At 33.2% G+C, this 117,057-nt stretch overlaps 8 protein-coding genes, 1 long non-coding RNA gene and 1 pseudogene across 13 annotated transcripts in view; 4 read left to right on the top strand and 6 right to left on the bottom strand.

Moving 5' to 3' along the window:
- Positions 1–12,192: 12,192 nt before the first annotated feature.
- Positions 12,193–15,150, bottom strand: LOC131627675 (S-adenosyl-L-methionine:benzoic acid/salicylic acid carboxyl methyltransferase 3-like). The gene is made up of 4 exons (XM_058898515.1): positions 15,061–15,150; positions 13,689–14,093; positions 13,332–13,586; positions 12,193–12,528 (listed from the first exon to the last, which is right to left on the bottom strand). Exons 1-4 carry the CDS (start codon positions 15,133–15,135, stop codon positions 12,193–12,195), a joined length of 1,071 nt encoding a protein of 356 aa, XP_058754498.1. The 5' UTR covers positions 15,136–15,150.
- A 35,286-nt stretch (positions 15,151–50,436) lies between these two features.
- On the bottom strand, positions 50,437–52,866 carry LOC131627645 (S-adenosyl-L-methionine:benzoic acid/salicylic acid carboxyl methyltransferase 3-like). The gene is made up of 4 exons (XM_058898484.1): positions 52,687–52,866; positions 51,330–51,734; positions 50,939–51,190; positions 50,437–50,843 (listed from the first exon to the last, which is right to left on the bottom strand). Exons 1-4 carry the CDS (start codon positions 52,750–52,752, stop codon positions 50,511–50,513), a joined length of 1,056 nt encoding a protein of 351 aa, XP_058754467.1. The 5' UTR covers positions 52,753–52,866; the 3' UTR covers positions 50,437–50,510.
- A 4,782-nt stretch (positions 52,867–57,648) lies between these two features.
- LOC131627646 (salicylate carboxymethyltransferase-like) lies at positions 57,649–59,718 on the bottom strand (annotated as a pseudogene).
- Positions 59,719–64,778: 5,060 nt separating this feature from the next.
- On the bottom strand, positions 64,779–66,908 carry LOC131627644 (mitochondrial intermembrane space import and assembly protein 40 homolog). The gene is made up of 4 exons (XM_058898483.1): positions 66,663–66,908; positions 66,508–66,539; positions 66,283–66,408; positions 64,779–65,214 (listed from the first exon to the last, which is right to left on the bottom strand). The coding sequence occupies exons 1-4, from the start codon at positions 66,760–66,762 to the stop codon at positions 65,026–65,028; spliced, it is 447 nt and encodes a 148-aa protein (XP_058754466.1). The 5' UTR covers positions 66,763–66,908; the 3' UTR covers positions 64,779–65,025.
- A 7,835-nt stretch (positions 66,909–74,743) lies between these two features.
- Positions 74,744–80,966, bottom strand: LOC131627690 (uncharacterized). 5 transcript variants are annotated; one of them, XR_009291547.1, is made up of 6 exons: positions 80,180–80,965; positions 79,034–80,077; positions 78,897–78,933; positions 75,471–78,180; positions 75,300–75,356; positions 74,748–75,059 (listed from the first exon to the last, which is right to left on the bottom strand). It is a non-coding gene; the product is annotated as an uncharacterized LOC131627690 (long non-coding RNA). The 5 variants fall into 5 exon arrangements; XR_009291548.1 differs by having other exon boundaries at positions 74,744–75,059; positions 75,471–77,867; positions 78,014–80,077; positions 80,180–80,966; XR_009291549.1 differs by having other exon boundaries at positions 74,745–75,059; positions 75,471–76,257; positions 76,837–80,077.
- A 3,342-nt stretch (positions 80,967–84,308) lies between these two features.
- On the top strand, positions 84,309–86,288 carry LOC131627688 (protein NODULATION SIGNALING PATHWAY 1-like). Its single transcript, XM_058898526.1, has one exon. It carries the CDS (start codon positions 84,472–84,474, stop codon positions 86,134–86,136), a length of 1,665 nt encoding a protein of 554 aa, XP_058754509.1. The 5' UTR covers positions 84,309–84,471; the 3' UTR covers positions 86,137–86,288.
- A 98-nt stretch (positions 86,289–86,386) lies between these two features.
- LOC131627689 (E3 ubiquitin-protein ligase SPL2-like) lies at positions 86,387–89,304 on the bottom strand. The gene is made up of 6 exons (XM_058898528.1): positions 88,859–89,304; positions 88,638–88,739; positions 87,981–88,148; positions 87,731–87,852; positions 87,221–87,340; positions 86,387–86,965 (listed from the first exon to the last, which is right to left on the bottom strand). The coding sequence occupies exons 1-6, from the start codon at positions 89,222–89,224 to the stop codon at positions 86,680–86,682; spliced, it is 1,164 nt and encodes a 387-aa protein (XP_058754511.1). The 5' UTR covers positions 89,225–89,304; the 3' UTR covers positions 86,387–86,679.
- An 8,419-nt stretch (positions 89,305–97,723) lies between these two features.
- LOC131627674 (uncharacterized) lies at positions 97,724–103,872 on the top strand. The gene is made up of 2 exons (XM_058898514.1): positions 97,724–98,360; positions 103,256–103,872. Exons 1-2 carry the CDS (start codon positions 97,724–97,726, stop codon positions 103,870–103,872), a joined length of 1,254 nt encoding a protein of 417 aa, XP_058754497.1.
- Positions 103,873–104,382: 510 nt separating this feature from the next.
- Positions 104,383–105,383, top strand: LOC131627673 (uncharacterized). Its single transcript, XM_058898513.1, has 2 exons — positions 104,383–104,487; positions 104,697–105,383. The coding sequence occupies exons 1-2, from the start codon at positions 104,383–104,385 to the stop codon at positions 105,381–105,383; spliced, it is 792 nt and encodes a 263-aa protein (XP_058754496.1).
- A 9,570-nt stretch (positions 105,384–114,953) lies between these two features.
- Positions 114,954–117,057, top strand: part of LOC131627672 (uncharacterized) — a 2,575-nt gene continuing 471 nt past the window's right edge. Inside the window, exon 1 of the mRNA XM_058898511.1 lies at positions 114,954–115,949. Within this exon, the coding sequence (XP_058754494.1) occupies positions 114,954–115,949 (996 nt within the window). The remainder of the gene's footprint in view (positions 115,950–117,057) is intronic.

Below are 117,057 nucleotides of genomic sequence, written 5' to 3'. Positions count from 1 at the left end.
GGCATACACTCTGTTCAATTTAGGCAAAGGATCAGTTGCAAGAAGATTAGAGCGTACTGTACCATAAAGGACATCATCTAGGCAAATTAAGAATTGATGGACTTTCTCTTCTTCTCGTTGTTTCTCCAATCTGCCTTTTACATCACATGTCAAACCTACACATCTAAATAGAGGGTCTTGCTGATAGTTTGAAAGCTCATCCCACAAGCTTCCCAATTTTCCATAGTATGCTACAATGGTCATCCCGGTCTGGAGACAGTATGCCAAATCCATCTTTATTTGTTGAATTCTTGGGCCAATTGAGAGAGAGAACCGTACCTTAATGTCCTCCCACAATTGTTTCAAGTTCTCTTGATATGAAATGGTAGATCGCAGATTTGGTTTAACCGTGTTCAGCACCCATGACACCAACATAGACTGCATTGTCCACCAATCTCCCAAGTTGGAAGAATCTTCTTTGGGCTATTCAATGGTTCCTTCGACGAACCCCCATTTACGTCGTGCACGGAGAGATGTACGTATGGCTCGAGACCATTCGTCATAATTCTCCCCTTTCAATTGAACCTGAGTAATCAGGCTTCCTGGATTATCATTAGAGTTCAGATCATAGGGAGGGGGAGTCTTTTTTTCTGATTTCTCTGTCATGGTTAAGGTCTTCACATGTCCTTACTAGATTCGTGGAAGCTCTGATACCATAACAAATTTCTATAAGTGAGAATCAGATAATCATTTTCTTAGGCTATTTCCCAATTTATACATATTACAGGTTAATCATAGAACCTAAAATATTGCTGCCTAATTAAGTACGTTAAATACATTTACACCTGCAAGATTTTCTCAGCTAATTATGTGCATAGAAATAGAAATAAAATATTTATCATGCTAGCTGCCTTGTTTGACCAAAACCCCAGAATATTGGGTCATTTAATTGCCAAATCATATGTATTAATAACCCATACCAATTAAATTTTAATATTGCTGTTTATTTTGTGTAAGCAAGATTTCATTAAAATGGAGAACTAAATGTTCTCATAATCCGATTACACAGAAACGGGGTTAACACGCCAACAAAAGAAATTACAGACCAATTAAAATTACGAAAGGAATAACAAAGGATCTTTGTTAAATTCGTAAAAGCTACAAATGGGATGAGTAATTTCTCCTATAAACGACCACTTCCAAATCAAAGATTGAATGTTCCAAACCGTATTATACACATTCCACACTTCATTGCGAAAGAAAATCCCATTCCTACTTAACCAAATAATCCATACAAGCTAACCATACTACACCTAATTTACCCACTTTAACTTTCTTTTTTTTATATAAAAAGAATACCAATCCATGAAACACGATTTACACTCTTCTTCCGAAACCCCCCAAGGCTTTCCGATCCATATAGAAATATCCTTCCACACCGCCTCCACCATATTTCACTTCATAAAAGAGTGATACCGATTTTCCGGATCAATACCACAAAAAAAATACACTTTAAATTATCCGGAGACAAAGCTATACCTCTAACCAAAAGTAATTCCATCAAAGGAAGTCTATTCACAAAAACTCTCCACCCAAAAGCTTTGATTTTAAAAGGAACTTCCAACGTCAAAATTAAAGACAAAGCCTCATTGTTCTTCTCAAAAGGCCCGAACGGAATACATTTACCGGCGTAATGTCTATAACAAGAAGCCACAGAATAAATGCCATCCCCCGATAACTTCTAACTAATAACATCCTTCCCTGATAAACTTGGACCGAACCCACAAATAAAATTCCGGAAAGAATCAAGTTTCGATCTGAAAGAAAGAATAGTAATTTGAGAATCCAAAATACCACAATTTCCCCACTTCCAAATACCGTTATGCCATCCTCCCATTCCCGCCACCGACACTTTTTTCAATAAAGAGTAAGAAAATAAATCCGGATATTCATTTTTCAAACTCTTATCATTCCTCCACTTCGCCTCCCAAAAAGGTGTGGTGGACCCGTTACCCACTTTAAAAAAACAATGAGTAAACATGGGATCTTCCCCCCCCCCCCCCCCCATTACTACCTATAGTAAGCAAATCTTTCCACCAAATATAAGAAGAAGAAAGAGAAGAAGGGTTTTGAGATAGAGGGTGAAAAAGGCATACCTCCACAAAAGCTTTCCATGGAGACGTCACCATACCGGGCCTTCAACAAGTTATACCAAAGAGAGTCATATCCCTTTACTCCACCTCCATTTGTTAAGAAGAGCCAAATTAAAATTCGAAATGTTTTTTATGGAAAGTCCTCCATTCTCTATCGGTAGACAAACATTCTTCCAACTTACCCAATGTATTCGCCTTTTGTTATCCTCCACCACCCCTCCCCAAAGAAAATTACTTTGCATTTTGGTAATCTCCTTAACCATCCTTGGAGGCATCTTATAAAAAGACATAGTGAATATAGCAAGCGATCCAAGAATAGATTTCAAGAGAGTTATTCTTCCACCCAAACTAAGAAAATGGTTCTTCCAACCCGCAAGGCGCTTTTTCATCTTAGATAAAAGAGGGATCCAAGAAGCATATTTCCTAGGATTACAATCGATGTTAATCCCAAGGAAAATAAACGAACTATCCTCCACTTGGAAAGAGAGAACAAAAGCGGTGGCCTCTAAAAAGTTACTCGTCAAATTTATCCCGATCAACTTACTTTTATGGTAATTGATTCCAAGCCCCGATACCATCTCAAAAGCCTTCAAAACCACTTTAATGGTCCTAACTTGGTTCCAACTCCCTTCCCCCATTATTAAAGTATCATCCGCGAATCGAAGTATATCCACTACTCTACTCTCCTTAATTCCCACTCCTCTAATAACTCCGTTATCTATCGACTTACGAACAAGACCCACAAGACCTTCGCAACTAAAACAAAATAAAGGGGGATAAAGTATCACCTTGTCTTAATACTTTCTCAACACAAAACTCCTTCGTTGGGCACCTGTTAACCATCACGGACATATTACTATGAAAAACCAACCTTTCCATCCACTTCCGCCACTTATCCCCAAACCACATCCTCTTTAACATATATCTAAGAAAGTTCCAATAAACTTTATCATACGCCTTATAGAAGTCCACCTTGAATAAAAGACATCCGTTCCCTTCTTTCTTCGCAAAATCCACCACCTCATTAGCCACCAACACCCCATCAAGAAGATGTCTATTCGGGACAAAATCACTTTGACACGAAGAGACAATAGAGTGAAGAACCTTTTTCAATCTACCCGCCAAGATCTTTGAGATTACCTTGTACATACAACCCACCATACAAAAAGGCCTATAGTCATCCAAAGTGATAGAACTAGGAGACTTAGGAACCAACGACAAAAATGAAGGAGTTATCGCCTTAGAGATAAAGCCACCAGAATGAAAATAATTAAGAAAATTTAAGAAATCCTCCTTGATGAAACTCCAACGCTTCTTTATAAACATAAAGGAAAAAACATCCGGACCCGGACTCTTAGAACTACCACATCCGTCTATAGCTTCTTTAATTTCCTCCACTTGAAAAGGCCTTTCAAGAAAAGCAACATCATTAGAACTTATACTATTAAAGGGAATTCCGCCCAAGAGAATTCTATCTGTGTCTTCTTCTAAAAATTTATTAGAAAAGTGCTTCCTAACCTCCTCCCTCACTTCCCCTACCTTCTCCACCATCCCCCCTTGTGTAGCAATATGACCTAAGTGGTTGTGTCTTCTTCTCTCTTTTACCACCTTATGAAAGAAACTACTATTTGAGTCTCCATCATTTATCCATTTAAGCCTTGATTTTTGAACAAGCATATTCTCCTTTATCCTCAAATTCAACCAAAACCTCTTGTTAGCTTCTTTCCTACCTTTGAGAGACTCACCAAGAATTTCCTTCGTCGAATCTTCCAACCTAGAATCCCCATCATTGATGTCTCTCACACTATCCTCCACTTCCAATTCAATTCTACCAAAAACTGTTTTATTCCACCACTTTAATCTCTCTTTAATTCGGTTAAGCTTTTCTTTAAGAACATAGTCTCCTCTACCTTCCACCACCGACTCCTTCCATTCTTTTTCAAAAAAAGGTAAGAATGAACTAAAGTTAAACCATTTGTTGTTGAATTTAAATGGTTTAGGACCCCAATTTAGATTATCCACCACTAACCACACCGGACAATGATCTGAAATGTCTCATTCCCCAACTAGTTGTCAAACCACTCCCCATCTATTAACAATAATATTCGACACAATGAAACGACCGATCCTACTCATTGACCTTCCATCTACGCTATACTAAGTAAATTTTTTCCTTTACACGGCACATCCACCAATCCACTATTAGCTATGAATTTTGGAAAAAGCTCCGACCCCGTCTCCATCTCTCTATCCGACCTCCCTTTCATTTCATGAGTACTTTTAGTCGCATTAAAGTCACCACCAATAATCCATTCCCCATCCAAATAAGAGTTTTTCAACATAAGCAATGTGTCCCATAATTCCTTCTTCTTATCTAGAAAGCAAGATGAATAAATGTTCACAACATAATAAATATTCTCCTTCCAACCCACCTTTATTCCTAAGAATCCCTCTCCTTTAAAACTATGAAGAACTTCCACCCTATCTTTCCGCCAAAGAGTTATAATTCCTCCCGACCTCCCAATCGAATTAGAAAAGGAGAACCCCACATCCGTGTTACTCCATAAACCACAAGCAATAACATCCTCCATTTTAGTTATTTTCGTTTCTTGAATCAAAACAATATCCGCATCTACCTTCTTAATTATAGAACTAATCCTTCTTCTCTTAAGGGCATTCCCCCCTCCCTAATATTATAAGTTCCTATAATCATTTAGATGATGAAGAAAGCTCCTTCCTTGGAAATACACCCGCTTGCTCTTCGTTCTCCGCTACCCCCATATTCTTAATGAAATTAATCCGGTCCATCAAATAGCTCATACCCAATTCTTCAAAAGCCGACCACATTTTGCCCTCCACATTTTTGTTTACAAAGTCCCACTGTTTCGCATTGTTTGAACCTATCAAATCATTCTCCGAGAGGTTTTCATAACAAACTATCTCCCTGCTATGTTCATTAAACCCCGACACCATAGTGGAAACCTCCAACGTTTCCGAAATAAAACCGCCCCTGGTCTTCTTAGAAAAACCACCGCTTGCCTTCTATGTCATTAGCATCAGCCTCGACCAATCTATCGCAGTCCCTAATTTTTACTACCGCTGAATCATGAAAACAACAGGGCCTGCTGAAGGAACCGCAAACCTACCTGCCCCAGAAAATTCCCTCATACCGTCTAACTTAATCCTATCATGAATCGCACCAGCAACTTCATACACACTCGAGAAGGCTTCTATGCTATCCACCGATTCTTCCACTAATCCTTCACACTCTTCAGACCATAATCCACCAGAACTAATATTATTCTATTTCAGTCAAATTTAATCACCCATATATATATTATTCAGAGTTTTAACGGATTAATCATAGTTCTTTAGATGAAAGATTTAATATTCATCTAATTAAGCTTTAAAACAAGGAGATGTTATTTTTCTTATAAATTTATTATTTTCGATACGTATATTATTTTGAGTAAAACTTATAGTATAAAGAAAGGTTTTTCAATATTATGCTGAAAAAAATATACTCATGAAGAAAAATTACTTGCAAAAAGCACATATTTAAATTATATTACAATAGTGTGTATCTTAGATTCAAAGTTAGTGTGTGAAATTGAGTAAAAAAAAATAGTTGGTGTGCGGAATACATTATTTTAATTATTTGGCACGAGAAAACCGATCGAAATGATCTATTCGTTTTATAATTACAACAGCTCTGATGCAATACATATTAATTATGCAATATTGTATTTTGAACATATAGCAGATGGCTCATAATTTATTTTATGTATGTATATTTATTCTTGTAATTCAATTCATGAGGTGGATTTCAAAAAAACTGTATAATTTAGTTAGTTCGAGCTTTTTGAAATATTATATGCTTGTTAGATTTTAGTTTAATGTCAAGTGGAGATCTTGAATGTATGGTCGTGTTTTTATCATAAATCTTGAATGATATTGTTTTACTTATTTTTTTGATTTAGTATTTGAATGGTAAGAGTTTATCTCCTCTTTTTTTTTTATTCCCTTTAAGAAGGATATTTGGGGCAAGCGGTATGGATTCGTCCGATTCTTTGATTTCGAATATGATAGAAGATTGACTATCACATTGGATAATATTTTTTTTGGAGGATAGTAAAATTCGTGTCAACGTTCAGAGGTTTTTGAGACGTGAACATGTTACATAGGGAAAGGCGAAGAAGGTTGATTTGAGGAAGAAGCTAGGAGGTTTTTGTGTGGATGCTGGTAAGGAAGGGACGATAGTGAAAGACAAGGAATTCACTCTTAAATCCATTATCATCAGGGGTAGGGAAAAGTCGTTTGCTCAAGTCGTGAAGAGTTATAAGGAGGAAGGTGCAGAGTCGTTGTGTGGAAATGGTTTTGTTAAGAATGTTAAAGAACTTGTCTTCAACGACGTACATTTGGAAGATGTTAATAAACTTCATAAAACTATGGTGGGGTGGTGGAGAAGGTGGGGATGGTGTATGATATTCAAGACGCTTTACATGCGGATGGTTTATTTCTCATCTTAGTGTATTATATTAGATTAATTGAAAAATTCACAACATATCTAAAAGTTCATTTAGATGGAAGGTATCAAATTATTTACATGAAATAAATTATACATCAAAGGAGGATAAACGTATAGTAATGTGTTGACTTAATGTGAATAAATATTTTAATATTCATGTCTTATGTGTTTCTAATATCTAATTTAGAATTTATGATCTCAAAAGTACCAGTCATACAATTAATTTTATACGTCCAAGAATGGATCTTCAAGTCTATTTTTTAAAGAATATATGTTAAATTAACTCATTCAACTTATTCATTGATTAGGGATAAGAAACTATAAGTTGTGACATATGGTTTAGCGCATCAGATATCATTTGTTCTAACTATCCAACTGACCTAATGGATTAGGGAGTATAGTGTAAAATATTGAGTTATACACTAAGGAATTGGGTATAATGGCTAAGTTAAACATGTGTAATTGCTGAATAATCAATATAGAGAAATTAGACAACATTTTCCAAACACACACAATGACAAAGTATAAAAAGTGCAATGCAGAAACTTTAAAAAACACAATTGTCCATCCAGTTTGGTATCAGCAATACCTACTCTGGGGACTAACAAGTCAGCGATAAGTCCACTGTAATAATATCACTTCAAAGCTAAACAACCTCTAGTTTACAATTTCTCACTTAATCACTACTCATACTAACTTCTACCTAAGACTCACCTAAGTATGAGGCCCGCCTAAAATTCCCCTCAATAAAATTACAAATATTAGAAGACACACTTCTAAAACACAGTCACTCAATACTTACAAGCTTATGAGTGAACACAAAACTTCCAACTCAATGAAAACACCAAACTCTTCTATCAATGTGATATGAGAGTGGTTCACAATAGACAAGTTTATTGACCAGAAATTGATAATTCTATAGAATGTACTCCTCTAGGAATCGTGTTTTCTTACACATCTAATTGTGTATAGGATTCAACTGCATTGCCATCCAATTCATTCAATATTCAATATGCAAAGCCAAGCAACTACTTATACAATTTTCTACACATGAAACACAGAATAGAGAAAAAAAAACTGTTCTATACTTATCAAAACTAAAATTAGAGATCATTATTTTCCAAACGAATTTGCTTATAACAATGGCTTATTTTTTATGATGACAAACACAAATATTTTGATGGATTTTTTTTTAAAAATTTTAAAGACAAAAAAAATCAAGGGCATCTTCTAAATATATGCCAAAGTATGTGAGTTTTTATCTTTAAACATGCAATCTCTTTAAAAATATCTTCCCCTAACTCAATTTTTTTTTTCTTTCAAATATTATTTCCTCCCTTATTCCAATAATTTTCTCATATTTTTGTCATCAAACTAATAAAAAATAATAAAGAGAATAAATTAGTTGCAAAATTTGAAAGAAATAAAAATAACTAAAAACACAAACATAAACTTGTTTAGCAAAACTATTCTAAGGTGTTATGGATTTAGTTTTGGTTTGTGACTACATATCCTAACAATTGAGAATTATATATACATACCATCCTTTAAATTATACATGGCACCCTCCATAAGTATGCTTTTACTATTATACGTCTAAAGTCACTAATTTTCAAAAAACATATGTGTCTTTTGGAAATTTTGAAAAATACCGAATTTTTAAAAATTTTCATGAATTTTTATTGGAAATTTTAAAAAAATTACCGAATTTTCCAGTTTTTTTTGAAAAAAAAAAAATTGTACAACCATAAATTTGAAATTTCCGATAGTATAAATTTTTTTTTTGCATACATACCAAAAATTTTCCGGAAAATTTATTTTTTATCTCCACTAACTTGTTCAAGAGTAATTTTGGAATAACAAAATATGGGGGTGGCATGTAGATTCCTCCTAGCAATTGAGTATTGGCTTGTAGTTGTTAATTTCTTGATTGGAGTTGTTGATTAGTTGAGTCCATGAAGGTTTATGCTCTTGTAAAAAGGATTCAAACTCAAAGAGTTACTTAAAGAGCAAACTAATTCCTAATCACAAAAATTGCTGCCTCTTCATCACGTTTTCTTCTATGAATTCAATGATCCCACACAACGTTGTGTCACTTTACCACATGGGTGGTAAATTATAAGCATTTTCTTTTTGTCCTTTCTATGAAACAAGTATATATTACAATAGTGTGCCTTAGATTCAAAGTTAGTGTGTGAAATTGAGTAAAGAATAGTTTGGCACGAGATAATTGATCGTAATGATCTTATAGTTTTAGAATGAGAAATGTTATTGTTACACTTATATTTGTACAATTACACCATAATTTATACAAAAACTATATACTCATCATTTTTTAATTATTTTTTTCTCACTTTAAAATGTCGGCAGCACTTAATGAAATATATATGTATACGGTGTAAGCAACAAAGTGTAACAAAAGGGTGTACATATAGCATTGCGCTTTTAGAATTATAAACAGCTCCGATGCAATATATATATATATATATATATATATATATATATATATATATATATATATATATATATATATATATATATATATATATATATATATATATATATATATATATATATATATATATATATATATATATATATATATATATATATATATATATGATGTTCTTGTAATTCAACTCATGAGGTGGAAATTTTAGTTTAGTTCAAGTTCTTTTGAAGTATTATATGCTTGTGTGGTCTTAGTTAGTGGTTGCTTCACTTAAGAGATTAGCATCTAGAGTAGTTTAAAGTAATGTGATCTTGTTTAGTATAAAGTTTGAGTTGGATCTTTACTCGGGCTTTAGGGTTGACTCCTTGAAGTTGGTGGTCTCTTATCTTCATGTGAGATATTAGATCGAACTCTAATATGATAGAAAGATAGTTTCTTGGTTCGACAATTTGATAGGATCTTAGCATGCATTCGACGCCTGTTCACATGTTATAGTCGTAAGCCTGTGTTAGATCCATGATTTTGTCGTTGGTATTAATTTTGTTAGAGTAAGATGTTGAAACATCTTGACCAAATGTCACAGGTTCTACTGTCATGAGTTTTGACAGATGTTCTGCCAGATGTTGACATGCTATACCAGAACATGATGACATTGCAGACTGATTTTTAATCCTTGAAGAATTGATTGAAAATATGAGATTCTTGAAGATTCAAACACTCAGGCGCATCCAATCAAGGAGTTCTTAGGGACATCGCATATTTGATTACGTTTTATAAAAAAGGATTTTTGAGACTTTTTTAGGAAACTTAGATTTGACTTGATTTGTTCCTATTTTCTATGAAGATCTTGAAGTTGATTGAAAATGAAAAGACTGGATTTGTTTCAAAGTCCAAGCCCATACTGTAAGAGTATATAAATAAGGACTTGCTAAACCTAGTATAGAAAGCATTCACAAATAGAAATAGTGACTGCAAAAACGGGTTTAGTGTTTTAGGAGTCCTTTAAGATTTTAGTGTTTTTGTTTGTATGTCACTCATGTATCTTCTGATACATTGAGGTAGACTAATTGTTCTCGCTCTTGAAGCTTTTAAGAAAAAGAGCTGAGTATTGCTCTTAATCAAAACTTTTAAGCAAGATCAAGTATTGTTTATGGGAAAATATAATCTTTCTTTTTGGTTCTTCTAGGCACTGGGATTGTGACTAGTTTTTATACAATTGTTAGAATTGTAATTATTTTTATCACTAAGGTGATAGTAGAAAGTGAGTTCGGGTTCTCATATTTAGGAGGTTCCTAGGTACAAATTGCATAGAAGTAGTGATTAGGTGATAAGTTGTAAACTGAGACTGTTTAGGCTTTGAACTAATACTATTATAATGGATTTCCTTCCTGACTTGGTAGCCCCAAGAGTTGGTTACGTTGCACCGAACTGGCTTAACATTTGATTGTGTTGTTTATCTTTCTACAATTTATTTTCTGCACAATTTATTTTCTATCAGCAGGTGATGTTATAACATCTGTCTTGACATCTGTTTTGTAAGTGCCAGAATTTCATCCTGCAATGCTGTAGTCAAAGTATGTTCAAGTATGTAGTAATTGAAATGCTAGGATTATTAGCATGTCGAATTGAGCCTGTTTGTTAAGTCCATTTGTTTAAGTTAGATTTTTCCCTAAGTTAGCTTGTGTAATGGGTCTATGTGTAAAAGCACATTAGTTTAGTGTGTTAGTTAGATTATAAATAGTATACTAGTCTCTCATCATTGCACACTATAAATCCTAATTAGGGTGAGAGAGGTTATTTGTTATTCTGTAATATTTATAATCTTGTTTCAAAGAGAAAGTAAAGAATAACAGTTTATAACTAATTTCATTATGTTCTTCTTGCTTCCCTCTTTCTTAACCTTGTGGGTTTCTTGTCAATAAAAGAAATCTATTATACTTTGTTCTTGGCATCGTTTTCATAACAAATTTGTGCGGTGAGCATGGAGAAGATGTCGTCATCAAAGTATGAGCTTGAAAAGTTCATCGGAATGAACGATTTTGGCCTGTGGCGCATGAAGATGAAAGTCATACTGGTTCAGTAGGGTTGTTTAAAAGCATTGAAGGAAGTCACAGCCATGAACGTTGCGTTAACGGAGAAAGAGAAAACTAAAAATGGTAGAGAAAGCTCATTGCACCATCTTATTGAGCCTTGGTGATAAGTTTCTTCGACAGGTCTCCAAAACTTTATTTATTAAACGAATAAAAGTGTTTAAAAGTGGGAAAGATTAAGGGTTAGACGGGGACTTTTGGAGGTAATTCAATTTGTGAGGTTAATACACGAAGAAGACAATTGGGTTTGGAGCCTAGGAAAAATGGGATTTTATCAATTAAATCAACTTTAGTTTTGCTATCCAATTTTTTGTCTCCAACAACTAGATTATCACTCCTAGAAATGTTTATTTTCAAACAAATTTGGAAGAACCCATCTCCTTCAAATATTAGTGTGTTTCATGGAAGTTGTTGTTGGATCGAATATCCTCCCAAGTTAGCCTGGATATATAGTAGAGATGTTTTTTCCGCAACTCAGTCAGTGATGTGCCCTTTTTGTAAAGCCACGATGGAAAGGATGATGTACTTATTTTTGCATTGTAGTTATGTGACATAGATGGAAAGGATGATGTACTTATTGTTTGCTATATGGGTGAATTTGGGTTGTTATAATGTAAGAGAGTTTGACGTAGTCTTATTTCGATCTTATACTCTGATCTGGTAATTATTGAAGGCAAGGAACAAATAAATTTTAATCAATAAGGTGGACACATTTATGCAATATGTAATATATATATATATATATATATATATATATATATATATAATGGAAAAGGAAAAACACAAACAATTTATTATCATTTTGGAAATCAACACAAACAATTTATTACTAATTTTGGAAAGCAACACAACCATATTATTCCTATAATTATTATTCTTTGTTTGCATCAACAAACTTCATGTCACAAACAAGCACATCAAACTTCATCCTTATAATGATTTCCTAAATAACAAACTTCATGTCACAAATAAGCACACCAAACTTCATCCTTATAATGATTTCCTAGTCAATGATATAGTAAAATAAGTTGACTTTATTATTTCCTTGGTCATTCGATCTGCCAAGATTTCTTGATAGCGGTTAAAAGCATCTTCAATGATAGTTTCGCCAAAATGACTAACTAGTAAAGGTTCAAACACAGCTCTCATGGCCTGTGCAAATTTATATCCACTTTGATTAATAGAAACATTTAAATCTACTTCTGACACCTCCAAGTGATTCATGTTAAACGATCCTTCGTTGAGAACTACAAATTTCACTTCACTCGGACATGGATAATAATTAGGAATGTTGAAATTATTCACTTTATCTTCTTCTATAATCCCCTATTAGTCATACAAAAAAAATCAATGTTATATTCATATTTCAAAACTTATTTTGACAACATATTGTATCTACAGCTATATATATATATATATATATCTGTGTGTGTGTGTGTGTGTGTGTGTGTGTGTGTGTGTGTGTGTGTGTGTGTGTGTGTGTGTGTGTGTGTGTGTGTGTGTGTGTGTGTGTGTGTGTGTGTGTGTGTGTGTGTGTGTGTGTGTGTGTGTGTGTGTGTGTGTGTGTGTGTGTGTGTGTGTGTGTGTGTGTGTGTGTGTGTGTGTGTGTGTGTGTGTGTGTGTGTGTGTGTGTGTGTGTGTGTGTGTGTGTGTGTGTGTGTGTGTGTGTGTGTGTGTGTGTGTGTGTGTGTGTGTGTGTGTGTGTGTGTGTGTGTGTGTGTGTGTGTGTGTGTGTGTGTGTGTGTGTGTGTGTGTGTGTGTGTGTGTGTGTGTGTGTGTGTGTGTGTGTGTGTGTGTGTGTGTGTGTGTGTGTGTGTGTGTGTGTGTGTGTGTGTGTGTGTGTGTGTGTGTGTGTGTGTGTGTGTGTGTGTGTGTGTGTGTGTGTGTGTGTGTGTGTGTGTGTGTGTGTGTGTGTGTGTGTGTGTGTGTGTGTGTGTGTGTGTGTGTGTGTGTGTGTGTGTGTGTGTGTGTGTGTGTGTGTGTGTGTGTGTGTGTGTGTGTGTGTGTGTGTGTGTGTGTGTGTGTGTGTGTGTGTGTGTGTGTGTGTGTGTGTGTGTGTGTGTGTGTGTGTGTGTGTGTGTGTGTGTGTGTGTGTGTGTGTTTCCCTCATTTATGAAATAGGTTTATACCTCTAAGACCATGTCATTAAGTGCAGTGGCTAAAAGCTCTGGAATGTAACAACATTCCTTACTACTTGGATCATCACCTCTTCTTCCCAAAAACGTTAGAATCATGCAACCCCCTTCAACTATTTCCTCTGCACGACACTTGATGAAAATGGAAAAATCTTTTTGAAATTGCTCATAGTAAGCTTTGATGACATTTGAAGGACTCGTGTTTTGGATGTAAATAGCACCTTTATTATTGTTTAAGCCCTCGGGAACCTAGTTATTCTCCATAAGAAACAGAAATCAGTTATATATTTTCATACTTGATTTGATTAATTGCTTAAACAATCACATAGAAAATGAGGTAATAGTATTAACCTTTGATAACCAGTGAAGGCTAAAAGAGGAATGGACAAAATGCAGATTTTGATCAGGAAAAACTCTACCATAGAAAGAACCAGGTACTCCAAAGAAATAGCAATTGTCGATTTCAGTTTTGATTTCATCAGATAGTTTCTCTTTGAAGCTGTCAAGTGACTTAAAGACACTGTTGAAGTCATTTCCTGCAAGATCATTCAAATATACTATGTATTTGGGAGATAAATGATTTAGCTCTTTACAAATTTTTTCTACAATCTCGATAGTTTCTGACACCACTGATAAAGTGTTTGGTCCAGAAGAACAACCCATATCTGCAATTGTGAGGCTACTAGGAAATGTATTGGAATATAGACTAGTTATGACTTTCTCTCTTATGAGCTTTGTAGAAGAAATCACATTTCCCTATAAAACATAAAATAGAAAGTATTTATTATAAGTGTATATTATATGGGTTGACATATTCATTTGTCGTCATCATAGTACCACTTTTGATATCATGTTAAAAATTATACATATAATGTGAGAAATCGGAGTTTGGATCCTCGGTAGGATATGTCGGACCATATTTATAGCTAAATACTAGTCTCTAGATTTACTACTCCACTATCTATTATCTTCTATTATAATATATTAAATCATAAGTGCACATCCTTTCGGTTGACACCTCAATTTCATATGTGCCGTATCACTAATACTTTTATGTGGCACTTCCAAAAATTCAAATTCATTTTTAAAAGGTCAAAACACATACTATTCTTTTGTTGACGACGTGAATTCGAACTTTTGCCCAAAACAAAAATATATTATCCTAATAACTATTTTATAATTTTGAAATATATTACATACATAAACCTTGTATAACCTTTTATAATTTTTAAATTATAAAAAAGAGAGAAAAGAAATTTTGATATATTTTTTAATATAATGTCTCTAAAATAATTTTAGTTCATTTTTATTTTTAAAATTTAAAATATACAGTATTTTTTTATCATACTACTTACAACAAAGAATATTACCATAGAAAGCAAATTACTGATTTAACGCTTGATTTTGAAATCACAATACAAAACACTTAAATATCATATAATATATTCAGCTCATTACTATAATTTTTCTTATTTTAAAAAATATTTTAAAGGAGATAGATTCTATATTCATTTCAAATAAAATAATTTAACAATCCAACTTTTATTCCAACTAAGTAAATTCTCTCAAACTTTAAAAATAAAAAAGACGTGTGAATTCAAACACTATTTTATTTTATTTTTAAATCATAACAATGATATAAGTTGAAACAAATGTCTTTAGTGTCAAACTAGTTGTTACACAAAAATCAAAGACTATAGTGTTATTTACACAATCTATATACCTGCACCAATGAATTATTTGCATAGCTTTCTTCTCCATGGCCTCCTATCATGTGCACTCTCTGCTCTACGTCCATTCTTATTTCTTTTAGTTTTATGTTTCACTTTCTCTATCTTTTGCTTCTGTGTTTGATAAAAGGCTATACAACAACCCATATTTATATATAAAAGAAGACATATCGGACATACTGCTGGTTGTTAACCCATACCAATTAAATTTTATTACCTAGGATTCATGACAATGATACATCAATATACTTGGATTTAATATTGCTGTTATTATTCTATTCCAGTCAAATTTAATCACCCGTATATGTTATTCAGAATTTTATCGGATTAATCATGGTTCTTATATTATTCAGAGATATTGAGATTAAATATTCATCTAAAGCTTTAAAACAAGGACATATTATTTTTCTTATAAACTTATTATTTTCGATACATACATATATATATATATATATATATATATATATATATATATATATATATATATATATATATTATTTTGATTAAAATTTATAGTACAAAGGAAGGTTTTTCAATATTATGCTGAAAAAAATATACTCATGATAAAAAGTATATATATATATATATATATATATTCATGAAGAAATATTACTTGCAAAAAGCACATATTTAATTGCATCTGAATCCGTGACATTTGGGTTTTTCTTTTTAACACATTTATTTTGGGTGTTATTCAATCTATCTTCTAAAACAATAGATGAATTTTGAAATCATAATTTTGATAGCATATTTTATTTTAAGACTTGTATTTATAAGAGGGTGGATTGATTTATTTTTCATATTTATTCTTGTTCTGGATTAGAGTTAGGCTAAATCCATGATCTACAACCCATATATATCAGGCTTCTTCCTCGTCCTCTACGGTCATCATAGGACAAGGGTGAAAGTAAATGACCGAACACAAGGCACAAACCATAGGAACGATCAACGGTCATAATTTAGGTCTTCTTCGAGTATTTAAATAAGAAGTACTAATATCTATCATATAAGAAAAGTTGAGTATATGAAAAAATCTTTCATAACCCTTTCTCTTACTTTTACACGTCACCCATTTTGGGGCAAATGTGGTCGATACACTCAAATCGTAACTATTGAATTTGGTTGCTGAAAGCAAACTAAATACTTTCTTCAACATAAATTTTTATGCTACTGCAAAACATTTTTCCCAATCTATTTGACTGACACAATTACGATTCTTCCAAAGCTCCCTATCTCCTTCTAGACACTCCAAAAGCAAATATCACTTATATATTGTACCATCCCTTTCTGCTTCCACCTACTCCATCTCACCATCACAACACTCTCTTTTTCTCCCTCGAACCCCATTTTTTCACATACCTATTTGGTGGTCTGTAAGAATCCCAAAATCTTTCTCTTCCATAATACTCCTTTAGCTTCCGTTTTTCACCATATCAGCATGGCAAGAACTTTGAGGTTTATTAATTTGGATCTTATGAGTTATGAATATAAGCATAGATGTGAGCAGTGGCGGAGCCAGAAATTTTAGACAGCCTGGGCAAAAACTTTACACCATTGATTATTTATCTGTTTTAATTTTCACACCTTATTTTTAATAATTTTGTCCCTAATTTTGCCCCTGGTTTTGTCTAAAAATCGACTGTTAAATTGGGGGGAGTACAAAGAAAATAGGGGTTGAGCCCGGGCGCCTGCCCGGGCTGGCTGGGCCTTGGCTCCGCCCCTGGATGTGAGTTTGCATTGTCATTATTTGTTTCATTTTACATATTCAATGTTGTTTTGTTCTTTTGGTTTTGAAAGTCCGTATCTCACTAGGTTTGTGTTTTTGTAGGGTTTTCAATGTTGCTGTGATTTTTGTTGTATGGCCACTGCAACGATATGTCTATCTTAAAGTTTTGGTTTTTCTGAATATTTGGATCTCAACAGATTTGTGTTTTTCTCAAGTTTTCTATGTCGTTATAATTTTTGTTGTACAGTCATGGCGAATTGTATCCATCTTAAAGTTGTGGTTTCTCTGATGGTTCTGATTTCACTGGTATTGTATTTTCTAATGGGTTATTTCGTGTTTCGTTGGGTTTTGCAAAATAAGACGGTTCCTGTTCTCTGAGACTACTATTTATGGTATAGATTTGGTTCGTATGTTTGTTGTTTAACGGTGTTTAATGGTGTATGCATATAATGAAATTTGTGGTAGAGATCTGTGTTCATGTTTGTGAATAATTTGTTTTAGTATTGTGGAATCTCCGGGTTTAAATAGGTTGCCTACAAAGTGTTCGATGAAAGCTTCAAACCAATCAAATTCTTAGTTTTTTTGTTTTAGATCTGCAGTTGTTTGCTCATGTTTTGCTGTTTTGTATTTATGTAGGATACTCAAGTTGCTTTCGTCGTAGTACTTCACGCCTGTTTTTCAATTTGTTATTTTATTCGTCGTTTTCTTCTTTTGTCCTTCGTCCTAACATATTATTGCAAGCTACTATATGTATTTCACCCTTACTCATTTTGCACTGCATAATTTGTATCGAATATTTTAGGGAACTTTTTAGGGTGCATTATGGGGTGGAATTCAAGTAGCTGTTAAAACTCATTCAAGTAGTTGTTAAAACTCTTGATGTGAACAAGAGATGTTTCTGAAACAAATTCAAGTAGTTGTTAAAACTCATTCAAGTAGCTTTTAAAACTCATTCAACAACTGTTCATTGGAGGAATTTCCTGGGATACTAATGAAGACCGACTCAGACAGTATATTCAGAGCTTTGGTGATGTGGTTGAGGCGGTGATTATGAAGGATTGTACCACGGGGCATGCTTGTGGTTTTGGGATTGTTGATTTTTCTAATTCTACTGTTGTTGAACGAGTTGTTGTTGAAATACATGTTATAATGGTAGAACTGTTAGTTTTCTTATATGATAGTTAGTAAAACCATATTGATACAATAATTTTGTTTTTGTCGGTCTTTATGGTAGATTAGTTTTGTCGGTCTTTATGGAATGGTCAGAGATGAATGGTTGGAGTGGGATTTTGCTACTTGGATTGGTGCAAACAAGTATTCCAATAATCATTTGACAGCAATATAATTTTTTCAATGATGGCATAATGTTGTATTGATGATTAATGTTCATGGTATTGATGGATGATTTTGGCTTTGTAAGGTGATTTAGATGTGATCATGATGTTTATTGCCTCTATGATGTATGCAAAATGAAGTGGTATATTTTGTTGTGGGTATGAAGCTCCTCTTATATGCATTTGAATAAGCAGAGATATGAAGTGATGGATTAACAAAAAACACGACTCCTTGTCCTAGTGCACCCTTCAAGTATTGTAACACTTGATGAACTCATTCAAATGAGGGTGTTGAGGTTTATCCATGTATTTACTGAGCTTGTTTATGGAAAAGGAAATATCAGGTCTAGAAATTGTCAGATATGATAATATACCAATTATCCTTCTATATTGAGAAATATCTTCAAGCATTAAGGACCTTATAATTGGCATGAAACATTAAGGAGATTGCCACATTTAACAAATACTGACGTTTCCTCTATACCACTGAATTTTGTTCAGGTCTTTTAGGGCAACCATAATGATGAATAATGCCTTGGTCTTGAAGAAATTGAGTCATGGCCAATTCCTTTGCATTGTCAGATCTCAAAGCTTTTATCTCTTTACCAAATTGAGTATTTACTAGTGTAAAAATTTGTTGAATCTTCATAGGAGCATCAGATATAACTGTCCTAGCTTATGATGCCATAGCTTGGCATTATTATTTGAAGAAACTGAATTGTAAACATGTGAAAAAATATTTATTAGCTTAACATCATCAACATTAAGGATGTAAAAACCTGAATTGAGGTCGCTTTTGTCAATCGTCTTCGATTGCTTGGTATCCTGGATGGAAAAATGGTGAGAGTCAATGATCAATTTTAAATGAGTGTTATGAGTAACATTTCTACTGAAATGAGGTTTAAATGAAAGGACACCTTGGAGAACTAAGAAATAATGTAGAGCAATGTTACATATAGCTTTAACAGGTATATGATTTCCATCACGAAGAGTAACATACTTGTTAAGTAAAGGTTTTTGGAACTCAAAAGAAGAGATATCATAACATATGTGAGAGGTGGTACCTGAATATACTATCTATAGTTTTGGACAAAGTCATTTATGAGTGTCAATAGTGGAAAAGCTCATACTTATGACTAAATTCACAAATGAGTTTTCTTTAGGAGGTCTAGCTTTGGTCATTTGTGCTTACAAGAAGTTGATTATCTACTAGTAATTCTGCGAAGTCATCTGTGGCATATCTCCAAAGGGTTCAGTGAATGCAATGGTATTTCATTTACATTGTGACTTTGATTTGTTGCTTTGAAACTCTGAGATTTCTTGTATCCTGGAGGATATCCATGCAGTTTGAAGCATTTCTCCTTAAGGTGACCAACAACACCACAATGAGCACAAGTTGGCATATCTTTATTGAATGTTTTGGTGTTGTTAGTTGTAATAGCAAATACAATAGGAGTTTCAATAGGATTCAAAGTAACCGTAGCCTCTCGTTGTTTCTTATCTTGAGTAAACTATATATAAGGTAGAGGCTCCATGGGGAGAATTTTTTCATGAACCTAATTGAAAGACTCATTGAGTTCCATTAAGAATGTGAGAATGTGTTCATTTTGAAGATAATCCACGATAGGTTGCACTCCACCATTATTGCACGTGTGAACATGACAATATTCTCCCAATTCTTCCCATATAAACTTGAATTGTATGTAGTAATAACTGACATTGGATGATCCTTGTGTGCAGCTGCGAAGATTCTTCTTCAAATGAAAATTTTGGGGGGTATTTTTCTACTGAAAACGATCTTGAAGCTCTTTCCAAATCTCTAAAACCTTTGCAGTATAGATGATACTAGAAGAGATCTCTTTGGAAACTGAATTGAGAAACCAAGAAGAAATGGTGTTGTTGTTGCGCATCCACGAACGATATTGAGGAGAGTGATATTCTAGTTTTGGAAGTGTGTCATCCACAAAACAATCTTGTTCTTTCCATCAAGATCCATTAACATGGCACGTCGGCAAGAATTAAAACGGTCACTCGTTAATAGTTGTGAACCAATAACAACCCCTGGGTGATCAGATGAGTGGAGATAGTAGAGATCATCGTGATTTTCCATTGAAGAATGAAGCAAAAAGGTGAGCACGAGATGAAGAAGACGAGATGAAAAAGAAAAGTGAATAAAAGTGCTAAAGCAAGAGAAAATCAGGAAAAAATATTTCTGATACCGTATTGTAATATGAGATACTCATAATGAGAAAGAGGAACTAAGAATTATCTCATTGATTGAATGAATGTACAAGTTGCATACTTCTCACTTATATATGGAAAGTAAGTTTGAAAAGTAGTTACATGCCAAATAACTAACTAATAGTTAGTTAGTTATAACAACTAATAACTACCATAACAAGCTTTCTACATCAATCTCATAATATTGTCTAATATATAAACATAGCTATTGTCATTGGTTCCTCGTGTGGAATAGTTATCCTAACTCTTAGGGTGTGTTTGGTTGTAGAGAGAAAGTATGAAGAGAGAAATAAGTAAGATAAAGTATAAGAAGAGAGAAAGAGATAAGAAATAGAGTAGATTTGATGTGTTGTTTGGTAAAAAGAAAGAAGAGAGACATAGAAGAGAAAGAGAGTATGTTATTTTTGAAAAGACACAAATATCCCTTGATTTAAAAGTATACTACAACATTATTGAAATGTAATTTATTCTTCACCGTATTTACATTAATTTCATACACAGACAAATATTTAAACTCAACTCTAGAAAATTAGTTCATATATAAATTACTTTATTTAATTAGTTTCTTTATAAAAAAATTTAATTAATTAATATGAAACAAGTGGTATTATTTAAAGGGAAATGCTAACAAGTGCCCCAGGGACACTTTAAATTAAAAAAAAAAAAACAAAACTGGAAGAAAAAAAAAAGGTTACAAAACGTACAATTAAAGGTTAAAATAGGAAAAGGCTAAAAATTGAGACACTCTCTCCTCTTTCTTTGCAGCAGCATTGAGGAGAAGAAAAATGGTGTGGGTCTCACACCAATTTAATCACTCTTCTCTATTCTCTTCTCTATTTCTATGCAACACCAAGTAGGATAAGTACCCCCCATTTATCTTTTACTACTCTCTCGTCAGTCTTTCTCTCGGCTCTACTTCTTGCAATCCAAGCACACCCTTAAAGAATGGGGAGGCACAATAGTTGAAATTCCAATTGATTTGAAAGGTTGATCGAATCATTGATGGTATGTCCTTCAAATAGACAATGAATGTTGGTTGATTCATACTATTGGGACTATTTCTAGATCGCATGTGAACACTTCAAGAGTAGTTATATCCGTGTGATTGGAAATTTCTAGTGGTATTGGTCATAGTTTTCCACCAAGCGTTCCAAATTTTTTTGAACTAAAAAAGTTTTACCAAGATTCAACTGATAGCTCTTAACAATGATTTATTTTTTTCTTAAGGTGGTAGCATCGAAAAAATAAGGTTGTCTCTGAGTTGTGAATTCTTTAACTACTCTAAAGAGCGTTAAGTCTGAATGTGAAAAGTTAAACTATTATTAAAAGAAATACTTAAAAAAAAATAAAAGTAATAAATGATCAAATATGTTAAATAGCTTGTTTGATTGAATGTATGCTGTGGTTTGATTGAATGTATGTTATGGATAATCTACCTATTATTGTATTTATTGGGAAAACTATGCTAGTGGTCGTGAGATCGTGAAATACAAAAAACATTTCTCATTCAACTAATTATGTTGGTAATGCGCAATTATTCCCTCCATTTTGGGACATGTGACACTTCATGCTCGGTTTAAAGTCATTATTTTGAACCCTCCTAACCTTAATTGTTTAATTATGTAAAACATATCAATAATTAATCCCTCAAAAATGAGATATAATTGAAAAAATTATTCTTTCCAAAATAATAAATACTTTAAAATTTATTTTAATTTAAGTTACTTTAATTTTTTTTAAATGTAATAGTTTTTTTTTTTTTAAGCAAGATATATTAAAAACGGATAACTAAGGGTTCTCCAACCTGTTTACACGAGGAAACGGGAAAAATCCGACAAAAGGGAAAATTACAAACCAATTACGGCTACGACAAAAAATGCAATGGATCCATGCAAAACTCGTAGAAAGAATAATTGGGGTGCGTAATTTTCCCGCAAAAAGACCATCTCCACGCCAAATGCTTAACATTCCAAACGGTATTATTAACATTCCAAACTTCCTTCCAGAAACAAGCTCCATTCCTAACCAACCATATAGTCCAAGTGGTAGCAAGTCACACCACTCCCAACTTCCTATGTTTAACTTTTTTGCTATGAAAAAACAAGTGTCAATCCATAAAATTCGACAAACACTCAATCTCTACTCTATCCCCTTTACCAACCCAATTAGCTATCTCACTCCAAATATTTTTCACCACTAAACAACTAAAAAATAAATGGGAACTAGATTCCAACCAATCACCATAAAAAAAAACACTTTAAATCATCCAAGGGAGTGGAAATACCTCGGATCTTCAACAATTCTTTCACCGGTAGCCTATCAAGAAAAAGCCTCCAACCGAAAGCCTTGATTTTGAAAGGGACTTCCAATTTCCACAACAACCCAAAAGCTTCGTCATTCCTATTAGATGGACCGTAACGAATACGAAGATTGTTATAAAAATTGTAACAAGATGCAACCGTAAAAACCTTATCCTCGAAATAGTCCCACTCAACGGAATCCTTTCCCTCCTTCCAACCTATAAAACCCTCCGCTTGCCCAATAAATTCCGCAAGCTCCGCCTCCAAACAAAGCTCTCCCACCTCTAACACCGACAAACCGAAATCTCCCCATACCCACACTCCATCCTTCCATCCTCCCATGGCCGCCACCGACACAAACTTTAACCGAGATATATCGTATAAATCCGGGAACAAATCTTTCAAAGAAATATCCTTCAACCACCTAGCCTCCCAAAAAGGGGTTGAAAAGCCATAATGAACGGAGAACCTACAAGAATCAACAATAGGATCACGGAAAGAATAAGAAATAATTTTTAAAATATCTTTCCACCAAGTTGAGATTTTTGGCACTTTGTTGTTACTTCCTCCTCCTCCGAACATTTTGGAGGACACGTCTCCATACCGCGAGTGCAAAATATTAAACCACAAAGAGTCTTGACCTTGAATAATCCGCCATCTCCACTTGTTTAGAAGAGCCATATTAAACAAATTAATGTTTTTGACTCCAATGAATCCTTCTTCTTTCCTCTACCCCTCCCCATAAAAATTTGCTTTGAATACTAGTGATCTTCATAGCCACCTTTCTCGGGATCTTGTAAAAAGATAAAGTGAAAATAGCCAAAGAACTCAACACGGACTTTAGAAGAGTAATCCTACCACCTAAGTTTAAGAACCGATTCGACCACCCTTCCAAACGATTCTTTAACTTAGCCAAGAGAGGATTCCACGTAGCTTCCTTCCTCGTATTGAAATCAATTGGAATACCAAGAAAATAAAAGTTGCTATCTTCCAATTTGCAAGAGAAGAAATGAGAAACTGCCTCTAAAAAGTGAATATTAGAATTAATACCTATCAACTTGCTTTTATGGTAATTAATTCCAAGCCCCGACACAAGTTCAAAGGCCCGAAGCACCGCCCTTAAAGCCCACACATGATTCCAATTACTCTCCCCTACAATTAAGGTGTCGTCCGCGAATTGAAGCATATCCACCGAACAATATCCATTAATCGAAAAGCTTTGGAAATGCCCCACCTCAATAGATTTTCTCACAAGACCCGACAATCCTTCCGCCGCTATAACAAAGAGAAAAGGAGAAAGAGGATCTCCTTGTCTTAAACCTCTACTCACCACGAACTCCTTTGTTGGGCACCCATTCACTAACACCGACATATTACTATTAAAAACGAGCAATTCCATCCATTTCAACCATTTATCACCGAAACCCATGCACTTTAACATATATCTCAAAAAACTCCGACTAACCTTGTCATAAGCTTTTTCGAAGTCCACTTTGAATAAAATGCACTCCTTTCCATCCTTTCGCGCATAATCCACCACCTCGTTAGCCACCACAACCCCGTCCAACAAATGCCTACCGGGAACGAAGGCACTTTGACAAGTGGATATAATAGAATTCAACACCCCTTTTATTCTCCCCGCCAATAACTTCGCCGCCACTTTATAAATGTATCCAACAAGGCAAATTGGTCTATAATCGTCTAATTCGATAGGATTATTAAACTTCGGAATTAAAGTTAAAAAAGAGGAAGTGATTGCCTTTGAAATGGGTTTCTCATGAAAGAAATAATTAAAGAAATTGATAAAATCTTCTTTAATAAATCTCCAACATTTCTTGATAAAGAGAAAAGAGTACCCATCCGGTCCCGGACTCTTAGTGTCTCCGCACTCCCACACCACCATCTTAATTTCACTTTCAAGAAAAGGTTTCTCTATTTCCCTCGCCTCCTCACTACTAATAGACTTGAAAGAGATGCCATCTAATATGCTGCATTTTGCGAGGGGCTAATCCCCAAGCAAAATATCTGACGCAGTCTGCCCCCTTGCAGACTGCTAGCTGGTGCCTATTTATGTAGGTTGCAGAGTAGAATTTTGACTTTTCATTTAGCGAGGGGGTAGCCCCTGGCAAATTAGCGAAGTGTAAAGCCCCTCGGTAATGGATTTGCGACCCCCTGTTTTGCTAGGGGAGCTGTCCCCTCGCAAATTGTGCATTTGTGAGGGGTTTTTACCTTTAGTGAGGGGTTTAATCCCTGACAAATTGCAGTATTTCTTGTAGTGTCGGACTTGAAATGTAATAGTTTATATTATTATCAAATAATATTATGAAACCAATTTTTTATTTTAATCATCTGACATGGAAAATTAAGTTTAGGTGTTATACATTAAATAAATTTATTCGTGAATTTTTTAATTTGAATATTGTCCATCGCCATATTTTAATTAAATAGAAGAATATTTTATGTACTATATGGTCATTTAGATTCAACATCTCTCACATTTTTTTTCAAAAAGAAAAATGCATGTGTACACTAGACAATCAAACTTTTATTTTATTATGACAATTGAAGAGATTCACTTTCCTAGCTATTTGTGATTTTGATAATTTTTTTGAGAGATAGTATTTTGATGAGTTATGTTTTATATCCCTCATCTTTTTTATTTTACCTTTTTATTTAATAAATTGATTTTATTAAAAAAAATATATATTAAATTAATTTGACAACTAATTAAAATGAAATGGGACAAAAAACTCAGAAATTATTAAATAGAGAGACAGAAGGCTAAATTTTTAAATAGGAAACTAAAACACTACAAATTTAAAATAGAGGAGATAAATAATGCTCAAAAGTCTCACATTCTCATTAAAATAGTACATAATGCTTATATTTGGTTAGCAATGATTAAAGCGTAATACAATTATCTTTAAGAAATCGGTGATTAACTTTGACGAGTGTACGATAGAGTTAATCCTTAACGCGTGGAAGTGGTAATGCTCTTTTTGTAAATTAGTAGACTTATGCAACTTTTATGTTTCGAATATTCTACGTCTCTTTTATCTTAGGTTGTAGGAGCTTTTCATTTTATATTTTAGGTGGAGAATTCTTTATACTCTTTTTATTAGATATATTGCCTATTAAAAACTATTTTAATAGATTTTATTTTATATTTTCCATGAAATTTAAAATTTTGTTACACTTTTTTTAATTAAGCCTATGTATAATTTCAGAGCCGTCTCAAACTTTTGAGAGGCCCTGTGTAAGAAGCTGAAGTTATTTTCAATTAAATCGTGAAAATTTGTTAAGGGGCCCTATTTAATCGTAAATTAGCAGCGAAATATATAACTGGAGGCCCTTTTTGCCATAGCTTAAACATGAAAAAATGTGAGGCCCTGTGCTGTAGGTCGCCTTGCACACCCTCAAAGACGGCCCTGTATAATTTATTTGTTTATTATAATAAAGACAAAACTTAGGTACAATTCTTTAGGTGTAATTCTTACTATTTTCCAATAAAAATATGACAAATATATATTTTTTTGACCAAATGACAAATATACTTAATTATCATTTAGTGAGTGAAAATAGGAGAAATTTGCATACGTGTAAGAGGAAATTATACTATTGTCATATTTTCATTAGAAAATAGTAAGAACCACACCTAAACAATTGTACCTAAGTTTTATCCTTATAATAATCCGAGGAAGTAGATCCAAAAGCTTAGGATTAATGTTTCCTAATTTGTACTCTATTCGTTGCCTAAATATATTTAAAAATAATTTTTATAGTGTTAGAAATTTTGTGTAAAAAATATTTTTAAAAAAACTTTTTATAAAAGCTTCAAATGAAAATTTGGTGTGAATAGTTATTTTAAAATGTTATTTTAGGTATTTCATCTTTTTATTGAAAATTTTTTTTAGATATCAAAATTTCAAAAAACCACTTAATTTTAATTTTGAAGTTATTTCAAATAGATTTTCATAAAAATCATTTTTGATATATTACTTTTGAAAAAATTGTGATTTTAACTACGTTTTGGTCTTCAATAATGTTTGTTTATATTATAGAATGGCAAAAGTAATGTTCCAATTTAAAAAACACGAATATAAAAGACTTGTAACATTTTAAACGGTCTTATATAATCTATTTTAAAAAATACAAAAAAAAATTATTTTTTTAAAGTTGAAACAAACAGGTGCATATATATTTTTAATAAATTAAATAAGCAAAGTTTATCAAGAGATCCGGCTCTTATTTTTCAAAGCAAATTCGTTAAAACATATAAATTATAAATCATATTAAAAATTAAAAGTTGTGTCACTAACACCATGGGTGGTAAAATATAAGCATTTTCTTTTTGTCCTTTCTATGAAACAAGTAGATATTACAATAGTCTGTGCCTTAGATTCAAAGTTAGAGTGTGAAATTGAGTAAAAGAATAGTTGGTGTGCGGAATACATTATTTTAATTATTTGGCACGAGAAAAGTGGTCGAAATGATCTTATAGTTTTAGAATTACAACAGCTCTGATGCAATACATATTAATTATGCAATATTGTATTTTGAACATACAGCACATGGCTCATACTTTATTTTATGAATATTTATATTTATTCTTGTAATTCAATTCATGAGGTGAATTTCAAAAAAAGTGTATAATTTAGTTAGTTCGAGCTTTTTGAAATATTATATGCCTGTTAGATTTTAGTTTAATGTCAAGTGGAGATCTTGAATGTATGGTTGTGTTTTTATCAGAAATCTTGAATGTATTTGTTTTACTTATTTTTTTGATTTAGTATTTGAATGGTAAGAATTTATCTCCTCTTCTTTTTTTCAGCTTTTGTAATTGAGATTTCTTGAGCCGAGCGCATAAGGATTTGTCGATTTTTGCGTCAAGAAAAAAATTAGTTGAGGATTCTCCTTAGATACAAATTTCAATAACATGTTAGTTATAACAAAAATAAAATTTAAAGTAAAAATAAAATTAGTTGAGTATTTCTCAACAAATTTTCAACTAAAAATAAAATGGTAAACTCTATAATTTTTTACAACCCCTGACAACTGCGCCAAAAACTTGATCAATTAATTAGCAAGTGTCTTAATTTTTTAAGATAATAATATTGAGAAATCGCAAAGTATCGATCTCAAAAACTACATATTATTATAGGGTTCGAGATTTAATTATGTTAAACAAAAGTAATAGGGGGTTTTGAGTTTGTTTTTTATATAAAAGAGTAAATAAGAAAAGTTTTAATAAAGTAGACAATAATACGAATACGCATGCTATAAACTTAGGGTTTGAACCTAAATTTGTTAACAATTTTAAATTGACCTTGTAACAACTTATTTTATTTCTACATATTATCGATTCTTAAGGTTGTTTATTTCCAAGTCCTTAGTGAATAAACAACGCTCAAATTAATTCCTATGTCCATGATGAAATTAAACATTTGACTATCAATAACAGATCAATTTTATAAGGTATCTCTAGTCCTATGTCATATCGAATATAAATACTTCAATCACACGTTAAGTCCTTCCTAAAAGATAATCGTAAATCAATTCTAAATAAGTCGTAAATCAATTCTAAATAAGACCGAAAGAGAAGTTATTAAATTCGGAAAGAAATAAATCATCTAAGAAATACACAAGAAGTCTTTACAAAGATCAATTCAAAAAAACCAACTAATTGAACAACACTAACTCATCCCTAGCATTAGAAGGATTAACTAATAATAATAATAATAATAATAATAATAATAATAATAATAATAATAATAATAATAATAATAAAGACATAATAAAAGTGATAAACATTACACAATAATCATAAATAAAGAAGCTTCAATGCAGGAATCCGTTAAATTTGGTGCTTTCGGTTACTCCTATCATGTTTCTCTTACTCCAAGATGATATTTTTCCTTCCTAATGCAAGCTAGATAAAGAAAATTTGTTTTCCACCATTTAAACACATATTTTAAGTTTATAGGGAAATTATGGACATTCATACACATATGGATAATCCGTTAAATTTGGTGCTTTCGGTTACTCCTATCATGTTTGTCTTACTCCAAGATGATATTTTTCCTTCCTAATGCAAGCTAGATAAAGAAAATTTGTTTTCCACCATTTAAACACATATTTTAAGTTTATAGGGAAATTATGGACATTCATACACATATGGATAGGCATGACAACAAAACTCGTATCCGCAGGTATCCTCCCAAACTCGCTTTGAAGTTGACGGGAAAAAACTACTTTGATTGAATTTGGGTTTTTTCCGATTACAAAATATGGGAACGGGGCTAATAATGGGGACACTAATATCCACCCCAAATCCGCCTTGTTTATTTCATTATGTATATTATTATTTATTTTTGATAATTTAGAATATTAAATATGTGGTCAATGTTTTGATTTGTATTATTATTTAAAATATTTTAAATAAATTTATGAAATTTGTTTTATTTTATTATTTATAATATAATTTGATTTTGGAAAAAATAAATATTTTTATTTTAAAAGATCGATTTCATTAAATGGATGGTGGCGTATCCCGAATCTAATCCGAACTCGTTTGAGTTGTAACATCCCGATTTTTGTTAATATTTTTATTAATTATATTAGTAATTATATTATTTGGTGTTTTTAATAATTCTTTATTTATTTAGTTATTATGTGATATAATAATTATTTAAGTATTTAATTATGAGTGTGTGTTTGTGTTATTTGGCTTAATTGAGTAATTAGAGAGATATAACTAAATGAGCCTAAGTGATAGAAACATAATGGATGGATTGGTGGGTTAAGCCCAATTGACATAAGTGAGATAATAAGAGAAGGTTAGGGTTTTAGAGGTTACTATTTTCATTTGGGGGAAAAGATAGGAAGAAGAGAAAAGAGGCAAAAGGGAAGAGAACAATGGTGGAAGAGAAAAGCTAGAAGAAACCTCATTTTCGCAGCAAGTTTCAGCATTGAGTCACCTTAGCAAAACGAATGAATCTCTCAATCCAACCGTTGGATCGTCGCATGGTTTTGACACAACGTTCCTGACTCATAGAGGTAAATTCTGACCGGAGCGATCTTGATTTTGAGGGTTTTAAGTTCGTCTGGTAAGCTGATTTCCGAACTTGTTTTTAGGTGTGTCTCCAAATTATGTTTGAAGGATTTATTTTGGAGAAAAGCTTAGAGCTATGGTGAAAGAGTCCATATTTGCCAAGGTAAGGGTGGGATTCTTTCATGCTAAAGGGGTTGTATGATAGTATGTTATGCTGGGTTTAATTCTATACTTTGATATCCATGTTCTTCTATGTTGCAATTTTGGATATTTGATGATTTGTTGGAATGTGATGATATAAATGTGATAAGTTGTGTGCAATTGATAATCTATGTGTATTAGAATGTTGTGTTTGTTGTGGGTAAACCATTGATAGTGAAATAATGAGTTTTGGTGTAGAATTGGAAAATAATGGAATAGAAATATAATAGTTGAATTGAAATTAATATAGTTTGATTATTAATTGGATAATTAAATTATTAGTTGAATTAATTCCAATAAGCCTATGTGATTGGAATATACTTGGACTTGGACCAATTATTCGGTTTATCGGTAAATTACGGTATTTTGAGAAATTGACCGTAATTGTGTTTTGGTTGAATATTCAAGTTGAGAATAATATATTGTTATGTCAATGATGTTGTTTTGATAATTCACATTATTTCTACTTGATTTAGTTGATGATTAAAAGTCGATTTGATTTACTTGACATATTGGCATATTGAGATTATTTTGAGAAATTGATCGTAATTGTGTTTTGGTTGAATATTCAAGTTGAGAATAATATATTGTTATGCCAATGATGTTGTTTTGATAATTAACATTAGTTCTACTTGATTTAGTTGATGATTAAAAGTTGATTTGATTTACTTGACATATTGTCATATTGAGATTATTTTGAGAATCGACCAAAAATTGTGATTTCGGTTTGGATGTCTTTGTTGCGAGTAATGTTGTGATTGCCAATATGATTATTATTGTGCATTTTTATGTGATTAACCTTATGGTATGAATCCTAGCTAATTGTCGTTAGTTAAGTAGATTATGATGATAATTGTGATGACTGTGTTAATATGTGAAATTGAGTAATTGTGCCGATGTGCCGAAACATGATGATAATTGTAATGATCTTGATGATATGCAAATTGTATATTTGTGACGATTTTGTGAATACGTGATGTTGTATATATTTGTGAGGATGATTTTGTGGCTAAGTGAAGATGAAATGTTATAGTGACGTGAATTACCTCGTATAAATGGTAATTGATTGTGATATAGGCTTATGCCTTGTGACGATATGTGATTGTGATGAGTATGCTGTGTTGTCTTGTTTGTCGAGTCACATTTCATATGCATACTCTGTGACGGCCTGGATTGGCAAACTAGTGACGAAGGCTTATGCCTTGTGCCTCTGAATTGGGCAATTGGTGACGGGGGCTGAAGCTCCGATTGGTACCACATGCATATGCATAGTTTGAGTCGTATTCGAGTTTGTATACCGAGTTGCATTTGATTCATTGTTATGATGTGTGGATGCATAGTTTGTGAAGTTAAATTCATTTGATATTGATTGTTGATGTGTTGTAGATATGATGTACGTGAATGAAACATATATGATGAGACTGTGAATATATATGTATTAATGATATATGTGTATAAGTTGGAATATATGATCCATGTTGTTATCGTGATGCAAATTGCTTATATTGAGAAGTGGTGAATTGTGTATGATATTATCTTGCTATATCTATTATCATACTTTCCTTTATACTGTTTGATATCTCACCCCTTCTGCTGATGTTTCCCCTACCATGGGAAATGGGCAGGTACTCAAGTATAGTTGTGGAAGTTTGTAGCTTCATCGTGTCCGGTTAGTGTGTCGCTCTGATACGTAGCACTCGGGGGTTGTCTATATTGTTGTTTCTATGTTGTTCATGTTTTAGTTGTTGAGTTCCAAATTGGATAATGAGAAGTACTATGATGTTTGAAGTTGTTTCCGATTAAATAAGATGATTTGTTTATAAAGTAGAATGTTATGATTCCGCTGCATATTAAAATGAAGTTGGTTTGTCTAAGAGCTGTTATAAGTTGTTTTGTGCTTCTTTGAGATTAAAGTGCTATATATCTGTTTATGAGTTGTTATATGAAGTAAATGTGATATCCCAAATGCTTGTTGACAGTTTTTAAAATACTCTGATTTCTCGCATGATATTTTCGGGTAGAATTTGGGGTGTTACATTAGTGGTATCAGAGCAGGTCGGTCCGTCCGGCCAAGTTGTCGAGTCAGTTGATTTGTGTGACAGTTGAATGATGTTAGTGTTTTATTCCTTAGTACGCGACATGTGTGTGAAACACTGTTGGTACTTGTTCGTTTTGTTGTAGGGTTAGTTTGAGCGAAGTAGGGGAGAAGCTGTGCTTCTCGGATATGTTTCAGTTGTAAGTTATTGGTGCAATATATTGCTTAAGGAGACAGAGCAAGCAATGTAGAAGTTTGTTGGTTTCCGAATTCGAAGGTAACATGGATTTAAGATTTTGGTTGTTTAACAAGTAGGAACGTATTAGAATAAGGATAATTGTTATAAGATGAAATTTAGGAAGTCGCCATATTCAGCATTATTGGTGGACTGTGAAGTTATCAGTTTAAGTAACCGTTGCGTAGGATGTTGACGTAAGAATAATGATTAAGCGACAGATTACGGTAGACCTTGTTAAGGGATCCTTGGCAAGATATTGGAAAAGTTGTCAAAGTTGTTGGAACGTTCAAGTTGGTGTTAGAAATGCGAAGGGACGAGTATGATTCCAAGAATCAAAAGTGTTGATAATGGTGTAAAGGAATTATGTTCTAATGTTATCACAAGGTGTGTGTTAGCATGTTCAGATGATTTTGGGAGTTATTGAAGTATGGTACTTTTGGTGACGTGAAGGATTCTATTGCAGTTGAGTAACGATGGTTTACGCTACCATTATGGTTGTCGGCTATCTATTGACAAATTGAGGAACTGATCACCCTTAATCTCTTGTTGATAGTAGACGGGATCATATTGGATGTGATAGACTTATCTTGCCAGCTTGATAATATTGGAAGTGAATGAGTATGTGCAAGATGGTGCGATGTTGTTTATGTTGTTGGCAACTGTAGGTGTTCATGAGAAAAGAACGATTGATGAATTATCGATAGCTTGCGCATTTGCATAAGTGTTTCCTAAAGATGTAAGTGATTTACCGCCGGAAATAGAAGTTCAATTTTTGATTGATTTAGTTCTTGGAACCAGTCCTGTGTCGATGGATCCATATCAGATGTCAGCTTCAGAGTTGAAAGAGTTGAAGATTCAACTTGAGGATTTGCTTGAGAAGAGGTTTATTCGTACGAGTGTGTCGCTGTGGAGTGCACCTGTTATGTTGGTTAAAGAAGAAGGAAGGTTCTGTGAGGCTTTGTGTTGAAGCAAAAAGGGCAAGTGGTAGCTTATGCTTCAAGGCAACTTAAGATTCATGAGAGGAATTATCTGACGCAAGATTTAGAGTTGGCCGCCGTTATTTTTGTTTTGAAACTTTGAAGGCACTACTTGTTTGGATCGAGATTTGAGGTATATAGTGAACACAAGAGTTTGAAGTAGTTGTTTGATCAGAAAGAGTTGATAATGAGGAAAAGAATATGGTTGTAATTCTTGAAGGACTATGATTTTGGTTTGAATTACCATCCGGGAAAAAGCGAACGTTGTAGCCAATGCATTGAGTAGGAAATAATTGCATATGTCTATAATGATGATTCAAGCATTGGAATTGTTGGAATAATTTCGAGATTTGAGTTTGGTATGTTGAAGCTTACTTGTGGTATTCTTGATGAGATTAGAGAAGGTCAGAAATCGGATTTGAAATTGGTTGATAAGATGACATTGATTGATCGAGGATAAGGTGATAATTTTCGGATTGATGAGAACGGTGTCATGAGATGTCGTGATTGAATTTGTATTCCTGATGTTTCGGATTTAAAAAAAAAAAAGAATTTTTGGGATGAAGGGCATCAAAGTGGTTGAGTAATTATCCTGGTGCTACTAAGATGTATCAAGACTTGAGAAAGTTATTTTAGTGGCGAGGTATGAAGAAGGATATTACGGAATTTGTGTGTTTGTGTTTGACTTGTCAGAAGTCAAAGATTGAACATCAGAAACCGTCTGGTTTGATGCAACCGTTGTCCATTCCTGAGTGGAAGTGGGATAGCATTTCTATGGATTTTGTTTTGGGTTTGTCGAGGACATCGATTAATTGTGAGGCAATTTGGGTCATTGTAGATGGATTGACGAATTTTGCTCACTCTATTATGATAAACAGGGATTATCCGATGGAGAGACTTGCAAAGTTGAATTTTGAAAAGATTGTGAGTTGGCATGGTATTCCGTCGAGTGTTGTTTCTGATAGAGATCCAAAGTTTACTTCTAGATTTTGGAAAGTTTTGTAGAGTAATTTGATTATTAAGTTATGTTTGAGTTCTGTTTATCATCCGCAAGCTGATGGTCAAACGGAGAAGACGATTCAGTAGCTTAAGGATCTTTTGAGAGCTTGTATTTTGAAGCTTTGTATGGTCGAAGGTATGGAATGCCATTGTGTTTGTGTGAGTCTGGAGAGAATAAGTGTAGTTTTGGCGATGAGATGGTTGTGTCGATTATATTTTCGAGGTCGAAAATATTCTAAGTGGGGGAGAGTTGTAACATCCCGATTTTTGTTAATATTTTTATTAATTATATTAGTAATTATATTATTTGGTGTTTTTAATAATTCTTTATGTATTTAGTTATTATGTGATATAATAATTATTTAAGTATTTAATTATGAGTGTGTGTTTGTGTTATTTGGCTTAATTGAGTAATTAGAGAGATATAACTAAATGAGCCTAAGTGATAGAAACATAATGGATGGATTGGTGGGTTAAGCCCAATTGACATAAGTGAGATAATAAGAGAAGGTTAGGGTTTTAGAGGTTACTATTTTCATTTGGGGGAAAAGATAGGAAGAAGAGAAAAGAGGCAAAAGGGAAGAGAACAATGGTGGAAGAGAAAAGCTAGAAGAAACCTCATTTTCGCAGCAAGTTTCAGCATTGAGTCACCTTAGCAAAACGAATGAATCTCTCAATCCAACCGTTGGATCGTCGCATGGTTTTGACACAACGTTCCTGACTCATAGAGGTAAATTCTGACCGGAGCGATCTTGATTTTGAGGGTTTTAAGTTCGTCTGATAAGCTGATTTCCGAACTTGTTTTTAGGTGTGTCTCCAAATTATGTTTGAAGGATTTATTTTGGAGAAAAGCTTAGAGCTATGGTGAAAGAGTCCATATTTGCCAAGGTAAGGGTGGGATTCTTTCATGCTAAAGGGGTTGTATGATAGTATGTTATGCTGGGTTTAATTCTATACTTTGATATCCATGTTCTTCTATGTTGCAATTTTGGATATTTGATGATTTGTTGGAATGTGATGATATAAATGTGATAAGTTGTGTGCAATTGATAATCTATGTGTATTAGAATGTTGTGTTTGTTGTGGGTAAACCATTGATAGTGAAATAATGAGTTTTGGTGTAGAATTGGAAAATAATGGAATAGAAATATAATAGTTGAATTGAAATTAATATAGTTTGATTATTAATTGGATAATTAAATTATTAGTTGAATTAATTCCAATAAGCCTATGTGATTGGAATATACTTGGACTTGGACCAATTATTCGGTTTATCGGTAAATTACGGTATTTTGAGAAATTGACCGTAATTGTGTTTTGGTTGAATATTCAAGTTGAGAATAATATATTGTTATGTCAATGATGTTGTTTTGATAATTCACATTATTTCTACTTGATTTAGTTGATGATTAAAAGTCGATTTGATTTACTTGACATATTGGCATATTGAGATTATTTTGAGAAATTGATCGTAATTGTGTTTTGGTTGAATATTCAAGTTGAGAATAATATATTGTTATGCCAATGATGTTGTTTTGATAATTAACATTATTTCTACTTGATTTAGTTGATGATTAAAAGTTGATTTGATTTACTTGACATATTGTCATATTGAGATTATTTTGAGAATCGACCAAAAATTGTGATTTCGGTTTGGATGTCTTTGTTGCGAGTAATGTTGTGATTGCCAATATGATTATTATTGTGCATTTTTATGTGATTAACCTTATGGTATGAATCCTAGCTAATTGTCGTTAGTTAAGTAGATTATGATGATAATTGTGATGACTGTGTTAATATGTGAAATTGAGTAATTGTGCCGATGTGCCGAAACATGATGATAATTGTAATGATCTTGATGATATGCAAATTGTATATTTGTGACGATTTTGTGAATACGTGATGTTGTATATATTTGTGAGGATGATTTTGTGGCTAAGTGAAGATGAAATGTTATAGTGACGTGAATTACCTCGTATAAATGGTAATTGATTGTGATATAGGCTTATGCCTTGTGACGATATGTGATTGTGATGAGTATGTTGTGTTGTCTTGTTTGTCGAGTCACATTTCATATGCATACTCTGTGACGGCCTGGATTGGCAAACTAGTGACGAAGGCTTATGCCTTGTGCCTCTGAATTGGGCAATTGGTGACAGGGGCTGAAGCTCCGATTGGTACCACATGCATATGCATAGTTTGAGTCGTATTCGAGTTTGTATACCGAGTTGCATTTGATTCATTGTTATGATGTGTGGATGCATAGTTTGTGAAGTTAAATTCATTTGATATTGATTGTTGATGTGTTGTAGATATGATGTACGTGAATGAAACATATATGATGAGACTGTGAATATATATGTATTAATGATATATGTGTATAAGTTGGAATATATGATCCATGTTGTTGTCGTGATGCAAATTGCTTATATTGAGAAGTGGTGAATTGTGTATGATATTATCTTGCTATATCTATTATCATACTTTCCTTTATACTGTTTGATATCTCACCCCTTCTGCTGATGTTTCCCCTACCATGGGAAATGGGCAGGTACTCAAGTATAGTTGTGGAAGTTTGTAGCTTCATCGTGTCCGGTTAGTGTGTCGCTCTGATACGTAGCACTCGGGGGTTGTCTATATTGTTGTTTCTATGTTGTTCATGTTTTAGTTGTTGAGTTCCAAATTGGATAATGAGAAGTACTATGATGTTTGAAGTTGTTTCCGATTAAATAAGATGATTTGTTTATAAAGTAGAATGTTATGATTCCGCTGCATATTAAAATGAAGTTGGTTTGTCTAAGAGCTGTTATAAGTTGTTTTGTGCTTCTTTGAGATTAAAGTGCTATATATCTGTTTATGAGTTGTTATATGAAGTAAATGTGATATCCCAAATGCTTATTGACAGTTTTTAAAATACTCTGATTTCTCGCATGATATTTTCGGGTAGAATTTGGGGTGTTACATGAGTCGCGTTTGGATTTTAAATCTCCATCCTTGTTTGGGTTTGGGCGCAGAACGGGTAGTGTTTGAAGATTCAAGTTTGAGTTTAGGGGAGGTAATAACCGTCTTCGACCCTCCATGTTGACATCCCTACATATGGATACATGTCCCATGCTTCCATACGCGTATATGTATATTAGAGATGTCACTTCCCACACAACTTGAACCAACTTCAAATATGATTCTTATTCCATTAACTAAAACAATTGACTGAAATCATAATCATCATACTCAAATACAAATAATTCAATTATGCATGCTAAAACGAATGATATGCACAATAGAGTAAATAAATAATGATAAATAAAACAAAATTAAATGAAAGCTTAAGAGGTAAGAAACAAAATCTTATTTGGATTCTCCCCCTAAGTATATTAGAGACGTGCAACTTCGAGGAAGGCGAGGCAATGTGAGACGTTGCGGGTTACTGATGCATGCCCTCTCAAGGTTCTTCAGAGGGAGAATGGTCCTTCTGGGCCTTCAGAAAGGCGTGAGGCGGGACTAGATGAGAACATGGCAGGAGAGGAATATGTCACTCTAGATCCTTCTTTGTAGAATAACTAAGATTCTAATTTGGTGAAGTTTGTCGATCGTTAATTCTCCTTCCCTGAGAAATTTTCTAGTGACTATCAGTTACTCATTCTCATCTCTTTTGTGAAACTACCTTCTTTGGGGGAAGCTTAACTGATAAGGTTCCTTTTAGTGAAGAAAGCGCTGAGGGATAAATATTCTCGCACTCTCTGAGTGAAGGATAGAAAAACACTTAGAAAGGGGGGTTTGAATAAGTGTAGCTTTAAAAACTTGACCGATAAAAATAAATTGCACAGTTATTTTTATCCTGGTTCGTTGTTAACTAAACTACTCCAGTCCACCCCCGCAGAGATGATTTACCTCAACTGAGGATTTAATCCACTAATCGCACGGATTACAATGGTTTTCCACTTAGTCAGCAACTAAGTCTTCCAGAGTCTTCTGATCACACACTGATCACTCCAGGAACAACTGCTTAGATACCCTCTAAGACTTTCTAGAGTATTCTGATCCACACGATCACTCTAGTTACAACCTGCTTAGATAACCTCTAAGACTTCCTAGAGTATTCTGATCCACACGATCACTCTAGTTTCTTACAACTTAATGTAATCAAATCTAAGAGTATTACAATTGCTTCTTAAAAGCTATAATCACAAACTGTGATATTTCTCTTATCGTTTAAGCTTAATCTCACTAATATATTACAACAGCAATGTAGTGAGCTTTGATGAAGATGAAGATTCTGAGCTTCGAATAGAACAGAGTTTCAGCAAGTTAATATGAGTTGTTTTGTTCAGAATCGTTAACCTTGCTTCTCATCAGAACTTCATATTTATAGGCGTTGGAGAAGATGACCGTTGAGTGCATTTAATGCTTTGCGTGTTCCGTACAGCATCGCATTTAATGTTATACGCTTTTGTCAACTACCTCGAGCCTTGTTCACGCTGTGTCTACTGACGTTGCCTTTAATAGCTTCTAACGTTCCTTTTGTCAGTCAGCGTAGCCTGCCACATGTACTTCCTTCTGATCTGATGTTTGTGAATACAACGTTTGAATATCATCAGAGTCAAACAGCTTGGTGCAAAGCATCTTCTGATCTTCTGACCTTGAAGTGCTTCTGAGCGTGATACCATCAGAACTTCAGTGCTTCTGATCTCATGTTCTTCTGATGCTTCATAGACCCATGTTCTGATTCTGCTTCGACCATCTTCTGATGTCTTGCCAGACCATGTTCTGATGTTGCATGCTGAACCCTTTGAGACAAAGCTTCTGAGCGCTGAATTATGCATACTCTTTATATATTTCCTGAAAAGGAAATTGCATTGGATTAGAGTACCATATTATCTTAAGCAAAATTCATATTATTGTTATCATCAAAACTAAGATAATTGATCAGAACAAATCTTGTTCTAACAATCTCCCCCTTTTTGATGATGACAAAAACATATATAAATGATATGAATTTGCGATCAGAAAGAGCAGACGGCAAAAGACAAATTACACAGCTATAGCATAAGCATGTGAATATGTCTCCCCCTGAGATTAACAATCTCCCCCTGAGATAAATAATCTCCCCCTGAAATAAATACTCGAAGAACTTTAATAAAAGACTTCCCTGATTATTTCGGTAGAGACGATCACATAAGCTTCTGTCTTCAGAGAATTCATAGCTTCTAACTTCTGCTTCCATTGGACAGCTTCAGAACTTGAATTTCTTTAGATCCCTAGAACACTCATAGCTTCTGATTCCTGCTTCCATTTAGGACAGCTTCAGAACTTGAATTTCTTTGATCTTCAGAACATTCACAGCTTCTGATTTCTGCTTCCATTTAGGACAGCTTCAGAACTTGAATTTCTTTGATCTTCAGAACATTCACAGCTTCTGATTTCTGCTTCCATTTAGGACAGCTTCAGAACTTGAGTTTTCTGGATCTTTAGAACATTCACAGCTTCTGATTTCTGCTTCCCTCGGATAGCTTCAGAGCTTTGAATTTCTACCAACATCACTTCATGCTAGATTTGTATCAGAACATTGTTGAATGTACCAGAGCATCATCAGAGCATCTCTACATCCTGAAATGTTACAGAACAAAACTAAACGACAAAAGTCAGCATGAATGAGTCAGAACATAAAATGTATATTAGAACACATGATATGTATCAGAGCCATATAGGCTAAAATAATGTATCAGAGCAAATAGAATTTTGTCAGAACAAATAGACAAATATGGATCAAATTCTATTATCAGTGCTTCTGATTCTGAAGCTTGACAGCACTCAGCTTGCTTCAGTTTCCATGAGCTTATTCTTTTTACAGAATAACGCTTCTTATGGTTTTGCTTCTTGTGTGCTTTGAAGATTCTCTTCACTTCTTTATACCTGCAAAACACTTAAACCATATAGAACTTGCAGTTCTTGTTAGTGAAAGCAACTGATTAAATCAAATCATTTATCATTTATCTTCTCCCCCTTTTTGTCATAACATCAAAAAGAATATTTCAAAAGATTCAGATGTATAAAACGACAAATAAAATCACTAAGTAGACGTCCCCTCAACTGCACGCACGCTTGTCCAGGCATAGTGAACACGTGTTTACCATCTGGATAGCCAGTTACAGCTGTTTTGCTTTTAAAGAGATTCTGAATCAACTTAGACAATGAAACGTTAGTAATAACTGAATCACAATTTCTAATTGATTTCAATCAGAACTTCTTATAAACAAAAAAAACAATTTCATTTCAGAAGATACTCATACATAAGAACTTCTCATCTTCTCATTCTGGGCATAAATCCATACTGATGTTCTTCAGAATGAACTTAAACCTATCTTCAGCCAGGGGTTTTGTAAAGATATCAGCCCATTGATGGTCTGTATCCACAAAGTTTAAAGATAGAACACCCTTCTGAACATAGTCCCTTATGAAATGATGTTTAATCTCAATATGTTTAGCTTTTGAATGAAGAATAGGATTCTTAGATAAACATATAGCAGAAGTATTATCACAGAATATAGGAATGTTACTCTCATATATCTGATAATCTTCTAGCTGACTCTTCATCCAGAGCATCTGTGTACTGCAACCAGCAGCAGCGACATATTCTGCTTCTGTTGTTGAGAGAGCAATAGTTGCTTGTTTCTTGCTATACCAGGAGATCAAATGACTTCCAAGAAATTGGCAACTTCCTGAAGTACTCTTTCTTTCAATTCTGTCTCCAGCATAGTCAGCATCGCAGAATCCTACTAAGTTGTATTCTTTAGATTTTCTGTAAACTAAGCCAACATTAGTAGTACCTTTCAGATACCTTAGAATTCTCTTAACAGCAGTTAAATGAGATTCTCTAGGATCTGATTGGAATCTAGCACACAAACAAACACTGAACAGAATGTCAGGTCTAGAAGCAGTCAAATATAGAAGAGATCCAATCATACCTCTGTATAACTTCTGATCTACCTTCTTACTTACCTCATCCTTACCTAGGATGCATGTTGGATGCATAGGAGTTTTGGCTTCTTTGCAGTCTAGAAGATTAAACTTCTTCAGAAGTTCCTTCACATACTTGGTTTGGTGAACATACGTTCCTTCTGATGTTTGATTTATTTGTATTCCAAGGAAATACTTGAGTTCTCCCATCATGCTCATTTCAAACTCAGCCTGCATAGACTCAGCAAACTCCTTTCCAAGTGTAGCATTAGATGTTCCAAAAATAATATCATCTACATATATTTGACAAATTAAAATATCCCTTTTAAAGGTTTTACAAAAGAGAGTAGTGTCCACTTTTCCTCTAGTGAAACCATTATCCAGAAGGAAAGAACTTAAGCGTTCATACCAAGCTCTGGGAGCTTGTTTCAATCCATACAACGATTTCTTTAGTTTAAAAACATGATTAGGAGACATAGAGTCTTCAAAACCAGGAGGTTGATGGACATAAACTTCTTCATCTATATAACCATTTAAGAAGGCACTCTTAACATCCATCTGATAGAGAGTGATGTTATGTTGAGTGGCAAATGAAATTAATAGACGAATAGATTCTAACCTGGCCACTGGTGCAAAGGTTTCTGTATAGTCAATCCCTTCTTGCTGACTGTAACCCTGAGCCACCAGTCTGGCTTTGTTCCTTACCACTTCACCTTTCTCACTGAGCTTGTTTCTGAAGACCCATTTTGTACCGATTATATTGAATCCATCTGGTCTAGGAACAAGATCCCAAACATCATTCCTTGTAAACTGATTCAGTTCTTCTTGCATAGCAATTATCCAGTCTGGATCTTCTAGAGCATGATCAACAGAAGTTGGCTCGATCAAAGATACAAGACCTAATTGACAGTCTGCATTGTTCTTAAGGAATGCTCTTGTTCTGATTGGATCATCCTTCTTTCCAAGAATGACATCTTCTGAATGACCAGAAATGAGTCTGGATGATCTTCTGACAGATGGTTCTTCAGAAATGCTTAGATTCTCCAGAGAAGCTGATACTTGATCTTCAGATTCTTTGCTTCTGAGAAGCTCTGCTTCTGATGCGTTGCTTCTTGGCTCAACAACTTCTGATATATCAATATCACAATCTGCAAAATTATCAAACTGCTTTGGTTTTTCAGAACCAAGCTTATCATCAAACCTGATATTGATTGATTCTTCTACAATCAATGTTTCAGTATTGTATACTCTGTAGCCTTTTGAGCGTTCAGAATATCCAAGAAGGAAACATTTTTGTGCTTTGGAATCAAACTTACCAAGATGATCTTTAGTGTTCAGAATAAAGCACACACATCCAAAAGGATGGAAATATGAAATGTTGGGCTTTATATTCTTCCACAATTCATAAGGAGTCTTATTTAGAATAGGTCTGATAGAGATTCTATTCTGAATATAGCATGCAGTGTTTATTGCTTCTGCCCAGAAATGCTTAGCCATATTGGTTTCATTGATCATGGTTCTGGCCATTTCTTGCAGAGTCCTATTCTTTCGTTCTACAACTCCATTTTGCTGTGGAGTTCTAGGACAAGAGAAATCATGGGCAATACCATTTTCTTTGAAGAACTCTTCAAAGAATCTGTTCTCAAATTCACCACCATGATCACTTCTAACCTTTATGATTTTACACTCTTTTTCAGATTGAATCTGAATGCAGAAATCAAAGAACACTGAATGAGACTCATCCTTGTGTTTCAAGAATTTTACCCATGTCCAGCGGCTATAATCATCTACGATGACTAATCCATATTTCTTCCCTCTGACAGATGCTGTTTTGACTGGGCCAAACAGATCAATGTGCAAGAGTTCTAATGGCCTTGAGGTAGAAACAACATTCTTGGACTTGAATGCAGGTTTGGAGAACTTGCCCTTCTGACATGCTTCACAAAGAGCATCTGATTTGAATTTCAGATTAGGGAGTCCTCTGACAAGATCCAGTTTGTTAATCTGAGAAATCTTTCTCAAACTAGCATGACCTAATCTTCTGTGCCAGACCCACTGCTCTTCAGAAACAGACATAAGACAAGTCACCTTCTGACTCATAAGATCTTGCAGATCTGTCTTATAAATGTTGTTCTTCCTCTTGCCTGTAAATAGGATTGAGCCATCCTTCTGATTTACAGCCTTGCCCGACTTTTGATTAAAGATTATATCATAACCATTGTCACTCAATTGACTGATAGATAAGAGGTTATGTGTTAATCCTTCTACAAGAAGTACATTAGAAATGGAAGGAGAGTTACCAGACTTTATAGTTCCAGAGCCAATTATCTTGCCCTTCTGATCTCCTCCAAACTTGACTTCTCCTCCAGACTTAAGCACCAGGTCTTGGAACATAGACCTTCTTCTTGTCATGTGTCGTGAGCATCCAGAGTCCAGGTACCACGACATGTTGTGCTTTGTCCTTTTTGCAGCCAAGGATATCTGCAATAGGAATAATCTTATCCTTAGGTACCCACATTTTCTTGGGTCCTTTCTTGTTAGATTTTCTCAAGTTCTGATTGAACTTGGGTTTAACATTGTAAGCAATAGGAGGAACAGCATGATAATTCTTAATGTGAGTTTCATGATATTTCTTAGGTTGTGTCACATGCTTCTTAGTGTGTGTAATGTGAAAACTTTGAGCATGTGAAGTGTGCCTAATATCATGTGAGTGACCATACTTGAACTGATCATACAATGGCTTGTATGTGATTTTCATCTTATCAACAGGTTCAAGTTTGTATGGGGTTTCACCCTCAAAACCAATGCCAACTCTACTGTTTCCAGACACAGCATATATCATAGAAGCTAGCTGACTTCTGCCAATACTTCTAGATAAGAACTTCCTGAAACTTAAATCATATTCTTTCAGAATATGGTTTAGACTAGGAGTGGATTTTTCTGAATTGGAAGGAGATCCAACATTATTGGATAATTTTAAAACTTTTTCTTTTAATTCAGAATTTTCCAACTCAAGCTTCTTCGTTTCAAATTCAAATAGCTTTTTCAGCTTTTTGTATTTGAGACTAATCTGAGACTTGAATTCCAGAAGTTCTGTTAGACTGGAAACTAACTCATCTCTAGTAAGTTCAGAAAATACCTCTTCAGAATCTGATTCTGATGTAGATTCTGATCCGTCATCTTCTGTCGCCATCAGCGCACAGTTAGCCTGCTCATCTTCAGAGTCTGAATCATCTTCTGACTCATCCCAGGTTGCCATAAGACCTTTCTTCTTATGAAACTTCTTCTTGGGATTTTCCTTCTGAAGTTTTCGACATTCATTCTTGAAGTGTCCAGGCTCATTGCATTCATAGCACATGACCTTCTTCTTGTCAAATCTTCTGTCATCAGAAGATTCTCCACGTTCAAATTTCTTTGAACTTCTGACGCCTCTGAACTTCCTTTGCTTGTTCTTCCAGAGTTGATTTAGCCTTCTGGAGATCAAGGACAATTCATCTTCTTCTTCAGATTCTGATTCTTCAGGATCTTCTTCTCTAGCCTGAAAAGCGTTAGTGCATTTCTTGATATTGGATTTTAATGCAATAGACTTACCTTTCTTTTGAGGCTCGTTTGCATCCAGTTCAATTTCATGACTCCTCAGGGCACTGATTAGCTCTTCCAAAGAGACTTCATTTAGATTCTTCGCAATCTTAAATGCAGTCACCATAGGACCCCATCTTCTGGGTAAGCTTCTGATGATCTTCTTTACGTGATCAGCCTTGGTGTATCCCTTGTCAAGAACTCTCAATCCAGCAGTAAGAGTTTGAAATCTTGAAAACATCTTTTCAATGTCTTCATCATCCTCCATCTTGAAGGCTTCATATTTCTGGATTAGAGCAAGAGCTTTAGTCTCCTTGACTTGAGCATTTCCTTCATGAGTCATTTTCAAGGACTCATATATGTCATAGACCGTTTCCCTGTTAGATATCTTCTCATACTCAGCATGAGAGATAGCATTCAGCAAAACAGTTCTGCATTTATGATGATTCCTGAAAAGCTTCTTCTGATCATCGCTCATTTCTTGCCTTGTCAGCTTTACGCCACTGGCATTTACCGGATGTTTGTAACCATCCATCAGAAGATCCCATAGATCACCATCTAGACCAAGAAAGTAACTTTCCAGTTTATCTTTCCAGTATTCAAAGTTTTCACCATCAAATACCGGCGGTCTAGTATAACCATTGTTACCGTTGTGTTGCTCAGCAGAGCCAGATGTAGATGTAGACTTTGCAATTTCATCAGCCATCTTTTACTGAAGCGTTTTTCTCTTCCTGAATCTTTTCTAAACACGGTTAAGTGCTTGCACCTTAGAACCGGCGCTCTGATGCCAATTGAAGGATAGAAAAACACTTAGAAAGGGGGGTTTGAATAAGTGTAGCTTTAAAAACTTGACCGATAAAAATAAATTGCACAGTTATTTTTATCCTGGTTCGTTGTTAACTAAACTACTCCAGTCCACCCCCGCAGAGATGATTTACCTCAACTGAGGATTTAATCCACTAATCGCACGGATTACAATGGTTTTCCACTTAGTCAGCAACTAAGTCTTCCAGAGTCTTCTGATCACACACTGATCACTCCAGGAACAACTGCTTAGATACCCTCTAAGACTTTCTAGAGTATTCTGATCCACACGATCACTCTAGTTACAACCTGCTTAGATAACCTCTAAGACTTCCTAGAGTATTCTGATCCACACGATCACTATAGTTTCTTACAACTTAATGTAATCAAATCTAAGAGTATTACAATTGCTTCTTAAAAGCTATAATCACAAACTGTGATATTTCTCTTATCGTTTAAGCTTAATCTCACTAATATATTACAACAGCAATGTAGTGAGCTTTGATGAAGATGAAGATTCTGAGCTTCGAATAGAACAGAGTTTCAGCAAGTTAATATGAGTTGTTTTGTTCAGAATCGTTAACCTTGCTTCTCATCAGAACTTCATATTTATAGGCGTTGGAGAAGATGACCGTTGAGTGCATTTAATGCTTTGCGTGTTCCGTACAGCATCGCATTTAATGTTATACGCTTTTGTCAACTACCTCGAGCCTTGTTCACGCTGTGTCTACTGACGTTGCCTTTAATAGCTTCTAACGTTCCTTTTGTCAGTCAGCGTAGCCTGCCACATGTACTTCCTTCTGATCTGATGTTTGTGAATACAACGTTTGAATATCATCAGAGTCAAACAGCTTGGTGCAAAGCATCTTCTGATCTTCTGACCTTGAAGTGCTTCTGAGCGTGATACCATCAGAACTTCAGTGCTTCTGATCTCATGTTCTTCTGATGCTTCATAGACCCATGTTCTGATTCTGCTTCGACCATCTTCTGATGTCTTGCCAGACCATGTTCTGATGTTGCATGCTGAACCCTTTGAGACAAAGCTTCTGAGCGCTGAATTATGCATACTCTTTATATATTTCCTGAAAAGGAAATTGCATTGGATTAGAGTACCATATTATCTTAAGCAAAATTCATATTATTGTTATCATCAAAACTAAGATAATTGATCAGAACAAATCTTGTTCTAACACTGAGGACTACAGTCTGGGGTGATCCATGTGAGTAAGCACATTCGTGAACGTGGGATGGCCATAAAATTGTTGAAGGAGGAAAGATACACTTTGAAGGAATTTATCCTGGAGGCGGTCACCCAGACTCTCGCTCATTTTGAAGAGGTGGAGTGTTTAAAGCAATCACATGATAGGTCCTAAAGCACCTGAGATATCTTGGAGAGGAAGGTTTGTTTACTCAAGGATGAAGTCGTGGCGACCTCCTCTCATCATTTTGAGAAGGCGGGAACATAGGTCTCCTTTCTTTACCCTAATTTAGACGTACATTTGAAGGATCTCTTTCGGGTAGTTTGAAATGGACAATTGGTAGATAAAAAATACTCCTTATGTTGATCCTCATTTTTTGTCGTATTCCTATGCCCCTAGGGGGGCTTTTGGAATTATAATGAACACTGCCATCTCTTGAGGGCGCCTTTTATGTTAATCACTTTTATTATCTTGTCACTATCTTTGTGGTGTTAACTGTTTTAGCGTTGCACTAGGGGCGTTTGCAATCATTGTCCCCACTTTTTGCAATAACTTGATTTCTTGCAACAATTTCCTCGAGGATCCAGTGGGATGATCGCCTCTATGGGCGGAAAAGATCTTTATTGGGGATCCAATGAATTGATCGCCTCTATGACCGACAAGGATCACACTTGGGCACCTGGCGATATAATCTCCTATATGGATGGAAAGGATCCCATTTAAGGATCCAACAAAATGATCGCTTCTATTGGTGGCAAGGATCCCATTTGGGATCCAACAAAATGATCGCCTCTATGTGCGACAAGGATCCCATTTGAGGATCCAGCAAAGTGACCGCCTTTATGGGAGGAAAGGATCCCATTTTAAGATCCAATTAAATGATCGCCTCTATAGGAGGCAAAGATCCTATTTGAAGATCTAGAAAAATGATCTCCTCTGTGGGTTGCAAGGATACTATTTGACTATCTAGCAAAATGTCCGCCTTTGTTACGGCAAGGGTCTCATTTGAGGATCCAGCAAAATAATCACCTCTATGGTGGCAAGGATCACATTTGAGGATCCAAAAAAATAATTACCTATGTGGGCGGCAAGGATCTCATTTAAGGATCCAGCAAAATGGTGTACTATATGGGAAGCAAGGATCCTATTTAAGGATCCAACAAAATGATCGCTTATATGGGCGGCAAGGATCCCACTTGGGGACCCAATAAAATGGTAGCCTCAATGGGCGAAATTATCATGACTTTTAGGTTTCCTGCAAAGAAAATAATAGCCAGTATGGATTCTAAAATAATAAAAGTGAGATGCCTCATTAAAAATCCCATCCCTATGAAAAGCGTAGAGGGAAAAGAGTGCACCCCACAAAATAACTTGTCCTTACAATCGACAGATATATAATGCTCGTCTATAAAATCATCAACAAAAACCTCAAACTACAATAAAAGATAACCAATAGCTATGCTATCGTCTCCAGGGGTACGCCTTCTGGACTTTCAACCCTCCCTCCCCTTAGAAGTTGAGGAGGAAACTTCCCCATCTTTGCATATTTCTCCTGGCAACGTTATTCCTGAGATCATCCTTTTGGCATTCCCGCCTTGAGTGTGGATCCTCTTTAAGTTGAGGCTTTTTACATAATATTTCATGGAGATCTCGTAATCTCCCTATATATCACCTACTCGCCCATCAGGGAGTGGATACTTCATGCACAAATATAGAGTAGACAAGGCGGCACCCAGTCGGTTAAAGACTGGTCGCCCAATAATCATATTGTACAAAGAGGGGGCATCAATAACCAACTACTAAAACTTTATTTCTTTTCCTCGATCCTGCTCTCCAAAAGTGATTCTTAGGGTGATATGTTCTTTTACATGTATCTGCTCACCAGAGAAATCAACCAACGATCCTTAAGAATGTTTCATGTCTTCTAGGTCGAGGAGAAGTCTTTCAAATGCCTCCCAATATAGGATGTGTGTGAAGCTCACTTGATCAACGAAAATTAACTTCCCAATCCTCACACTTCTGGAAATGATCGTGGGGTCATCATTATGAGGGTGAATTTCTGCTGCATCTCTCTCTAAGAAGGCGATCGTGGCTTTTTGTGTTTGACGCTTACCCTCGGTGTTAACTTTAGGTAGGTTTTCTACGATCAGAATCTAGAGAGAGTGTCCTCATGCTATGGTGTTAAGCATGTGGTGTGCAACTTTACTACCCTCGTCCTGAGGCGTCTCTTTTACTTTGTTGAGCTTAGGGCTTCCACTGTCATCTCGGCTTCCCAAGTTAGACTTATGGATCCCCTCGGTAATCTTTCTCTCTCTCTCTCTCTCTCTCTCACACACACACACACACACACACAAAGTCCTCATTCATAGCAACTATCGCTGAGATTTAAGGCACTTTTGTTCGTGTGAACTGAGTAGAGGCGTTGTTGTTTAGTGCTTGTGATCGTTCTTTTGGTTCTACATCACCAGTTAATCGCCACAAGAGGTAACCAATCTATTACTGATTATGTCTATTCGTTAGGATCATCTAAGAGATTTATTTTGTTTTTCGCTACATTTTATATTGTTATTTCCCTTTAGGTGGGGGGTCAAAAGGGCCAACTAATGGACCTAAAGGAGATAGATGAATCCATGGTGGAAAAAATTCATGGGCATCGAGACTTACTTTTACCTTGTACCCCATCATTTATCCCCTGCCCTTACAAATTTGAAAATATTCCAAATTTATCTTTATTTAATTTCACTTTAATCTTTTATTTTTTACTATTCATCTGAGTCATCTGAAATTGACAACTGTGTATCTCACTCATGCGAATCGGATAACTTAAACACCAGAAAATCCGGTATGTTAAGTTTTTAAACCGGATAACTTTAATAAATTATATTTGGTTCACTTATTGCACAAAACGGATAACTTGCCTTCAAGAAATTCGGTTCACAATTTCTAATCAGATAATTCTATCCATGTTTTCTGGTTCGCTATAATCTTAACCGAAAATCATTCATACATGTTTTTGGTAGGAATTTTTTTTTAATTCCTCAATTATTAATTTTTTATTTATATTTAACAGGTATGGATATTCATTTGATGATATACGATAAAAATCAAACATGCGTAGATATTGGTGAAATATTTTCAACGACACGAAAATTTACTACACGAGAAGAGGCTACAAAGTGGATTAAGGAGGTTGGAATCAAGAATAAAGTGGCGGTTATAATAACTCGTTCATATTGAAGTCTTAGCGTTTTTTTATGGCATATTGGTGTAAAACATAGGGTGGAGGAGGTACTACAATTTTTGATGAGTAGTAGCATGATAACCAATAAAAAGAAGTGTCAATATTCTCAAAATAAGGTGGAATACTTAGAACATTCAATATCTGAGGAAGGATTAGTTATGGATCCAAACAAGGTAGTTAGTGTAACATAATGGCCAACACCCAAAAATGTGAAAGTTGTGGGAGTATTTTTTGGACTTACTAATTATTATAGAAAGTTTATAAAGGATTGCAGATGATTAACCAAACCTTTGACTAAGCTTACAAAGAAAAACAGTCTATGTAATATAAAATTGTTTATAAGTAAAGTTAATGTTTGGCCAGGTAAAGGACTATACTTATCAAGAACAAATATTACAATATCTGTATAATTAATTTTATTACTCATTTCAGAAAGCAATACAACAATAAATAGTCCTATAATTCTTATTCTTTGCTTGCATTAACAAATCAAAACAAAGGCTCTGCAATATGTTTTGTTGCTGAGAAAATCATAAACAGGTAAACCAAAATTCATCCTTATTATGATTTCCTAGTCAATGACAAGGTAAAATAAGTCGTCTTTATTATTTCCTTGGCCATTATATCTGTCACTTTTTCTTGATAGCGGCTAAAAGCTTCTTCAATGATAGGTTCGCCAAAATGGCTAATTAGCACAGGTTCAAACACAGCCCTCATGGATTGAGTAAATTTATATGCACTATGATCATTAGAAGCATTTACATCTATATCTGACACCTCCAAGTGATTGATGTCAAACGATCCTTCATTGAGAACTTCTAATTTCACTTCATGAGGAGACGGATAGTAATTGGGATTGTTGAAAGTAGTCAAATGATCCTCATCTATAATTCCCTACATATCATACATACACCAAAAACATTCTTAGCTATATTCATATTTCAAAATTTATTTTCCCTCATTTATAACATGTGTATAAATATATGTACCTCTAAAACCATGTCATTAAGAACAGTGGCAAAAAGCTCAGAAATGAAGCAACAATCCTTGCTTCTCGCATCGTCGCCTTTTCTTCCTAAAAAAGTTAGAACCATGCCACCCCTTTCAACTATTTCCTCTGCGCGACACTTGATGAAAAATGAAAAGTCTCTTTGAAATTGCTCATAGTAAGCTTTGATAACATTCGAAGGACTATTGCTTTGGATGTAAATAGCACCTTTATTGTTTAAACCCTCCGGAACCTAGTTATTCATCATACATACAAAAACCAGTTATATATTTTCATATGTAATTTGATTGCTTAGTCGAGAAGCAATCATCATATAATAACTTATGTATAGTTGTTTGACTGTCACATAGAAAATGAGTAGTAGTATAAACCTTTGATAACCAGTGAAGACTATAAGAGGAGTGGACGAAATGCAGACTTCGATCAGGAAAAACTCTACCATAGAAAGAACCGGGTACACCAAAGAAATAGCAATTGCCTATTTCAGTTTTGATTTCATCAGATAGCTTCTCTTTGAAGTTGTCAAGTGACTTAAAGACACTGTTGAAGTCATTTCCTGCGAGGTCATTCAAATATATTTTGTATTCGGGAGACAAATGATTCAGTTTTTTACAAAGCTTTTCCACAACCTTGATAATTTCTGTCACCACTGATAAAGTGTTTGGGCCAGAAGAACAACCCATATCTGCAATTGCAAGGCTACTAGGAAGTGTGCTGGAATATAGACTAGTTATGGCTTCCTCTCTTATGAGCTTTGTAGAAGAAATCACGTCTCCCTGTAGTGACATAAAATAGAAAGTGTTTATCAAGTTTATGTTTAGAATAATGAAAAAAATGTTAAAAACACTATTTTTTTTCACCACTGGTATCCGGCCCATCGAATCTTAATATCATTCGGGAGTCAGGTATGCCATCAAGTAGTTTCAATCCTTCTCGATCGCAATTGCAGAAATCGAACGTTAGTCCTCTCTACTAAATTCAACGTCAATCACCACTAGATGAGACCAATTAGCTATTGATAAAACACTCTTTTTAATATTTTTTAAATATTCACTTTCGTGAAACAGTCCCTTGTTTTAAAAAAAGTCTTACATGTGGTCGGACCCACCTATTGTATCTCATAAAAGAATAAAAGACTAAGTGTTAAAAAGAGTGTATTTAATTTCTTAGAATCAGTAGATATTACCTTAGAGATATTGATCATAAATACTCATAAGAAAATATATTGAACAAAGATTAAAATAGATAGATGAATTGTCCTACTAATTATTGTGGTTAGTACTACTCCAACGTGATTTATGAGTAAAATAGACAAATTTCACGTTTATTAAGAAAGACACTTAAGTACATTTAATTTTTTTAATTTCATAGATGAGAGATTACTGAATTACTTATATACCTTCAATTAAATTGTTATTCATCAAAAATATTAAATAAGTAATGTAGAGATAATTTTCTAATAATGTTCATATGAGATTTGGTTTGGTTGGTTGACTTCTTTACAAATCCATTCAGATCTAATTAAGAGTGATTTAGATTGAATAAAATTGTTATCCGATGCAATTAAGCAATTTCTAAAACTAGCTATGTTATAGTAGTGAGATCCTCTTTCTTTGAGAAATGGAGGGTGAAGAAAATAAAATTTTCATTTTAATATAATAAAGTTTATACAAAAATAGAAGATAAATGAAAAAATAAAATAAAATAATGTTAGATGTAAGTATATACCTGAACCAATGAGTTATTTGCATAGCTTTCTTCTCCATGGCCTCCTTTCATGTACACCTGATCCATTGTTATTTCTTCTAGCTTTATGTTGCACTTTCTCTATCTTTTGCTTCTGTGTTTGCTGTGTTTGATAAGAGACTATAATAACTCAAAGATATATAGAAGTATATTGCAATGGTTGGTAAACTAGACAGCAGCCGGTCTATATTATAATCTATAAACTTTAAACTATTGCCTACCATTTTTGAAGATGGACTATATCTTTTATTTCTCTTTAATATAAACAAACATATTCCGGTCAAATTTTGTATTATTATATACACTAATTATTTGAATCAATATTCTTTTCATATTATTGTTTTAAATAAAAATTATAATGTCTTACTTTTACAAGATGACCAACGGTTCAATTCACCGACTCAATTTAATCGAGTCGTTCATCAATATGATGAACATGTGTACTTTCACTCTAAGACATCTCATATTTTCATCTTCATTGTTGATATGCATTCAACAGTCATCCACAATTCACGTCAAATCAATGAAAAACGGATCTAACAAACTTTTTAAAATTTAATAGATATGTACTGACAATTTACAATCATCCAATAAAAATAATTTATTATGTCATTAAAAAAAATTTAAAATGAAAAATTATATTATTAAATATATAGTTGTGATTGATTGCTAATATAAAATATCATAAAATATTACTTTTATTTTCGTCCTTTCAGCGTCAATTTTCAATTCAGCTGCCACAATAATTTTTTTCTCCACGGCTTTTTCAGTTCTCTAAACCTGAACCGTTTAGACTTTAAAGTAAGAATATTACAGTATTTAACAAAACAAAAAAGTTGTCAGCATTCAATGTTAGACTATGTTCACGTATACATTGGAATCATTATTGTATTTTATTATAGTTTTATACTAGCATAGCAACAATGACATTTTTATTTTTTTAAAGTTTGTTTTTCATCTTTGTTTTCCTGCAAGCTCTCATTCCTACCTCTTATATTTTCTTCGTCCCAAAATAAATATTACATTTAGAAAAAAAAATTATTTCAAAATACTTGTCACTTTTCAATTGTACCTTCTAATAAATACTCTTAATTTATTGTTTTTTCACTTAATATTAATGTTATTTCAAATACATCAATAATTAATCACAATAATTTGGTAAAGTCATCATTCTCTCTCTTTCATTTATTATTATTTTTTAATTTGTGTGAAGTGAACTATTGCAACAAATAATTTTGAACAGAGAAAATAGCATGTATTAATAATAACTTGAAATATTTTTTGAACACCTTTTTTATGAAAAAAGGGAAAATGCATAGATAGTGTAAATTAATGTACACTATCAACCAATAATTATCATATATTCTGCGACAAAACTTTATTAAATCAGAGTAAACTCTTAAATATTTTATATAATATAGTAAAGTGATATATTTCTATTGGTTAACACGGTAAAACTTGTATATCTTCATTAATTTTTTATTTAATAAAGTACAGGATATCTTATTTTCTAATTGTTTTTTAAGATAATCATTGACAAGTTTTAAAAAAACATTATTTAAGATATATCTCATTAATCATTTATACTATTTTACCAACTATACAATTATTTGGATGTCTAATATATATTCAGTCCAATATATTTTTTTGAAAATTTTAGTAAAATATTATATTCATTTTTAAATCTATTTAAAAGCTTTAAAAAATTATTTATTTTTATAATTTAAATGATAATATATAAATAATTATATTATATGATTGTATATAACATCATTATCATATATGTTTATCAGATATGTTGTTGTCGAAACAGTATCAGCCCAAAACATCTTCTTTAACCCAGCACTAGTCAACATGCATCTGACTCTCTCCAAAATAGTTCGATTAAACCTTTCAGTCAAACCATTTTGTTGTGGAGTACCTGCAGTAGTTATGTGCATTGCAATACTAGAGGCAGCATAACAACTATTGAACGTCTCATTGCAAAATTTAAGCCCGTTATCGGTTCTCAACCTCTTGACCTTTCTGTTATTTTGATTTTTGACCAGAGTCTTCCAACTTTTGAAATTCTCAAAAGTTTCATCCTTAGTCATCTGGATGAATACCCATACTTTTCTGGAATAATCATCTATTGTGGATAGAAAATACATCGCTCCTGAATATGATGGACACCTTGCAGGCCCCCAAAGATCATCATGGATGTAATCAAGGAATCCATGTGTTCTTTGTTTGCCTTTATTGAACTTCATTCTGCAAGATTTTCCAAGTACACATGGTTCACAAAACTTCAGCTTTTCGACTTTGTCTCCACCAAGCAGATTTTGTTTTCCTAATTCGACCAGACCCCTTTCACTGACATGGCCCAATCTCATGTGCCAAATTTCTGTCTTCGACAAAGGTTTCGTGGATGCAACATTTGTCGAACGACTTACAACTTCAGCCTCAAGGGTATACAAGCCTTGTTTCTTCATGCCTCTCAAGACTTCCTTCGACCTCTTCATGACTCTTAGGATAATTTTCTCTCCTTAGAAAACATGTCCTTTCTTGTCGAATTCACTAAGAGAAATTAAATTTCTCTTTAAATCAAGAACATACCTGACTTTAGTCAAAAACCTTATCGACTCATCATGGAGCTTGAATCTCACAGATCCAACACATGCAATCTTGCAAGCTTTGTTGTTTCCCAGCAATACAGATTCACCATCTTGATCACATGATTCCTCAAACAAGTCTTTGTTTGGAGTCATGTGCCAAGTGCAAGCTGAATCCATAATCCACCCCTTACTCAAGTCACTACTTGAAACCACAAGAACATTAAATGATTCAAAATCATCTAGAACAATGACTATGTTGCCATTATCCTTACTTCCATGCTCTTTCAGGAGTTCAGGGCACACCTTTCTTGTGTGACCCTCTTTCTTACAATGATAACATCGAATACCAGATGCTTCGCCACTGTAAAACTTCTGCTGACTTTTTCCCTTGTTCTTGTCGAACTTACCCTCCTTTTGCAAAACTTTTCCCTTAACGGTCAAACCTTCACCAACAGTCAAAGTGTTATGCTCCTTTCATTCGTTCAAGTCCTTAAAATACATAGCTGATTGAACTTCTTCAAAGGTCAGGGACTCCTTTCCACACAAGAGAGTTTCTTTGAAATGAGCATGTGTTCGAGGCATAGTGCTTGATCTTCATCATCAATCTTCACATCAATATTTTCAAGATCAAGAATCAGCTTGTTGAACATATCCAACTGCTCAGCCAACACTTTGTCTTCAATCATCTTGAATGAATACAAAACCTACTTAAGGTAGAGTCAATTTACCAGTGATTTGGTCATGTACAAATTTTCAAGTTTCATCCATAACCCTGATGTTGTCATCTCCTTTGATATTTTTCGGAGAACCTTATCACTAAGGCTCAACAAAATTGTGTTGTAGGCTTTCTCTATCGTGGCCGTTTTTTCTTTTTCTGTTAACGCAACGTCAATAGCCGCCGCTCTCTTTAACGTTTCCAAACAACCCTGCTAAACCAATAGGGCTTTCATCTTCAAGCACCACAGACCAAAATCATTTACTCTGGTCAACTTTTCAATCTCATACTTTGTTGAAGGCATCTTCTCGACGCTCACCGCACCAATTTGTTGTGAAAATGATGCCAAGAACAGAGTATACTAGATTTTTTCCGGCAAGAAACCCACAAGGGTAAGAAAAAGTAGGGGAGCAATAAGAACAACAAGGAATTGGTTATAACCGCTATTATTTACCTTCTCTTTAAATCAAAACCACATGTGTTACAAAAATAACAAATAACTCTCTCACCCTAAATTAGGATTTGTAGTATGCAATGATGAGAGACTAGTATGCTATTTATAATAAATCTAACATACTAAACTAATGGGCTTTTTCACAAATACCCATTGCAAGCCAACTTAGGGTACAAGTTAACTTAGACAATTGAACATACTATAACACACTTCGACTATACAGTATGTAGGTCTTCGACACATTCTCTGTCGAAACTAGAAGCTACTCTTCGACCCACTAGAATTCGATCCAATTCTCACAGATCAAAATCAAAGTAATCAACATCTAATCACTTAATCAATGTGTATTTCATTAATATTGAAGCAACTAAGACAAACAACTTTGTAAAGATTATGAACCAATTGAACTTCATCCGCTTCTTCATATAGGAGAAGAATATCATCCATTCATGAACTTGGGGACCATACTATATGAGGAAGAAGAAAGGAAGATCTTGACCTGATTAAAGAATAATGCAGACTGATTTTTTTAAACAATATGAAACTGTCATAATATAAGAGAGAATAATAAGCTATAAGCTAGTAAACAAGTCAACCATTAAGCATGTGTCCAAGAGAAAGCGAAGAATAGGATAAGAGGAATGAAAGTAAATGGAAGAAAAAGTTCACCACCTAAGAAAAATCGACTTCACCGGAGATATAAAATACCATCACAGTTAGCCAATGTAATAATGGTAAAAAACGCAAGAGAGAAATGACGGATGTGCGTCAATTTCTCTGGCATCAACGATGGATGGCCAAAAGATCCATATAAGTACTATCATTGACTCATAGTTTAGTTGGCTCGGTGGGAGAGAGATAGTGAATCTAAGTGTGGATCAAGACTAGTGATGTGGGTGACTCACACTTGTTGAAAAAATTATTACATTAGACGCTCCTTTCACAACCTTCATGACAAACACCTACAATTATAACTACAAGATCATATTCATTCGGCCTTAAGAACCTCGTTACAACATACCAACAACTATTGGACATGGCCTTCAAAGATCAGATATGAAGAAAGCAGGAAAATTAAAGTTTATATAGACCACATGGAATATAGTAAGGTTGTAGCCACGACGGGACTCTAGAGGAGATATTAAGTTCAATAAAAAAAGTACTTATTCCTGAAAGCCACAAACATAAACAACACAATGCAAAACAAATTTCTTCCTTATTATGCTTTCCTAGTCAATGATATGATGAAATAAACAGTCTGCATATTCTCCTTGGACATTTGATCTACCACGATTTCGTGATATCGTTGAAAAACATCATCAATGCTACCTTCACCAAAATGACTAACTAGCAAAGGTTTAAACACTTCCCTTATAGTTTGCGCAACATTATATCCACTGTCATGTAATGATTCACCAGAATTATTTAAATCTACTTCTGAAAACTCGACATGATTGATGGCAAACGATCCTTCCTTAAGAATAATCGACCTCACTTCATTTAGAGATGGATAATAGTTTGGAATATTGAAAATATTCAATTTATCTTCTTCAATAATTCCCTATATAGCATACAACAAAATAATTAACAGTCATATTCATAATTTAATGATTTTGCATGCGCAGAGTAGCATTTGAACTCAAAATCTCTAATTAAACTAGAAGAATGATAATATTTTTCTATTTATGAGACATTTATATACCTTTAAGACCAAGTGATTAAGATTCGTGGCCAAAAGATCCAAAAGGTCGCAACTCTCCTTACTATATGGATCATCGCCTCGTCTTCCTAAAATTGGCAGAACCATGCGACCTCCTTCAACTATTTCCTCGGTGCGACACTTGATAAAAACTCAGAAGTCTCTTTCAAATTGCTCATAATAAGCCTTAATAATATTCGAATGACTCGTTTCATTGATGTAAATGGCACCCTTACTATTTCCAATACCTTCAAGAACCTTAGATAGCCAATGAACACTGTAAGAAGAATGGAAGAAATGCAAACTCCGATCAGGAAAAACTCTACCGTAGAAAGAATCAGGTACTCCAAAGAAATAGCAACAATCTATTTTAGTTTTTGTTTCATCTCGTAGCTTCTCTTTGAAGTTATCGAGGACCTAAAGATGCTGTTGAAGTCATTTCCTGCAAGATCATTCAAATATACTTTGTATTCCGGAGACGAATGGTTCAATTTCTTGCAAAGGTTTTCCGTAGCGAGGATAACTTCTGATACCACAGATAAAGTGTTTGGTCCACAAGAACAACCTAAATCTGCAATGGCAAGGCTTCTTGGAGTTGGAAGTGTGTTGGAGTATAGGCTAGTTATGGCCTCCTCTCTTATAAGCTTTGTAGACGAAATCACATTTCCCTATAGTAAAATAAATAAAATATTAATCAAACATATATGTGTGACCAATGTTTTAAATAACATGTTATCCATACATCATATTATACACCTACATCCAATTCACTGTTCACAAATACCGTGACAATAACATGAAGAGTGAATAATGACATGAATAATAACGTGAACAGTAGTCGTGAACAGTAGTCGTGAATAATAATATGAATTGTATGAATAGTGATAACACAAAATTGATTAATTGAGTGTCAAAATTTGGTTAATATAGTTTATTGTTTGGTTAATAACAACTCAGATATTAAAAATAATTTTAGTAGGAAAACCAAGTTGGTTAATGGCGTATAAAACGTTGGTTGATAAAATGATGAAATTGATTAATAAACGTCTGAAAATTAAAAATAATTAAGTAGTAAAATAAAGTTTGTTAATGAAGTGTAAAATATTGGTTAATGTATTGATGAAGTTGGTTAATAAGCACTGAGATATTAAAAATAATTTTTAGTAGTAAAATAAAGTTGATTAATGAAAGATAGAATATTGATTAATGAAGTGATGATATTGATTAATCATATAGTTTTTATATCAGTCTTCTTTAATCCAAAAAAAAATTAAAATAAATATTTTTTAATAAATATACTGTTCATCGTATTGATAAACACTAAATACGGTATAGTGTATATTTTGAATATAAGAATAAGATTTTTCTTTAAATAACTATGGCGATCACATACAAACTTTCACATCTTTAAATAACTGTCGCGGTCGCACACACACTTTCGCAATTTTGATAGCAAAGATATTGGAATACATGCCTGAAAAATAATTGAGTTGTTTGCATAACTTTCTTCACCATCACCTCCCTTCATGTGCATTCCTTGTGCTACTTCCATTCTTATTACTTTCTCAATCTTTTGATTGTATGTTGAAAAAGAGGCTATGAAACAAGACATATATAGAAAGATATTTGAATAACGGCTAAACTAGAAAACAACACATACCAATTATGGCCTACCATTGTTGAAAGTGGACTTCATCTATTATTTTTGTTTAATATATGAATTTTGGTCAAATATTACTTCATTATATAGATAAATTATTCCGAATCTATTTTTTATGTATATATTTTTGTGTCAGCAAAATTATTATATACTTATAATGTTAAGGTTTTCAGTATTAGGACGCATGTATTCGTAGAAATCAGAGACACTTTTGTTTATTTTTTGCCTATGTAATATTAGTCCAAGGAAGGATGAAATTCTCCCATTACGGTTTAGTCGATATTGACTTGAAATTATTGATTTACTCATTTCAATTTTAAATAAATTAATAAAATATCCGTTCATAACGGGAGACATATATATTAGCAATCAACTATCTATCGATTATAATTAAATAAGTATCAATTTTTTTAATTATTCTTTATTGTTCCACTAACTTACACTATCTTACGAGCATATAAGTAATCAATAAATGAATTCTTTTTAAATATATATTTTAGCGGCGATGTCGACGCCCTGATAGAGATGTGTGCCACCATGGACAAATTACGCAGCCATAACCAGATGTTGGAAGAAGACGTCCACAACATCAAATAGTGTCAACAAGATTCCAACCTCGCAGAGGAGACGGAATTGTTGGACCCCTAACCACTCTCAAAGTATATATGGGGGGCACCTATCCCATAAGGTTTCACACCTCCCTCCCCAGCCAAGTTTGATGGATATAATGATCCTTTCGAGCATGTTGCCTCCATCAATACACAGATGGTCATCATAGGAGCATTTGACCCTCTGAAATAAAAATTGCTATCTGGCACTTACAGGGACCCTTAGATAATATATGAGTCTACTTCGTGTTTCCATTAGAGTCGTCCCGCCAAACCAATAAATGTGTGTGGGAATGTTCCAAAATGGACTTAAGACGAGGACACTTTAATTAGTCCCTCAGCTAGAAGTTGGTGTTGTCACAGGAAGAAGTAGTCACCAAAGTTGAGTGCTAAATAGTGAGGAAAGCAACATCGAAAAGAAGGCATGTGACGTCAAGGAGCTTGTTCCAACATTGGGAGAGACAATCTCCTTCTTAGAGAAAGATGTATTTGACATCCACCCGCATAAAGGTGGTCTCATGCTCATTACTGTTAAATGCAAAGACTATGAGATTAAGAGAGTTCTCGTCGGCCAAGGGAGTTCCGTAAACATGTTATATTGAAAGTAAATTTGAAAGACTTTGCCTCAACCCAGAATACCTAAAGCACTTCATAGGATCACTGGTTGGATTCTCATGGGAACATGTATAAGTAAAAGGATACATCACCTTAAGGATCACCTTTGGATAAGAAGATCAAGCTAAGGAAATAAGAGTTAGGTATTATAGTTATTGATTCACCCGCTTCATATAATATGATTATAGGGAGACACCTTTAATCGGTTGGGTGCCGTCTTGTCTACTCTGTATTTATGCATGAAGTACATGTTCCCTAATGGGCGAGTAGGGATTATCAAAAGAGATTAGGATATTGCCAAAAAATGTTCCGCAGAAAGCTTCGGGTTAAAGAGGATCTTCGCTCAAGGCAGGAGGCCAAAAAGATAAGCTTCGAAATAAAGCCACCGTAGGAAATCCACAAAGGTGGGGAAACCTCTTCCCCAACATTTGAGGACATTGAAGGCTAAAAATTCAAGAGATATCCCTCCTGAAGACGTCAGCATAGTTGCCATTTGTTTATCTTTAATGTTGTTGGATTTTTTTATTTTTTATGGGAGAGTATTAAACCTCTACCAATTGTAAAGAACAAGTTTCTTTATAGGGTGCATTTTTTTCCCTTTTTCGCACTTATAAGAGACAAGGGTTTTTAATGAGGCCCCTCACTTTTCATTGTGTTAAAGTTCTTATATTTTGCTATACATTTCTTTGCAGGAAACTTAAGAGTGCAAAAGAAGATTTCCCAAGAAGACAACAATATCGTTGGATCCTTAAGTGAGATCCTTGTCGCCCAATGAGGCGACCAAATTTCTAGATCCTTAAGTGAGATCCTTGTTGCCCATGAGGCAATCACTCGATGGATCCTTAAGTGGGATCCTTGCTGCCCATGAGGAGATCACTCGTTGAATCCTTAAGTGGGGTCCATGTAGCCCATGAGGCGATCAAGTTCTGGATCGTTAAGTGGGATCCTTGTCTCCCTTGAGGAAACCACTCATTGGATCCTTAAGTGGGATCCTTTCCGCCCATAAGGTGATCACTCGTTGGATCCTTACGTGGGATCCTTGCCACCTTAGGAAGTGATTAACTGCTAGATCCTTAAGTGGGATTCTTGCCGCCAATGAAGTGATCACTTACGGGATCCTTAAGTGGGATTCTTTTCACCCATGAGGAAATCATTTGTTGGATCCTTAAGTGGGATCCTATCTGCCCATGAGGCGATCAATCCTTAGATCCTTAATTAAGATTTCAGCCGCCCATGAGGGGATTAATCGTTGGATCCTTAATTGAGATCTTTGTCGCCTTTAAGCAAAGTTTAAAAACAAGGATATAGCGATAAAAAAAGTTAATAAAAAAGGCATCCCAAAGGGATCCTTAAAATCGTATCCATGGTTTCCTTTTGGAGGGACCCTTGGTTGGGATCTATTCCCCTAAAGTTTAAGTTCTCTGGTTTGTTTTCTAATTTCATTCAATCAAATGAGCTTATGGGAATGACCAATCTAGTGGATAACTGGGAACTGGTTTGGGATCTCAAGTAGGGGAAACTCTTCTTTTTAGACAGTCTGTGTATTAAAATCTTTGGTCTATGCTTCGAGGTGTTATTTTCTCATAGGATAAAGATAAGTGGATTTACAAGTATACAAGAGAGGTCTCTTTCTCTGTTACCTCTACTTATCATTTCCAGTTTGGTGGTTCTTTACCATCTCTTACAGTTGAGAATTCGGCCCTTTCTCTTATTTGGGTTAGTTGGGTTCTCCATAAAGTGTTGTTCTTCTTCTAACATATATTTCAAGATAGATTTCCTTCTAGAGAGAACATGTCTAAGAGAGGGGGGATCACTGATCCTAGTGAGATTTCTTGTCCTTCTTTTTTGAGATTCAATTTAGTCGATTTCCAATCTTTTTGTTTGTGAGTTAGCCATGTCTGTATGGTAAAGGATCTTCCACCGGTTGGGTTAGTAGGTTTTTTTTTCCTAGTGACCATAGGCCACAATTTAAGTATTTTTTCTTTAGTTGGTAAGGTCAAGTCTAGGGATAGTTTTATTATGATATGGCACGTTGTAGTCTAGACAATTTTGAGAGCCCATAATGATATCATCTTTAAGAGGTTACAAAATTTGTGAAAGAGGTGGAAAGGAAGAATATTTTTTGGATTGAAAATGGTTTCTAGGTAGATTAGGTGTGAACTTATGCATTTACTTAGAATGACTTATTAACCATATCATTTACCTTAACCAGTAGCAAATTGGGTGTTTGCCTTAATTTGAGGTAGGTAATAATATATGATTTTGTAGTTCTCTTAGTGGGTTCTAATTTGTTGATGGTGGTTTCGGTAAGTTTGAGCTCTAACCTGAACTTTTAGGGGTTGGTCTTTAGCTGCTTGGGCGTTTTTCCTTGCCTGTTGTGTTTAGTTTGTTGTTTTGTTGGTTGTAGTGTTTTTTTGTTGTTGAATTTTTTTAATTTATATATTTGGTAGTCCTTTCATATTATATATATATATATATATATATATATATATATATATATATATATATATATATATATATATATATATATATATATATATATATATATATATATATATATATATATATATATATATATATATATATATATACTACATTTTATAACAAAATTTATACCTCAACCAACCTACATCCTAAATATAATCCTTAAACACATCACATTTTAAATTTTAAGAAAAAAAACAAATATCATCTATTTCCTCAATTGTGAAAAACAACTTGAAAAAATGGATAGAAAATAACAAATTTTACACCTCAACCAACCTACATCCTAAGTATAATCTTTAAAAACATCACATTTTAAATTTAAGAAGAAAAAAAACAAATATCATCTATTTCCTCAATTATGAAAAACAACTTGAAAAAATGGATAGAAAAAATGGGAAACAAATATTTATACTTTAACATTATTTGTATTTTAGTGATTATATATCACTTATTATATTAATATTATTTCCATTAGAAAAAGTTAGATATACTAATTAGATACTAATTAATTATTTTAAATTATAATTAAATGGTTAACATGAACGTATTAATATAAATTTAACATGAACCATGGGGTTGAGAATCATGACCATTTTCTTTTTGTCCTTTCTATGAAACATATTGTAAGTTACTATAGTTTGACACTCATTCTATCGTAAAGAAGATCATAACCACCATTTAAGATTATGTTCCTCAGTTGCATCTATTTCCGATTTTCGAATGGAATAAAACCAAAAGTGATAAAGATAAATGATATGAAAAATATTGATTGCCATAATATACTATCACATTTTTTATCACTCTACTTTTACTTGAAGCGAATTTTATATTTCACATTAAAGCTTTTTATCTTCGCGAGTCATTTATTTAAAAAAAAAAAAAGTTTAGGAACTAAAACTTAATAAGTCTTATTTCAAGTGCCAAAAAACTCTTTTAACCCATAAAATAATTAGCATAACATAAGATTGATTTATTTCATTCTGGAATTTAAATTCAGAATTTTTGAACATAATTGTGTATTCTAGAAATAGTAATCAGCCTTCTATCATGCTAAAGTTAGAGAAATGATATTTAAACACGAAACTTTAACATAAAATTCAACTACAAATTATTTGGCTAATGCAATATTGTCAACGCAATACAGTTGATGATTATTAAACATAAAAAAGATTTTTCAGTTTACTAACCATATGCTCAACATAATTAATTATAATTTTGAACAACATTAACCACAATAAAAAATGATTAAAAGGTATATGTATATAGTTGAATACTTGAAGATCATGATAATAACATTCTAACTCATGATTAGTTATGTTCAATTGATAGGGAATGTAAAAGTAAGATGGAACGCTCTGATGATTAGTGAATATAGGAAATATCGCAGGCCCTAATCCAACCTATAATGTTTTCAATCAGGCAAAGCTAATACAAATTTAAAATGAATTTGGCATTCATTCTGTTATTTGAGTAGGACTCAGCTCTTCCCTTAAAGCTTCGACTTTGATTTTTTAGATCTTCTAGATTCCTTAGCCCAATCAGGAGGAGTTATTTTGTATTCTTGGACTGGCTCCGACTTCGAGCTTTCACCTTCGCCTAGAATGTCCTTAGAGAACGCATCTGGATTGGCTTTGATGCAGCTCTGCAGAGCAACAAATGGACTTACGCAGTCCGAGCCCTACAAAAATTGGAGCAATAGCACATTTCAACACTTGATTAGAATATAGAAATTCAATACCTGAAAATATAATATTTTAAGAACCATAGAACAAAAACAATCTAGAACTGTTTGGTTATCACAATTTATTATGTTATTTGTATTCTAGTTTACCAGCACCAGATAACCTCCACCATAACTACTTAGCATCAACTGCTGCTGAATGCTCTCTAGTCTACCAGTCTGCACCCTTCTATTTCTAAACATGTTACCATAACAATTTTCCAAAGAAGTTTTACTGTTTTCCCATCTCTGAAATCGTTTTTCATATTAATATTACCAAATAGATAATTTTTGTTCCCAAAAGAAGTTTCTCAATTATTTATAAAACAGTTTTCAAAAAGAAAAAAGTAAAAAACTCAAGCAAACAGGCCTCTCTGTTGCAAAGATCTAAGAGACCAAACAAAGTGTAATCAAGCTCGGTCTGCAGTTGTGAATCGTAATTGAGACCGCTTCGTCAAAAAATGTATATCTTAAAAACTGCAATTGTGGTTGAACCAACAGTATTCAGTGTTGTCGATGGCAGATGGAGATCCATGGCAGAGAGCCAAAATCCCGTCATACCGGCTGCATTATGGCACCGTCATAGTGGATTATGACGGAAAAACCCGCAATATCGGCAGATATTTACCATTGCAACGACTCCAAAGACTTCCATTGATATCTGCTATGGCGCCGCCATGACAGATATCCGATAACACTGACAGTATTTGACAATAATTTTCTGTAGTATCATGAACCACAGTGCAAATTTCATTTAAAACCTAGAATGTAACCAATAGTTCAAGAAACACTAAACTACAAACAAAGTGTCCACCAACGCCGTTACAATTCAATGATCTTGACTCACATCAAATTAAATATGTTAGGTTTCCATCAACTAACAGCCAAATCAGTTTCAGATCACACTTGTTATGTACTGTACTTAGCTCATCTTCCAGTAAACAAAACCTCAAACTCTAGGTAATAAAGAAAACTAATTTAACTTTAAGAATAAAGCAAAGTATGAAGTAAAACGTTACCACACACCTTTTCTTCAGAAGTACTCTTGAGAAAACAAAGAAACGCCTTTGAGAATTGACCCCCACAAGCGCCACTTCTTAGGTCAGCAATACAAGGGCATTCAAGAGCTTTCTGAGCCATTTCCTCAACATTCTGAAAAAAATTCAAAAAAATTCCAAATTTTCATCAAATTGTTCATCCACCCAAACTAGCTAAGTTGATATCTTTATATTAAAAAGAAGCCAAACAAACCGCAGTGTTTTGATTTCCATATGCAGCAGCTTCTGAAACAAAACAAAATCAAATTGAAATTGAAATTTCAGCTAGACATTAACACAAACATGTTATGCGCGTGAGCAATGAAACTTGAAAAAAGGATCAAGAGAACAAGAAATGGCAAAACCAACCTGCGATTACAGATTCCAGAGAAGGGGAATTGGAATTTGAACTCGAATCCACTGTGGTTGTGGTGAGTGGTTGTGCTTCAGCGCTTTCAGCTTGACCCATCTTTCTGGTTCTTGTTTCTGTTAAACAATCAAGATTTAAAGATCAAAATTCAATTTCTTCGTTAATACTTTTTTCTTCTTTCGAGCCAATTTCTTCTACTTATAGCTAAGACCCTTAAAACCCCTTTGTCAAAGTCAAAATACAACACTAAAACCCTTTATTTCTGTTTTAGGTACTAGTTACTTTCTCGTCAAATTATGCGACATAATTATTATATTCTTTAATTTGTGTGCAAAAAACTCAAAACGACACTTATTTTAGAACGAAACGAGTAATTTTGTATGAGAAATAGAAATTATGTATAAATTTACACTAGTGTCCTTCATTAATTGTATAGAAAAGAGAAATTATGAGATTTGAAAAAACGAAAAGTAATCATCGGGATATTAGAAAAATAGTCATTAATATTGTATTCGAATTATAAAGTGATTTATAATTTGGGACAAATTTTTTTTACAAAGAAAATTATAATTTGGGACAGATGAAGTATAAAATATAAAATCTTTTCCATAATACATTTTCCTTTATAATTAGAAATTGAGGACTACAGAAGAATTCTTAAAGGCAGCCCATGGATTTTCATAAATTTGTGGTTCATTTTACAAGATTGGGATGGTGTCAAACCCCTGTCTTACATGGAATTATCCACATATAGGGCAGGAGAGGATCTATATTCGGGTTGGATTTGGTTCCTCTCCTGTGGATTATCTCATGTTTTGGTTCTGCTTCAATCTCAGCCATTAATCTCTCTTTTTTCTCTCTCTTCAAAATTGATTTGTTTTGTTTATTTAGTTTTCATGGTTTTTCACCCATTGGATCAACAACATGAGGGATGGCAGCATATATAGGGCCAGAGAGGATCTATATTCAGGTTCAAATATGGGGTATCCCAATTAATGGAAAACCTTTCAAATGGGAATAAAGATTTGTGAAAAAATAGAATAAGTGATTGAAGCAAGCCTTTATGAGATGGAGGACAGGAACAGCATGATCAATGTCGGAATCAAAATCAGTGTTGTGAAACCTATAAAACTTGGATTGTATATGAGTAGCACAACTAATGGAGTTAACTGGATTGGTTTTCGCTACCAAAGACTACCAATGTTATGCTTCAGCTGTGGCACCATTTGTAGTGCTTTTTGTGGCACTTATTGTGTTTTTATGTAAATTCCGTTGAATAATCACTTGTCCAATGTGTAAATACGTTTAATTTGTTTATACTCATGTTTTGGGGTATTTGTTCTCAACTCTATCAACCTTCATTTTTTGGTAGAGGGAGGCTTAGAAACATCAAATGGGGTTGCATCTTGATGATCGCAAGTCGAATTTCTCATTGATTGGTGTTGACAAACCAAGAAATGTTTGGTTCCTCTTCTTTTCTTCTCTTTGTATTCTTCATTTTTTGGTTATGTTTGTATATTTAATTTGAACATATGTATATGTATTGATCATGGTGTTGTATAATATATGCTTTACAAATCAATTTTGTGCTTTCCTTGATCTTTTTGCATTTATGTTTGGATTTGTGTTGTTGTAGAGATAGACCTCGCAAATCTTGATTAGGGAAGGAAATCTATTAGTTTCTAGATTCTAGAGATAGATTTAGAGCTAATAATCATGTGGGTATCGGAGCTTAATGCTTCCGTGTTGTTTGAGTCGGTTGAGAGATCGTTGACAAGAGTAATATGGTTGCTCTCTCAGCTCAGTGTTGCAGAGATGGGCATTGTCGTGAGCGATATGTGATGATTTTGAGGAGTATTGTATGTTTGAGTGCGACTTATCAATATGTTTAAGTTTGATTTAAGTTTGTTATGAGTATTGTATTTTGAATGTATTCTTTCTTGTTCATATGTTTAATTCCCACATTTACTTTTTACCAATTCAATCCAAACTAATAACTGTGGACACCGTTGAATGGCAGTTCAATATCACTAATATGTGTGGACACGATAAATTTTCGGATAAATACTTTCAAAACTTTTGTTGCTTGCCGCTTTACCGCTTTAATATTGGCCACAATGAAGAACACTGTCAAAATACTACAATCCCCAAACAGTGCTAATAATGTTAACATTTTTGGGCTGTGGGTGAAAACTAATCAAGATGGCAGAAGGATCATTCAAAACTCAGAGAAACAACTCATTAGAAATCCTAAGAAAAACATAGTTGAGATACTTAAGATTTTCACGATGGCGATGAAGAATACATAAGGATGGTAACAACAACCCCTTTATTTATATTAGTGGTTAAGAAAAAAAACAGGAAAAATAAATTAAAAATAGAGAGCCCAACTAAATGGATCAGTCTAATTTAAAGCTAAGAAGCCCAATACATAAAAGAAGTTAAGAAGCCCAATACATAAAAGACAAAAATAGCTATAGTTTAACAACGATGATAAACTCAAGAGTATTCATATTTGTTCATCAAGAGTCAAATTTAAAATATAATTATAAATCAAATCAAAACAAGAATATAGTTTCTAGGAATCATTTTTAAGTGTTATACTAGTTAAACATTTGGTCAATGGGTGAATTTGTACATCTCGTAAAATTTATAAGCTTAGGAATTCCAATGCAAGGGTGCTTGATTATCTCAAATTTTAAGTAAAATCTATTTTGAATTTGAGCGTTAAAGACAACCATTTACATCCAAAAATAAATAAATAAATAAATAAATAAATAAAGCAAAAAAATCAAGCTTGAAGGTCTCTTATTCAAAGTTTAAAATATCTCTTTTAAAGTTTATTTTTAACTTCACACTCTTGGATTGGCATCAAAACATTTGTCTTGGAACCTAAAAAATTATATATATATATATATATATATATATATATATATATATATATATATATATATATATATATATATATATATATATATATATATAACACTTAAAAAATTCTTGTTGGTTGATAAGTAACTAGAGAATAAAATGAATTTAAAGATGAAAGGAAAAAATTAATTAAAAATACACTATCATACAATATAATAAAGCAAAATGAGATTTTTGGCAATTTTGACAAGTGTCACAATTATAGAGATCTTACTATTTTTATTATTTCTATATTAGGAAATCTTACTGTTAATTTAATAATTCAATTTTTTATAAAATTATTATATATTCACTTTGGTCTTATCATTATTATTTATAATTAATTATGAGCTTATTTAATTTATAAATTTTTATAATAATTATGGACCATTTATTTTCCCAAAAATTGTTTCACGCTTCCAATATGATAAACTTTTACGGCTAAATCAATTCAGTTTTCCATTTCCAACCATTTCCATGCCTTTGATATTTTCTTTACACATTAATCAAAATATTCATTGATTCAAACAATATTCGATGGCTTTTGAATTTTTCTCATACATTAAAATACAAACTTTTTGTATTCTAACATATTCCTATATAAATCTTAGAGAGTCCTAATCCATTTCAGAGCCATTTTTATAATACATATTGGTTTTTTTTCAAAGTTCATAAACTTTTAAAGTTTTTGAATAACAGAGGTAAAACTTGATTCTTGATTATTTCTGCGTTTTAGAGATCTAAGTATGCTGAGTTTTTTTTCTGAAAATTCTGAGTAGGTTGTCTCTCTTTTTCTCTCTGTTTCACATCTGCCGAAGGGTTATGCTGTGGAATTCGTCGCCGCCTGCAACACTCTTTGTCGGTCTGTTTTCTTTTTCTTTGCCATGATTTGATTTTGGTTACAGTTTGAGTGGAACCTGGGAGATTAATTGTGTCTTTTTTGGTGACTAGAATTTGCGGTGCTGACTTCGTTATTGATCAGAGTTTGTGGTGCCGGTGCTGCGGTGGCCAGGTGGTTTCGCAATCGGGTGAAATTGAAAAGGTTTTGGTTGGGCAATTGTTAGTAGATATTGATTTTCTGAATCATGTCTAATTTATTGTAGATATACCTCCTTCTTATTACATTTATCATTTCAATTTTTAGACTAATTTTAGTATTAAAATCTTGATTATTATTATTATAATTATTATCAATAATAATAATAATTATAATTATTTAATGTTTATTATTATTAATTTTTATTTTTATTTTTATTATGTTTCAAAAAATCTAATTAAACAATAATTTTTTATCATTTTTCGTGTGTCATAACAACTGTAAAAAAATTATTTACTTTGTATTAAATTGAAATAAATCTTTGTATCTTATCTTTTTACTTTGTTTATTTCAATATTATCCTTTTCTTTATATTCTAAGTTTGTTTTTATTTCTATTGACTATTACATAGAAATTTAGTTTGACTGACATTTTTATCATTTTATACCTATAACCTAGGTATAAATTTAGAGCGATAATTAAACAATTAATTAAATTTAATATTATTTTGAGAATTTGAAATTTGTTTAACATAAATTTTACTTGCATCAAAAGTAAATTTTATCTTATTAAAAAATGTATAAAATAATATATAATAATTTGTATCTATAAACTTTATATATTTGTGATATTTATTTATAAATAATATATGTAATATATTAACTATAATTACAAACACTATTAAAGTGTAACAAATTATATTAAAATATTAGTTTATAAAAAAAGTTTGTATTTTTTAAATAAAATGTTAATATTTATTCTAAATTTTTTAAAAATATTTGATTAATATACAAATTTATTACTATAAAATTTGATACGGTAAAATATGGACAGTTTATATTCTCTTACTATATTTAATAAAGATCAATAAATTAATTTGATATATTTTATTATATTCAAATTTTTATCTCCAAATATCATAAGAGTCATTTTTCATTTGTGTTAGTAAATCATTTTAGAGACGAATGTAGTTTGACATTTTTGTTTTTGTTTTAGTGAATGAGATGATATAATTTTATTACATAAAATATATAATATTTTATATTATTATTGAATAGATTCATATTAAAACGGGTTTTAGCTTATAACTAAAATACAATTTAATATTTATGATATATTTAAATTTAGTATTAGAAATATGTACATTGAAATTACACATAATTATATACCTATGCAAATTATATTTATACTAAAAATTGCTATAAATATTAATTTTAGACATGAGACAATTATGATGTATGAAAAACACAACTTTCTCATGAAAAACACAGATTTGTCATTCTTTTTTTTCAATTTATTTTATTACATATTAAATAAAAGATCTATTTTATACATTTTTTACGGATCGATACTACTTAAAATAAACATGCCCTAGAGACTGAGACTACTTAATTTTTATTATTTAATTTATTTTTCTACTAAAATAGATAATACATACGGGCTGAGACTACTTAATTTGTATATCTAATTTTATTGAATTAACACAATTTCCCTTTAAAAATTAATAAAATAATTCTACACTATACAATTAATTCATATTTGGATCACAAGCACGAACTGACATATTTTTATTTATTATTTTTAATAGTGTATTTTTATCTATATTTTTTAATCATTACTTTAACATAATTATTTACTATTTATAATAACAATGCGCGACCCGCCGTCCTCCAAATAGATTTGATGTTTCTTTATCTTTTGATTTCCTTCTTCGACAAGCTTTCCCAGTATCAATACATATTTATTAAACTCTTTTATGTAATTTAAAGATTTATACTATAGTTTTAATTATTATTTAATTGATAATACTCATATTTAATTTTATGGGAGACATTTAAAATATTAATTAATTAATTCAATTATATAAACGAGAATAAGTTACAAATATTTTTATAAACATGAAAAAGTTAACTGTTGATACAATTATTATTATAAACTGTAATAAGTTATAAATATTTTTATAAAACGGGAAAAATCGGTTGATGATACAATTATTTTTATAAACGGAAATAAGTTACAAATATTTTTATAAACGGAAAAAGTCAACCATTGATACAATTATTTAACGAGTTAATTTTTTTTAAAACTTACACACATTATTAATAAATTAGAAATGCCCAAATTATTTTATAATTTACAAAAAAAAATTAGTTAAGTAAACTTTTTTATGTATATTATTAATAACAATGATATTTTATATATACAATAGTAATTTAACTATAAGTAAAATTTATAAATTATAAATGTTTTTAAAATGAGGTATTTTACTTAGAAAATATTTAACCCGTGCCTCGCACGGGTCTAAGTACTAGTATAAGTTAAAAGAAAAGATGAAGAAGGGACGCACGCATAGCTTGCTTACTATTAAATATTTGAAAAATATATTATTATAATTTTAGCATCAAACAAATAATGTTAATTAATACTCCTATAGTAAGTCATTTACATATAAGATTGCTTTTCAAATTCATCGATTTTTACGACAGAGATAAGCCAAGGGAAACTACAGCAGTAAGTTCCACGAAGGGTTCATGTATGTGCAAATCACCACGTTAATGATTTCTATTTTCGAGAAAGTGTTTGGTTTGTTTCTTCACAAGGGTTGTTTAAAGATTTTATGAGTTTGTCTTCTTGTGATTTATCATTATTTAAAAATAAATGCTTAAGATCAAGGTCATCAGTGTACATGCTAGTAGAAGAATAGAATTGAACAGAGTGAAATAAATGAAGGGATATGGAAAGAAGATTCCATCTTATCGTTTAAACATGAGACTTTCACAAAAGAGAAATGCCAACAAAATTATATATATGACACCTTTCATATTTCCTTAATACTAAAAGTATCCTTTGTCAAAAAATAACAATTTTTTGAACAAAATTTCTGACATATTGAAGATTTTTGATATGTATAAAATTTTCGATAGTTTATTTAAAAATTTTGGTAAATGGTAATTTTTTTTGAAATTTCAAAATTTACTATTCTGTATTGGAAATTTAGTTGAAAGGAAAATTTTTCGGTAGTGTATTAATGCAATATTTTTTAACGATTAGAATTTTACCGACAGTTTTGTAGGATTGTGATTTTACCGACAATATTGTGTGGTCTAGAATATATCCAAAGTTGCATAAATAGGGGCATATGTTATAGATAAATACATCTCAAAAAATGACTATTCCTCAATTTTTTATTAAGGCTCGTGCTGAATTCAAGCTTCTGGATGGCGCCACATGTCTCGGCAACTTGACATACATGTTGAATAAATTGCTGCCTGATAGCGATAACAGAAGTGTGAGAAAGATTGAATTGATAGTAATGTAATGGTGAAATACAATCTGATTGAGTTGAAGATCGATGAAGATGTGGCAACCTTGTGGAAATCATTTCGTCGTACGACAACTAAGGAGTCGATCGAGTTTGATGCGCAAATTCCAAGATTTGTCGACGACATAATCAAGATGCTGAAACGTCCAGAATCACCGGGTAGTACCTAGATTTCCATGTTTAGTTATTTTTAATTTATGATTGATGTATTGTCTTACGTAATGTTCATCTTCGAATTGAAACATGTAATCGCCAAAAGATTATGCAATAAAAGTATTGTGATAAGTAGTATGAGTCACAAAATATACAAAAAATACAACTATCAAATCAAAAATCTAAATAGACCCTCTACGGGTTATGTGTGCTAGTCGAGATAATCCTATAAAAACCTCACCATTCGGGTTTATCAAAGCTATGAGGCTATCCACAATAACAACGATCAATTGGAGGTCCACCTGGTCATCTATGTCTAGTGGAGGTGGTGGTGGCACCACGTCGTCAACCTGTACCTCAGCATAAGAATCCCTAACATCAGAAGGCCCCCTAGCATCAGAAGACCCTACTGTCAGAGCATCAAGCCTCCTCCTATACTCAACAACATTGTCATGATGAGCTTGTCTTCCCATCCATCTCCTCTCCCGTGGAGCATCCTCTAAGGCATGATGCACTCTCCTATTGCAGATGTGGGAGAAATGCTTGTATATCCAAACTGAATAAATAAAAACTAATTAATTTCACATACAACAATTAAATTAAAACAATTAAGAAATCCTTGTATACTTGTAATAGACTTAAATAACCAACAAACTGTTTGGTCTTAGGTACAATCACAACTCAAAGTTTCGTATAAAGCATGGCCAACGCAGCTACTCTCCAAGCCCATCATGGAGCTTCTAGGCTACTAAACAACCACAAGTATCTAACATCAATATAAATGTTTGACATATCCGTAAAGAGAGTGCATGCCATTAGATGTAGCATGTACGCCCTAGCGGCACCCTTATACTTCCCTACCTCCACAAGCTCTTGGTACCTGTCCCGCAGCCAAGAAATCCGAATATGAAGTCCCCTGTTAAAAACAAACTCTTCTAGCACGGCCTCCTCAGCGACTTGCAGATCCTCTATTACCTGTAGCAATGATGTCTCTTGGTTAATGACATGACCTTTAAAAAATCTATCGTCGACGGAAAAATGAAACAATGAGGAGACATAATCCAAAGTGATATTTATCTCCCCAAATGGAAGATTAAAGTAAGATGTCTCCGAGTTTCACCGCTCAAAAAAAGTAAACATAAGGGAGGTGTCGAGCATGGTCAGTGAGCAGTCGGCAAACTCTGTATGATTGAAATTAGAAACAATATGTCTGACCTGCTCAAGCATCAGACTCAGTGGGAAGTTCTTCAACTTCGAACCGTGAGATGCTACCTTCAGTGTCAGACGTTCATGTAGGAAACAAAATCAAAAAAGTTATTAGTAAACATTCAACACATCACCGAACCATAATAAATATTTTGCAATTAAAAAATATAACATATATACCTTTTCACCATACTCTTTATGCGACTTGGTCAGCATACCCTGTGAGCACAGATCGATCAATAGGTCCTCTTGGAAAGGCTTCCACTACGAGAAAATTTGTTAGTTGCGACGGTTAATTTTGCAGATTGCGACGGTTAAAACCGCCACAAATTACAATCTACGACGGTTACACTACCGTCGCAGAATCGTGTGTCCCCAACCTGTTTCGCGACGGTTTCCAAAACCGTCACACCAACCGTCGCGCTAGTTCACGACAGGTTGGAACTGACCTTAACTGGAAGTGGCGACGGTTGAATACCGTCGTGAACTTTGTTTTGTGTTTCCAATTCAGTAATAACTGTGGAGGTTTATAACCCCCGCTAAATAAATGAATTTTTTTAAAAAATAATATATAAATGAAATAAAAAAATAAAAACACGTTATGCCACAAAAGCATTCCGACTGAAATAATTAGCAACACATTGAGTTGTTATAAAAATACCAACAACCATTAATTTTATATATTACTCTATTAAAAACTATATAACTATGATCCACTACAAATGATTTGACAAAAAATTGTAACAAATACGGTATCGTATCGTGTGAACTTCTATATCCAGGTCCCGCACACAATATACTTTTCTCTTTCTCAGTGTATTTGGTGACTTGTTTTCATGTTGATGTTGCACTAACTTCAGTCTTGAATCATTTCGTATTATCGCATACTGCATTTAGCCTCCTGCATCCGCATAATCTTCTGTAGCACCACCGATGACACTAGGGTCTACAGTGAGGCCGAGAACCTCTTCGAATTCACAATATCACAAATTTTAAAATCAGAAAATGACAAAATTAACCACAAAACTATAAGAGAAGAAGAATAATGTTCTACAAATTTCCATAACAAACCGCAGCGCTAGACCAATTTTCTATTACATCCATGGGTTTTCTGTTAATCTCATTCGGAGTATTTATGCAATTAACACAATATCAACTAGTTTTTAGTTTGATTCCATCCTCTAACCTCACAAGTAAATTATTAATTTTTGTGTAATATACATTTTAATGAAAGCATTATTAGAAAATGATTGATTAACATAAACAATGATTTTATTCCTAAAAATGAAATTGTAAGTATGTGAAAAATCAAAATTTCAGCTATATACAAACTGTAGTGAAAATAGAAAGATGAGGAAGAAATCTAAAATTCAATGCAACTTGAAGTTAACTCTATAGAAGAAATCAAATATATGGTATAATAGATTACACATGTTATAGTCATATCATTTGAAGTATATACTAAAAAAATATAAGTCATCATTTAGATCACTGCTAGGTAAAATCAAGCATAGCAAACAGCTAGTCACCAAGATAGAAAAGTTACCTTTATGGTTTTCAATGTCTACATGTTGTAGACATCCACTACAGTTGACTCAAAGTGTGTGGCAGCATCATAATTATGTCAAGAAAATTAAACATTAACTTATGGATAGCATGCATTAGTATATGTAAGATAAAGTAAACTCCATTGACCATGTGTCATTAAGTTAACTAAAATGCAGTGTTGTAGATACAATTCTGAGATCTTAAATTACCATTAGAGACACTTGATGACGGATCCGAAAATAATCTAACAAAGTTGCAGGGTTATGTAGCATAAAAAGGCATGTTGTAGTCGCTCTGATACCTCGGCTCGAACAATTCCGCAATACAAAAACAACTCATGTACTAACACTTGAAACAAACTAAAATATCCACTTGAACTACATTATTAAAAATGGAAAATGGAAAAGTGTATGTTGCTGAAAAATGAAAAAGATAGTGTGATTGGGTAACTGTAAACAATATGCATTATTAAATTTTATTTGAGCATAAAATTCTATATTCTAGAGGAAATAGTATAATACAAAATTTCAATAAAATAAAACTGTGGTAAGCCAACAGACATGGATGAACTTAGGAGGGAGGACTCTGTTTTAAATTCATAAGGTTTTGCATATGGAATCTTCTCTGGTACTTTTGTTTTAGGGGATCTATAAATATGATTTTCCTAAATCAGATAGGTATCTTTTTCATTCTTAGAACTATTTACTAGTTTATCCTTTGTGAATTGATTATTGACTCTTTTGAATCTTTCATTGTTTTTAATCAATAAACTAACAGGGACCAATACACTTCCTTTTTGGCTTTGCTCAGTCATAGAACCCTACACTGGCCTTGTGTGGATATTGTAGTAGTGGGTACAACCAGAAAGAATGAACTGACTCGTGAATTTAGAAATCTACGAAGGTTGCAAGCAAGCATACCAACAAAAATTGCAAAAGGTTATAAAATCATAGACAAGGACATTAAGAAAAATATCAGGAAATGTACATACCTTTTTATGTCCTCCACAACTTGTTTACGGCGCTCTATCTGAAATTCCAAAATATGAATCAAAGTTACTCTAGCCTATAAAATAAATAGACGATATCATGAAAATTTCAGAAAAAGGAAAAAGACCAGAAGCATCCCATTCAAAGGCAAGTAATATAATTATAGCTGTCTAGAATATTGTTTACTTGATGAGGACGCAGGGAATTGAAAAGGTGGCGTAAAATTTTGAACACGATTGAAATTTCTTCAACTCTCCTTGGATATTGTGATGGTCTCTCAATAAGAATATCAGCAAGCTCCAAAATGTGTAGTTGCAATTCTCCATTAAGTGACCTCAGCTCCTTCTTGAAATCTATGGAAGGTAAGATATTAACTATAAGGAGGTAATATTTTATCTAGTAGAGACACCATATTTTATGACTAACTCAGTATTCACAGAAATATCAAGTTAATAATGCCAACAAGATCAAGCCCAAAAGTCTAAAGAGTCTAGACTATACATACAGTCACAAATAGTATATGATTCTGCAAAAAATCTAAAACAGATAAATAGATACTTTCAAAAAATCGCATCTCAAACCAATAAGAAGAAATAATGTTTTACATTATTGCACACAATCTGATCTTGAATATTAATAACAACAAATCCAGTTTTGGCCGAGCAGAATATGGGAAAATCTTAACTACATAACCTTATTTAATGATATCATGTCGGACAAGATACTTCTCCATTTTTTAAGAACTTTGGGCGTTATAGATGGCACCTATCACATCCCTAAAAAATGGGATTCCAAATGACTAGAGAGTAAACAGAACTTGTGTTTGGATGACGATATTAAAAACAGATTTTGAAAGGCAAGCAACAATACTGAAAAAGAAAAAGAGATCGAACAACACTAAAAAAAGAACACCCGTATATAAAGTCCATATCTACAAAACTATGAGATGTTAGCTCACACCGTCAAAACAAATATCACTACAAAAAAGGACAACAATAGATTATAGAGGTGGCAAATATGAATGAAAGTATGTTGTAGAAAGTAGAATAGAGAGGGTGAGCAGACGTACCTCTTCATCATATTTTTGTAAACAATTATTATCGTTCCTGCAAAAAACAAATGGTTCATATAAAAGGAACTTAGGGTTTTTAAAGGAATTGATAAACAATGAAGAACTATGATATAAAGGAACTTAGGGTTTACAACCTTCAAATGCATTTTCGTGTACAAATTTGTGCTATGTGAAAAACACCCTCCAAATTTGTGCTATGTGAATAACCTGCAATTTGTTCTCTATGAACAACAACTTTTAACATTGTACTCTATTAAGACCCTTCAAATTTTTTAGGGAGAACTAGGGTTTCAAAATATTGGGATATGTTAGAGAAATTTGGTGGAAAGAAGACGAAATTTCTTATTTAGTAGAAAATTGGGATTTGTTTTGCGATTAAAAAATGAGAAAAGTGATAAGGGTTTTGATTTTGGGGGAAAGAAGGAGCGCGGCCTTCTGAAATTAAGAAAGAGGGAAGGTAAATTGATAAGCTGAAGTCTAATAGTTTATGATTAAAGGTTAAGGGGTGCGACGGGTGTTTTAATTGTTGTGAAAGGAGTTTTAAGACGGTTAACTTTACTGTCGTGAAATGAAATTTTGGTGAGAAACGTGTAGGATGAATGGTTAAGGGGCGACGGTTGTTTTACCGTCGTAATAACAACATTAGGGCAGTTAGTTTTACCGTCGTGACATAAATTTTAGGGACGGTTGGTGTCAACCGTCGTAACCATTGTCTCTATATGCAAATTACGACAATTATCAAGTAACTGTCGCAATTTTTGTGTCGTAAAACACTGATTTTTTGTGTAAACATATGGATTTGTAGAAGCATGAGCAATGACGTTTGTATTAGTAGGAGTATCATCACCGGCAACAAGAGGTGTGAGAGGAATGAGAAACACCTCATCAGCATCAGGAACTTGCTCAGCTAACACATGAACCTCCTCAACAGCAACCTCTTCAAGGGGTACTCATCAGCAATAGGTACAGGTACCTTCACAACTGCAAGCACCTCCACAATAGCAGGTACCTTCACATCAGTAAAGACTCTAGCAGCTCAGCATCAGGGTGCACGGAATTGGCCATACGCCTGCTCAACCATCTGTTTCTGGTGAGAACCGGTCAGAGCATGTCATCTAACTCGTTTCCGCTCTATCAGTCATCCTGTCGGCAATGGTGTTGCTCTCCCCTTTGGTCCTCTGGAAAAAAAAAATGAAAAAACGAAAAAAAAATCAGTGAAAGAGAAGGTAGCAAAAATTTTGAAATTTTTCAAATTTTCTAAAAAAAAAAAATTGAACTACCAGAAATTTCAGAATTTCCGACAACATAACCTCCCAAAATACCATAATTATTGAAATTTCTAGTAAGAAATTCCAGAGTTTATGAAAATTTCGTGAATTTCTCCCTGAAATTCTGAAATTTTCGTGATTTTCTCCCGAATATTCCCACTTTTTCGGTATTTTACTTAATTTTTCTAAAGAACTTTTGGTATCAAGGTAAAATTTCTGATATCGCCCTGGAGTTTTGAAATTTTCACTTCGTTTCAGTAAATTTGGCAAAATGGTGAAAACTGTGTGTAAGGTCATTATGGTCTTTTCATGCCGTTTGATGGGGTGTCAAGTACAAATCAGAGGGTGGTAAGTTAAATGCTCTTGGAACAAGTACAAATCAGAGGGATGATGATCATAAGGGTGGTTTAGACAGAGACACGAGATCTGAGGGATGATGATCGTGAACAAGTACCTATTGTACAAAGTTATCATTCCCGACCGCGACAGCCGCTATAGCGGCGCACCTCCCACCCGCACGAGATGCAGGGTGCGGTGGCGGAGATGGTGTAGCAGACGCTACATAGCTTTCCCGGGTCGCGGATCGCGGGATTTTCCTGGGCGGAGCGGCTCCGGGTTTAAAAGCGGAATCGTCATAATTTTGAAGTGTGGTGCATGTGTTTTTTTTGGGTTATTAAGAAAAAACCCTAATTTTTTAAAATGAAGAAGATGATAAGAAGCACGAAGAAGATGAGAAGAAGCACGAAGAAGATGACACGAGAAGAAGAAGATGACACGAGAAGAAGAAAAAGATGAGAAGAAGTGGTGGGGACAGGAAATATTTAACTAACAAATAATGGGAAAAGGAGTGTTGAAAAGTCAAAGAAAGCACTTCCAAAGCAAAGCACCTCTGAAAAAGAGTGACAGATGTATACCACCGCCTAAAACAAAGCACCTCTGATTATAAATTTGTTTTTTTTTAAAGAAACAAATAATAACAACAATAGTTATAGTAATTAATCCTCTTGAAAAATAAAAACTACTCCCTCCGTTCCTTTTTAAGTGTCATTTTAGAAGAATTTTTTGTTCCTATTTAAGTGTCGTTTTATAATTTAATGTTATAATTTGTCATTTATACCCTTATTTTCTCATTAACTCCACCTCAAATTTTTCAATTAGTTATTGAAAAAAAAGAGAGTTTATGATTGAATTTATTTGGAAAGAGAAAAATAAATAAGGGTATATTAGGAAAAATAACTCTAATAATCCACTATCTTGGTTGAAGAGCTTTTTGCTAAAACGACACTTAAAAAGGAACGGAGGGAGTAATACATACCGCACCACATATAAACAAAAAACAATGAATTTAAGATTACTTAGTTGATTTAATATTACAATTTAAGGATTATTTTATTAATATATGATAATTAATCTTCTCATTTTTTTAAACATTGTGTATAACTTCTCATATTTTTATATAAATATTACTTTTATATATATATATATATATATATATATATATATATATATATATATATATATATATATATATAATTATTTATCCCGCTATCCAAGATCCCGCAATTCCCACTATTTCCACGTTTGGGGTCGGTCGCTCCGCTCCGCTATCCGGGATTAATAATTCTGCTTTAATATATGTTCATTATGTCAAGTACAAATCAGAGGGATGATGATCATAAGGATGGTTTAGACAGAGACACGAGATCTGAGGGATGATGATCGTGAACAAGTACGTCTAGTATATGTTCATTATGTCAAGTAAAAATCAGAGGATGGTTTAGACATAGACACGAGATTTGAGGGATGATGATCATGAACAAGTAACTCTACTATATGTTCATTATGTCGAGATACAATTGATATCTTATTCTTAATATAAGGACTTGGGAGCATGTATTTCTCATCATGTATTGGTTGAGATGTACTAGTAATTAATGGTGACACATCATGCAGTGTGTCTAAATTGGGAGAAGCATGATTTCTACTTTGATGCATAATAGAATTAAGGTTAGTGTCTGTCTGATTTTGACTAGGGTGAGAAGTATTAATGTGTGTCATAGAGAGGGTCTACAGTATTATCCAATTGGCTTTATCAGTAATAAAGATGTGCTCGTAGACTTTGTATGTAAAGTAGTTGCATTAGATGAAAATAAAGTGGAATAAGGAAACTAAAATTCATTGAAGAAAACATATTTTAAGATAAAGATTCAACCCTCTTTGTTAAGACTTTTATAACCTTTGTGATGAGATGAAATACCTAAGAGGAAGCATTCCTCATTTCTAAATTGCAACTTGTGTTGATTATAAGGCCTAATAAGAGGAAAACATGAGCAACCCAAGACTTTGAGGGATTTATTCTTACCATGTCTAAAGAAGAAGAAGATGAAGGAGAATTAATTAGCAGGAGATAGAGAATAGAAGGTAATTGAGACCATGATGAAACTTAAGAAGCATTACCATGAATCTCTTATTCATGTATTCATTAATTTATTCAAAAAATTGAATATACAATTGGTTAGTTTCTCAGCATATAGAGAAATATTGTAGTTGGTTGAGTTGTACCAAAATCCTAACAAACTTCAACCCACTCCTAACAACCAATCCTTACTAACTAAAACAAAATACATAACCAAAATACAAAATTGAGCTTTTCATAACAAAAAATTTAAGAAACTAAAAGGGATACTTGTAAGTTGTAATAGAGATTAATTAATATATTCTAAACACCAAATTAAGAAATTAAAAAAATTCAGCACCGAGTTGATAGAAAAAAGACCCCTAGTGGAGCATAGCCAGCCACCATGTTTCAACATAATATGAGTACTAAATTGTAAGAAAAATATTAGTAATTATTTTACTTATATACAGCAAGTAGATAAATAAAATTATTTTAAACTTTAACTATTTTTATTAATTAAATATATTTATTATTTATTTAAAAATATTGATTGTTACAAAAAAAATTGTTTGTAATTAAATTTTAATTTTTTTATCACTGCTTATTTTATATAAAAATTGATGAAATTTTTTTTTATTAACATCAACCAATTAATAACCATTTTACAACTGTCTTTGAAAAGATTTATACTATATACCTTGTTTTTTTCTCTTCATTTTTTCCTCTATATTTCTTTCATCAATGAAACAAAATATAAATAGAGACTAAATTGTCTCAATTTATTTTTCTTAGAGACTAAAACTTGTTTTTTTATTTATATATTTTGTAAGAAATAAATTGATCTCTTGATTTTTCTTAATGACTAAAATAAATCTTGACTACAATTTTTTTTTTTTAAGTTTACTTTTTAAGAGAGATGATTATTTTTTTAAATTATTTATTAATAAATATCAATAATTTATTTACATTAATATATAAATATAAATAAATATTGTCGATAAGAACGGAATCTTAGAACAAAGTTAATTTATTTCAATCATAATATTTAGTTTTATTGTATTGTCAATTTAATATTATAAAAATTGACATAAAATATTTCAATCATAATATTTATTTTTATTGCATTATCAATTTAATATTACAAAAATGGACATAAAATTTTCAAGAAAGCCTTATATTTTATAAGTTAGTGGTAGTACATATTTTCAACACATCATTATCTCTTGTTAATTGAGATTAAAATCAATCTCACTAAATTAGGAAAGTCCAAAACATTTTAGCAACAACATGTAAGCTTCAATCAATAAAATATCAGTGTCAAATAATATGTTACCATCATTTTTTGTTTCCACAACATATAATAACAATTTAACACCTATGAACAACAAAACACAGTACAAAAAGTTCCACAAACCCAAACAGACATAAACTTTTCAACAATAATCAATTAGTCAAACAATATTTGCCGGCTAAGTTTTCAAAACAACCTATCACATTCTTCAACACACAAACTAAATCTTAAATAGTATATACCAATCTCCAATATAATACAAAAACAACAAGTTAACCACACAACATAAACAAGAGACAACCTCGTCTCCTAGTTGCCTATGTTAAACCATTTAAAAAATCTCAATAAAACATCACATCCTCCAAACCAACAGCACACAAACAATTAGAAAATTCCCTTATTTGTCACTACTTGTTAATGTAACATAACACCTCTATTATATGCTAAATGTTTTATTTTATAAGTACATGTGAGAAACTGTTGAACTTCAAAACTTAAAAGTCTTTGGTTCTATCTTCTATGATCTATTGTTTTTGGTCAATGATCCAATACTATTAACCTTTTCAAACCCTTTGATATCTTGAAAGTTTTTTTCATTTTTTTCTCATTGTCGCGATGATTATGGAACCAAACCCGACTTCAGATCACATTCTTGACTGGCTTGAAGGTTCGGTTTCGTTCTTTCCATCGTTCTTGGATGATCCGTATAACAGCGGTTACATCCAAGAGTATCCGTTATGGGATCAGAATCAAGATATAAGGAGCCAGTATCAAACTGATGTGATTATTGACTCTCCTAATGCAACAAACAGCGCGAACAATGTTGCTGCTGCTAGTACTACTACCACGAGCGCGACTTCCCTTGAGCCTAATAGTTCGAATAACGTAACGTTTTCTGATTTACCGAAGAAACGAAATGTTGATGATGAGTCGAGTCTCGAGAAACAATCACGAAGCCAGAAGAATAAGAGAGTCAAGAGGCGTGTGATGAATGAAGGTGATAATGGAGATGCGGGTCTTGAAGGGACAGTGGTTAGAAAATCTGGTGGGAATAAGAAAGGTGCTGCTAAGGCTAATGGAAGTAACTGTAACAATGGAAACAATAAGGATGGTAGATGGGCTGAGCAGTTGCTGAACCCTTGTGCTGCAGCCATAACCGGAGGAAACCTGAATCGCGTGCAACATCTTTTATATGTTCTCCATGAGCTAGCTTCACCTACCGGTGATGCTAACCACCGGCTTGCGGCGCATGGTCTCCGAGCGTTGACACACCATCTGTCTTCATCTTCGTCGTCTACCTCTTCAGGGACTATAACTTTTGCATCAACGGAACCACGATTCTTCCAAAAGTCGTTATTGAAGTTCTATGAGGTTAGTCCTTGGTTTTCCTTTCCTAATAACATAGCAAATGCTTCCATCCTTCAAGTTCTAGCTGAAGAGCCGAATGATTTGCGCGCTCTTCACATCCTCGACATTGGAGTCTCTCATGGTGTGCAATGGCCGACTTTTCTAGAGGCCTTGAGTCGTCGACCTGGTGGACCTCCTCCTCTGGTTCGCCTCACTGTGGTTACTGCTTCGTCGACTGAAAACAACCAAAACATGGAGACACCATTTTCAATAGGTCCATGTGGTGATAACTTCTCTTCGAGACTTCTAGGTTATGCCAAGTCCATAAATGTCAACCTCCAGATAAACAAGCTTGATAATATTCCATTGCATACATTAACTGCTAAAATTGTTGACGCCACCCCCGATGAATCCTTAATCGTCTGCGCTCAATTCAGGTTGCACCACTTGAATCACAACAATCCTGATGAAAGAAGTGAGTTTCTTAAGGTGTTGAGAGACATGGAGCCTAAAGGGGTGATATTGAATGAGAACAACATGGAGTGTTGCTGCAGTAGCTGTGGCGATTTCGCCACTAGATTCTCTCAAAGAGTGGACTACTTATGGAAGTTTTTAGATTCAACCAGTTCAGCATTCAAAGGTCGCGAGAATGATGAAAGGAGAATGATGGAAGGCGAGGCTTCGAAAGCATTGACAAACCAGCGTGAGATGAACGAAAGAAGAGAAAAATGGAGCGAAAGAATGAAAGAGGCAGGGTTTGCAGAGGAAATATTTGGAGAGGATGCGATTGACGGAGGTCGAGCTTTGTTAAGAAAGTATGATAGTAATTGGGAGATGAAACTCGAAGAAGAGAACAATACAAGTGTGGGACTATGGTGGAAGGGGCAACCTGTTTCTTTCTGTTCTCTGTGGAAATTGGATAAACAACATTGACAGCATAGTTTGTTGTTGGAGTTCTGTGTAGAAGTTACATGTGACATTGTAGTGCTTCCTTATCCTAAATTTTCAACTATAAAAATGTCTGTATGATTAAGAGAGCTGCAAATTATTTAATTTGATGTCTGTTTTTTAAAGTTCCATTAAGGCTCAAGCATTACAGTAAAATTCATGTTCAGTCTGTTTAGAAAGGATTCAACTCTGTGAGTAACTTCTCACTCTAAAGAAAATTAAAGAACTTCAAGTATTAACAAGAATCAACTAAGGAAAATTTCATTTACATTGATTTTGCAACAAAAACAGTAGATATTCGACTTTTCTCCCTAAATTATGCCACCCATTTTCGAGGAGGAGTTTAAACTCTTCCGGAAAAATCTGATAAACCTGATAAATTAGAGAAGTTCATGTCTTCATATCAAATTCGAGCAAAGGCATGTTTTCACTAAAATGATAGATCTATACAAGTATATAATGCATCACTCGTCATCAACAGGCATGGAAGCCTCCTGCCAGAGTGAATGGAAAAACCAGCCTGTCTACTCAAGATTCGAAGATTCGAACTGAATCCCGAACCTCCTGACGACAAACTGGACACTTGGGTGCCACTTCACTTTCAACTGATATAGCACACCCTTGGCAACATACAAGATGCCCACATGGAATAAAAACAGAACGCCTTCTCCTCATCAGACATATAACGCATAATTGTCCATCTGGAACATTTTCAATATCGTCGTCATCTAGCTGAGAATCAACTTCAGTGATTGTTTGCCTTTGTTGTTGGAGCTGCCTTCGTTGCTTCCATTGTTTCCATCTATTCCAGTTCCTGAGAAAATGAACATTTGTCCACAAATCAATTCTAACAACTAATAACAATATTATTTTAAATCACTCGTGCATTTTTTATTATCGTCAAAATTAAGACCGTCAATGTGTGCCAAACAAGTTAAACAATTCCTCTATTGATTCATTGTGTCAAAATTTATCCAACCAAAGTCACAGAAAATTCTGAAGTCAGCCGTGATTAATGGAATCAAGTACACAATAAGTTTAAAGAAACTGGTCTAGAAAACCAACATACCTCATAACTGCATAGCCAATGATCCCAACTGACATTGAACCAAGAACAATGCCACTCCAAAACAGTAGTCTTGTTTTGAAGGAAAGATCTACAACCATCTGATTTTTACTCAAGTCAGACCTACAGAAAACATGAATCATTTGCTGATACTCGAGTTATACCATATCATAAATGCACTAAAACATGCAAAAGGAAGGAAAAACATCAATAATTCGGTATATCCACCATAGTGCCGCAATTGCGGATATTTGATGACAGTGTGCCACAATTAGACGGCTAGGGGCAGACCACAATGAAGGTGGAATTTCCAACAATAGTCTAACAATAAACTAACATTTCCCATAATACTTTTCCTACGGACCACCATCAGTACAGAAAAGGAACAGCAGTAAGTTACCTAAAAATGTAACAATCTCTACTATTATTACCCAGCGTATGCCAAATACTAAATTGAACATGGTTTCCAATGATCAACATTTTAACAGTTTATTTCAAATAAAAGAAACTTACAGAAAATACGGAAGATCTTCACAAGACTTGATTTCAGCAATTCCATTTCTTAAACTGCAAAGGCCTACAGCATTGATATCCTTCCCCAAGGGAAGAATTTTCTCTTCATCAAGCAGTCCAACCTGCAGAAAGAAAACATTATATGTTTACATTTCAGTAAACCTCATATACCCAAAATCAACAATCTCACAAGAGATCGAGCCAGAGAGGCAAAATTCCAAAATCAAACTTATAGTGAATATTAACTTACCATATATTCATGCCCGAAAAATGCTTGCAAGAGAGTATAAGGAGGATTTATAGGTTGCAATTTGTGATAAACTGTTGTAAGAGGTAAGGGATGTGTTGATCCATCCATGTTGACAACAACATACTCGGTATTTGACTGTCGTCCAACATCAATGAGAACAAAAGGGACCTAAAATAAACATATAGTTATAATATCTGAAAATATTTAATAATGTCATTATTATATTACTTTGTATAAGTACTATTGTATCTTCTGATGCTTTAAAGTATCTTGGAACTTAGATGATCTTTTAGGAGTAGTTCCTATATTACATGATTTGTTTCCTTATTTGATTACGGAAAAAGAGTGCGTAGTGCTAGTATACACAGGATTTTCAATTTTTTATCTTCTTAGCACATCATAAATCAGTATTGAATATGATTCTTCAGAGTTTGATCTCTCTTTTCCTCATTATCTTCCCGAATATCTATAAATTAACATGATATCAAAATAATCCTACGACATAAACTAAGATATTTTAAAATATTATTAGATGTTTTCATATATTCTGCTAAGTTCATCTTTTTCTAGCATGTCCTGATCAGCAGGATCCTGAAGTTCTATGAGCCAGAAATTCTATATACAATAAGAGCCACAAGTAACAAAATCATGCATTACCTTTCTTAAGGATGTGGACTCTCGTTGTCTCCGAGATTTTATAAATACGGCTCGAAGATCAGAAGTCCATCCAAATAAGCCTTTCCATTCGCTGTATATACACTTCATGAAAATAAATGAAAATTATTCTTCTAATCAAACCCTAAAATGGCAAATACTGAAATACCAAACCAAATAATCCAACAATTCTAACCAAACAAACAAAACCATAAAACAGTTACCGTTTGAGTTCTTTGAAGAACAACCCCTTTATCACCAGACTCCCGAGAAATCAAAACACCAGGCCACAACGCTTTCCAACTCCCATCCACAGCGGACTTAGCATCAACAGTACCACGGACAATCACAATTCTCCCATCGCCGGAGCCTCCGTCATCCTCCGAGACGTTGTCTTCGAGGAGCGAGCGTAGGTCGGAGACGGAGACGGAAGGAGCGTGGGTGATCTTCCGGAGAGCGGCGGAGGTGAGGGTGAATTTTTGAATGGTGCGGACGGCGACGTAGGCTAGGGATAAACCTAAAACGGCGCCGTCGAAGGATAGGGCTATGTGAGAGAGAAAGGAAACTAATACTTGGTCTTGAGAGGACATTGATGATTCATAAGGGTTGAGTAGAACAAATTGTGTTTGCAGAACACGATGTTGCAAATTTTTAAGAATGAGCTGACAGTTTAGTGATACTTTAATGAAATAGTTGAATATATATGTTTATTTTACCTTTAAAAAAACTGATTTTTTTTTTTTTTAAAAATGTTTTTAGGAAATAAAATTAAAAATTAAAGAAATTTAAATTAATAAATATATATTATTTAAAATTAAAACATACTTGAAATTGAATTGTATAATGAATGAAGTTTTTCTTCATCTATTACTTTTCAATTTCTGAATCAAAATCCTTCCAGGTTTGTGAGCTCCCTCTGTTAGGTGTTTTGGCTTTTTCGGTTAGTTTCGTTTTTGTTTTCCTTGTGCTTTCTTCTCTCTTTCGTTTTTGTCTCATTTTCTCTATTCAGTATACTCCCCTGCGTTTCTGCCATGGAAATAAAGAAAAATAATTTCTCTAATATCATAATGAAAACACCCATGGAGGCGGAGCACATAGGTCTTCATATGATGAATTACAAAGTGTTTTTCATGAATTACATGATGAATTTTTTAATTACAAAGTGGTTTTTATGAATTACATGATGAATTTTTTAAAAAAATTAGAAAATGTTCAAAACAAAAGAAAATTATTTTAAATTTAGAAAGCGTGGCTAATGAGACAAAAGTGGAATTAGAGAAAGTAAAAAATTCTACATGCAATAAATATAAAGATCATGAATACAAAATTGTTGAATTAAACCAAGTGATTAAGAAATATGAAAAATGCCAAATTGGTTTGGAAAATGTGTTAGTCAAAGATATTCAAGCAATAAATATGGATTTGGCTTTTCTAATTTTGATAAACCTAGTATAAGTCAAACTATTTTTGTAAAGGCTATTAGCAAATTCAACAATAAAGAATCAAAGAAAGAACATGTTGTAAATCATCATAAAAGGTCTTATGATAGAAATCATTTGTATGTCTATAAAAAGAATTATGCTTGTAGACCTATATGCTTTTATTGTAATGCAAAAGACCATACTTCTAATGCTTGATACATAAGAAATTATGATATTCTCCATGGTGAGTATGTATGGGTGAGGAAGAGATCTAACCCAAAAGGACCCAAAGAAAGTAACTTTTTAAAATTTTGAGTAACTTTTTAAAATTTTGATATACAAAATTATAGTAAAATGATGACCCACCTCCACTAAACATCACCACAGAGGTTAATGATGAGAACAATAATATGACTATAGTGCCTACTGTAACAACCCAGACCCCTCGCAAGACGCTCCCGACACTGTCACCTCACAGACTTCTCTACTCCCTCACTAGTAGAATTTTTGCCTTTCGTGGGAATCGAACCATGTACCCTGGGGTTCAAGTACATGTTCAATCCATTCCCACTACCACTTGAGCTACTATCCCAATTGGTAGTGGGAATGGAATTAACGTGTACTTGAACCCCAGGGTACAAGGTTCGATTACCATGAAAGGCAAAAAAACTATACTAGGGAGGGGGCTAGATAAGATCGTGAGGTGACAGTGTTGGGAACGTCGAAGGCTCGGGCTGTTACATAAAAAGAAGTGGTAGTGGGAGTGGAATGAACATGTACTTGAATCCCAGGGTACATGGTTCGATTCCCACGAAAGGTAAAAACTCTACTAGTGAGGGGGGTAGAGAAGATCGTGAGGTGACAGTGCCGGGAACGCCGAAAGCTCGGACTGTTACACCTACCAACCTGCCAACTTTACTTCCATCGTCCGTCTTACCATAAGGACTACTTCTGCAATTAATTTATTGATGCACCAAACTTATCATCTTCAGGTACATCATATCATTTGTCTCAATACTTATCTTGTTTAAAATTGTCTCGTTTCCACAATCATTTTTGTTATATATCTTAATACAATAACTAAACCAAAGTCGTTTATTGAGCCCAACAAATTTGAGAGTTGAAAACAAGCTATGCAAATTGAATTTGCACCTCTTGAAAAAATAGGTACATGGGACATCGTGGATCTACCTCCAGATATCACAACAATAGGTTGCATGAGGATAATTAAAACCAAATTTCACGCAAATGGCTCACTGGAGAGGTTTAATTAAGGCCAAATGGTTGCTAAAGGCCACAACCAAATAGAAGGGTTGAACTATTTTGACAATTGACACATAATCCCCAATGGCAAAGCTAACTATATTCAGACTGGTCGTTCCAATCGCTTCCATGAGTAATTGGTTCATTCACCTTGGATGTGAATAATTCATTTCTCCATTATGATCTCCAAGAATATATTTAGGCTGACTCATTTCTCCATTTTGCATAATTTGATAGGATCAAAGCTATATTACATAAATAATTCCAAAAAAAAAAATTAGGCTGACTCAACTACTTCCTTGGCTTTGAAGCGACCCACTTAAAAACATGCATTTCCCTATGCTAATGAAAATACTATTGAGACCTAAATTCTGACACATGCCTCCTTGGTGCAAAACCAGTCAACGCTCTTGCATATCCTTCCATCAAGCCCTTCCATGATGACAGTTCTCCCTACCATGACATAGATGTCCATCTAAGATTAATTGGAAAAATACTTTACTTGATAACAAGCAAGCTAGATATCACTTTCATCACTAAACAATTTAGAAAATTTCTCAATCACCGACTAGCACCCATTTCAATGTAGAAACTAGAGTACTTGGATATCTCAAACATTACCTTCTTCAAGGTTTATTTTTTCGAGATATTCATCACTTCACTAGATTGGTTTTTTAGATGTTGATTGGGCTAGTTGTGTAAAGAGCAGAAGATCCATATTTGGTCAATGTTTCCACCTATGCAAGTCTCTCATTTCATGGCGCACAAAGAATTAACTAACTATTTCTAGGTCATCCTCATAAATTGAGTACCGTGAATTGGATACAACAAGTTGTGAGCTCCAATGGCTTCTGTATTTGCTTGAAGGCATCAAATTCTCATCCTCCAAATTGCATGTACTCTACTGCGACAACCTAAGTTTCATTCATATTGCAACAGATCTTGTGTTTCATGAGCACACAAAATACTTGAAGATTGATTGTCTCCTTGTTAGAGAGAAACTACAAGTTGTACTACTTAAACTCATACACGTCTCTTCCAAAAACCAACTTGCAGATTTCTTCACCAAGCCACTCTTATGTCAACCATTTCACTTACTATTATTCAAGTTGGGGATGATAAACATATGTCATCCAAATTGTAGGGGATATTACTCAAGAAAGAAGAATTTGTTAAAAGTTAGTTATACTAATAGCTAACTTGTTATTGAAGCTTTTCTTTTATATATAGTAAGCTAATTAGTTACTTAAAGATGAAACTTTCCATTATTAGCATGTGTTAGTTAGGAGATAGTAAGATATTACTAGAGATTAACATTATGTACAACAATCATACCATACCTAACATATACTCTCCCTCCCTTATAAATAGCCATTGTAATCATTTATTAAATCCTAATGAAGTATATCACTTAAAGAATGAATTATTTATATATATATATATATATATATATATATATATATATATATATATATATTGGAATTGACTAAAATATGTGTTTTAAATAAATAAGATTTAAAGCTTTAATAAATATAAATTGATCGATATTGACTAAAATATGTATTTTAAATATGACAATATGTTTTTTTTTTTGCTCTAGCAATTAAAATATAGGTGATTTATTCAATGTTTTAAAATTCGGACCGACTATCGATCTGATCAAGCTATTGGGTCATTAGGTTATTGATCAGATCGGTGGGTCATTGGTCGGGCCGCATGACTTCTAATAATGTGAAAATATAAAAAAAAAATTATAACATAATTTTTTTTTCAAAACGTTTGTTAATTTATAGTATTATTCTATCGTATGATTAATTTTTTAAATTTTTAAATTTGTTATATTATTATATTTGTATGATTAATAATAAATAAGTTCAATAAAAACTGGATTAGACATAAATGTTCTAATAATAGATTGTATAACTCTACACCAAATTAAACATTAAGCCTAATATATATATACAACAACAAAACTGTCATTTATTTGTTTAATAACAAGAATATGGAACACTTATAATAATGACACATATAAGAGAGCAGTTACAAATATAATTTTTAGCTTCCCAAATTAATAAAGAGTTTATAAATCCAACAAGACTTCACAATAATTCAAAAAATAATTTACGAATTCCCTAATTAAAGTGTAACTGTTATAAGATATACTACTAGTATTTAGACCCGTGCGAGGCACGAGTTAAATATTTTCTAAGTAAAAAATTTAATTTTAAAAACATTTATAATTTACAAATTTTACTTATAGTTAGATTACCATTGTATAAATTTTATTTATAGTTAGATTATTATTGTATAGATAATATGTCATTGTTATTAATAATATACATAAAAAAGTTTACTTAACTAATTTTTTTTTTTAAATTATAAAATAATTTGGGCATTTCTAATTTTTTAAAATTTTGTGTAAGTTTAAAAAAAAATTAACTCGTTAAATAATTGTATCAACAATTGATTTTTCACACTTATAAAAATATTTGCAAATTATTCCCGTTTATAAAAATAATTATATCATCAGTTGACTTTTTCCTATTTATAAAAATATTTATAACTTATTACAGTTTATAATAATAATTGTATCAACACTAAACTTTTTTATGTTTATAAAAATATTTGTAACTTATTCTCATATATATATATATATATATATATATATATATATATATATATATATATATATATATATATATAATTGAATTAATATTTTAAATGTCTCCCATAAAATTAATTAATTATTATTTAATTGATAAAAATGATATATGATAGTATAAATCTTTAAATTATATAAAAGATCAGTTTAATAAATATGTATTGATACTGAGAAAGCTTGCAGAAGAAGGAAATCAAAAAATAAAGAAACATCAAATCTATTTGGAGGATGGAGGGTTGCACAACATTATTGTAAATAGTAAATAATTATGTTAAAGTAATGATTACAAAAATATAGATAAAAAATATACTATTAAAAATAACAAATAAAAATATGTCAATTTGTGCTTGTGATCTAAATATGAAAATTGTATAGTGTAGAATTCTTTTATTAATTTTTAAAGAAAATTTGTGTTAGTTCAATAAAATTAGATATACAAATTAAGTAGTCACGGCTCATTGTATTGTTTATTTTAATAGAAAAAATAAATTAAATAATAAAAAGTTAAGTAGTCTCGGTCCCTAGGGCATATCTATTTTAAGTAGTCTCGTTCCGTAGAAAATATATAAAGTAGATCTTTTATTTAATATATAATAAAATAATTGAATAAAAAGAATGACAAATTTGTGTTTTTCATAAGAAAGTTGTGTTTTTCATACATCCTAGGGCATGTCTATTTTAAGTAGTCTCGTTCCGTAGAAAATATATAAAATAGATCTTTTATTTAATATATAATAAAATAATTGAATAAAAAGAATGACAAATTTGTGTTTTTCATAAGAAAGTTGTGTTTTTCATACATCATAATTCTCTCATGTCTAAAATAAATATTTATAGTAATTTTAAGTATAAATACAACTTGCATAGGTATATAATTACGTCTAATTTCAATGTATATTGCTAATAATAAATTTAAATATATCATAAATATTAGTAAGTTTTATTTTAGTTTTAGACTAAAACCTATTTTAATATGAATTTATTAAATAATAATATATAATAATATATGTTTTGTATAATAAAATTATATCATCTCATTCACTAAAACAAAGCAAAAAATGTCAAACTCTATTAGCTTCTAAAATAATTTACTAACACAAATAAAAAATGACTCTTATGATATTTGAATATAAAAATTTAAATGTAAATTTAGAATAAATGCTAAAATTTTATTATAAAAAATGATAACATTTTTTCATGTCAATTTTATTTTTGCTTGTATCATATCATAATATCATATACCATTTTAAATTAGATATATGATATTTTTGTTTAAAAAATTATAAAAGAAATCATACTTAGTTGATTGAATCAATTTTTTTAAAAGCAAATTGATCTAGTCTAAAAAATTAACTTTCTAAATCAAAAATAAATTTGAAAATCAAAATAAAATAAAATTAATTAATTTAAAATAAAATAAATTAATTTGATGTTCTATTAGTAAGTACTTATATTAAACATATATAAGAAAATAAAAAAAATGATGGACTATAACATATTACCTTTTTAAAATTAATCATATATCAAAATGGTCTTATGAAAATTGTGTATTCACCTATTATTATTATTTAATTTATTGAATCTTGTGAAAATTGTGTTTTCACCTATTATTGTCCGTGTTTTTTTTACCAATAACAAATATTTGAAATATTTATAACGGATAACATTTTATCATAAAAATATTACTAACCTTTTATTATTGTCATTAAATTAGTGCTTCTAATTTCTTATACTCATTCAATTAATATTTCCGTTAAATTATTATGTTTTTTATAAAATAATATATGTATAGGTATTTGTCATTGGAATTAAATGATAAGTTTATAATTACCGTTAAATTAAAAATTTTCTTTCCTATGAATATCGTGATGTTTTTATTACTAAATAAAAATAAATTTATTGAAGAAGAAATTAAACATAATATATTATATATTATTGAAGAATATATTTATTAAAGGAAATTTATTGTTTTCTAACTAAACAAAATATATATTGAAAGATAAATTAATCTTGGAAGGAGAGATTATAAACTAATAAATTATTTAAAAGTAAATCATATTACTTATTGAAGGATACATTATAAAATAATATATAAAATATACTATGCTAAAAATAAAATATAAATAAAAATAGTATATAAAATAATATATAAAATATAGTAAATAAACTATAAATATTAAATTTGAGGTAAAAAATAATTTTAATTACTATACTAAAAAATTGAGGTAGTTATGAAAATTTTAAAAGCACAATTATGAAAATGTTCCAATAATATATTGAAGAATATATTTATTAAAGGAAATTTATTGTTTTCTAACTAAACAAAATATATATTGAAGGATAAATTAATCTTGGAAGGAGAGATTATAAACTAATATATTATTTAAAAGTAAATCATATTACTTATTGAAGGATACATTATAAAATAATATATAAAATATACTATACTAAAAATAAAATATAAATCAAAATAGTATATAAAATAATATATAAAATATAGTAAATAAACTATAAATATTAAATTTGAGGTAAAAAATAATTTTAATTACTATAGTAAAAAATTGAGGTAGTTATGAAAATTTTAAAAGCACAATTATGAAAATGTTCCAATAAATCATGTTATTCTATATATAAAACATTTACTTATAATAAATTTGTAATAAATCTATACAAATCTATACAATTATAAAAATATATAATTATTGATTTTATTTGATTAATTAGATCATATAATATTTATAAAATAAATACTAAAGTTATTAGTATTATTATCAAATATTGAATATTAGGATTTCGAAGATATTTTTGAGAAATAACATGCGTGAAAAGTATCAACAAATTAAACATTAAGCCTAATATATATATACAACAACAAAACTGTCATTTATTTGTTTAATAACAAGAATATGGAACACTTATAATAATGACACATATAAGAGAGCAGTTACAAATATAATTTTTAGCTTCCCAAATTAATAAAGAGTTTATAAATCCAACAAGACTTCACAATAATTCAAAAAATAATTTACGAATTCCCTAATTTATCAACAGTTACATTTGCTTGGAGCAGTTATAAATATTTTTAAAGTATTGTTTAAGTCTTTCTTTTTTTATTTCTAATGAAGAGTTTTTGAAGAATAGAAAAAGGTTAAAAAAAATAAGAATTCAACAAAATTATTGAAGTTATTTTTGGATATATTAATATATGCTAATTTGATTTTTTGGAAAAAAAAAGTTAAAAATATTGAATCCAATAAAATTATTTAATTTAATTATTAATAATATAAATGTATGTTTCTTTTACCTTGCAAAATGGAAACAGTTACATATGAAAACTTTATCAATTTGACTTTTCAATTTATCAAAATCCACAAATTTCTTTGAGAGTTGCAAAAATAGTAAACAGTTAAAACTGCTTTATAATATGTTAATGGTCACATAAGCTTTAAAAAGTTAATCACAAATTTATTCCAAAATTGAATTTGAAAGAAATACAAGAATATAAAACATTAGGAAAAACGTGAGAATCTTTTCTAAAATTAATAATCTTTTAAAACAATTTAATACACATAAAAAGTAATAAGTTTAAATTAAATAAAATATCCAAATATCTTTAAAATATCTAGAGTATTTATAACTTCGTATCTTCAAAATAAAATAATAATAATTTATACGTATTATAAGTTGAGGGCTATATATATCTTCCATCTCAACCTAAATTCTCTTATCCAAAATTTTAAAAGATGAATACTATTCACATTATATTTTTCATTTTTGCATTTCTCTCATCATACACCTTTCATACTATTTCTTCAGCCACTGATTTCTGTGTAGCAGATTTATCACTTCCCAAAACCCCTTCAGGATCTTATCCATGCAAACCAGAAGCAAATGTAACTGTTGATGATTTTGTGTTCTCTGGCTTAGTAGAGGGAAAGCCAGTAGCACCTTTTAACAGCGGATTAACCTCCGCAACCGTCGCAAACTTACCAGGTCTTAATGGACTTGGTATTGCTGCAGCAAGAGTAGACGTTGGTGTAAATGGAACTGTACCAATTCATAGTCATCCAGATGCAAGTGAATTAATTATCCTTGTTGAAGGTGAATTAACTGTTGGGTTTATTACACCAGCAAAAGCTTATGTGAAAACGGTTAAACCTGCTGATGTTATAGTTATTCCAAAAGGACTATTGCATTTTGTGATTAACTCTGGTAAAGAAAAAGCTGTTACTTTTGGAGCTTTAAGTAGCTCAAGTCCTGGTGTGCATGTAGCTGATTTTCTTTTATTTGGAAATGACTTGCCAACTTCTGTAATTGCACAAACTACTCTACTTGATGTGGCACAAATTGAGAAACTTAAGGCTGCGTTTGGCGGCAGTGGATAGAATTGCTTAGTTACATGCTCGTTTGAAAATAAAAATTAATGAAAATCTTAAATTATATCAATGGTTTTTTATTGAACAATTAGCTTGTTATCAAGACTCAATATCTATAACATCTTACTTCAATTTAATCTAAAGAAATTCTTGCTTACATCTATATAGATTTTGATCCCTTACATTCACTTTTATTTATATATATATATATATATATATATATATATATATATATATATATATATATATATATATATATATATATATATATATATATATATATATATATATATATATATATATATATATATATATATATATATATATATATATATATATATATACTGAGGGATACTTTTCTATAGAAGTGACTCTCAGAGGTGCAAACTTATGCCTTTGTGAAATAAGGGAATGGAGACCGGAGGATATGGATAATGAACATACAACATGACTTAGATGATATGGGATACCATGTCATGCATGGTCTCCTAAATCCTCCAACTTCATTACTTTCGTTGATATGAACTTATGTGTGTTATGATGACGAAACTAGAAGACAATGTAAGGTGGATGCCACGAAAATAATGGTCAGAACAAATTGTATACCTTAGCTCTTATTGAAGCGTTTAATGTTACAATAAGCAATGAGATCTTTAGGGTTAAGAGAATAAAATACTCTCAAAGGCCACTGAGGATTGTGTTACCTAGAACAATGGTCGATGAGGACAGGAAAATAGGATAAGATTTTATATATGGTTCCAACTCTGGTGAGGAAGACATGGAAACATTTGGCACAAGTGAGGACGAAAATCAAAATGACGCACTAGAACAAATAATGCATTTCATGACGATGCTTTCACGTCATCCAGAAAAAAACGAGGTTTTATTCCAAAGTACGCCATATATATATATATATATATATATATATATATATATATATATATATATATATATATATATATATATATATATATATATATATATATATATATATATATAAACAAGTTGTTACCTCGATTTTTATAAACATCGGGGAGGTATACCATTTAGAACATGCTTCGAATTCCAGCTAATGCACTTTATGTTTTTATTTGTTAACAACTCTAAAGTAAATGAATTAACTCTTCAGTTTCTTTGATAATTCGAGAGATACTATCTTATTTGTAGCCGTTTCACCGTTGAATACATCAATTTTTTAGGATAGATTGCAAAACTGAAAAAAATATATTTTTTTACCTTGAACAAAATATTTTTTTTCAGCTTTTGCAATCCATTTCAAAAAATGGTGATGTTGTTGTTGTTGTTTAAGATTTTGAACAATTATGATTTTTTCCTAAAAGTCTTTACTAATGGAGTGCAAGTGCAGAAAAAACAATTTCCTTTTTTTTTTTAATAGGCAATTGATATAAGAAATCGCACTAGGGGTGCAACCCTTACAGTAGAGAATTTACAAAGTATTGAAACAATCCAAAGGGGATTTAAACTAGTCATAAAAGCTAGAGAAATACAAGGGATTGCTACTAGCTAGCCAACTCCAAGATAAATACAATATGTTAGAATACACCACATCAAAACTATACGGAACCTTATCGAAAATCATCGCGTTTCTCATGAACCAAAGACTCCATGTTGTAGCTAGCCAAATAGTGTTGATTTTCAATCTTGAATTTGCATTTCACACCTTCTCTTGAAACTTGCCAAACGCCATAAAATCATCTAGAGAGAATGAGAGATCATCTCCCAACCATAAGAAGATTCTACACCACATTACATTAGCGACGTTACAATCAAAGAATAGGTGATTCAAATTTTCCGGGTGCACCCGACAAAACTCACAACAAGCATTGTTAGCATCGATGACAACACCTCTTCTTAGCAGCAAATCTTTAGACGGTAATCTTGAAATCAATAGTCTCCATGCAAAAATCTTGAATTTGAGAGGAACCGTCGTTTGCCACAAAACCTTAATCATGTCCATCGTTTCCGTGGGCCAAGCTATCTCCTTATGCTCTGCAATTAGAGCAGACACGGAAGCAGTAGAGAAGGAGCCGTTGATGCTCGGGTTCCAAGAGAACATTTTCCTTTTTATGATGCACACACTTGATTAGAAGTTGGATGCATTCCAAGCATGCAAATTTTATACGCTAGCGAAAACAGTGATAATCATAGCATCAACAATCGATCTTGGTGAAGGCATGTCTGACATTTGAGATGGATCTCTACCTTCTTGTATGGGACCTGGACATGCTGAATTTTTTATATTTTGGATCAACAAATTTGATATTCTGCGAAGATTTGTTGCATACAATATATTTTTGATACTCTAGATAAACAATCTAACCATTTTAAAAAATAAAAATTACTATAACCCATCGGTTTTAGTTTAAAATCAAGGGGTTAGAGTAAATTAATTTTTTTTCAAAAATTGTTACATTGTTTACCTAGAATATTAAAAATACATTGTATGCAACAAATATTGTATGCGGCCTGCTAATACTGTAATTTTAATATTCTGGGTAAACAATTTGATATTCTGCGAAGATTTGTTTCATACAATGTATTTTTAATATTCTAGGAATAAATGATTGTACTCTAACCCCTCGATTTTATTGAAAACCTAGATGATAGTTAAGTGTTTCTTTCACTATTTTCATTCAACGACTTTAAACAAATCTTTTTTGTCCATATGAAGGTTATCAACGCTCAAGAATCCACCATTAGTGATCCGTGTGAAACCTAGGGGACGTCCATTATATAAGTTCTCTTACGATATTGGAAATCTAATGAAACATATGAAACACTTGAAATATAAGAAAACTTGAAAAAGTTCTCTTTGATGGATTGCAAGAGTAAAAAATCAATTGGGTCCAAGATTTATTCTATTAAATTTTTATTTATATCAAAAATATTTTGATTATTAATATTAATTATCTTACCCATTTTTTTCACCAGAAATAAATTCATGCAAGATCCATAGAAAATATCCTTTAACAAACCTTTTTATTTTGTTTTGAGAAAAGAGGTTCCCAATATTTGATCGAGTCCAGAATATCAAAGAATTAAAGATCCAACATATGATCTTCATGGACAATTAATGTAATATTATTTGTAAACATTGTAACGAGTTTTATTAAAAAAACTAATGTCGCCTAGATTTTTATGATAAACGAGATAAAAATGCGCTAGTTTTTGTAAATAATTAAAGTGTAAAAATTGGGGTTCGAGCCCATGCCATAATAAACTTTTACCTCGGTATTTTAAAAACCGAGATGTTAAGTCATTATTTTTCATGACGCCCTTCGCTACCTCGATTCTTTTACCAAGGTAAAATGCATTTCGCGTCCGATGTTAGAAGCGCTGTTTGTAATAGTGACGGTTTCGACACATAAAGTATTATTGTTGGACGCAAACAAGAAATGAGAAAAGGTGGGGGTGTAGGGAAAACAAAAAAAGGAATTAATTGTCTTCAGAGAAAGAAATGATGGAAATCTTGGTCTAGAAGGTAGGGGGCAATATGATGAAAAGCAAGAAAGTCAATCAATTAAAAAAATCAGGATATGGGGAAAGCCAATCGTTGAGCTCAAGAAACATGGGAAAATGAAAAAGGAAACAGTAGTGAGTCATCATATAATGGACTTCTCAGTAAGGTTGTGAACCTATGTGTAATCAACAGGATTAGTAAGAAAATGATGTGGATTGTGGAGAGCTGTTGGATGTGTCTGTAGTTGAGATTAACAAAAGGATAATTCTTGTGTGTTGATATGATTGTGGAAGAAAAGAGTTCCCTTTGTGGTGGTCGTCGGAATCGATATGATTGTTCCACTATAGTTCCCTCCAAGCCCTTGTTCGCACGTAGCTTTAAGAGAGTTTAGTATATTAGAAAGAAAAAAAAGGAAGTTTTGCCTAAATCAATAATTTTAATAAACATAAATAGTAATAAGTTTCAAAGTACAGTATTCAAGTATCTTCAAAATAATAATTTCAAATTAATTAAAAGACTAACCAACAAATAAGATATTTTGTTATAAAAATTAATAATATAATAATCGAAATTTTAAAAATTTAGAAATTAAAAGATCTTCTTTTCATAACAATAAAAAATTACTTTATAGTAATGAAATGATTGTATTTTAAACCTACAAGAGTTATATTTTATAAAAACTAATAATACATGGATGAGATAGCTAAACTCATATGTATTATTTGAGTTTATATATCAAATATTTTTTTAAAAATAAATTCATATTCTAATGTTACACATTATATATATATATATATATATATATATATATATATATATATATATATATATAACGAAAAGAATAAGAATGTTAAATGTTTAAAGATATGTATAAAAAACTTATTTTAACGGGATATATATGGATATAAATCTTATTTTATAACCAAAAATTTAACCTTTCTTTAAGAAAAAAAATTATTTTATAGGAAAAGTAGTTCTTGAAAATATATTAATAATAAAATTAGTTATAAAAATAGTAAATAATTATTTATAATATGATAAAAATAGTAAAAAAAATAAAAAATTCGAGAGGTACATTTTGGAGAAATATGAAAATATAGAATATTAGAAAAAAATTGGGATCTTTGTTTAAATTAATAATCTTTTATATAATTTTATATACAAAAATAAAATAATCAAATATCATTAAAATAAATCTTCAATTTTCAAAGTTTCATTCCATTAATACCAAATAATGATATTTTATAATTTATTAAAAAAATTAACCAATTAAAGTTAAAAAGTTAAGGGGACATCCTTTTATATATTGTAAGCTAAGGCTATATATATTTTCCATCTCTCTTGTAGAAATATCACATTAAATCCCTCAATTCTCTTATCCTAGCTAGTCTCATTTTAAAACATGAATTTTATTTTCTTTGTTTTTGCTTTTCTCTTATCATATACTTTCCATGCTGTTTCTTCTGCCACAGATTTCTGTGTAGCAGATTTATCACTTTCAAAAAACACTTTAGGCTATTATCCATGCAAGGATGAAACAAAAGTTACAGTGAATGACTTTGTTTTCTCTGGCCTGGTAGAGGGAAAACCAGTAGCACCTTTTAACGTTGGAGTAACCGCCGCAACTGTCGCAAATTTACCAGGTCTTAATGGACTTGATATTGCTGCAGCAAGAGTAGACATTGGTGTAAATGGAACTGTACCAATTCATAGTCATCCTGATGCAAGTGAATTGCTTATCATCTTTGAAGGTGAACTAACTGTTGGATTTATTACACCAACAAAAGCTTATCTGAAAACTGTTAAACCTGCTGATGTTATAGTTATTCCAAAAGGACTATTGCATTTTGTGATTAACTCTGGTAAAGGAAAAGCTGTTACTTTTGGAGCTCTAAGTAGCTCAAGTCCTGGTGTGCATGTAGCTGATTTACTTTTATTTGGGAATGACTTATCAACTTCCATAGTTGCACAGACTACTCTACTTGATGAGGCACAAATTAAAAAGCTTAAGGTTGTGTTTGGTGGCAAGAACTAGAATTGGTTATTTATGTGTTTGTTGAAATTATGTTCTGCTAGCAAAAAAACTTATGTGATTTTCATTTTTAATATTACAAGATAATAATAGTAAGGTTTTTAATATTTCTTATATTATATCACTATTATTTTTTACCGCTTAATGCAATTTAATTTAAAGAAATTCTTTCTTGCATTTATATGGATTTTGACCAGAGTCGTCTTAAATTTTTGAAAATTGTTCGTAGGTTTAACTTAATTTAATTTTGGAAAAATAAATAGAGTCCATATGTTGTTATCGTTTAATCATAACAAATCTCTTTTGATGGTGAATGTAGTAACTTGAAGAAAACTTTGACGAGAAGAAGGAATCTGAAAAAATGTTGGGAATTTGGGGAAAAGGGTTAGCATAATTCCTTCATATTATGCTTGTCTAGTCCCAAGAGGAAGGGTGGAGCACACTGATTCAAACAAAGAAATAGCTGACGAAAGTGATGACATATCGATTAGTTCGTTCTCGAATGTTAATTCCATGACGGATTCAGAAGTACTGATGCATTGTAACGAGAGGTCAAAGAGGGATGAACAATCTGAGGTAGGGAATAAAATTTGGGGCACAATTGCTAAGCTGGGTGTGGTAAGTAGAGTAGCCAAGGGAGTGATTATCAAAGAAGTGGAGGGTATGGAGATTAGAGATAAGGAAATACGAAGAGAAAAAATGGCGGAACGCAACATGTCTTGATGAATATTCTTTCATTCAACATAAGAGGAGGAGGGAGTTCTTTGAAGAGGAAAAGGGTGAGCCACCTAATTCAATCAGGGAAATTTGACTTTTGCTTTCTTCAGGAGACAAAACTTAGTGCTTTTGATGATTTGGTTGCTTCTTCCTTCTGGGGAAATCAAGATGTGGAATGGACAGCATTTTACTCTCAAGGCGCTTCAGGAGGTATGGCAATTATATGGAGAAAAAATTCCGATTTTGTCTTTGTTAACTATAGTTTTGTGGGAAGTGCTTATATTGGTATTAATGTTATTTGGAAAGAAGGTGTTTATAATCTAGTTAATATCTATGCGTCGTGTAATGCTGCAGATACGAGAGCCTTATCGAGTAATTTGGTGGAGAGAAAGCAGGGTAGAGATCAAGGTGAATGGTGTTTAGGTGGGGACTTTAACGAGGTCTGGTGTAGGGAGGAAAGAGTTGGTAATAGAGGTAGTCATAGCAGGAGAAATATGGAGGACTTCAGGAAATTCATAGAGGAAATGGATCTCGTGGACATACCGTGTATTGGAGGAAAGTTTACATGGTTCAAAGGGAACGGAACGACAATGAGTCGTCTTGACAAGTTTTTAGTCTCTAATAAGATGATAGAAGACTGGAGCATATTGGATCAAAGAGTGCGAGAGATGGACATTTCAGATCATTGTCATATATGGCTCAATATGGGGAAGATAGATTGGGGTCCAAAACCTTTTAGGTTTAATAATTCTTGGTTCAAGCATGGGGGTTTTCTACCTTTCTTGAGGGAAGAATGAGGCAAGTTAAGTGTAGAAGGAAGAGGGGACTTTGTGCTATATGAGAAGCTGAAAAAATGAAGGTTATTATAAGGAAGTGGAATTGTGATGTCTTTGGTTGGATTGATCTTCAGGTGAGTGAAAAAGTGGAGAAATTGAATGATCTAGATAGAATGATTGTTGATCAACATGGGGAGGATATTTCAGCTTTGGTTGAAGATAGGTACAAAGTAACTGAAGGAAGGCATGCTAAGACTTAAATCAAGGCAGCTATGGCTTAAAGATGGAGACAAGAATACCCGATTTTTTCATAACTCTTTGAAGATAAGGAGGAGGAGGAATGCTATCACTGGCATTATGGGGCGAAATGACCTAGTAGAAGGGGTAGATGGAGTGATAGAAGAAGTGAAACACCATTTTGAGGAGTTCTTTAGGGAAAACAGTAGGAGAAGACCTGAACCGGGTGAATTAAATTTTAAAAGATTAAGTGAGGTGGACAACTGTTGGCTGGATAGGCCGTTTACGGAAGATGAAATCAAAGACACGGTGTGGGCTTGCGATGGGAGCAAAAGCTCGGGGCCAGACGAGTTTTCATTTTCCTTCTACAAGAATTGCTCGGAGTTTATTAAAGCGGATGTATTTAAGTTTGTGGCTGACTTTTACAAGGATGCTCAATTAACTAAAGTTGTTACTTCCTCCTTTTTAACCCTTGTTTCGAAGATAAATAATCCTCAATTCCTCCATGAATTCAGACCTATTTGTCTTGTTCAAAGTCAGTACAAGATTATATCCAAACTTATGGCAGCAAGAATCAAAGGAGTAATTGGAAAGCTTGTCTCAGGTAATTAATATGCATTCGTGCCAGGCAGACATATGTTAGATGGAGTGCTGTTGATCAATGAGATCTTGGATATGGCAAAAAGAGAGAAAAGAGGGTGCGTTGCTCTGAAGGTTGACTTTGAAAAGGCCTATGACTGTGTCAGTTGGGACTTTTTGCGTACGATATTGACCAATATGGGGTTTGGTAACAAATGGCTAAGTTGGACGGAAAGCTGCGTATCTACAAGTTACACTTCTATCATCGTCAATGAGAGCACTACCAAGGATTTTAAGGTGGGAAAAGGCCTCCTTCAAGGGGACCCGATTTCACCCTTTCTATTTGTTTTGGTTATGGAGGTTTTAGCGGGTTTAATGAGAAGGACAGTGGATCTAGGCGCTTACAAAGGTTTTAAGTTCAACGGAGAAGAAGAAGTTAACTTAGTGCAGTTTGCTGATGACACGATCTTAGTGGCGGATGGGAATATCGATAATTTTTGGATGATGAAGTCAATACTTAGAGGGTTTGAACTAATGACAGGGCTGAAGATTAACTTTGTAAAGAGTAAGTTGTATGGGGTAAACGTGAGTGAATGGCTTATGGAGCCTGCGTCAAATGTCTTGAACTGTGATATAGACTTTTTACCATTTAAATATCTAGGAGTTAAAGTTGGGGATAGTCCAAGAAAGATTTCAATGTGGAAGGAATTACTTGACCAGCTGAAATCTAGATTGGCTACTTGGTGAGGAAGACATTTGAATATGGTGGGGCGTGTGATGTTAATCAATGCGGTGTTGAATGCAATACCTATTTTTTACCTCTCTTTCTATAAAGCTCCATCTAAAGTGATCAATGAGATTAGGAAGATACAAAGCAATTTTCTCTGGCACAAATCTGAAGGCAGACGCTCTATCCACTGGGTAAGTTGGAAATTCGTTTTCTATCCTAAGGATGAGGGTGGTCTTGGCATTAAGGATATCAAAGTCTTAACTTCGGCTTTGCTGCAAAAATGGAAGTGGATGATTATTAAGGAGAAGGATGCAGTTTGGAGTAGTTTGCTTAGAGGGAGATACGGGGACCCGATCAATAAAGTCTTAATAGGGAATAATTCGGTGATAACAGTCAAGGACTCCATATGGTGGTGTGACATACTGCAATCGGGTTGTTCTAAAGATAATGGTGATAATATTTTTACAGGTGCAGTTTTGTCTAAGGTCAACAATGGCCGTGGTACTGCTTTCTGGCACTCTAAGTGGCTGGGAAATCAAGCTATCAATGATATTTATCCGGAGGCCTTTGCAGTAGCTTCTAACCCAAATAGCAGTGTGGCAAAGATGATATGTTGGAGCGGCCAACAGTGGACTTGGAACATGGAGGAATGTTTGGATGTCAATGATACATGTTTTCATACGGCTAGAGATAATTTATTGGAGCTGCTTCAAGATGTTCCTATGGCCAGCAATGAAGAAGATGTTCATGAATGGATGCTGGAAGTGGAAGAAGTATTTAAGGTTCATTCTTTTTATGAAATATCTTAGAAGGGTTACTGCTGATACCTTTTGCCAGGCAAATATAGCAGAAGTAGTGAAATCGCCGTGGAAGGTAGAAGCTCCTCCTAAGTTGCAATTCTTTGGTTGGAGAGTTCTACTCAATCGTATAGCAACCAAAGATAATCTTCTCAGGCGAAGCATAATTCCGGTGAGCAATGATCTTAACTGTATTTTTTGTTTGTCTCAAATAGAAACTATAGAACATATCTTTGGCTCTTGTTCTTTTCCGGACTATATATGGCGTAGAGTGTTTATGTGGTTGGATTATCTTGAGGAATTAAATTTAGAAGAGTTCAAGTCCTATTTCCTTCATGTTGATAAAATCAAGAGTGGGATGCAAAGAAAAATAGCAGCAGTTGTTTGCTTAGTGACTGTTTGAAGTATATGGTTATCTAGAAACGATATTATATTTAACTATATTAATCCTTCCTTTGACGACTGTACATCAGCCATTGTGTTGAGATCTTGGATTTGGCTATCATCTTGTTGTAAGCTTCTATCTGGATGTAATTTTCATACCTGGAATACTCACCCTTCTTTTTGTTTTGGAAGGTAGAGTTTTTCCGTTGTTGTTGTTTTCGGTTGATAAGCCTCTTCTCCTTTAATAGATATCTTGCCTATTAAAAAAAATATTTTGAGAGCTCTTTTTAGTTATAGTTTAACAGTAAAAAAATTTAGACTCTATGCAATAGTCTGCTTTTACCCACCTTCAAAATGGTCTTAATGTTGAAGTCTTACACTCCCTTGACTTCATAAATATATTCAAATAAAATCAAAAATATCTATTGCAATTAAATTTGAAATCAAGAAGATAAAATTTGGTGTTAACGATTTTTGACATTGGTTTGACATTTTGAATATCTTTCAATGTGCTTATTTGAATTTTTATTTTGACATAAATTTTGTGACACTATTTAAAAGACTAAAAAAAATAACTTATGACATTTTTCATTTTTTTTAATTATCTTTAATTTTTAAAAATAGTTGATGAAGACAAATATATGAAAAAATAATTTAAAATATTTTTTATCATAAAATAGTTAATAAAAATTTATTAATAAACACTTATTTTGATGATTATTTGAGCTATAAACTTTAAAAATGTTTTTATTTAAACAGTCCCTTAATGTTTATATCGATTTGAAATCTATGAAATAAGGATATCTTTAGTAATACCTCCACCAATATACGTCTAGAATCATATTAGTAAGATATTAAATTTTTGGTATTGAGTACATACAAAGCAGATAAATGACATTTCAACAAGTATATATACATTACTAAACTACATCTAAGCTATGTATACAACATGAATGTCTACATCAAACTACAAGTAAAGGCACAACAAGGAAACCGAAATCAGGTTTATGATTTTTAAGAATATTTTTAAGAACCAATCTAGTAGGGGCATTGGGAAACCCTCGTGCATTCCAAAAAATACACTTCATGAGGATTTTCTTGGAACACCAGCTTGGGATCTAGTTAAGTAGGTTTTTCTAGTTTTGGATATTTGTCTAAGTTTCTTTGTTTGAGATTTTGTCATGGTTGTTTGAAATTGCAGATAATCTGCTTCAGTATCTTCATAATCCTCATAATTTTCCTCTTGGTCTCCTAACTCAGTAATATTGGCCCAGGAGTTTTGTGAAAATTATGCATTTTTCTTTTGTGTTTCCTCTATGTTATCTTATAAATACGAGCCTTGAGTAGCATCCACAAACTCCAAATCATTTGAGCTAATAACTTCCTCAGTAGGAACTGGTGAAGAGTGTTTGATAGGATAATCATGAATAAAATTCCCATCATAGTTTTCAGTTTCAGTTTACAACAAAATGATAGGGCTAGCATCTGGCAGATTTAATCTTTACTAGTTTAACCAGTGTGCACTGCCTTTTGATTTGTAAGAGTTATCTCCACGGTTTCAATTATAATTTCCTTATTTTTCTCTCCAACTGGTTTGAGTATTTTAGCAGGTATACTTTGGTTTTTGAAAGGACGTTTACCATTTTCCAGGTCTGTGAAGGCTCATTTTCTTCTAAAATTCTCCATAGAGTGTCCCACACAATTACAAAAGCTGTAGAATGTAGGTAGCTTTTCATATTCTAAGTCTACAAAAACGCGTACCCTACTCTTTCCACCAGAATTTTGTAACTTAAATCTCTTGACATGACAAGATCAATGAGCACATAAATGAATGGTCAAAGGGCCTGTCAAAATATGTTTTTTTCTTGTTGAATCTATACTTATAGGAGTTCATATACTATTGGAAATGGAAAAAAGCATCTTTGGCCGCCAATATTCCTGTGAAAGCCCATGTATTCTGACCCAAACTTGTGTAGATATGTGTTGAGCAGAGGAAGGAATGAAACCCTTAGACCATGGGAATAACTTTAAAACCCTGGGGTTAACATTTCAAAATCTAGTAGCTCTAACCCTACGAACATCTTCCAGATTAGAAAATGAAAATTTGAACAAAACCTCACCTAAAAAAATGAATCATCTTTCCCAATGGAACTCCAAAGAAGGGTAGGCTTCACGCGCAAACTTGCCACTATGAGAGGGGTAGAGCCCTTTGGCCATAGGATATTCCCGTGAAGATTGTGCTTGTAGACTTCCAATCCTAAAAGACGTTCTTCTTCTGGGATGGTGATGGACAGACGGTCTCCATTGAGACATGGAATGGAAAGTTGGCAAAGGGGTATGTCACTGTAACACCCTTCTAAACCCCGCGGAAATAAATAGAATTCATTCAGAGTAAACATGAAATACAAGGGTATCACAATTAATTTAAACAAAACACCATGTCAATTGTCATGCCACACGAGGAACAATTTAACATAAAACACCATTCATGTTCAACACAGCGGATTATAATTCATAATGTTGCATATTCATCATCCATGCAATTAATCCAAACCAAGTCTAAACAACAAAATCAAAATAGAGTAATTCGTCTCTAAACTAGCGTTCCCCAGTGTTACAATCAGAGCATGACCGACACGACTCATGGATGAACTCTAAGAGCTATCCTCACCAATCAGCTAAGCCTCTACTCCTCAATCTGAAAAACAACATGTAAGGGTGAGTCTCATTCACAATTAACGAGTATTATATAGTCATAAGCAATAAAACGTTAAGGAATTATTAATCACTCAATCCTACATGTATACGATCATTCCAACAAATCACATTCGTCAAACATACCAAATACATCCTCAATCACAACACAATTCATTCAAGCTATAATATATCATAATGCATATGAATGAACTAAAGCTAATGCATGTGGTACCAACATGGGCTGAACCCATCCAACTGATCTACTCATCATCGAGATACAGTCCACCGGCACAAATTCCGCACAATGGGAATTACGTCCTACACAATCCACTCATCATCGGGATATATCATCAATGCAAATGATTCATGAATGAATGCACACATATCACATACTTATATCATCATCAATACGATGCTTAACATCGTCTATTTTCATCTTATCTCATCAACATCGTAAGCATGTACATGTCTAGGCATCATTCAATCATTCTCACATATTCACCACAATTGTCATATTAATATTAATCACATATTAAATACAATCACAAATCATCAAACCATCACACAAACACATGGTCATATATATAAACACATTTATACATATACAATGTTTCAATCCACCAAAGCAATTTAATCGAGTTTTTACAATAAAGTCGGCCACCGCCCATTTTATCACTTCATCATGTAAAACATCTAATTAGCTTCGCAACGCCCAAAATGGCACATAAATCGGACAAACGGATCAAAAGTTATGACCTTCAGAATATTTTTCAAAAACTGCATGTTGTGCGTCGACGCACAGCCTCCTTCAGGTCGACGCATAGAACTCCTACCACTCTCGGGTAAGCGCACGCTGACACTATAGGTCGACGCAAATTCCTGAATGTGTCAACGCAACTGACACTCAGGTCGACGCATATTGCGTTTTATGCATAATTTTGCTGCGATTCGGACACCCTTCCCCTCTCAATTTCAGTCCAATCACACCATAATCATACCCACATCAAAACATCATCCAGTGACATTATATACTACAATTATAACACATTTTAGAGGTCATCTAACATCAAAATATTCATTAATTCATTAATTCATCAAAACCTAACATTCCTACTCATTCATCATACATCTAATTGACCCAACTAATAATCCTAAACAATTCTATCACTATCGATTACATAATAATCATTAACCGAAACGAATCCCCCCTTACCTTAGGTTTTATCTTCGGTCTTCCCCTATCCAAAGCTCTTCAGGTTTCACGTTCTTTCTCTTCTCCCTAAATGCTTCTCCCTAAATGCTGCAATCCCTCTTTTCACAATATTTCATCTATTTTATGAAAAATATAATAATTGTGGTTAGTGGGCTTAGTAAGTTAACACCTCCTACTTACTAACCATAACGCAAGCCCAATAACTATATTTTCCAATATTTCTCAATAATCCTCACAATATCACTTATTCAAATTAATTAATTTATCCTTATTTAAATTAAATAATAAGAAATAATTATGGGGTGTTACAGCACAGACATTTTGTAAAGCTTCAACAAAGGATTTAGGAACTTTCTGTAGGGTTGGTAAGGTTGTTTTTGGATAGGCGATGGGTTTGGTTTATACAAAGGTTTCTAGAAATGCAATGTTGGTGATGGTTTCTTTTCATGAAGCAATTAGAATGTAGATGATGAAAAAAATTAAGTCAATAGTGACCGACATTCACAAATCGCCAGATACGCGTGACTATTCTATTTTATGCATAAATTCCATATAGTTGGGGATTATGGAAGTTGACCTCTTACAACTAATATTTTATGTGAAAATATGGAGTTTCAAGCTTAATTAATGTTTTGCTTGTTGTAGGATCACAGAAAAGAAGAGTTTTCTTATGAAATCAAAAGATAAGGGAAATATTTATGTAGTAATAAACCAATTGCATTTTTTAAGTTTGTTTAATTATCATCCATCAATTACTTTAGAAATGCATGTGTTTTGCGCTTAGAAATTTGATATGTCACTAAGTTTCGTTAATTAAAAACTTTTATATATATGTTTAAACAAGTTTATTTTAATATTTTATAAGCAATGTCTCGATTTAAAGATCACTTCAATGTTTTATGCGTATGGTACATAAAAATGAAAGGTTTGAAAAAAGACATACTCTGGACAAACATATATCCAATGTTAAAGTAATTTTGAAAAGATATATGTTATCATTGTTTTGCATATATGTACTTTTGAATTTGTATAAGAGGGATTATAAAGTTTATGCAAATTTCAATTACTTTAAGAAAAGTTCTTATTATATTGGCAAAATACCATTTTTGCTCCCGTATGTTACCTCGGGGTTCATTTTTGTCCCTTAACTTCAAAAAGTTCCATGTTGGTCCCTTAACTTTTCAAAAGGTGCCATTTTAGTCCTTTTTGTCATATTAACGACGGAAAAACTAAAAAATTAGTCGCTAGATCAGTCGCTAATATGACAAAAAGTACAAAAATGACACCTTTTGAAGATTTAAGGGACCAATATAAAACTTTTTGAAGTTAAGGGACCAAAGTGAACCATGAGGTTAACATACGAGACCAAAATGAATACTTTGCCTTTTATATTTTAGTGTAATATAGTTCTAATTGATCATAATATATATTATTAATCTATGAATATGAAAATTTAAATACAAATTTGGTGTTGAAAAAATAATTATGAGTATTCATTGCCCAATCCATTTTTTATTGTTTTATAAGTATATACATCAAGAGAATATGTGTTGCTTAAAGTATATATATATATATATATATATATATATATATATATATATATATATATATATATATATATATATATATATATATATATATATATATATATATATCACTCTTATTACACCAACACTTTTATAAGAAAGTATAAAAAATGGTGTCTAAAGAGACTTACATCAGCGCTTTTAATAAAAATTGCTGCCTAAAAAGGACTTACGCTAGTGCTTTTATGAAAAAACGCTTCCTAAAGAGCACTCAGCCCACACTTTTATCACAAACCATTGCCTAATGATGCCTTACGCCAACCCTTTTATAAGAAAGTGTTGTTTAAAGAGCACTTAAACCAGCGCTGCTTAATGTGCACTTAAATCAGCGCTTTTATCAAAAAGTGTTGCCCAATGATTACACTTATGCTTTTATCATAAAGCGCTGCCTTAAAGAATTTACGCCATCACTTTTAATAGAAAAGGCTTCCTAAAGTGAATTAAAACCAACACATATACATTAAAAATAAGCATTGTCTATACCTACTGCAGCGTCAATATAGAGAGCGCTTGAAATTTTGTCTAAGATATAAAAAAACATTGTCTAAGGTAGGGCTGTTCATGGTTCAGTTCTGTAAGAAAACTGAACTGAACCATACCGAACCATTACATAAGGACTCTCGAACTAAACTGAACCGTTTCAATTTTTCTAGAACCAAACTGAACCAAAGGTCTTGGTTTGGTATAACGGTTCTTAATTCCGAACCATACCAAACCATTTGAAGACAAATTTTTTCAAACTAAACCATTTGTTAAAGAACTGTTCTGGACTGGGCCGAGCAGGCCCAACCCTTGTTACCAGCCGAGCAGGCCCAGTTCCCTTAGGCCCAATTGCTGGGCAACCGTTAAGGGCTGCCCCCGCGCGAAGACTCCGGCCGAGCAGGCCCAAATCTTTTGGGCCCACTCACTAGATAACCACCAAGAGCTATCCACGCGCGAAGACCACGCGTCACGTCTCAGCGAAGGATTCGGTCAATCATCTCCGAACCCTACGCTATGTGCATCCAGAACGTGAGTCCCCTGCTGACTCAGCCCTAGCATGGGACGTTCTGGCAGTTCCCTAGCACGTGGGCCTCCAATTGGATTTGGCCCAATTAGGGAACCTTGGCCCAGCGCTGGGGGCTATAAATACCCTCTTTCACTAGAGGGTCAGGTATTTCTATTCTTCACTCTCAACCCTCATTCTCTGATAGCTACTAACTTAAGCATCGGAGAACCTTGCAGGTACCCCCCCCCCCATCTTGCTCTCCAAGCCAGATTCTGTTGCCTTGACGATTCTTCTGATCAGGTACGATCAGTGGCGCCGTCTGTGGGAATCTTGCTCCCCCTTCTTTAACAAAGATCAAAGCATAACCTTTCACGATCGTCATGGCTAACAACAACATCCCAAGCTCCGACCCCTTCCTCCTGGAACATCTGATCGAAGATTCCACCCGCGAGGTGACGAATCGCCGCCGGCAAGAAGAACCTCAACATGCCCTTGCCGGACAGGGAAGGTCGAGACAGGAGACTTCGCAACCTAGGAGGCAGCGGGTCCAGAACGTCCAGCAGCTGCAGGGCCTCCAACAGGTTCAGAATGTCGAACAAAACCCTCCCGAGGGAAACGTTCAGAACGGGGAAGACCAGCAGGCCCGAATCCACAATGGGCCTGAGCGCCCCCAGAATGAGAATGAGACCGACGCCAGAGATGGGCACGCTGCTTCCTCATTCACCCACACCTCCGACAGACGGAGGACCCGTCATGTAGAAGAGGAGGAACCGCTCAACATCCCAGAGGATGCTGACCCCGTCACGGTCCTCCTGCTCAAAGAACTGCAAAAGACTAACAGCCTCCTCCGACTTCAGGACGACCGTATCCACGAGCTGGAAAGGAAACGACGGTACCGCTCCCCTCCGCGGAGACATTACCGGTCGCACTCCTATTCCTCCTCGCGCTCACCTCCGAGGAGGCACCGCCGGCGCTCCCCATCTTCTTCATGCTCGCCACCCAGAAGACACCGCCGTCGGAGGTCATATTCCCGCTCTCCACCGAGAAAGAGCAGGAAGAACCAGAGACCAGAGGCCACTGAAGCAAGAAGCCTCTCCCCCGAGCAGGGTCATCAGGGCCCCTCCAAGGCTGTGCTGAAACCCCGCGAGCGTCCCTCTCCTCGGGATAATCGCGCCGGTCCCAACAATGACCAGGAAAGACCCCGGCGAGGCAGACATGCAACTTCACCAAGACCAAGCGACGAAGAAGACTTCCGCAGCCCTCTGTCCGAGGACATCCGAAGAGCCCGCCTTCCTCGAGGGATGGAAAAACCCCCGGCGTTGGACCAGTATGATGGAACCACTGACCCTGACGACCATATTCTGAGCATCGAAGCGGTCATGGACTACCACGTCGTCAAGGGCTCTATCAAGTGCCGCATCTTCCCGACCACCCTCAGGAAGGGAGCAATGACTTGGTACAGAAACCTCCGCCCCAACTCCATCCATTCCTGGACCGACCTCAAGGAACTCTTCCTGAGCCATTTCACAGCCTCCCGACGACAACCAAAATCAGAGGCCAATCTCGAGGCCATAATACAAGGGCCCAACGAACCTCTTCGGGATTATCTCGACAGGTTCAACAAGGAGGCCGTCCAAGTACAAACAGAAGACTACATGAAGAGATACCTCTTAGAACGGGGACTTCTCCCCGGCAGTGACTTTAAGAAGGCCATTAAGATTGAAAAGGTCCACTCCATGAACGCCCTCCTTCGCAAAGCTCAAGCGTTCATCGCGTTCGAGGAAGGAGAGGCTGCTGCCATCAAAGCCTCGCGAGGCAGTGACGCCGCTCGCAGTTCAAACTACGAGCACCCAGGTTCGAAGAGAGGGCATGAAAAAAGGAAAGACGACAGATCTCTCGACATCAAAGAGCGCCGAGGACCATCTGGTCGCTTCAATGACTACACCCCTCTGAACACCTCGCGGGAGAGGATCCTGGCCGAATGCCAGAACACCGACTTCAAGAAATCAAACATCAGGCCCCCAAAGTCGAACCCCGCAAGGCCGGGAACCGACAAATCAAAGTATTGCAAATACCATAGAAGTCACGGCCACCTGACCGAAGACTGCATCCACCTCAAAGATGCAATTGAAACACTGATCAAGGAGGGCCGCCTTTCAAAATACACACAGAAAGGGGAACCTTTCCGAAGGGACGACCACAGAAACTCTGACGAAGGGAATTCACCGAATAACAGGCCCCTACAAGTAGCACTGTCCGTCACTCGTCCTGAGGATTTCGTGCCATCAGCCAGGATCCTCACCGCACTTAGCAAATGGGAGAACTTCCCATTCACCATGGTCGTCTCCAACGGCGGGGATCCAGGCTCCCTCACCATCAGTTCAGTCAAGAGAAAGTTCGATGAGCTGCTCAGCGCCAACACAGACCTCGGCCCTACACTGCGAAAATTTCGAGGAAAATCTGAACCAATCACCTTCTACCTGG

The sequence above is a fragment of the Vicia villosa genome, unplaced genomic scaffold (assembly GCF_029867415.1).
Source record: "Vicia villosa cultivar HV-30 ecotype Madison, WI unplaced genomic scaffold, Vvil1.0 ctg.000393F_1_1, whole genome shotgun sequence".
Lineage (NCBI taxonomy): Eukaryota > Viridiplantae > Streptophyta > Magnoliopsida > Fabales > Fabaceae > Vicia > Vicia villosa.
This window is presented reverse-complemented; position numbering and strand designations above follow the sequence as displayed.

Coding starts and splice junctions, on each gene's coding strand:
- LOC131627675 (XM_058898515.1), bottom strand. CDS start 15,135: ATGGACGTAGAGCAGAGAGTGCACATGATAGGAGGCCATGGAGAAGAA. Junction 14,094..15,060: donor CAAATAATTCATTGGTGCAG/GTATATAGATTG, acceptor TATGTTTTATAG/GGAAATGTGATTTCTTCTAC. Junction 12,529..13,331: donor TTAATGACATGGTCTTAGAG/GTATAAACCTAT, acceptor TATGACTAATAG/GGGATTATAGAAGAAGATAA.
- LOC131627645 (XM_058898484.1), bottom strand. CDS start 52,752: ATGGATCAGGTGTACATGAAAGGAGGCCATGGAGAAGAAAGCTATGCA. Junction 51,735..52,686: donor CAAATAACTCATTGGTTCAG/GTATATACTTAC, acceptor ATGTCACTACAG/GGAGACGTGATTTCTTCTAC. Junction 51,191..51,329: donor GTCTTCACTGGTTATCAAAG/GTTTATACTACT, acceptor ATGAATAACTAG/GTTCCGGAGGGTTTAAACAA.
- LOC131627644 (XM_058898483.1), bottom strand. CDS start 66,762: ATGGGTCAAGCTGAAAGCGCTGAAGCACAACCACTCACCACAACCACA. Junction 66,409..66,507: donor ATGGAAATCAAAACACTGCG/GTTTGTTTGGCT, acceptor AATTTTTTTCAG/AATGTTGAGGAAATGGCTCA. Junction 65,215..66,282: donor AGAGTACTTCTGAAGAAAAG/GTGTGTGGTAAC, acceptor CAATTTTTGTAG/GGCTCGGACTGCGTAAGTCC.
- LOC131627688 (XM_058898526.1), top strand. CDS start 84,472: ATGATTATGGAACCAAACCCGACTTCAGATCACATTCTTGACTGGCTT.
- LOC131627689 (XM_058898528.1), bottom strand. CDS start 89,224: ATGTCCTCTCAAGACCAAGTATTAGTTTCCTTTCTCTCTCACATAGCC. Junction 87,853..87,980: donor TTTTCGGGCATGAATATATG/GTAAGTTAATAT, acceptor TTCTTTCTGCAG/GTTGGACTGCTTGATGAAGA. Junction 87,341..87,730: donor GAAGATCTTCCGTATTTTCT/GTAAGTTTCTTT, acceptor TGTTTTCTGTAG/GTCTGACTTGAGTAAAAATC.
- LOC131627674 (XM_058898514.1), top strand. CDS start 97,724: ATGAATACTATTCACATTATATTTTTCATTTTTGCATTTCTCTCATCA. Junction 98,361..103,255: donor GGCTGCGTTTGGCGGCAGTG/GATAGAATTGCT, acceptor ATTTTATTTTCT/TTGTTTTTGCTTTTCTCTTA.
- LOC131627673 (XM_058898513.1), top strand. CDS start 104,383: ATGACGGATTCAGAAGTACTGATGCATTGTAACGAGAGGTCAAAGAGG. Junction 104,488..104,696: donor CAATTGCTAAGCTGGGTGTG/GTAAGTAGAGTA, acceptor TGCTTTCTTCAG/GAGACAAAACTTAGTGCTTT.